Genomic DNA, 144,179 nt, shown 5'->3' with positions numbered 1-144,179 from the left:
ACATGACAGTGGATATAAGTAGATGAAATTAGCAACAAGATTCAAGTAGTGGAGAAGCTCATGAGCTGAAGTTTTCCTTAAGAAAATATTTATAATCCGAGATTATGCAGCTGCTTTGTTTTCAACCATTATTGCATTCTAGCTCCTAGCACTTGGCATCCATCACACATAATGGTTCTGTTCCACGAGATCAAGCTGAAATGTTACAGAACCATCTCAAAACTGCTGAATATTTGCTTTACATTTTTTTTCAATCTTGTAAAATAACCTGGAAAGAGAGATTGTGCTGACACCTAAACTAGCGTTATGAAATGGTCCACACTCTTAGTCGAAAACATTATTATTTCTGTTCTTTAAGAGGCTATCATTCAAAAATGAATTGATTTTTCACTTTTAAACAATGTATTTCTCCCTCCCTTCCAGTTTCCTCGAATCAGACAGCATTTCAGTGAGAAGGCAAAGTAATCTGCTTCCAGGCTGGTGCATTTTTTGAATCAATTGTAGAGAGCAAACTACAGCTCTCATGTTGATTCTGTCCAAGGTTTTCTTTTCATTTTTATGGATGACCTCCTGTTTTCCTCATAGATCTCTTAACATCAGCATATCTGAGAAAAACAACTCATAGTGTGTGGGACTATACCTGGGAACTGAATTTTATGCCCTTAGTGGAACTATGCTTTGGAGCTTGAGCTCCATTACCTAATTTTAGCATTTCCTTTTCATAGGTGTGGAAAATCTCTTCAATTCAATTACTTTGGTTAATGATGTGGATTTTGCATCTAGCAGGATAACTTTACCTAATGTCGCAATACTTATGTTACCCCTCACAACATGAAAAAACTGGACATGGATAACTTGGTACTGAAAAATGCAAGAGACCTTATTACAACTCTCTAACACATATAAATATTACTGCCACAGGCAATTCAGTATCTAGGCCAAGGTGTAGAGCTCGATGAACCCAGCAGGCCAAACGGCATCAGAGGAGCAGGAAAGCTGATGTTTCAGGCCTAGACCCTTCTTCAGAAAATTCTGAAGAAGGGTCTAGACCCGAAACATCAGCTTTCCTGCTCATCTGATGCTGCTTGGCCTGCTGTGTTCATCCAGCTCGACACCTTGTTATCTCAGATCCTCCAGCATCTGCAGTTCCTACTATCTCAGTGTCTCAGTTGATCATAAAGAGTAACATGCTTTCAATAAAGTGTCATGATTCAAGTAATCCAAGTTAATCCAAGTTAAGATGTGATTTTTATACCCTTAAGTCACATGCCATGATACAGTGATGATGTCATGAGCATGTCTCTTAAAGGTTTACTCTGCTACAGTTTCATTTAAGGTATACAAATACACTGACTGTGAGACATAGCACAAAACTTGATATTACCAGTCCCTTTACTTTCCTTTCTGTTTGTTACAAAATTCAATGGGTTAAATCATACTCTTGTTTTGGCTAAATGTAAGTTGTGTTGAGTTTTTTGGAAAGATTCACAAAGTGAGGCCCAGTGATACATTTTTCCTGTAGCTTACCAAGACCATCTCATTAACTAGGTCATCCCTTGCATTTGGTTCTAGCTCCATCTCACCAAATCTTCTGCTCCTTTCTGCTGTCTAATCCAAAACATCAATCTCCATTTTTTTATTTCATTCTCCTCTCGTGTTCTCCTGTGAATCAAGCAAACGTGAAACAAGAATTGTTTTGCTCCTGGATGATCATGTACTCTAATACATCGCCCCAATACAGCTCCACATCAAGGCACCTGGTGCCCTTGTTAAAGTGGTTAGAGCCTTCTAAACCTTTTAAATATGGGTCAGAAGATACAGTTGAGATGCCAGTATGAGTTTGCTGTAACTCAGTGCTAACGTTGTGACTTCATTAAATTACCCACAGATCATGAGGAGGACATTTACTCCAGTGGATTCTCACCTTTACTGTAACTCAAAACATTGCAGGGTGTAGGTGACAATTTGCCAGAAGCCTGTACAGATTTTATTACTCAATTTTAAACTACACGCAGTGGTGGTCATTGCTGTCTCCCAATCCAACCACAAATCACTAGCAGAATAGATGGGAAGAATCTACCACAGCATTGCTTGAAGGGAGACCGTGCTATAATTAAGGATGTCTTGAAGTCTTGAAGTTGATCTAGCACTCATATTTCCTTCAGTCTCTCAAACATGTTCAATTTTAAAAGCTTCTTCAAGTTGCTCACACTGCCGCTGTGTATGGTTATGAAATCTGCTGTTTAATTTACTTCCCAGTGTTTCTTTTCAGATGATCCTTCTGCCCATGAACAGCATCTGGCGTCCCGAAGGGCAAGTTGCTATAAGCAGCACAATTCATACTTGCAGCTTTTCTATTCATGAAGCTCCTTATTATCACTGGATAGATGATGGATTTGCTTACTTACTGCTGGATCTGAACTCTGGAACAATAGCAATCGCACTAACTCTCAATTTGAATGTGCATATAGTCAATATGATTTAGATTTTTTTCTCTGTTTTTTGAAAATTACAAGTTGGAGCTTTAAACTCCCAACCCCTTTTAGATTGAATAGTAAAACTAATGCTTCACTGATCCTCTTCAGAGCTTTGTCAATCTTTTTTCTATATTGGGCATGAATTTTCAGATGTTTACATTGGCGTGGGCTGTTCCACCAGTTCAGAGGTGGAATTGGATGCAGTAAGGATGGGTAAGTATTGGGGGCAGACATGACAGGACAGTTCTCTGACACAACCTCACCCCAGTAAACTGTCCCCAGGTTGGCTAACTGTTCCATGAAAGGGACCAGTCAATGAATATAACAGCCATTTTTGCAATGCTTCCAGAATTTTGCCAACATTGGAGTGACCTCCAAAGCAACGGCAGAGGCCGACAGTCCAATTGGGGCAACAATAGATCAACAGTGGCCTTGGAATTAGAAACACAAGGCCCCAAATATCAGCAGATGTTGGAGTCAGGGATTACACAGTGTGGAGCTGGAGAAACACAGCAGGCCAGGCAGAATTAGAGAAGCAGGAAAGTTGATGTTTTCGTTCAGGACACTTCTTCAGAAATGGGGAGGGAGAAGGAAACCAGGGTATAAATAGGGAGAGGAGGAGCAGTGCTAGGAAAGGTAGATGGGATTGTGGCAAGTCAGTGCAGGTAGGGAGTGGTGGGAATTGGTCAGTGGGATATGGTGGGGTGGACGGGTGGGAGAGAATTTCGACAGGTTGTGTCAGGACAAGAAAGCAGGAGGGAGGATAGGTGGGGCCGGTGAAAAGTAGGTGGGGTGGTGATAGGTTGGAAGAAGGTAGTAGGGATTGGTCAGTGGGAAGGGTAGGGCAGATAGCTGTGAGAAGACAGACAGGTTGTGTCAAGTTAAGGAGGCAGGGATGAGAGGAAGAATTGAACATGGGATGAGGCCGGAGTGGGGAGATTTTAAAACTGGTGAATTCTATGCTCAGGCCATTGGGCTGTAGGCTCCTGAGGCAGAATATGGGGTGTTGCTCCTCAGTTTGCATATGGTGTCATTGTGGCACTGGAGGAAGCCCAGAATGGGCATGTCACCCAGTGAGTTGGAGGGCGAATTAAAATGATTGGCGATCAGAAGGTGTTGTCATTTGTTGCATGCAGTGGTCAGATGCTCTATAAAACAGTCCCCGAGTCTACGCTTGGTCTCACCAATGTAGAGGAGGGCATATTGTGAGCAATGGATACGGTAGACCAGGTTGGAGGATGTACAGGTGAACCCCTGTTGGATTTTGGAAGTTTGCTTTAGGCCTTGGATGGAGGTGAAGTGGGGGAAGTGCAGGGGCAGGTGAAGCACTTCCTGTGTTTACAGGGATAGGTGCCGGGGGTGATGGGGTTAGTGGGGAGTGTGGACGAGGGAGTCACGGACAGCGGTCCCTACAAAAGGCAGAGAAGGATGGGGAGGGAAATATCTCTTTGGCTGTGGGGTCAGATTGTAGGTGGTGGATGTGGCAGAGAATGATGTGCTGGATGCGAAGGTTGGTGGTGTGGTATGTGAAGCCCAGGGGGATTCTGCCTTTGTTTTTTTGGGGAGAAGGGGTTTTGTGGCCAGAAGTGTGGGAAATGCAAGAGATGTGTTTGAGGACATTTTTGATCACCAGAGAGGAGTGTAGCGGTCCTTGAAATAGTAGGACATCTGGGATGTCTGGGATTGGAATGCTGCATCTTTTGAGCAGAGGCAGAGGAATTGAGAGTGGGAGATCACATTTTTGTAGGATGATGGGTGAGCGGAGGTGTAGTCCAGCTAGCTATAAGAGTCGGTAGGTTTGAAATAGCTGTTGGTGTTGAGGCGGAAAGGTCCAGGAAGGGAGGGAGGTATTGGAGATGGTCTAGGTGAATTTAAGGTTGAGGTGAAAGGTGTTAGTTAAGTTGATGAACTGTTCAAGCTCAATTTTGGAGCATGAAGCAGCTCTGAAAGTCATCAATATAGTGGAGGAAGAGGTCGGAAATAGTGCCAGTATAACAGCTGAGAAGGGAATGTTCCACGTAGCCTACAAAGAGGTGGGCATAACTTGGACCCATGCAGGTGACCATGGCCACCCCCTTAGCCTGTAGTAAGTGAGAGGAGTTAAAGGAGAAGTTGTTCAGGCTAAGGACAAGTTCTGTAAAGCAGATGAAGGTGTCGTTGGAGGGGGGCTGTTAGGGCCCATGGGAGAGGTAGAAGCGGAGGTCCTTTAGGCCATATGCATGGGAGTGTATGGGGACTGGATGTCCATGGTAAAGATATATTGGGAGCCAGGGAATTGGATGTCTTGAAGGAGGTGGAGGATGTGGGTGATGTCCCGGATGTTGGTGGGGAGTTCCTGGGCTAGGGGAAAAGACAGAGTACCTGGACCGGGGGGAGAAGACAGAAGGATACCATAGCAAACTGGAGGAGCAACAACTCATATTCCACCTCAGAAGCCTACAACCCGATGGCCTTAACATAGAATTTATCAGCCTTAAAATCCACCCCCATTCCTGTCCTGATTCTATGACCAACCTTCCCTCTCATCCCCACCTCCTTGACCTGACACATCCTGTCCATCTTCTTCCCACCTAACCACCCTATCCTTCCTGCCAACCAATTCCCGCTACCCCCTACATGTATCCAACCTATCACCATCCACCTATCTTTTACCAGCACTACCCATCATCCCTCCTGCCTCATTGACCTGACACAACCTGTCCATCTTCTCACTCACCTGTCCGTCCCATCTGTCACGCTGACCAATCCCCACCACTCCAAACCACATTCACCTATCACCATCCCACTATCTTCCCCAGCCCCTCCCCTCCTCTATTTATTTCAGAGCTCCCTTCTCCATCCCCATTTCTGAAGAAGGGTCCCGACCGAAATGTGAACTTTCCTGCTCCTCTGTGCTCATCCAGCTCCACACTGTGCTACTCCAAATATGAAGCCTTGGGCATGAAAGTCTATAACCCATCTATTAAAAGTCCTGGAGAGGAGTTTTCCTTCCACCCTGATATCCCCACCAGATGCAAGTCTCTTTATTTCATAAAGTCTTCACAGGTGGTATCTCCATGTTGATGAAATTGTGCATTTACCTGCCTGCTTTGCCAGCATGTACCTTGCCCAGTGTGACTGCCAGCCATTGTCCCAGGCCCCAGATTGGACCTGCAACCATGGGAGCTCATCTGTTGCCTTTAATGGAATCATAAGTGTGATAGAGCCACTGAGGAGACCATCTTTCTGAAGATCACGATAGCAGGTACACTGATGAGGTGGCTGGATTTGGAATCAATTATCACAGTATTAAAATATCACCTGTACCATTCATGACTGGACTTTTGGTGATGTTTAATTCAGACCTTTCTCTTCCTGATCATAAACTGTTGACTGATTTACATAAACGTAACTAGCTCTTACACCATTATTTTTATACCAAATTCTGACTCAAAATCTTTGCTTTGTTTGCATAAACAGGCACTGAAGAACTCAAAACACAAAGCTTTTCTTTACGATTCAGTCATGGAATTTGTTAGGTTGCCCTTTATTGTCAGCTTCATGCTGCCCGAGTGAAGGAGGCAGTGAGTTGCCTCTCTGAACCATTGTCGTCTTTAGGGTGCAGCAATACTGGTAGTGCTGTTAGAAAGCGTGCTCCCAGATTTTGAAACAGCGACCCTGAGGGAATAATGATATATTTCCAAGCCTAGATGATGTATGGCTTGGAGGGGAGCTTGCATGTGGTGGTGTTCTCACATATCTGCTGCCTTTGCCCTTCTAGATGCTACAAGTCATCAGTTTGGAAGGTGCTGTCAAACAAGACTCAGTGAGGTGCAGCATTGTTTTAACCGTGCTTGAAGTACTTAATTCGATTAAATGTAAAGGTTATTTCTAAACCAACCATTTCTGCTCTTATGGCCTGATGTTTGTTGAACTTACATGATATATACCCATGCTGCCTCTTGGCCTTTGACCACTCGGAAAAAATGTTGCTCTAAAATAGATGGATATAGATTTTATGTCTTTGCAAGGTCAACTAACGAGCCACTTCACAGATTTATATTCCCCCTCTGCCGTATAGAGCTCTATTGCCCACTCCCCTACACTTGAGCAAGTTATTTCACTGCAATGCTCCCCCAATTCAGTCAACCATTGTATCAATACCAAAGCAGCTTAATGCACTGACTTCCATCAACTTTTCTTGATTGCAGCCCCTTGGTTCCCCAGCTACTGACTGAAATCTCCCGGCATTTGTTCTGTCACTCAAAAAATAAGAAGGAATGATAAGGAAGGTGGAACGGGAATTCAGATATCAATGAGGTGATGGAGGCAGAGAGGGATTTGATGGGGAGAGAGATGTAAATGAGATGGAAGATAAAAGAGAAGAGGAGAGAATACCAGACAGGAAAGCACCTTTGGAAGAATGAGACACAGAAAGGTGAGCAATGGAGAAGAGAGGATGAGAAGAGGAAGGAGGAAAGGGTGCTCCAAGCATGATGGAGAAAAAGGAAAAGGGAAGAGGCAGATGTTGGGAGGAGAGCAATAAGGTTGTTGAAGGGAAACAAATTTATGAAGAAAGATGAGAAAGGAAAAGGATGCCCAGAAGAGGGAAAAAGAAATGGAAGAGAGACACACAGCAGAATATGAAACGAAGGAGTGTGATATATCATACAACTCATGGAACCTGCTCCACTATTCAATATGATTTTTTTGGTTCACTGCGACTTTCCCGCCTGCTTCCCATGTCCTTTTGTTTCCTGAGGAGACGTTACAGGAGAAGGACAGGAGAGGAAATGAGGAGTATTAGAAAAGCAGAGAAGATGTTAGAGGAGGAGTTTGGGAAGAAAAGAAGGATAAAGGGTGAACAGGACAGAAAAGCAAATCTGACTAGGACTGCTAGGAAATGCAAGATAGGCAGACAGTGTTAGAAATAGGCAAATGGAGAGAAGCATGAGGATAAGAGGAACAGGAAGTGGCAACAGGGAAGGAGACATCAAAGGAGAAAAGAAGGGAAGTGTGGAAGGGACAAGGAAGGGAGTGGATGAGAGAGACCAATATACAGTGACCTGCATGACAGGGTCAGACTAAGAGCAATGGTGCAGAGGCCATAGATGTGCCAGAAGCATTCAGGGTGAAGAGGCAGTGGTATAAAAAAGGATCTAATCGGATTGATGCCCACCTACTTCATTGGATCTCACATGTCCTGTTAACGGTCTTTCTTACTGAGCAAGTATGCAGTTGCATGAGGGATTCCTTACAGGCACTATTTAAAGGGCTAACCATGCAAGTTTTGAATAAAATTGTCCCGGCAATTTTTTGCTGCTGCACAGTGGAAGTGCAAATGTTTTATTTGCTGCAATCCTAAGCTGGTGGAAACCTGCTAACTTTCGGTGGAGGGAATGAGAGACACCTTTACAGGACAATTTCAAACAGCTCTGTCTCTGCCTTTGAATTTGAACAGCTCACAATGGGCAGCAGCTGTCTGGGCTATCTGATTGGTGGAAAATTAGGTTTTATAATTTTGAGAGCACCATAGGTTGAAACGAAATCTACATTATAGCCCTATCGCTGATCAGATTACCTTCTCACAATTCGAAGTCCATCTTTGGTGATTAACATGGTGAACAAAACAGAAACTACAGACAATCTTCGAGCAATGGGGCCAAAGTCCTGAACAGGACTCCAACCCTATTTTTCTTCATTAAGCCTGAGGAAAAGCGATTCCCAGTGAAGATTTACCTTTTGAGTTTCCATAACAATGTGAGCATTGTTATGGCTGAAGTCAAGGGATGATTAATGTCTCTACTTTCAGCATTTCTTCTCACTGAAATCTTGTGATATAGAAAACACTATTTTTGGGTTCAGTTTAGTGTTCACTGGCATGATTGAGATCTGCAAAACAGCTCTCAGTTTTTTTGCAATGTTTTATATTATTTATTTGATCTTACCACTTTTTACACATAAAAAAAGGAGATATATTAGCCTTAAGATTTAGCAGATGTTAACCCTTTCTGGTCACAGCCACGTGAACAATATTCTAGTTCAACAAGAAGCTAAATGAGCCATAAGTTACAACAATTGTGTGCCTGGCTCTCTTCTTTATAACTTCAGTGTGAGATTCTACACAGCGAAGATTTATAATTCCTGTTCTCCTGTCATCTCCTCCCATTTACAGACTTGGGACTTCTATTTCCATTTGGCATATTTTTTGAATATTTGCAGTCGGTGATCTGGATTTTATCCATAAGCATAAGTTTAACGTGGTCAGTGAAATGCTACACTGTACAACCAGACATAATCATTCCTTTTCCACAATCATAGCTACCTTTATCACAATTATTGTTGTTACTGAAGTGTTCAATAGAGACTTTGCTGCATTAATCATTGCTATTTCCTGAAAACCTGATGATTACAGATAGGACAACTTTGGCTGAATTTGTGACAGGATACAGCACCTCTTTCCCACTCTTGCCCACGATACCTTCACTTGTGAGAAACATGAAGGTCTTCAATCTATTCTACAAACTGTATGAGAGCAGAAAGTTTTTGTGCCCTCAACTAAGCTTAGTTATAATAGCTCACACATGAATAAATTTATTAGTAACATTGTTCAAAGGAAGTTAAAGATGAGTATTTTTAATACTTTTCCACGATAAGTAAAACAGCTGAATATTTTGATGGAGTGAGCTGCCGACAATGTCATTAACTCATTCAAAGTCACAATTATTATCATATCATGAGTTGGTAATTTTGTTTTAATACAGGATTTCTTGGGCAAGTATGATATTATGATTCGTATTATTCCAATCATGATCATCAATAATAATTCTATTAAAGCTAACAAATATGCTAACAGCCAATTCCTTCAAAGTAAGCCAACTTACAAAAACACTGTTTCATGGGGGGTGCAGGTGGTTCACAGTTATGTTTTCCCAATTGGGGAAGTTACCATTTCAGTTGAGGAAACACTGAACTGAAGCCAGGCTTTCCCACAGGAAAGTCAGCTAATTTGGCCTTGTGTATTCTTGACATAGATTAATAGAATAGATTGGGCAGATGCCTGGGGGCTATTTGCTTGGTTTCCTTTCCAGCCAAGCAATAGTCTGCCTGCATACAACTGAACTTTTCAAATTAATTGACCATTTCAAAGCTTCCAACAGCAGGTCAGTTTTTTTTGTTGGATGCAAATAAAGTCAGAAAAATTTATACTGAATAAAAACGAAAGAATGGCAGATGTTGTAAATTGGGAACAAAAACAAAGTTGCTGCAAAAGCTCAGCAGGCCTGGCAGCATCTGCGAAAAAAAAAGAGTTAATGTTGGGGGTTCAGTGACCCTTCCACAGAACTGGAGGTTCTGGAGCTTTTCCAGAAACTTTGTTTTTGTTCCAAATTTATACTGATTTCATTTGATAAAATTCTGTAGACACATTTCATTACTCCTTCTTATCCATATGCTCCATGGATTTGTCAACCTTGGGAAATTGTTTGGACCATGTCAATAGCAACCATCACCTTCTCTTCAACTGGGTGATAAGTTGGTAATGAAATAAATTTTAAGCAGGAAGAGAAATTACCAAGTTGAAAATTTGAAAGCTGTGAAAATAGATAAAATCTGCAATGCACTGTGGTATTGAAACAATACAGAGTGGTATTGGTGTCAGGTTATCTTAAGGTCTGTGTATCTCAGTTTACATTCAAACTGAAGTTATTGCAACAAAAATATGTACTTAATCTTCTTTGTTGATCACAGTATCATTTCAAATTTATGCTTAGTGTTTGCCAAAACGGATAGATTAATACTTATTAAAAATTTTAAGAGTTTTAGTTGAATTATCAGCCTGATTTGACTCGGATGTGACAAGTTCCAAAGTCATGACAATGCAGACTTGATTTAGTTGATCACATTTTAGATACAATTGGCTGTTCTGAAATATGAAAACTTTGATACTTGTTGTGAATTTACTTACACATGCACACCACTTATCCTTGAGATTAAGTTGCATATATTCAGAAATAGTTTTATTTTAATTGTTGCATCAGAGATAATGAGAATTGCAGATGTTAGAGAATCCGAGATTACCAAGGGTGGAGCTGGATGAACACAGCAGATCAAGCAGCATCTCAGGAGCACAAAAGCTGACGTTTCGGGCCTAAACCCTTCATCAGAAAAGGGGAGGGGGAGAGGGTTCTGAAATAAATAGGGAGAGAGGGAGAGGTGGATCGAAGATGGATAGAGGAGAAGATAGATGGAGAGGAGACGGATAAGTTAAAGAGGCGCGGATGGAGCCAGTAAAGGTGAGTGTAGGAGTGGAGGTAGGGAGAGGATACGTCAGTCTGGGGAGGACGGACGGGTCAAGGGGGTGGGATGAGGTTAGTAAGTAGGAAATGGGGGTGTGGCTTCTGCCAATGTGGTATACTGCATCCGCTGTACCCATTGTGGCCTCCTCTGCATTGGGGGCCGCTTTGCAGAACACCTCTGCTCAGTTTGCAATAAACAACTGCACCTCCTAATCATGAACCATTTCAACTCCCCCTCCCATTCCTTAGATGACATGTCCATACTGGGCCTCCTGCCATGCCACAATGATGCCACCCGAAGGTTGCAGCACCAGCAACTCATCTGCCGCTTGGGAACCCTGCAGCCCAATGGTATCAATGTGGACTTCACAAGCTTCAAAATCTCCCCTCCCCCTACTGTATTCCAAAACCAGCCCAGCTTGTCCCCTCCTCCCTAACCTGTTCTTCATCTCACCTATCCCCTCCTCCCATCTCAAACCACACCCCCATCTCCTACCCCTAACGTCATCCCGCCCCCTTGACCTGTCCGTCCTCCCCGGACTGACCTATCCCCTCCCTACCTCCCCACCTACACTCAACTTTACTGTCTCCATCCCCGCCTCTTTAACTTGTCTGTCTCCTCTCCACCTATCTTCTCCTCTATCCATCTCCTATCCGCCTCCCCCTCTCTCCCTTTTTATTTCAGATTGCCCTTCCCCTCCCCCATTTCTAATGAAGGGTCTAGGCCCGAAACATCAGCTTTTGTGCTCCTAAGATGCTTCTTGGCCAGCTGTGTTCATCCAGCTCCACACTTTGTTATCTCTTTTTTTTATTGTTATTGTGCTTTTGCCTCAGCTGGATATGTAATAATATTTGAGAAGATATTTTCATTTCTGTTCATAAGTTTGCTAGTCAACTTTACAACATTTTCTCTTGCTTCTTATATCTAATTAATCCCAGTTGGCAGAGAATAGCATAGACAGCCCAGCACTGAAATGGACCTTTCAGCCCACCCAGACCATGTCTTTATTTACGCTTCACTCCAGACTTCTCTATTCCTTCCTCATCGAGCCCATAGCTATTGTTCTTCTTCATGTACACAACCAGTTTTCACTTAAATTCACCTCTATTATTTGCCTCAATTACAATTTTAGGTAGAAAAGTCACATTCTCTGTCTCAGGAAAGAAGTTGTTTTCAGAACTTCCTACTTGATTTCTTAGTGACTGTGTTTTTTAAGAACATTCCCCAGGTGATGCCCTCTAATTTGTTATAGTGCTGAATTGGGTATCCTAAAAATTATGTTCCCGATGAGGAGTGATGTATTGGCTCCCTTTCTTTGTTCACCCACATCTTTGGTTGGTCACAAGAAGATTAATTTTTAAAAGATCATTTCCCTTATGGAGCTCCTTCTCCCAGGTCAAAAGAATTTATGTTTTAAATGTAGCCAATTTAACCAGGTTTTCTTGAGTTAACAGAAAATAAATAATTATTCATATATAATGAATATATTAGAAGTTAAATGCAAAGAGAAACAATAACAAAATGCACATACACACAGATTAGGAATAAATCAAAAACATGAGGGAAGATTAAGAAAAAATCAGTTTGTGTTGTTAGTGAAATGTAGATAGTGGAATGTTTCAGCCATTATATGGTTGCTAGTTGCACTGGGGACAGTTGATTTGAGATACTTGTTCCTGCAAGCTGATTCATTTCATTTTTTTTGTCCTAGTTCCTTTCAATAACAGCTGGTTGGCAACACTTAGGAGTGAGAAACATTTATTTGCTCGTTCACCTGTGCTACAAGATTGTTTAGTGGATGTTCTCAAACTGTGACCTTCAAATTATATTAGACCGTACGTTACAGCGTCAGACCACGAACACATACCGCTTTTCTTGTATATCCTGGAAGATTAAAACATAAAATGTCAGCAGGAAATGACTCCCTGACAACAGGATCCTACCATTATCTTTCCCATTTTAATCTTTTTAGCTTTCTTGACATTGTACAAATCAGGTATTCCATGGGTCAACACTGGATACGTAGTGGTGTAATTTATATCCATAATCACCTTTTGATTAGAATTAAAATCTTAATATGTCCATAAGTTCTTCAAGGTTCTAATTAGTCGTCTTGATATAATATATTGATAGTTTGTGGTTTCGGTCTTCCCAACAAGAGTGGTAAAAGTCTGCTATGTATGTTAAATACTATTTTTCCATCATTCTGAATGACCAGATGTTTATGCTAGTCACCTTTATTATTTTTACTATACAACAAAGGAACAAAAGAACACAGCCTGGGAACTGCAATTAGATTCTAATGTGTGTAGAACCTTATAGATACATAGGAAACTTTATGTTGCAATTTGCTGGATTTGGGAAGCGGCAGCTGTGAATGTCTAAATCATAATCATTGTCACATTTTTATCTTTAAATCTGAGGTGAAGGTTAAAGTTTGGATATAGCACTTCAGTACACAATCTAAATTGATTCCTGACAAGAGTGTTACTTTAGAGAAGGTGTCTTCCTTTAAATGAAAGAAATGTTTGAGATTATTTCACTGTTTTATTTGAATTTTATAAAAACAACAGATCCATTCCTTATGGATTTTCATGTTGTAAAATAGCTTTGCAAGTATGTCAAGAATACTTGAGCTTCCAATTTCTTTTCTTCCGTGCAATTTATCTGAAGTCGTTTTTATGCGTCATTTTATCACATTTAACACATTATAAAGACTATTTTGTTCAGAATATGTTGCGAATTCAAGTTAATTTGCACTATAACTTGTATGTACTTACTGTTTATTCCATCCAATTACATGAAGTACCTCTCCCTATCTCCATCTATCAGGAAGCACCACATGTGCAATGTGCCGCAGGAGACTCTAGAGAGTATTATTAAGATGGTCAGGACAAACACTGTGATGGATGAATTTGTATACGCAGATTCAGGAATCAAAGAATTATTGGAAGCTTTGTACTAGATTAGCGACATAAAGCTTTCTCGCATAACAAGTAATTAGAATCCGGAATGCACTGCCTGGAGTCTGGTGAAAATATGGTCAACAGGGGATTTCAAAAAGAAATGGATCATTAGCTGAAAATGGAAAGATTGCTGTGCTGGAGGAAATTGCAAAGGAGTGATAGTGGGAGAAATTGCTCCTTCACATGATTAGTGCTGTGACAATGGGACTTTTCATGTTGTAATCATTTTCCGAGCCCTTAAGCAATGTGGTTAACGGCAAGGAATTTGAGAAAATACAGCAAAAGTGAAAAAAATCATATTCATAACATTGAGAGAAGAAATGAAGGTCCCATTAGCTTTTAAATGACAAGTTCTGACCCTTGCAAACAGGTGGTGACTGTCTTATTTCCAGTGATTTGCATTTCAGTCTGAACTAATCTCACCCCATTTCTAAGTAGCTCCCTATTTTGTCCTCCTTCCCCAAGAAAATAGACAGGACCAATTCTTGATATGATAATCAAAGCATTAATGACATTAATGGGAGAGAAGGGCAGCACAGCACAATAAAGCCCACCTGTTTGGTTACTCATGGAGGTCTCCGCATCCCCATATGATTGGTCACCCTGTACTCCAGCATTTTATTCTCATATCGGGTGAGAAGTGAAATGGCAGCCACTAAGCATCCAGTCTTCACTCTCTTGGGCTGCCTAGAAGAATAGTCATTTATTTCCTGCATTGGAACAAGGGAAGGAATTGAATATGACGGAATTGGGGCAAGAGGTGATGGAGGTGATACAGAGAGGCAGGAATGGGGTGAGGTATCCCCAGTAAGGGGCTTTAAAGTGCAGAGAGCAGGAAGAGTTACTAATTTTGGACAATGGTCTAATTTTGGGTGTGAGGCATTGAATGCACATGCACTCCATAAGCCTTGGTGAGGGGTGTGCAGTGGCAGAGTTAGAGTGTGGAGTAATGGCTCTGTGTGTGTGATGTAACAGAGAGAAAATGCTGGAACTTATCCTTGCACAGCACAAAATATCGTGGACATTTTCTTAGCAAAACTGGGCATTTCTTTTAATGTAGTAGACCACACTGACCAGGGATGGTCTTTCAGTCCAGGCTGGCTGGGTCTGATGGCATGTCCTCCTTTGACAGTCTGGAGGGAACAGCATTGCTGTCAACACTCTTGGCACCATATTCCGCATAAGGAATCTTAGGCCTTTTGTGGAAGTGAGCATCCTAAGGGCAAATGTCCCAACTACCAAGGGTGACTGGTGAACCAAAGGCTTTAAATCCAGTTGAAACTTAGCATCATTGGTGAAACAGCCACCTGAGGCCTACCATCGTTGCTCAAGGTGAATGATGGTGGGAAGGGTGTCACAACGGGTAGAGTTACACTGATACTGGGCTTTAACAAACTAAAGGAAAAGAGAAATAAATGGGAAAGAAGAGTCCTGTATGGATACCTGCACATTTAACTTACAAACCAGCTGCAGTTCTCTGAGCAATGAAAGGAGTCGCTACAACTGTTTGTTTTCACACAGAAGAGGCCATGAGACATCTTGGGTTGAATTTTCTGCCCTTCCCCATGGTGAGTTTGGTGATACAGAACATTTAGTCAGGTGGTAGACTGGTGATTGTGAATAGATAAATTCCCTACAGTGTGGGTGCAGGCCATTCAACCCAAAGAGTTATGCCAACCCTCTGAAGGGCATCCCACCCACACTCACACACCCCACCTATCCCTGTAATCCTGCATTTCCCATGGCTAACCCACCTAACTTGCATCCCTTGGCAATTTAGCATGGTTAATCCACTTAACCTGCCCATCTTTGGACTGTGGTAGGAAACTGGAGCACCCAGAGGAAACCCACATGGACAAAGGGAGAATACACAAACTCCACAGACAACCCAAAGATGGAATCGAACCCAAGTCCCTGGTTTTGTGAGGCAGAAGTGCTAGCCGTTGCACCACGCTGCCCCTGGCAGAAAGGATTGTGGATGGATTTTCTACTCCACACTATCACTGATACAGGCTCTTAAGTGGGCAATTAATGGCATGAACCCAACAACAAGGATTCTATGAACATGTGAAAGGCATGACCTGCAAGAATCAAGCCCCATGTGGCTTTACCTGAGAAATTCCAGGGTAGGAGATCCCCTTGTTGAAGGTACTCAGTATGTGATTGAGGGACCCAGTATCAGTGTAACTCTACCCGTTGTGACACCCTTCCCACCATCATTCACCTTGAGCAACGATGGTAGGCCTCAGGTGGGTGTTTCACCAATGATGCTAAGTTTCAACTGGATTTAAAGCCTTTGGTTCACCAGTCACCCTTGGTAAGTGGGACATTTGCCCTTAGGATGCTCACTTCCACAAAAGGCCTATCGCTTTCTGGTAAAGAGCTTAAGCAGCATATAATCCAATGGGTCTGGCCTGTAGAAGGTGATGCAGGACTCTCACTGGCTCTCCAACATTGGGTATGATCTCCATTGCCTCCATTAAACACTGCCCTTGACACAGCTCCCTGCGATCTTAAAAAATTAATTTCAAACATTTAATGAAAAAATTGCAATATACTGTCATTTTAACTCCAAACACAGAAATTTAGCTTTTTAATTTTGATGCCAATTTTTCTGTGTTTTTCAGAAATTAGGTTAAGATTTTCTGATGGACAGATAGATGGTTCTGGAGCATGGACAGAAGTTCCATGCTGGGACCCCATGGATTCCCAGTGTTGTAGACTGAGAGAATTGCCAGCAAATTGAAAATTCTGATGGGTCATTTATCGATGCCCGGAGGCCTCTGAAAGTATCTATTGAAATATGAACCTTCGGAGAGTTCTGCTGTAGTGAAGCTAATAATTCCCCAGGAGAAGTTAAAAAGATTAAAGATCTAGTCTTACTCCTGGTTAACTTTTAAACTGACCCTTCTAACTCACCATTCATGTCTTGGCCATGCCTCCCAAAAGCTGTACATCTCCTGGACACTTAGCAAAAACATTGTACCCAATCAAGACATACTCTTCCAGGACTTGCACCACCCCAGGACCTAACACTCTGCTTTCCTAGGACATGAAAGACCACTCCCCCATCACTGGCCTCAATGGTGCACCCTTGTCACTGGCCCTGATATCACCACTCTCTCATCCACTTCCTGGACAGACATGTCCACTCACCTCCCCCCAGATGGCCACAACAACACTCTCTCCCCCTTGGGATCTGATACACCCTGTCTCCCTCAGCAACTTGACACACCACTTATTCTGTCCCCTGGGCATGATATCCTGTCTTGTACCCCTCTTCCCCCACCACTTCCCGCTCCCTCCTTCCTCCCCACCCTCCAGCCAAGTTGACATCCACCTTTCCCTGTTGTCTGACATAAAACACAGCTCTCTCCATCAGTGCCACCACTGCCCATTCCCTTGCCTGGATATGACAATCTCTCCTTGTCTCCAGTGTCTCACCTCAACCTATCTCAAACATGCCACCATTTACCTGGCATCCTGTCTATCCTGACCTTGGCACCCTATCCATTCCACAATCTACCTACCTGGCACCCTAACTTCATATTTACTTTACATTCTTAACCTTTCAGAGTAGCTGTCAGGAGTGCCTGACTGTGCTGCCAGACATTGAAATCTAAGAAAATGGCATATACTGCTGTGATAAAGTGGGCATAGTTTGACCTTCTCCTGACTATCATACACTACCAGAGGCCAGTTAGATTTCAGGAAAGCTCCACATTTCTGAAGGGACACCAGAATCTGCTTTCAGAAATGCGGAGCTGTGCCTTAACAGAGAAAGTTAAGCAAAATTCTGATTACCACTCCTTGGAAAATTCAGCACTTTGACAATTATAGTTTAGCTAGGTTCAGTTTTAGCAGGGTACAGGTTCCATACATGCAGTGTCAGTGACAGAGTCAGAGAGGGATAGCTGTGGAAATGGTTGGCAATCTTGTAGGAAAACCAGAAAGATTCTGAACTGAATTTCCCAGGTTTATTAACATCCTGCTCATAGGTGATTAGTTTAACAATACAGCAGAGGACAGCATCAGGCTCTTCATACTGTTGTCAGCAGTGTGAACCAGTCAGCACAAGCTTCCCACAGGGCAGCCAATTGAAATAATCTGCAATACCAATCCCATGGGCAGATAAGGAAGAATTGCCATCAAACAGAAGACTATTACATAACACATGGCATTTTCTCAATGAGTTGCTGAGGAAAACTCAAATTTAATGGGCTATCCATAGTTCATGGAGTGGCATTCTGATAGCGCTGGAGGCCATAGATGTTTTACCATCCCTTTTGCCAACCACCACACCTAGCCTTTCTGATGTTAATTTCCCCACTGTTTTAAAATTCATTCACAGGATATGGGTGTCACTGGCTCGACCAGCATTTAATACCACATTGCTGTGGGTCTGGAATCACATGTAGGCCAGACCAGATAAGGATGGCATTTTGCTTTCTTGAAGTACCATACTGAACCTGATGGCCTTTTTCAACAATCGACAATGGTTGCTTGGAAATCATTAGGCTCTTCATTTCAGATTTTGTTTTTACTACATTTTTACTCCACCATCTGCTGTGGTGGATTCAAACCCAGGTGCCCAGAACATTCCCTAGTCTCTGGATTAATAGTCCAGGTCAATCCCACAAGGTCATCACTTCCCCAAACTTACCTGACCTCCAAGTTCACGTCATCGTTGAGTCTCCATCATCCTGGAGCTCGAGTTACCATTGCTAGTGATGGGCACGGTTGAGCTGCCTGCCTCTGAATGAACTGGCAGCTGTTTAGATTGCAGTTCAATCCTTAATTGGAAGAGGGGTCCAAATTGCTAATTGTCTACATTTGGAAAAATACTGCATTTCTGGTCACTGAGTGAGATCTCCTCTTGCTTTCAGCACCAGGGTCAGACTATTAGTCCTTCAACCCTTATCCTCCCAGATAGGTGTCAGTACCTGGTTTGAGGTGGAAGAGGGGCTTTCTGCAGGAATTACAGTAATATCATGACACATTAAAATAGAGAGAGCTGGCCAATAATTTTGTTATAAATGCAGCTTCAAGATAGCTGATAAATCCTCTATGTAGCACGATTTGCCTACACGCATGCAGTATGTCATAAATAGGAAGCACAAGGACACAATAAATATGTGAGAAACATCTTTTTCAGTTTGTTCACATCTTGCAATTACTTGACCTTGTATCATAAAAGGCATCAAATAGCATTGGTGGTTAGCTGTGGAAAACCTCAGTAATCTTTTTCAGCCTAATGTGTTGTCTTTGGATGTGTCTGCCATGAAGTCAAGACAGTAAAACATGTTTTCTACGTTTTCCAGCTGCAGAGTGAAATTTCGGAGAATCTCCACATCCCTTGTGGCTTCAGTCAGGACGGACATTCTTCAAGTTCTTCAGGGTCTTTGAGATGATAATACGTTCTTTCTTTCATTGATATATTTTCTCTACTTCCCTGATTCATACCTCAAAAATGCTGGAGATCCTCCAAGAACAAGCGCAAGTGGTTTTGTTAGACTCATACTCCATGGGTAATGTCTTGAAATTCACAAAGCACTGTGACATCTAATACTTTCCAATCATAAGAAGCAGCAACATTTTGGTGCCATCCATGTTGGTGCAGACCATTGGAGTAGCAAATTCCTTGCTTTGCTTTCCACCATTATACTTTTCTACTTTAAACATTAAAGAATGCTTCAATAAAGGGAAGTAAGACAATTCAGTTTTGTCCATATTGAAAACGTCTGATAGTGCACACTATTTATAACATGGACGACACAATTTTTCAGGCACTTTTGCAACATTTCCAGTGACTTTGCAGACTAGCTTGGGCTACTTTAGCTTTAATTGTTTAGCACATTCCAATTATGTTTGAATTTAGCAAATCCAGAGTTCCCAGTTCAGATCTTCAGCATATCACAGAACCACTCTATTGGATTTTTATTCTGTCAGCATGAATGGATGAGAACTCCACCACAAGCAGAGTTTGGGCTACCCACATTTGACACCTCACAATTAAACTGCAAATACTGCTGAATTTTAGCTGAAATAGGCCTTTTGAATTAGAGTAAGCTTAAGGGGAAAACATGAAAGTGGTTAACATCTGTTGGGTTAGCGGAGCGTAAGGGTGGCCTAATATTTTCATACTTGGCCTAGAGCAGTAGTTCCGCTCTTCCTTGACTATAAAAAAAAACTGAAAATAAAGTCAATATCAATATTAACCTGAAACTCTTTTGGCACTGAATCTGAATTCCAGTGGTTTTGCCCTGATTGAACACCACCACTGCTTCTCCAGTCAGGTCTGAATATAATAATACAGTCAGACTCTCAAAAACAGCATTGTAGTTCAATCTGCAGGTTTAAAGAAGGAGCATACTTGCTTTGGGCAGGAGTCTTGCTCCCTGCAATGTATAGGAAGCCAGTGGATGAGTCCCTCGTTTCACGATTTTTCTTAAATAGTTGGAAAGTAAATTCTCCCCGTTTGGAATTTTCTACTAATGTTGGCATAAACATTACTGATTTATATGGCATACTCATCTTGGGTTTCAAGGTGTGATTTTTGGTAGCTTTTGCTTGGTGATGTAAATGTTACTGAAGCCCAGTATCAATGCTCCTTGGCTTAACTAAATAAATAGTGTAGTCAGAATATGATAACAAAATATGAATTACCCTTTTGCTGAAAATATACAAGTTTGTGTTATGATTGGTGCACTAATTAGTTAGTTACACTGTTTCATCATAAGTGGGGAACGCTAGAATACAGCCAAGACCGAAAGTATATATTATAACACAGTTCCTTGTTAAATTCTTGCCAGGAAACTCGAATCAGCCATGTTAGAACATTGCAGGAATGTTGGAATACAAAGTAAAGGTCTGTGGTTTGCATAACACATAGGATGTGAGATTTGGGATATATTCCTCCTCTGTACTGACTGAATGTTTTTATTGGTCAGGCTGTGTATTGAGCTAGACAGCAATTCAAACAACCCTGAACTAAAAATTCTTTGCTTTCAAGCTACTGAAGGTCAGTTTGTCAGAGAAAGTGTCTTGTGGTGGGGGAAGGAGGGAAATGTCTGTCAAGGCTTGGCATTTTTTCAAGAGCTACAGCTTAGTGCATGAACAAAAAAGTCAGAAACGCTGCAGGAAACTTAAAATAGAATGTACTTCAGCATTCAGATATCAGGCTGCCAAATGCCTTCAAAGTGCTGAGTAGATTCTTTTTGCCTGAACTTGCTTGAATTAAATTTGTACTTGCAATAGAATCTTATTTGATATTTAAACAGAATGCCGAGCTAGAATAGAATGAGTTTGAATAGGGAAGCTAAATGAGCACATGCTTTGTGACAATTCACCTCTCAACATTGACCTGAAACAAGGTGGGGAGTTTTAAATTTCAAAAGCAAGTGTGTTTGCAAGTGGCACATAGTTGGTTAAAAGGAATAAACTTGACTGTGTGTTAGGAAGCTGGCTGCAAAATGCCACCCTCAGTCTTTAACTTCAGTGTATTAGGGTACTTGTGAGTAAGTGGTCTTTGCAAACAAAATGCTAATGTAAATGTGCAAGAAAGAAATTAGCTGCTGGCTATTTTGAACTTAACCTTGAATGCATAAGATCCCTGGACTTCCTTGAAATTATCAATGAAAATAAAGTAAAAGGACAGCAAGAACTGGGGAGTACTCAAACATCACACCTAAGCCCTAGCCTAAGTGAATGGCTTTTCCTCACATGACTTGCTCTGATCTTGCATCCTCACTTTTTAAGAGGTGATTTCTAATATATAAGTCATTTCTACTACCTTGATTGTTTGTATCTGATCTAAACTTTCCATCTGTTGTAACAACTGTTTAGTACAGGAGCTCCTTCTGCAGCTTAATCTTGGAACTCAGATCATCAGATGAGGAACAAAATAAGCACAGCAGGTTTGGCAATAGCCTTTTCCCAGACCTACCACTCCACGAGACAGAGGGGATGAACAAAGATGAGTCGCTGACTGGTGGTGATATCCACAAGATGTAGGTAATTGGCACAGTATTAGTTTTCTGGATACACTCAAGCAACAGTGACTCAGGAGATGGTCACTGGCATTTGCAACTTCCTGAAATAAGAGGTCCTGCCTTTGGGTTTTAAAGAGGCTTTGCTGCCTTTAATTTCTTGGCAACAATCAAAAAACTACATAGCCTGCAACTCCAGTGTTTGAGCCAGAATCAATTCACCAGTGTTGCTAACAATGACCCCTTGTGGACTTTGTTGACTCAGTGGTACAGAACTGCTGAGGTAGCGGGCAGAAATGCCACATGGAATACTCTTCTGGTACCCACCCATCCCATTAGCTAGAAATGTGTGCCATGTGGCTAATTGTTATGAGCAAGGTGGCTGAGGTCCTGAACACCCTGCCTCCCAGCTCTCAAGTGGCCTGCCCACCATTCCTTTGCACTGTGAAGGCTTCAGACAGCCACAACAGTAAAGAAATGATCTACAGAACATTTTAATAAGAACGCCTCTTTAGGGGAAATGAGGCCTTCGCGGTTTCCACTAAAATGCTGGTGCCAATTGAGATTGAGTATCAAAAACTGTTGGTTATGGAGACTCACTCTTGTTGCACTGTGCTCAGGCTGGAGGGTTGAGATTTCACATTCCATTTAATACATCAAAATTCCAAAATTAACAGAAATCTGATGTGAATGAACCTTCCTTTCTCCCCATTCTCTTAGAGTTTCACTGACTGCATTGAAAGATTACAGACAGGCCCAGCTTGCCTTACCTAATCATCACCCTGAGAAATTCCAGGACCATGTCTGAGCCCTGTGTGTGATTCCACGTTCTCTTCCCCTCACAGTTAGAAGCAATCGTACACAACTTAAAAAAGCAAGTATTTCTTGGAAAATCTGCAAACTGCTCAGACATGGGAGCGGTTTCATGATTTATCCATAAACAGTTTCTTTAAACATTTTGTTGTTGATTGAGAATTTGGAAGAGAAAACATAAAGTAAATGTTGTTCACAGCCTTAGGGATTCTGTGCAGGACTTGGTTGACAGCTGATAGTTGTATGCCATTCGGTTCTTGTAGAATAGCTATAAAAGAAGGAAAGAACGTGCATTTGAGAATTACCTTTCTCGACACCACAAGAACATGTCAAAAAACTTTATAATCAGAGAAATGCTTTTGAAGTAGTCACTTTAGTAACCTATTAAGAGGATCCATTTTGTGAATAAAATGGAGGTGAATTTCAGAGGGCAGCATGCCTCACTTTGCTGGTCAAGCAGCACCTCACCAACTTTAAATCAGGCTGTCCTATTGTGACAGTATGCTGAGACTGTACTTAATGAGGTAAAGGTGGAACTTTCCACCTTTCACCAAAAGAACATCCCACCTTTGAGATCTGATGGTCAGTTGGCCTGCGGCCGTTCAGTGGTGACCGCTGTTAGACTTCCAAGGGGTCCTGAGAAGAACTAAATATGAATATCAGATTTAAGTCCAGGCATTTTGATCAGGATGTGTGTGTGTGTGTGTGTGTGTGTGTGCTTGTCGTGGGGGCGGGGGGATGTGGGGAACCAAGAAAACTAATGAATAAGACATACTGTTTTGACTTGGATTGTGTACTTCAAGACGTATGACCAACAAATTCATATCCAAGTGTCACCATTTATTTAACAATTGTTTTCACTCAAGGAACCAAATCTATTCTACTACCACCCTCATCCAAACTATGGTTAGCCTGTTCAATGAAACATGCTGGACTGTCACCTACCTTCTAAATCTCCCCACCACAGGCATTACAGTGATGGAGGTAGAATGGGGTCCTTGACAGGCCAGTAATGGTCACTCACGAGCATCAAAAGGCTTAAGGGTGGATAAGCTGTTTTATGCTTTGCATGTTTCTGGAACTCAGCAGGAGAAGTCATGGTTGGCTGGCTACTTAATTTTACGTATTTACTAGATTCTTAAACATGCTGTGGGAAACAAAAATTCTGTGATTTCATAGGTGTGGAATCTGAAGCTAACTGAATTGTTTACTAAGAACTACTAATACAATAGAGCGCCAATGTTAATTGAACAAACACAAAGAATGCTGGAGAAATGTAGCAGGTCTATTAGCAGCTGTGAGAGATAAACAGTATTAGTACGGAATTTAGTACAACTCTACGTCAGAACAGAAAAGTGTTGTAAAATGTTTTCTTCTCTGTTAAAACAGAACATCTTTCAACTCTGACAAAGGATCACTTAACTCAAAATGTTAATTCTGTTTTTCTCTCCATAGGTGCTGCCAGACCTATTGAGTTTTTCCAGGATTATTAGATTAGATTAGATTCCCTACAGTGTGGAAACAGGCCCTTCGGCCCAACAAGTCCACACTGCCCCTTGCAGTGTTTGTTTCCAATATCTACGGTATTTTGTCTCTCTGCCAATATTAATGAGACCTGTCAAGCAACCATTACCAACTTAAAATCAGGAACTAAACTTTTACGATCGAGTTAGGTCATTGACTGCAGAAATTAGTGAAAGACATAAAGCCACTGAATCCATCAAACCAAATCCCACTGCGAATTGTCTCTCATCTACCCTGGATTGTAAGTTATTATTTTGAGTGCTGAGGGAATGTTCAGCATAAATATTCTTTTATTTTCAAAGGTTATCTTACCAATCCCATGGCCAATCACCCTCCTACCTATGACATAATTCTATTTTTGTGCCAGGCTCCAGTCTTGACAGTAAATCTCCAATTTTGCATCCTTAGCAAAATCCCTGCTTTTAAACTCTGGGGCCTTGTGTTCCTTAGTTAAACATCCCTCCCTACAGTGCAAAAGCGATTATATTCAAATGGTTCATTATCACCTCAATCTGACACAACATCCCCATAAACATAAAATAAATCCGTAAATAAAAACAGATATTTTTGAACAAATCATTCAATACTTCCCTTAAGAACTTATTCATAAAGCTATAGCTGAAAGCCTGCTAGTTGGGTACGTTCAACTAGCTGAAAGTGCATATATATGTTCAGCCGACTGATAACTGCAAGAGGAAGCTGCTACAGAATTTATGAATAACTTAATGCCAGATGTATTATTTCACTGAAATCTGAGGATATCAAATATAGGATTAATAAGGATTTGAAGTTTTTTCAACAAGGATTCAAAAGTTCACACAGGATATACTTCCCACATACTGACAGATGTATCTTTATTGGAAAATATTAATTATCTGGCCCTTAAATTTTCCAATCAGTAAGACAGCAAAAATTGGGCTGGGATGCAGTGGTGTGTGTTTGCAGAGACTAGGGGATCACAGTGGGGTTTTACCCAGCAAAAGGATTTTAATCTAATCTACCTGCTGCAGGTTGTGGCCATTAAAGTATGGAAAATCAATTTGCAGTCCATTTTCTGCAAACTTCTGCTTTCATTTGGCCATTGCTCATTTGGCAAATGGACTTGATTGAAAAACTGGGTACCTCATTATTAAATGCAAATTGAGAGCTCATAGCATTTGATTGGCTGTGTAAATCAACTGGAATGGGCAGCACATCACTGCAAACACTCAATGAAACTCCAAAAAACTTGTGACAACACTTGACACAAGAAATATTTCAGACCTGATAAGAAATGTATTGCAACAGAAGAAATCTGTAGCTGCAAGGAAGAGTACAGGCTATATTATGAGGTGATAGGCTGTGGGAATGATCCTGAGTCCAAGTTAAACCAGCGACTGAGCAGACATTGGAGATTGCATGAATCAACACTTAAAATCCCTGGTGCAGACTGCAAGGTGAAAGACTCGGAGGGTTTGAATTATAGGAACCAAGCTGAAAAGGCTAGGGCTATTTTCCCTGGATCCTTGATGCCAAGGGGTTATAGACATTTATAAAGTCTTGACGGGCATGGATAGGGTGACTAATCAAGATCTTTTTCCCAGGGCAGGGGACTCCAAAATTACATGTCATAAGTTTAAGGTGAGAGAGGGAAGATTTAAAAGGAACTTGAAGGACTACCTGTTCACACAGAGGGTGGTGTGTGTACAGAACAAGCTGCTAGAGGAGGTGGTGGAGGCAGATGCAATTACAACATTTAAAAGGCATCTAAATGGGTAAATCAGTAGGAAGGGCTTAGAGGGATATGACCCAAGTGTTGGCAAATGGGACTAGATCAGTTCTGAGAAAGGTTCACTGGACCCAAAATGTTAATTATTATTTCTCTCCACGGAAGATGCCAGACCTGCTGAGTTTTTCCAGCAATTTCAGTTTTTGTTTGGATATCTGGCTTACATGGATGAGTTGGACCAAAGGGTCTGTTTCTGTGCTTGTATGACTCTATAACTCTAATTTTAAAAAAAACTTGCAGTTCAAATCAGGTAACATAATGCATAGATACAACAAGGTGCAGCTAGAAACAAAGCATGTGCTAAGATGGAATCTCATGGTTGGGGAATAGAGAGACAGGGAAGTTATAAATGCAGGCATTTGAAGCAGATAAGGATCACATAAGTTAAAGAAGTTGAAAGTACCATTTGACAGCTGAAAAACAACAAAGCCTCTGGAGTGGATGGAACACCAAATGAAATTTGAAATAGCAAAGATACAGTCCTGGAATCACCGCAGAACCTCATATTCCTCTTCTGGGAAGAGAAGTGGTACTTCAGAGATGCTGTGACAATAACTGTCAACTTGTAGGAGTCTTTAGCTTGTGAACAACCAAAATTGAGAGGGCTCATTAAGGATGGTGCTGAACACATAAAGAAACGTAATTAAGAAAACTTAGAAGCAAAGTGAGGTGTTGGAAAGAGTACACAAAAATTCCAGCAATTCAGCTACCTGACCCTCATGCTGCTGAGGCTGAAAGTCACACTTTGGGTTTATCAGGCATCGCAGAGCCCATTGGATTTGAGCAGCAGTAAGTTATCCCTGATCTTGAAGGGCAGCCTAAGGAGAAGACGTTTCTTTTATTTTGTATTGTAGAACTTTGTAAGTTAAATACAAAATCGCTTCTTTTTTTTCATTTACAGCTGGAGTAATGTTTTAAATGATTTTGCACAATAACCTAAATGTATTCCACAAATGCTCTGGCTCCTTATTGCCTCGCCAAACTTCTACATTAATTCAGCTTTCCAAAAATTCATGACCCTTCCAGAATCATTTCATTGTTTTCTACTGTTGTTTCTGCCATCAGTTTTATGCTATCATTAAATTGAGATCATATTTTTGAGAACCTTATCCAGGCAGCATATTTTTTAAAAATAACACACCCCAAGGTCTTTCGTTTTTTTTTCTCAGCAATCTTTCTCCAGCTTGAAAAATTAAACTTTTTGTGTCCTAAGTACAGTATTACCTTGCAAGGCAAATTCAGATTTAAAAAATAACCTGAAGACTTGGTATTTTCCCATTGCCTATCAATTCAAGGAAAAACAAGTGAGAAATGCCGACTAATGAAGGCCAGTTTTGCGAATGCATTTGCTGCAGCCATTGTGTGAGTAAACGAGAAATGAAGTGCTGTTCCCCCAGTATATGAAGCAGATGGTACACTGCCAATAGCTGAACAACCTCTGCATGAAGACATCACAGCATAATGTTCCTGCAGCATATGGAGGAGGTACAGGAGACCCAGAGTCCATGGATTTAATTTTCTCTGCATGGATGAGGTGCATCACCCAAGCTGATGATGTCCCAGGACTATGGCTCAGAATTGTGACTACTACTGGAATGTGTCCTATGACCTGAAGGTGTGATTGGCCATCCTATCCCAGTAGTCGTCAAGGTCACAACTGCATCAAACTTTAATGCAATTGGCTGCTTCCAAGAATCCATTTGAGACCTGTGTGGGATCTTATCTTGACCCACAGGCCCTAACTAATGTAATTTGGGCCAAATCACATCACTCCTCTCATTCCCCATGTCAAAGTCATTGCTGCAGCCCAGGCAATCGACTTTGTTAATATACCTGACCACCCCCACCCAGGGACAGGGCACTATAGATCAAGCACACCTGACACTGATAGCACCATATCAAAACCTAGCTGATTTCACCAACAGAAAAGAATTTCACTTCATCAATGCCAACTGTGATCGTCGGTACCACATCAATGCAGGGAGCCCTGAGAGGTGCCATGATGCCTAAATCCTTGAAAACTCCCATGTTCCTGCTTTATTTCCAGGGCTGGATGGTTGCTTGCTGAGAGTCAAGGCTACCCTCGGGAACTATGATGACTTCATTACATTAACTCCTGACTGAGGCTGTGCATAGAAATAATACAGACCATTACTCAACCATGAGCGGATGAAAGGTCTCCTAAGGATAAGATTCAGATGCTGGGAACAGTCTTGTGAGTTTCTTCTGATATTGTCCTGACAGAATGTGCTACACAATTCTAGTATACTGTGCTCTGCACAATTTGAGCAGGATAAAAGTGGATATGATGAGGCTGGTGAGCTTGAACAGTGGTAGCAACCCTCTGAGAAGGAAGATGAGGATATTGAGCAAGAGAAACATCACCTTTGGCATGATATAGTGCTTCAGGCATTATAAATCAGACTGGACTTAATTGACACCAGTTCCAATAGATGTGAGTCAGATGCAGTGATCACTCGTTCTCTGTAAATAATTAAAGTGCGAAGAGTCCCTGTCTATTCTCAGAAGCAATTCAATCTTTCTTTTTCTTCACTTTTGCTTTTGCTGAATAAAAGTGAGCATTTTCAAACATTTCAAAGCTTTCAATTTGATGCAGTAATATGGATCAATGAGAAGATGTTATACTACTTTGGGCATGAGGGAAATATTAGCTCTCTCTTTCACAGGATCCTAAATGACACTAAGCACAGACAACCTATCACATGATTCCTTTGGTTGCTATTACACAACTGTTGATCAGACAGCTGAGGTTAAGCAGCAGCACCTTTACAAATATGTGCTGGTATTCGTAATGAAGTGTCCACCGTGCCACTTATGTATCCTCAGAAACATTTCTTAACCCTTTCCCTTCCACGACATGCACCATGAAAGGGACTGCCTGGAAATGTTTGACACAGTACATAACTGGGCTTTAAAAATAATACCAGTGTAAGCTATCCCAGAAGATACCTGCAGTGCCAAGCACTGCTGAACAGAACATAATGTAAATTAAACATAATGTTCATAGCTGAGGCAGGCTGCAGAGAATAATGCAAGAAAACCTGATAAGAAACTTCCCATAAAACTTCCCAAAATTAACACTTAGCCAATATCTGGTTAAAATTAGACCTTGATGTTTGATATTTACAGATATATTTTACATAATGTTTGGGACTTCCTCATTCTATCCAGAGAGCTTGGTGATGAAGGATAAAAACGGACCATAATCTTCACAAACTCCCAACCTTCAGCTATCAGAGGTAAATATTTACTTCATCACAATTAACAAAATTCTAATTTGCTCACATTTACAGGAGCAATGATTAAGTTCCAATTAATGCCCTCTACCCAAATACAAATAAATCCTGAAACTAAATGATTAATATGCCTGGGCCAAATTCTTTGTTTTGTCATAGAATTAAGAGTTTTATCTGCATAAAGCATAATTCTAAACTTTGCAAGCAAATCATGAACATTCACACCATCAAAAAGCTGAAGATTACAATGAAGCCTGTCATGTAGAAAGAAAACTAAAACAGATTCCACTCTTCCTGTTTTGATAAGTTTTGGATTTTCCAATTTCATGGGGGCAGTAGGCTTGTGGCCTCAAACCACACCACTGCTGCATGAAGAATTTATTGTTTAAAGTTAGCCACCAGGATTGTTTAGAGCAACTAGTAGTAAGCCAAAAGCATCTTAATGTTCTTATTGTACCAGAAGCATTATATTGATATTTTTCTATCTGAAAAACATTTCAATATTGTTAAAAGTTATGACAAAGGATCACTTATTGCAATTGGACTGTAGTCGTAATTTTCACTGAAATTCGGCTGAAAGTGGCCTGAGTCAAAAAGTTAACATTTGGAGCTGTGATTGATCAAATGTATTTGAAAACATATATAACCATTATGATCTAGTTCCATAAAATTTTGCTCCTTATTCATTTTCTATTCCAAAAGCCATTATTAATATAAATCTATGTAGATTTTTGCATTGCAAATTGTCTCTTCAACAGATTTTTGTTTGGAACTCACAGGGCCTTTCTCAACCAAACTAAATGATCAGAATTTTTGAAATATTATTAGGTTAGAAGAGCCCTTAAAGTGAAGTAGGAATGGGAAACTTAGAGTCAGCTATTTAAAGAGATAACCAAAGTAATGATAAAAAGAATAATCAGACTACACTATACTAAAACAATGAATTCTGCACATTGAACTGAAACAACTTTTTTAGCTAAGTGTCAATCGCATTGAATTTATGCCATGAGTCTTAGTGAGTTCTCTCACCATATTTTCCCTCATCTCAATCATGGTCACTTCTACTCCTATTACCCAATTATATCATGCAATATTCCCAGAATAACTCATCACTCGAGGATAGCTCAGAATTTATTGACATCACCAGTGCTGGCACCATCTTTCAAAAGTTCTTGCTCACCCAGGGAAGCGCCATTAAACCAAAGCTGCCTGGCGCAGTACCTGACATTATTCCCAAGCATGGCAGATGAGGAAAACGGATTGCCTTACTTTGTGGGCAAGGAACAGGAGGTCCAACTGAACTGGATGATTTACAGTTAAGATGTCTTGTTCCCCCTGGTCCAGCAGAGTGGGCCACAAAACCAGACCATGCCAGCTTGCTCTAGATCATTGCTGTCTCAGTCATCTGGATGAGCGCAAAATAAAGTAGGAAGAAAGCCAGTAATCATCTCCACTCTGCCAGCATTAGTGTTACCCTCTTGTCTTTGATACCTCACCTTCATTGTATCTCTGCTACTGTACCCATCTCTTTCAAGACACAAGTACTACTGCTATCATTATTGCCTGTAACATATTCCTCACTTGTGCTCATCATCTTCTGACACCTCTCACCCCGTATGCCCTCAGTGACTCACTCACTCAGGCCATCTCCCCATCTTTACCAAAAATTACAGATGTGCTACCCATTTTAACCACCCTCTCTCTCTCTCCCAGAGGGCAATTAAGAATCAACCACATTGCCGTGGGTCTGCAGTCACATGTAGACCATACCGGGTGAGAACGGCAGTCTACTTACCTAAAGGCCATTTGTGAAGCACTTGGGTTTTTTCAACAATTGGTAATGATTTTGTGGTCATTAGACTTTTATTCCAGACTTTTATTGAATTCAAACATCACCATGTGCCATGATGGGATCTGAACCCACATTAACTGGGTGTCTGGATTAATAGTCTTGTACGAATAACACTAAGTCAATGCCTCCCTCAGGACCAATGCCTCCCCAGCTAGGCAATGGTAATACATGGTACCGCTGGCTGAGGGTGCAAAGTGCAAAAAGGCAAGGTAAAGCAAAGTGAGGTAGAAATGCTATGAACATCCACGTAGACCCATAATGAGTGAGCGTTATGATTCCATGAGTTGAGTGCATGTCCCTAAGTGCACAGCATCTTTACTGCAGCATTATAATGATACTTGTCTGTGCAGTCTGCTGTGCAGCGTTGAAGTGTAGAATGGCAATTTAAGCAGATCAGAGATGTGTTTGATGGGTCTTGGAGACTGGCACATAGCAGATGCTAATGTCCATGGATGGGTGAAGTGTGTGGCTGTTGGCCATAGAGTGTGCCCTGAGATATTGGTGCCCAGTCTCCAAAACAGAGGTCACCTAGAACAAGTGGTGAACTGAAGTCACCAGGTACCCATTCTGATTTACATGCTGAGAATTCTCTGCATCTAGTTTGTTCAGTACGTTTGGTAATATATGAAGCTTAATGAGGCAAGTCACTCTGTTAATAAGGCATTTAACAAGCAATAATCCCCTTTTAATTGGCAACTGATTGCTACTTAATTGGAAACTCAAGTTGTTGCCTGGCAGATGTGTTAAAAGATTCAACAAGTTGCTGCTGAGATTGAGATAGGCCTTGCCAGACCTTTCAGATTTTACCTCAGATTTCACTTAAGCCCACATCATTGAGGCACATATTAATATTCCACACATAATTATGCAAAGAAATAATGGGCTGGATAAAACATACACTCTCTGGTATGTTTTTATCAGGACAGTGGGAGTCAAATCGAGTGGGTGTCCAGCCCATGATGTGTAAATAAAAACTTAAGGAACAATGAGCTCCTTAAAAGGTCAATTGAATTTTTATAAAGAAGTAGGAAGAACGAAAGAACCAACTTTGGAGGTTGCTCTTTGCTCATCAGGGAAACCCCTCTGAAGGCAATGCCTCTTTTCCTTCCTACTCACATGTACTTTCAAACCCATTCCTCCACCTGCCTCACTGCCATCGCCTCCTACCCAATGCCCCTGAGTTTCCTGAATCTGGATTCATTAGATTCCCTCCATGAGTTTGCCTGCAGTCACAGCAGCACCCACCACTGTTTTATCATGTGGTTTGATGCCACACTGTGAATTTGGGCTCAATACAGAATGGTCAAAGAGACTGTCTTAAGTCTCATGCCTCAAACTAACACTATTTATGGTACCTTTGTACTCAATGCTGCGATGCATGGTAATCCTATATATATCAGGCTCCGATTTATAGTTACATTAGATACAGACTATACTATATTTCTAACTGTTCAGTAACCATGTTGTGGTCTCATTGGTTTAGAGGTACATTGTCCTCTGGAGCTTTTCCTGTCTGTTGTAACTCCATCTGCACTAAAACCAGGGATGTGTAGACCTGTAACATCATTGCAAGGTTCCTCTAGTGTCTCAAAGTCCTTGCACAATAGCAACACAGATCAGATGCTGCAGACACTCCGTTGAACCTGCTGGCTAATCAGATTAGAAAATGGGACTTCCTGCCACTGAAAGGTCCTCACAGTGTCCCACGGCTTGTTCGAGGTCAGTCAGCTTGCCGTCAGATTTTCTTCCAGGAGTAGCCCAATTAGTCAAAAACCATTTTTCCCTGTAGTATCCAGTAGCGTAAACATTATGCTTCACAAAGATGAGCAAATAATTTAGATAACTGCAGTAGTTTCAAAATTTTACTTTATCTATGACAGAACTAAATGAAAATTGCCAAAGTCTTGATTGGAATTTAATGCTTTCTCTATTTTAATGCTTCATAACTGGACAGTTATGTGCCTTGAGATATATGAAATGAGCTGGTAAGTTTGTGTTTTAGAAAATCACCCCAGACATAACCCATTCAATTTCCAGCTCAATTATGATTTGTAGATTTTGCAAAGAAATGTTGTGTTAACCCTTAAAACACAAGGAATACTGGTACACTATCTTAAAATCAACTAAAAACTGGAGTTGTCCTAAAATCAAAACTTTTTAGAATGTGCCATGAATCATTTATTTTTAATGCACTTAATTAAAATGAACTTACCAGACTGCTCACCTCAGCACTGTATGGTGGTGGGATAGTTACGTGATTCGACCTATGTCCATACTCCATGCTCCAAGTGACCCTTCATCCCACCTGAACTAAACTGGCCCAAACCAATCACAGCCCAAAGTGCCCAACCTGAGATCTAACAAAATTCAAAATGGTGTTGGTCTGGAAGTTAGTAGTTTTGAAAGAGTAACAGCAAGACAGAAATAGTCTGAAATTGATTCTGTGAACTTTAGTGGAAAGAAGAGTGTGGCTGAAAAGTTGTTGCCATTTCACACAAGCCAAATTTCTTACACAGCAGTTTTGATAATTGAAATTTTCATTGACATTGGAGACTAGTGACCGGTTAAATGAAAACATTTCATTGAAAATATATTTGATTCTGCTCTATTTCGAATCCAATCAGCACATCACACTACAATTAATAATTCTTGACCACAGAGTAAAAATGCCTTTCTCATATCTTCTCTTGATAAATTTGTTCATACTCCTAACCACTCATTACTGGGAAATTTGAGATCTGTCAGGTGGAAGGCAAATGTTGTCTGATCAAAAGATGGTATAATCGTTAACAGTTGGATTCAGGGCACAAATAGCTACCAACAATGAAGTTAAAATATTTAACTGTAACACAGATTTGGAAGTGAACATAGAATAATTCACTGATTGATGACAGAGTTTTTAAGCACAAAGAGGTTTCTGTGCACCTTGTCCCACAGTTGATTTTTTCCATCCAAGAAAATATTGCAGATTGAGTGGATTTCCATCTTGTGCCAAACCAGTTTTCAATGAGAGGTCGATTGAAACAATGTGATACTCAGTAGATGAGTGAATCGGTCAACACTTTTAATTATTTTGTAGGTTGCTGAATTTGAACGCTTAAAAGGTTTCAGCAGCTGGCGCTGGAGGCTGTTGTGTTTGGTCTTGTAGTGCATTGTTTGGCCTGTTGCTAGGCTGTTACTATGCATTGTCTCTGCCTATGTGGTTTGAGTTCAGACATTGTGTCTCAGTCACAGGACAATACAATCAAGAGACACAGATGGTAGGAAAATAGTCCTGAGGAGCAATTAATCAAGAGGATCCCAGCAATCTATATTCCCATAAATCATAGCAAATAATGTATTTTATCAGCAGAAAGAAAGAAAAGAGTTTCAGATTTTCAATTGTCACATAAACTTTGTAACTAAATGCAATGGTTGTATATTGTCACACTCACATAATAAGAATTTATGACCTCTATATTTAAACTTATAAAGTGTAAATTAAATTGACCAGAAGTGAAGTTGAGGGCGGATGAGATAATGGGAACTGCAGATGCTGGAGATTCCAAGATGATAAAATGTGAGGCTGGATGAACACAGCAGGCCAAGCAGCATCTCAGGAGCACAAAAGCTGACGTTTCGGGCCTAGACCCTTCATCAGAGAGGGGGATGGGGAGAGGGAACTGGAATAAATAGGGAGAGAGGGGGAGGCGGACCGAAGATGGAGAGAAAAGAAGATAGGTGGAGAGGGTGTAGGTGGGGAGGTAGGGAGGGGATAGGTCAGTCCAGGGAAGACGGACAGGTCAAGGAGGTGGGATGAGGTTAGTAGGTAGCTGGGGGTGCGGCTGGGGGTGGGAGGAAGGGATGGGTGAGAGGAAGAACCGGTTAGGGAGGCAGAGACAGGTTGGACTGGTTTTGGGATGCAGTGGGTGGGGGGGAAGAGCTGGGCTGGTTGTGTGGTGCAGTGGGGGGAGGGGATGAACTGGGCTGGTTTAGGGATGCAGTGGGGGAAGGGGAGATTTTGAAACTGGTGAAGTCCACATTGATACCATATGGCTGCAGGGTTCCCAGGCGGAATATGAGTTGCTGTTCCTGCAACCTTCGGGTGGCACCATTGTGGCAGTGCAGGAGGCCCATGATGGACATGTCATCAAGAGAATGGGAGGGGGAGTGGAAATGGTTTGCGACTGGGAGGTGCAGTTGTTTGTTGCGAACTGAGCGGAGGTGTTCTGCAAAGCGGTCCCCAAGCCTCCGCTTGGTTTCCCCAATGTAGAGAAAGCCGCACCGGGTACAGTGGATGCAGTATACCACATTGGCAGATGTGCAGGTGAACCTCTGCTTAATGTGGAATGTCATCTTGGGGCCTGGGATGGGGGTGAGGGAGGAGGTGTGGGGACAAGTGTAGCATTTCCTGCGGTTGCAGGGGAAGGTGCCGGGTGTGGTGGGGTTGGAGGGCAGTGTGGAGCGAACAAGGGAGTCACGGAGAGAGTGGTCTCTCCGGAAAGCAGACAGGGGTGGGGATGGAAAAATGTCTTGGGTGGTGGGGTCGGATTGTAAATGGCGGAAGTGTCGGAGGATAATGCGTTGTATCCGGAGGTTGGTAGGGTGGTGTGTGAGAACGAGGGGGATCCTCTTGGGGCGGTTGTGGCGGGGGCGGGGTGTGAGGGATGTCCATCATGGGCCTCCTGCACTGCCACAATGATGCCACCCGAAGGTTGCAGGAACAGCAACTCATATTCCGCCTGGGAACCCTGCAGCCATATGGTATCAATGTGGACTTCACCAGTTTCAAAATCTCCCCTTCCCCCACTGCATCCCTAAACCAGCCCAGTTCATCCCCTCCCCCCACTGCACCACACAACCAGCCCAGCTCTTCCCCCCCACCCACTGCATCCCAAAACCAGTCCAACCTGTCTCTGCCTCCCTAACCGGTTCTTCCTCTCACCCATCCCTTCCTCCCACCCCCAGCCGCACCCCCAGCTACCTACTAACCTCATCCCACCTCCTTGACCTGTCCGTCTTCCCTGGACTGACCTATCCCCTCCCTACCTCTCCACCTACACCCTCTCCACCTATCTTCTTTTCTCTCCATCTTCGGTCCGCCTCCCCCTCTCTCCCTATTTATTCCAGTTCCCTCTCCCCATCCCCCTCTCTGATGAAGGGTCTAGGCCCGAAACGTCAGCTTTTGTGCTCCTGAGATGCTGCTTGGCCTGCTGTGTTCATCCAGCCTCACATTTTATCATCTTGAGGGCGGATGACCTTTTTTTTGAAATTGAAAAGCCTGTGAGATAATCTTTAGATTTGAACAAGTCTTGATGAGTCATTAAAATTAAAATGATATTTCTGGGCAGAAATCTGAGAAGCTTCTCAAATGTAAGTGACCCTTCTGAGCTAAGGGCTGGATTTCTCCAAATAATCAAGAAAACTAGACTCATGGTATTGTTGCAAACTTATCAAGTCCAAAGCTGAAATCCAGAAAAGGGTGTGCAAAGCTTAATCTTACCAAGATGGTTTGTGAATTAATAATACACAGACTCCATTGCCTGACAATTGCCTAATTATAAGGAACGATTTATGACAGCAAAGAAGGAAATGTTTCGATCACATGACAGAAATTAGGTTTCTGATAGGAGGCTTAATAAGAAATATTCGGATCTAACTATGACAGAAGAAATGAAGTGAATAAGAGAAGAACATCCTGTCTTTGGACAAATGCTTTTGAGCCACATGTAAGCAAAGACTTTAAATGACTTTGAACTGTCTACCTAAGGAACTGTATCACTATAGGGCTTCATTGCACTTTAGCTGTGGTGGAATAAGAGAAATTTTGCTACCATAGGCATAAATAAACAGTGTATCTGTCTTCCTAAAATTCCGAGAGATTCTTCTTTGTTAGGAAGGAAAAGATAAGCGGCCTCCATTGTTGCAAGTCTCTACCCTGGTAAAAGGAAGAATAACAAGGATCCCCTAAATTGTAAGACCTAGATGTCTGTTGCTGATATAATTGTAACTTTTTTGTGAAAGTTCCTGTAAAAGTATGTGAGAGAGTGAGCATAGTTCATATACGGGCCAGTTGAAGAAAAATCACTAATCTTTCCTTTTGAAAGTTATGAGAAAACATCTGTCATTCATCTGTTCCCACAGCACGCATGGATTAAAGCACTTTTGTAAAACAAATACACTAGCTTTGGTCAGTTGAGAGGCAGAAAAAAAGGGGTGAACCATCACTATCATCTCTCATTTCCAGAAAAAAATATTTAGTGACATTTAAGAGAATGAAACTGGCAAATCTTCCAATGAAATAAGAGAAATCTGCTACTGATAGTTCTAAGAAGAAGATAAAAAATAAATCAAGGATTTGTCATCATGCCATATACACTCCACGTATGGCCAAACTTGCACCCCTGTCTGTTGTAAGATAATCCTCACGCGACTCATGATGATACAAGACCCACCTGGTAGGATTTCCACCACCATCTACTTTGCTGACAGGGAGCCATGGAACCAGGTTGGTCCAGTGTGGTAGTGGGAAAACACCTGGTACTCAAATGAGAAGGGCTCTTTGTCTTAAACAAAATGCATCTTATGTAAGAGCAATGAGGGACACATCACCATAGTATGACAGGCATTGATATTGAGAGTATGAGGGTGACCAAAACTCTTCCCCTGCCTTAGTCCACATGACATGATCATGTTAGGTTCATTTAATACACAACTTAGATTTAACCTTTTCAGATGCACTTACATAATACTATTGAAGTTGAATTTTCACCCAATGTATTTTTACAAACAAAAACAGAAATTGCTGAAACTCCACAGATCTGGCAACATCTGTGGAGAGAAAGCAGTTAACATTTTGAGTTCAGGTACCCTCTTTCAGAACTGTTTTATTTTATTTTACTTTACGAGCATATGGATAAGACTGAAATGGGCAAGAGCAGACTCCTGCTCAATGTGGAGTAGCTTTTTGTGATGACAGTAAATAGCCAACTGTGGAGAGAAAGCAGTTAACATTTTGAGTTCAGGTACCCTCTTTCAGAACTGTTTTATTTTATTTTACTTTACGAGCATATGGATAAGACTGAAATGGGCAAGAGCAAACTCCTGCTCAATGTGGAGTAGCTTTTTGTGATGACAGTAAATAGCCAAGCAAGATTAGGTTGGAATTTCTAAACTCCTTCAGATTGTTGACTTCTTTCTGACCAATTCTGTGATGTGGAATGAAAGGTATGTGAAATTAATGGTCATTGCATGACACAGCACATTAGTATTCCAGTGCACTGCATTATTCTAACACACGGCTATTGCACCTTGTCCCCAAAATTTTTCAAAACTAAAAAAAGTCAGTTTTTTTTAAATATTATTCTCAGGATATGATTATTGTTAGCAATGCAGACATTTCATTGCCCATCTTAGGTGGTCCTTTGAAATACAGTATTGTGCCATCTCATTGAATCACTGAACTAAATAAAGTGGTGACCACACTTTTATAATGCTAGGAGATAGGTATTTCCAAATTTCGTTCAAGCTTCAGAACCTCAGTATTTTCAATTGAATTGAAGGATAAACTACATAGCAAATTGGAATTGGGATGGGAGTGGGATGTGTGATATCTAGCAAAAGAATAGATTGGACATTTGTTACGGACATAAAATTATGAATTGTGACTTTCGCTTTCCACCTGACATTTTGTTACTTAAGTAATGCAAAGAAACAAGTTCTAGCACTTCACATTCAATATTCCTTAAAATTATATTCTGCTTTCTGGGATATTACTGAGTTTAACCAACTGATTCTTGAAGGAGTTTTAGTTACTCTGGCTTTTTGTTTGCTTTGAGAAGTCATTCTTTGTTTAAATTGATCTCAGACACTGGTTAAAGGTTCAACTCGTTGTTAACATGCGCTGTGGTATTTTAATGAACATTCCTTCTGTCACTGACATTCAAAATGAATCTTGGTAGAAAAACACTTCATTACTGTTTAGGCACTGTAAACGAAACTCATGATCCTACAAATATGCTTTATTTTTCTAAGCTTTTGGGCTATGCTGAAATGTGGTACATGTTTAAATATCATTTATTAAAAGTGAATGAAAAACATAAAATTTATCATAAACCATTAGTAATCCATTTCTTCTCTGTTATTAAAAGCCATAAGCTAACTGAAGCAGCTTTCCTGGTTTTCAAGTTTATTAAACTGGTGGAGGTGTACTTTGTACTTAATAAAGGCCATATGATGGAGCTCAAATTTCCAGGCTCACCCATAAAGAACGTTCACTTGGGTGAGATATCACAGTGCAGTTAAACTCCATAAATCTGTATCACAAAATATGCCTTCATTTCCAAAAAGAAAGAAAATTAGGGAGAAAAATATCTTCACCAAAATGGTATAGTTTTTTTTCTAGACTTTTAACCAGAGAATTGATGTTAATTCTGCAAGGTCTGAATTTTCTTGTTTGTGGTATTTATCGAAACTATACTAGACTTTCTTGAGCCTAATAGAAATATAGGGCAGAGTTTTAAAAGAGTCTTAGTGACATTAGCTATGATGAGGTTTGTGGTGGAATTGAAAGAGAAATCTGGCAAAGCCTGTGTCAGTAGGATAGCATCTCACTTCATCTTTTAGGTTTTTGTTGAAAAGTGAGGGGAATTTCTTGCTAGGCAGCAGCATGCTGCAAAGTCGGGGAGATTATAAGGGAGAACTATATCATAAGGGAGATTATAGCTTTTTAAAAACCTTGTTCATGGCCCAACTTACCTCCTTAATATTTAACTTCCTATCTCACCAAGGTAGATCACCAGAAATCTTGGCATGGAAGTCAGAGCAGGAACCTGGTGACTTCAACTCACTACTTGCCATGTTGCCCAGGTGCAAACAACATCTCAGGACACCATCCACAGGCAACAACTGCCAGCATCCCTCGTCCACTGATACTGGCTTTGAACATTTGCCAACCCCTCACAACAATCATGGCACCTACCCAATACACTTGCCGGCCACTCAGAAAATGACTTGTATTGTCGGACGTACCAGCAACCAGGATTGAAATGGAGTGAGGATCTATCTGCTCTGGGAGACATCTTAAGGAGACATCTTAATGTATGTCACACTGAGACATCAGTTTAACATCTACACTATATCCTAGCTGCCAGCAAGGCAAATACACTGTATGTTTATTCAACCAAATGACCGTGTCTGAAAGTGATTAGGGTATAGTCCTCAGTCCAGTCACTGGAGGGAGTCTGTTATTAGTAAAGGGAATGCAAGTACCTTAGTCAAGGACACAGTCTACATACAGTCCATTAGCCAGTTTCAGTCATCAGCTCGGGATACTCACCATCAGAGGATCTAACTGACTGCATTCTGGTGAGTGGGCAACACTCTACCTGTAAGACCAGCACCAAAAGTCAGGGGAACTGTGTCTCATCATTTGAGGAGCTGATCAACCGTCTAGTGCCCTGCTTGTCAAAGTTTGGGCAAATGCAGTCCAAGGTTGTCCATCCATCCATCCATCATCAAGGAAGGTGCAAGGTGCCCGTTAGGTGCAGCAGAGTATCACTGCTCTTGATGATGTTTGAGTCCTTGTCTTTCTTTTTAAGAAAGATTGAATTGGTGATAAAGCCACTAACTGAGGCGTTGGGACCATATGTGGAGAGGTAAGTAAAATCTCAGAGGTCATTTGATAAGATTAGTAAACCCTCATAGATCATTTGATAAGATCATGCAGGAGTCAAGAATGTCTTGGAACATTGTCTTGGAACACCGATGTAAGTGTGCAAAAGTGAATGTTACCTCGGAGGGAACAAACAATGAGCTGGGATAAACGTATATACTGAAGAATGGGTCTCAGACAGGTATACCTCCTTGACAAGAGGATTAGTCAATTGGAGATCACAAAACATCGTTTAACCTATAAGACACTGACACAAAATCCATTGTGAAACTGACTTTAAAACAATGGAAATAATATTAAGTGAAAAGCATTTAAAAAGAATTGCGACCAAAATTTTAAAGAAAGTGTAATTGGTTGTTGTGTCAAAATGTGACAGAAATGAAAGAAAATGGATTTTGGGAGGAGTGACAGTAGACTGAGAGAAAGGGCCAAAAGGATAACATACAGATACCCTGTCTTGAGCACTTGTCTGATTAAATCAGTAGGTGAAATTGTAATGTGTTAGGACAGTTAGTGTACGCGAAATAGGGCTGAGCTCAGATTTAGGTGGTGTACGAGTTTGTTGTGAGGGAAACCCAGGATAAAATAAAAGGTGAAAAGTACCGGTTGAAGGTAAAGCCTGATGGACATTAGAACTGTATTGATTGATCCCTTGTGTGTTGTAATTCAAAGGTGGTACTTGCATATGCAGGTAGTTACCACTCAATGATACAATCATTCATGAAATTAGCAAGGAAGGAACATACTGAAGAAGTATCCTCAAGACAGAGACAGACAAAGAGAGCTGGAGAATTTTTTGAGTCCATGTATGATGTTATTGTAGTGTTATAGGGTGAGGTGATCTGTGGATAGGGAGCTGCAAGGTTAAAAAAAAACACAAATTAAGGAACCTGAATCTGGAATATATTGAATTTTAGAGCACATTATGTACATAGATTAACCAGAAAAAAATATGTAGATGATGTTCTGGTCGCCTCAGTCAGGTGGCACGACTTACAGGCTCCATCACAACCTTGACTTTACATTAAAGGTGCGATATATATTTAAGGGTCGGTGCCCAAAGGTCACTGTGGTAATTAATTTGATGATACACCCTATTGTTGTATTGTTTGCATTGATGATGGTTACTTTCATTAAAGTTTTAATCTTGTTGTGTAGGTTACATATTCTTGTTATGCGTTCTTGCGCGACCGCCACTGATTTGCATATGCATCTGCAAATGTAACATGCACTGTCAAATAACACCAGAATTGGATTGTATAGGATAGGCTGAAGGGCTAAATTTGGTGATGATATTTGATAGCAGCATAGCCTTAAATGAGTCCTGTGAACGTTCTCTTACATGCCAAGGACAACAAAATCAAAGTTGCTTTTCTGTACTGTCTCAGCTTGTCTTCTGTGCCTGGCTATTTATAACACTGTATAAGAGGGAAAATTTCATTCCATGTTGTGGGTCTTCACCTCCGTCCAGGATCGCAAACAGTGCCAGTAAAAAGCTCAACTTCCAGAAAAGCTATCAATCAAGGGGTCCCTGACGGACAGAACGGCATGAAATTCATTTCTTTTACCTTCTTTACCATTCTTTTTATTGACTTAATAAATGACCCTTTTTTTGTCTTTTATTATTACTCAATAGATATTCATGTTTCAGTAAATTGCTGTTGTCAAGCCTTCTCTGAACTATATTTGACTGAATCTGAAAAGGGCCACTTGGATACACTCTGTGACCCAAAACTATTGAGTACAGTAGTTGGGATGTCATGTTGCAACAATGCAGGGCATTTGCAAGGAGTATTTGGAGGATTGCACACAATTTTGCACCTCCTGCTATAGGAAGGATTTTAATAAACTGGAAAGGATGTAGAAAAGAATTACAAGGAAGTTACCGAGGCTGGAGGATTTGAGTTATGAGCAGAGGTTGGATAGACTGGGGCTTTTTTTTCCCCTGGATTTTAGGAGGCTAAGGGGTGACTTTATCGAGGTTGTAACATTGTGAGGCCCAGAGATGAGGTGAATAGTTAAGTCTTTTCCCCAGTGTAGTGGAGTCCAAATCTAAAGGCCGGAGGTTTAAAGTGAGATGGGAAATATTTAAAAGGAACCTGAGGGGCAACTTTTTTACGCAGAGAGCCATTTGTGTGTGGAACAAGTTGCCAGAGGAAGTACAGTGGTAAGTACAATTACAACATTTAAAAGACATTTGGACAGATACATGGATAGGAAAAATTCAGAGGGTTAGGGGCCAAACCCGGGCAAATGAGATTAGTCCAGTTTAGGAAGCCTGGTCGGTATGGGTGTGTTGGGCTGGAGGGTCTGTTTCCATGCTGAATGACTCTATGCCTCTGTAAACAACTGACGTTCTATGCTAACTTCAATTCTTAGAGAATAGAAGTCTTCAACTTCCTCTGTGAAAGCTGGAACAGGATCAATGATATTGTTGAAATCACCACAGCATTTAATTCTCTGTGGCAGCGATAAATGCAGACAGGGAATTTGGTGGGAGAAGGAGGAAATGTATCGAATTAATAACATGGGGCAAGATGCAGACTGAAGAGTATATCTGCGTATCTAAACAGCTAACACATCAGCAATGCTGTCAGGCAGCATGTGATAGCAGACTCTGAAGAGAGGTGATCCTACATGGCATCTTACCAGCACCTAGGGTAGAATTTTACAAGCAGCGAGTGCATAGTATTCACTCCATTAGAGGAAAAGTCAGCAACCAGCCAACAAACTAATAAGAAGCCTGGCCATAGCCATTGTACTCTTGGGGCTGTGGAGGTGTGGGGATGGAGCTGCTAAATTGGTTGAGAGTGGAATTTCTGTTCTTCGGTGGGAGGAAGTCCCGCTGTCTAGAGTCATTGATCAATCTGATTGTCTGGCAGCTCCGGTAACACTGTACAGCCAAGAGTTTAGTAGTAGCAACAGCCGTATAGTAAGCAGTTCCATGAAAAAGTCAAGGGGTGATTGTCAGATTCCCACTTTATGGAGATGGTCTATCCCTGACAATTGTGTGGTGTAAAGTTACTGCCACATGTGGCCCCAAGCCTGTATATCGTGCAAGGCTTGCTGCATGTCCACTAGGTCCTAGACCAACGGAATCTGGATGTTGGGTGGGAGGGTGTTACCTTTTTAGGACGAGAGCTTTAAGGGAGTTGGATGGGTGATTTTCAAAGTGTATACAGGGAGGACGGAAAATGGGATTACTGTCTTCTTAGAGATCTTCTAACGTGCCCCTAATATGCAAAGATAATTCCAGAAGGTTGCACCACATTTTTTTCTCATTCTTTCAAGAACTTCCAAAGAAACTGGCCACCCACTTCCATTCACATGCCAACGTGACCCATGTGATGAATGGGCACTGTAACACTTGATTCATATGCATTTTAACAAATTTAATTGACCCTTACTTATTTATTTAAATATGATGGGATGACTATTGAGTTCAGTGCCCACCCACTTCCTTCAAAATGTGGATCAGCTCTGTGATGGGCAGGACGGTGTTAGGCTCAGCACGTGACAGATTTTACTCCATTAATGTGTCCTTACAGCCTCACTTAATGTCCAGCCCCTAGACACAGTCTTCCCTACAGACCTTGCCAAAAACCTAACTTCTTCAAGGCACTCCATCATAAAAACTAATACATCTCTGTCCACATGCAGCAAGCCTTGCACGATATACAGGCTTGGGGCCATATGTGGCAGTAACTTTACACCACACAATTGTCAGGGATAGACCATCTCCATAAAGTGGGAATCTGACAATCACCCCTTGACTTTCAATGGCATTGCCATCGCTACATCACCCACCTCCCGTGGTTTTCCATTGACCAGAAACTGAAGTGGACTAGGGCTACAAGTGCAGACCAGCATTTTGCAACAACTAATAAACCCCTTGGCTACCCAAATGCCTCTTCATTATCTAACGGGCACAAGTCGTCAGTGCAATAGAATATTCTTCACTAGCTTGGATTAGTGCAGCTGCAACAACATTCCAGAAAATTGATACTTTAATAAGACAAAGTAATCCTCTTGGTCTGTATTCCGTCGACTGCCTTCAACATTCAGATCCATAACCATCAACGTGCAATAGCAGCAGTGTTTACTATCTACAAGATGCACCGCTGTAATTCATTCAGGTCTCTTTGGCAGTATCATCCCAACCGGCGACATCTCCCCCTTTGCAGGTCAAGGGCAGCCGATGCATAGGAACTCGTGCAAATTCCCTCCAAGTGACATACATTATGATGTGGAACTACATCATTGTTCCTTCATTGTTGCTGGATTAAAACCCCAGAACTCTCTTCCTAACAGCACTGTGGATTTGTCTACACCCTAAGGGATGTAACGGTTAGAAGAAGCAGCTCCCCACAATCCTCTGACGGGCAACTAGGGAAGAAAAATGAATGCTGGCCTAGCCAGCAATATCCACATCCCACAACTAAAACAAAATAAATCTCCAAGGCTATCTTCACTTACATTTTTGAATTCATGACTATGCAGTGCTGAGTGTCCAACATATGTCAAATCCTGGATGGGCTAAATTTGTTTCAGCTTACTATTGATGTGAGGAAAATGTATTAAAATATATTTATGGTTACACCAAGCTTATTTATTTATAACCTTTATTTTTAATAACAACAGTGAAATGTTACGAGTTACGGTCTCATAATATTAAGGTCAACCAGCGACGGATTTATTCAGCAAATTAGACAGAATTTATTTTATGGACTAAAAGACAAAAGGATTACTGCATATTGGTTGTCACTAATCAGAACATTTGGGAACCTTGCTGCCTGAGTATTATTTCCATTCGATTTGTTAACCTTTGATATTGTGAGCAGACTACAGCCAGACTATTGAATTTCTTTCACTTTACTGGAAGTGATGATTGTTCTTAGGCAGTCAATCAATCTGGTTGATATCCTGTGAGTGGTTGCTGACCCAATGTAATTCTGAGAAAGACAGCTGTCTATTATCTTTAGATTTTCTAGATTCAAGGTGTATTGGATGATACATCTGGTCTGACATTCTGATGGTGCAAGGACAATTTACAAGCATGTAGTCGACTGCCTAGAGCGGATTGTCTGCTTTTTAAGTCAGCTCTTCAAACAGCTGAATCATTCTGCCTTAGATTTGTCAATAGTTTGTGTCACTTGTATCAGCATGATCTGACTAAAATCATCCAAATCAATGCAAAAGATAGTCAAATTTTAAACTCAAAGTAGAACAAGCATAAATCGAATTTTGTAAATCTTTAACAGAAGATTGAAAATGTTGTGCTGGAAGTTGACCTCACACAAGTTGGTTATGTCTTCAGATCAAAGGAATTACATAATGAGTTTCCACTAGATGAGTGCATTTATAGACTTTGAAAATGATTTTGAATTAAGCTTGATTTGTAAGGGCATTTCAAACTGTTTAAAAGGTTACGAATATTCATTTTGCCATGAAACTGGCTGGTGATATCACTGGGAAGCAAAATGTTTTGTTTTAAATGAGGCTCTTGTTCCAATGCACATCATTCTTGTGTCTGAACCAAAGGTTTGTGTTGTGAACCAGAGCGGTAATGTGTCAGGAAGCCTTCCACTATCTTATCCTTAAACTTGTGCCCCAATCCATCTTACATTATAAATGAACAATTAATTATGCATTTTCCTTAAATAGATATATGGTGCACTGTGCTAGCCAAAATTACAGTAACATAGGAGAGTCAGTGTTTCAAATCTCTAAAAGAAAAATGAATAATTAAATGATGTGAATTCCATTGAGATTTTTATCAACTGTAAAATCGAAAATTATGTTTCACTGTGATGTTTTAAAATGAAGAGCAACTGCTAATTCAGAACAGATGGCGCAGTTCAAAGCTCCAGCTTGCTCAGATATAGTGCTCCCTGTGGCACATGTCTATTTCTTCAATGAGAATCCAACTCTTTTGTACAATGTGGTTGCTATGCATGGCTGAAATGTTACGGCTATATTGCATTTGATCAGGTTAAATGCTAGTGCTGTGGCACATAAGTCCTAGAGTGGGTCTTGAACAATAGGCCAGAACGGATATCAGCCGAGCCAAAGTATTTCTCTACAGCAAATTTGGCAGAGACTGCCAAGCCGTTGTGGGGCTCCTGATCTATACCAGGTGATGCTTAACACAATGTTGACCACTACAACACAAATCATTATGTTATGAGACGGAAGGCTAACATATTTAAAGCATTGATTTGATTTCCAATTTCTCCATATTTCTGCAATTTTCTTAGCTAACAATAAATTCAGGTTAAATGGCAGCCTGTATTTTACCATTACTCTAATAGATAGGGTGGCACAGAAGTTATTCCAGCGCCACAGACCTGGGTGCATTTCTAACCTCAGGCAACAGACTGCGTGGAGTTTGCACATTCTCCCTCGTTTCTGTGTGGGTTTCCTCCAGGTTCTCTGGCTTCTTCACACAGTCCAAAGATGTGAAGACTAGGTGGATTGGCCATGCTCAAAAACATGTCCCGTAGTGCCCAGGGATGTGCAGGCTAGATGGGTTAACTATGGCAAATGTAGGGTAATGGGGCTACAGTGGGATGCTTTTCGGAGGGTTGGTGCCTCTATCTGTACCGTAGGGGTTGTCTGATTGCTGTCTTAAATCAGGAGAACCTGTACAGGCAATAATTGACATGAACTTAAAATAACAAAACTGGGCAGGGCTGTTGCTTTTATAAGCCTGATTACATTACGTTATTTCAAATTACAATATAACCTGTTCTCCTGAAAAGAAAATTTGGTTTGAGTTTAGATATGAGGGTTAACTTCTTGAAATTTAGAAATAATTTCAGTGGTCTAACATTATTTGTGAACTAAGAATTCTACACATATACAAAAGTTAAATATTGCAAATAATAAAAAATCTGAAATAAGAACAGAAATAAAAATCTACTACAGGAGGAACTGCAGTGCAGTTCAGTGAGCTACAGTATTAAACCCCAACATCTGGTTTAGGTATTGCTACGAATTTTATAAAATTACTGTTTCTTTACTTTTCCTATTTACATTTTTTTCTGTTACAGATCTTGCCTTATATCCTTTCCAGCCCTTGTTCCTTTTCCTTCCCACTGTTCCTACTGACATCCTGTTATATCTCTAAAGTTTTTTAATTCTGATGAGAAGACATTGGCCCGAAATCTTGGACTGAATTTTCCTAAGAGCAATGGGAATCTGAAGCCAAAACCATCCCAAGCCCTGAGGCTGCTGGGGGTTGTTGTGTGCCATAAGTCGGAATATTGAAGGACTGATCAATTGAGACTCTATGCCACAACCCTATTCAGCTGGAATCAGGGGCATGTATAGGTACCAGAACCAGACACGTTCCATTTAAAGGGGTCCATTAACCATAAATATAGCTGCAGGAAGACTGTACCAGGGCAGTACGTGCAAGAGTTTCAAGGCAGCAATATGCATACAACTGTAGAAATGTTGCATGTTCAAATAAGGTCTTACTGGAGGCTCTGATAGAGGCACTGAGAACTCAATGAAGATGTTATCTTACAAAAGGAGCAAGAGAAAACCAAACTAAGCCAACCTGGCTTGATATGTCAGCTGTTGTAGCGTGGTGAGCAGAACATGGGTGCGGTGCAGGAAGCACTTCAATGATATTCAGAGCACTGATAAGGTAGTTAAAGTGCAATTCCCAGGTGGTGACTAAAAAGAAAACATATGTTGAACCCACCTTTGTGCACAAAAATCACAAAGCAGGCATAGCCTGAGAAAACTGAGAACATGAGTATCATGTCAACTTCCTACTCAATGAAAGGTGCACTGCAACAGGACTAGTATATATAACTATATCTCATGTTCTGACAGGAGGTATCAGAGTCAAAATATTCTTGATTTTCACCTTGCCAGAAAGATAAACACACAATGGTAAATGAAGTCATTGTCATTGGGAAAGAAGTCACGAGATAGGAAGCTGCTGTGAGCAGGATGGATGCCTGACAAAGTGAGGGAGAAAGCATTTTTGGCCTATCTGTACTTGGATGTTATCAACACCTTCTTAATTTGTGCCATTCTATCTAGTATATCACAACTTATGTCCTCACTTGGCCTCTCTCCATTCCTGTGCACAAGGGGATTGCTGGAGGTGTTCCTCATCATCATTTTGATCCACCTCTGTGTAGATACTCCATATCCAGAAACAGTTCCAAATATTAGAACCTACTCCAAGATTTGCCCTATCTGTTAGCACTCACAATCAAGAGCTCTGGTTCCACTATAGCAATTGAGCAGCAGGGCATTGAGTTCTTGTTCGGTGATTCTCGCCTTTAAGCAAAGGACTTAATGGATATCTCTTCAGCCGTGGCTTCCAGGTGTACACACATCTCACCTCCTTGGATGTCATAGTGTGAAACCACAAAATTGCACCACTGTGTCAGAAGACCTCCTCAACTGACTGTCACTACTGGGACTGACAGCTGTCGTACCTAAGATGCTGCCTCCTGGGAGGTTGTGCAGAGGTGGCTACATTGCCCAATGGCACTCCTCCTTCTTGCACAGAATTTCTGACACACGCACAGTAAATTTAATTCATTGTTTTTTAAAAAATGCATTATTTACTTCAGTTATTTAGGAAACTAGGTGCTCCGGAGATGGCCCATGTTTACCATCACGAATTAGATGATAAGAAACCATTAGGATAAGCATGAAACTGAAAGATGCACAGCCATTCAACCCACTTTGAGTCTGTAAGGGCACAAACCACAACTAAATAATATTTAAACAAAAGTTTAAAGTGAAATATCTGCTCACTTTCATGTGGCTGTTAGCATAAATTCAGCACAACTGATGGAAGCTGGATGATGAATCGTGAACTTTTAATTTGGCCTTTATGTGGATGATTATACATTTGTCACAAAAACCAAAAATATTTCTCGAGGCCTGATGAAAGAAAGTTAGCATGGGAAAAAAAACCCTCAAAATGATAAAACAAGCAACAAAGTCAGAACATTAGTTTGCAAGAGGGATAATAAAATTGTCTTAGTCATTTAGTGAGACTAGGGAGATGATTTTGTTGCTATATAGGGGTCTTACCCCATTAAGTATAAATAAATGTTTGCATTCTGCACCATTTTTGTTATTTGTGTTTCATTCTAAATGTAATGAAAAGATACAGCTGTGTGAGTTTCAATTTTTCATAAACTATATCAACCTTTCCATTTATCTGTGTGAAGTAAAACCCAACATTTCATCCTGACATTCTAGGATAGAATATCCTGTTTGCCAATTTGTGCAAGTTTAGTGTAGTTTCACATTTTAGAAAAGTTACATGCTTTGTCACAGCAAGTTTCCATGAATTGGAAAAGTCAAAATGACAGATTTTCAACCAATTTTTATACTTACCCCTGCAGGGGGTAGTGCAATCCCCAGATGTATGTGCCATAAAACCGAAGCAGCAGTTAAGGAGCCAATGGGTTTTTTGATTAGTTATTTCAAAGGCTATTTACACTCTTTTTGTACAAATAAAACTTACAGCAAACTAGAATCAAACACAAGTAATTTAAATGCATAAAACTATCAGTGCAATAGGTATTGCTGGATACTCGTATGCATGATGATTGTAGTTGAAAGTGTGGGTCCCAATAGCGCAGACTTGCCAAGTTGGTCTATTATAATCAATACCCCCACTGCAAGTGCACCACCATGAGGGAGAAACAGTCGGCAGTCAGGATGGAGGAGGTTTGGCAAGAGGAAGAATCAGCGGAATGGCGAGCCAGGAAGCATTGGAAGCCACGAGTTGGAGGTTGACGACAAAAGATTAGACTAAGGAGTCAGCGACGTCACTACTAAAAAGTGCTGATCAAGTTAAATGTTTCAATATCATACTGACATGCAACTTAAAACTGATTGTTGTAATATTAAATGAGGTTATAAGCCAAGACTGAAAACAAACAACCTAAAATGGGCCCATATTAAACAGGAGCTTACTGTGGATGTGAGTTTGCTCGCTGAGCTGCAAGGTTAGTTTTCAGACGTTTCATCACCATTCTAGGTAACATCATCAGTGAGCCTCCGACGAAGCGCTGGTGTTATGTCCCGCTTTCTGGAGCTTACTGTAAATATCTGTTTTAATTTATTTTATTCATAGCCTCCCTCTTAGCTCCAGCAAGAAAATCTAAGAGTTCTCAGTTTAAGAGTTCCAGATTGCATTCTTTGTTCCAGGAATCTCTTGAAATCTTCTGCCTTCAATCGACCATATGGTGCTTGATTGTTCTTTAGTTCATGCATCTATTCCATAACAGGCCAATTCCATCCGTGGTCAGTTGATCTACATAAGGCCCAGAAGTTAAGAGTGCCTGGTCCTTAAGCAGTCACGGTCAGGTAGGGCTTGATGTTTCTATCGTCACTCTTGATTAGAAACAAGACTGTAATATTTAACTGCTCAGTAACTTGTTATCCTGGCATCAGCAGTTGATACCTCATTTTATCCAGTGTCTTCCAAGATTGGGACATTATTGCTTCTAATATTTGTCAATATAGCTGAAGGGGAACACACACACCAGCATAGACTGAGCTAATGAAGGGTTGTTACAATACAGTTGTATGTCCTTACCTGTGAACCAGGCAGTCATGGTTCAAGTCCCACATGTTTCAGAAGCATGTCACAACCAATCTGAACAGGCTCGTTAAAAAAAATTCTAGACTGAGTTAATGGCCTTCTTCTGTACATTTGATAATACTGAACAGAATGTAAGTTCTGTGAAGTTGTTAAATGACAAGTTCACTATTTATTATGTAGACAAATTCTGAGAAATTAGATTTCAGGCCTTCCATATGGTTGCATCTGAGAATCCTCACATTCTCATTGAACCCATTATTTGACTGTCTATATCCCCTACTTTCCTTCTCAACTCCTGCCCTACTGTATTGTAATGTTTACTATTGCTACCCATTATCACTTCAATGAACCCAGAATGTTGGTCACTTACAAAGTATCTCTCTCCAACAGTACGTTGTGTTGACCTATTCTGTATCTGATGCTGCTTCACAGTCATTATTGCCTCCGCATTCCTGCTATTAGGATCACAGATGATGTTTTTACTAGGCAAGTCAGATCCCAGTCTGAAATTTGGCTTGATAAATTATATTTTGCTTTGTGTTGGTTTTACTGAGGTATATTTAATTAGACAGATACAATGCCATAGATTTTATTTTAATGTTAAAACATAAGTTTACTAAGCAAAAGGAATGAAGATAAAATAGAACAAAACAATTTATTTACTCATAACACAGATCCAAAGAGTTTTAAGCAGACAATGTCTAATGTTGAATGTCTAATCCCATTAATCCCAAGATAAACTTTCAGAAGTTTAAAAAATATATTCCTTGTATAATCCAAGATAGTAAGAACTGCAGGTACTGGAGTCAGAGATAACACAGTGTGGAGCTGGAGGGACACAGCAGGCCAGGCAGCACCAGAGGAGCAGGAAAGTTGATGTTTCAGGTCAGGACCCTTCTTCAGGTCCCAACCCAAAATGTTAACTTTCCTGCTCCTCTGACGCTACCTGGCCTGCTGTGTTCCTCCAGCTCCACATTGTGTTATCTCATATTCCCAACAACATCCATTGCACACCACTCTCACTGAATCCCATCTCTAATGCATTGAAAAGTATAATGTAACTTTAACTTTGAGAATGGATTTTCTAATATCTTATTACTGGAGTTACAATACGCCCGAGTTTAAAATAACTCAGCTTCAAGTCCTTTTCAGGTTTCTTTTTTAATCTTAACATTTTCAGAGCAAATCTGTCATCAACTTCTTACGCTAAGGTAATCTAGTTTAACCATATTCTCCCCAGCTCAGGAGCACTGCTGTGCACATGCATCTCCATGCAAGAACTTCACAAATGTCCAAAATAAAGGAAAAGGATAGAAAAAAGTTCTCTCTAAACCATGGGTGTTTCCCTTGAACTTTAAAGAAACTTCCACCTCAGAAATGTCTAACAAGAATCTAAGGTATCACAGAATCCTACAGCATGGAAGCAGGCCATTTGGCCCATCAAAATGACACTGAACTTCCAAGAGCATTCCATCTAGACCCACCCTAGGCCCATATCCATATTGCTCACCCAACTAGCCTGCACATCCATGCGTACTATGGGACAATTTAGCATGGCCAATTCACCCAACCTGCCCATCTTTGGGCTGAGGAAGGAAACCGGAGCCCCTGGAGGAAACCCATGCAGACATGGGGAGAACGTGCAGACTCTGTGTTCAGTCAACTACAGTTGGAATCAAACCCGGGCCCCTGGCACTGTGAGGCAGCAGTGCTAACAACCGACCCACCATGCCACCCTACAATTGTCCACCTTGTGGGTCATTAATTCCTAAAATAACCAAGAACACACGAGGATGCCAATGCGTCCTTCCTAATTTGTATTTAAAGAAATCACCACGGCTACAGACAATTTAAATTTTAACTCCACTCACACAGAAAAGCTGCATTACTAACCCAAAATTCAAAACCCAAACTTAAATTAAATCACATAAAAATTTATATAAAGCACACAATATATCTAACTCAACAAAATGTCATGTATTGTCTTACTTGAGAATCTGATTTTTCCCAACACATCATGGAGTGCCTTGTGAGAACCAACATTTGCAATTTACTACCCCAAACTCAGGACTGACCATGGTCCATACCCCAGAGTGACTTGTGCTGGCAACCCTAACTGAATAAGGCCCATTACCCTGGCTGACTCCTCTAACAGACTTACAAGTATTCCCTGGACTGGTCACACCTGACCGCAGGACTGATTGTAGCCCAGTCTCCATAGCCTGGAAGGACAAGGATACCTTGACCAAGATCACACAAAGTGCCCACATAACTATGACCAACCTGAGAAGCACATTCAACATTTTTACATTGTATCCACCTGGTGCCACTAACATGTCCTTCCCCTTGACTTCAGAGTTGGCAGCCATGAGAAACTGCCTGCCTTTCTATCTGCTCTTACAAGCAAATCAAGGCAGAGATGCATTAGCCTACATGCTCTGAATGAAGCCATAACAAACAAAGCAAGGCAGAGATGTAGTGAATGTTGAAGTTAGTGAAAAATGATTGAGCACAAAGAAAGCAACCTAGGGCCCTGTGGATGCATCCCATGCAGATGCATGAGATACAGTGATGGTGTCCCTTAGTACAGAGCAACCTGGCAGCAGCATTGCAGTGTGAAGTATCAGTGAGCTCCAAAGTGTAGTATTGAAGTGCCTGACATGACTTCTGAGTTAGTCCAAGATGTGCCATGATGATGTGGTGAGACTGGTGTTTGCCAAAGATTATTTCCGGTGAAAGAAGGGTGAAGGTGGTCACTGCTTATGGAGCCTGCCATGAGATTTTGGTGAATGTGGTTGAACATGGAAGCCTGGAGAAGCCAGCAGTGAGCTTCGTTTACCAGGTAACAATTCAAACTTTCAACTTGGGAAATTAACAGCATTTAGGTTCTGACTGGTGCCTTGGAGAATCATGTACTGCATAAAATGAAGTGACATTAGCTAATAATGAAATGCAAATGCATGGAAATTAGATGCTTTTCAGTTACTAGTGAGATTCGGATCTGGCTATCAAAACCTGAAGGAGAGGATTGGATTTTTTTCTTCAAGTTGAGCATCTGAGCTTTCATTCTGTTTGTAATTTAGCAAACTTCACACCACTGAGCGTGCTGCTCAATGACTAGGAACATTCCTCCCAACAACATTTTAAACAGTGCAACACCCCTTCATCACGAACAGAAGCCATATATAGTCATAAAACATACATACATAAAATGTGTATGCTCCTCCATTTCGTTACTTCTACTCCCATTCTTACTTTTGACAGCTGCCAGCCATTCTGATTGGCAGGGCTCCTGTAATCCCAGCACACCAGAAGCAAGTAGTGATCACTAGCTTTCTCCAGAGCTGCACATTTCTGACAAGGGAATCTGACCAGGGCACCCTCAGAAGTGCACAGCCATACTTCCATTCTGACAGTTCTTTCAGAGGATGGTAAACCGGGTTCCCTTTTCACAGTAAGATAACAAAGTGTGAAGCTGGATGAACACAGCAGGCCAAGAGCATCTCAGGAGCACAAAAGCTGATGTTTCAGGCCTAGGCTAGTCGTCAGTTGCCATCTTCTGACATTTAAAAGTCATGATAGCCACTTTGACAGCTGTTATCAAAAGTTAAGTACATAAAGTAAGTGTGATGTCAGGGTACCAGCTGAATTAGGGAACAGGGCGCTAGTGTATATCAGAAGCCAGCATTAATGTGTCAGGGTACCAAAGGTAAGAGGCCAGATAAGCAGAGGCTAGGATACCGGATTAGTAGGGTGCTAGCTCAGTAGCTTGCAAGTAGGATAAGGTGCAAACTGGGGCAGGATTAATTTCCAGAGGGGCAGGTTGCCAACTGGAATGGGGTTAGAGGTTATAGAATTCTTACAATGTGGAAGCAGGCCATTGGGCCCATCAAATCAACACAGACCCTCTGAAGGACATCCCACCCAGACCCATCTCCTTTTCCCTATCCCTGCATATCCCATAACTAATCCACCCAGCCTGCACATCCATGGACACCAAGAGCAATTTAGCATGACCAATCCATCTAACCTGCACAACTTTGGACTGTCGGAGGAAACCCACGCCAACATAGGCAGAACATACAAACTCAACACAGACAGACGTCTGAAGCTGGAATTGAACACAGTCCCTAGCGTTGTGAGGCAGCAGTGCTAGCCACTGAACCACTGTGCAACCAAATCAGTGGTAAGATGCCAGGAAGTAGAGTTCTAGGTAAGTAGGGTACCAGGTGGGTAAGATGCCAGGGTTCCAGGTAAGTAAAGTGTCAACTGGGTAAGGCACAAGCTGGGAAGGGAGTAGGTTGCCAGGTGTAGATGCTGAATGAATCGAGGAAAGTCTACCAGGTAGAGTCGACTCTGCTTTAACACGATAGTCACATTCCTGTGCAACATCGCGTTATAGAAAATTGTGTCTTAGAAATAACAGAGCTATGGGAAAAGCGGGGTTAGGGACAGACTACCAAAAAAATCACTCAAAATCCCTCAAAAATCACTCAAAATCCTAACACAAAGGATAGCACAGCTTCAATAAATGTTTAATTCATGTCTAATAATGAAATAAAAGTAAATTTAACATTTTACCTTGAAAGAAATGACAAGATGATTTGATAGGGGAGGAAGTTGAACTAAACCTCTCACAGAAAGCACTTCACGACAAAGCCTGCGAAATGATCTCATCTTCATCTCTGATGAAGGGTCTAGGCCCGAAATGTCAGCTTTTGTGCTCCTGAGATGCTGCTTGGCCTGCTGTGTTCATCCAGCTTCACACTTTATTATCCTACAATCGTTGGACTGACCAATAAAGGCAAGATTACCAAACATCTTCTTCATTATCTTATCTACTAGCGACTTCACATTCAAGGAACTATGAACCTCACTCCAAGGCTTCTTTGTTCAGCAACATTCCCCAGGACCTTACCTTTAAATCCATAAATCCTGCCCTGATTTTCCATCCAAAATGCAGCACCTCACATTTATCTAAATTAAACTCCACCTGCCACTCCTAGGCACATTGGCCCAGCTGATCAAGGTCCTGTTGTACTCTGAGGTAAGTTCTTCACTGTCCACTGCACCTCCGATTCTGGTGTCATCTGCAAACTTGCTAACCATGCCTCCTATGTTCACATCCAAATAATTTGTACAAATGATGAAAAGCAGTGAACACAGCACCGATTCTTGTGGCACGTCGTTGGTCACATTTACTGCTTTGCCCTAATCAATCCTCTTTGTTACTTCTTCCAAAAACTCAATCAAGTTAGTGAGACACAATTTCCTACACACAAAGCCAGGTTGACTATCCCTAATCAGTCCTTGCCTTTCCAGGTACATGTAAATCCTGTCCGTCATGATTCTCTCCAACAACTTACCTATCGCTAATGTCAGGCTCTCTGGTCTATTGTTCCCTGACTTTTCCTTACCACCTTAAATAGTGGCACAATGTTAGTCAACCTCTAGTCTTCCAGCACCTCATTTGTGGCTACCAATGATACAAATACCACAGTAAAGGACCCAGTAATTACTTCATTAGCTTTCCACAGAGCTCCAGGGTACACCTGTTCCAGTCCCAGAGATTTGTCCACTTTAATGTGTTTTAAGATGTCCAGTTCCTCCTCCTATGTAATGTGAACATTTTTCAAGATGTTGTTATTTATTTTCCCATGTTCTCTATCTTCCATATCCTCCAAAGTAAACACTGATGCAAAATACTCAATTAGTATCTCTCCCATCTCCTGTGGTTCCACACATAGGTGGCCATGCTGATCTTTAAGGGGCCCTATTCTCTCCCTTGTTACTACTTTGTCCTTAATGCATTTGTAGACCCTCTTTGGATTTTCCTTAATCTGATTTGCCCAAGCTATCTCATGTCACCTTTTTGCCCTCCTGATTTCCCGCTTAAGTATACTCATACTGCCTTTGTACTCTTCCAAGAATTCACTCGATTCATGCTGTCTATACCTGACATACGTTTCCTTCTTATTCTTAACCAAAACCTCACATTTTGTCTAGTTATCCAGCATACCCTACATGCATCAGTCTTGCCCTTCACCCTACAGGAACATACTGTCTCTAGTCTCTCGTTATCTCATTTTTGAAGGCTTCTCATTTTCCAGCCATCCCTTTACCTGAGAACACCTTCCCCCCAAGAACCTTTGAAAGTTCTCGCCTAAGCCATCAAAATTGGCCTCCATCCAATTTAGAACTTTAACTTTTAGATCCAGTCTATCCTTTTCTATCACTATTTTAAAACTAGTAGAATTATGGTTACTGGCCCCAAAGTGCTCACCCACAGACACCTCAGTCAATAGCCTTGCCTTACTTCAGGTTTTGCATCTTCTCTAATGGGTACATCCACAGACTGAATCCAAAGATTTTCTTGTACACATTTAACAACTTCCTCTCCATTCAAGCCCTTAACACTATGGCAGTCCCAACCTACATTTGTAAAGTTAAAATTCCCTACCATAAGCACACTATTATTCTTACTGATAACTGAGATCTCGTTACAAATTTGTTTCTCAATTTCCTGATGACTACTTGGAGATCTAGAGTACAATCACAATAAGCTGATCATCCCTTTCTTATTTCGCAGTTTCACCGAAACAACATCTCAGGATGCATTACCAAGAATATCCTCCCTGACTATTGCATTAATGTTATCCCTCATCAAAAACACCACTCCTACTCCTTTTGTGTCCCCTTTCTATCCTTCCTATAGTATCTATACCCTGGGACATTAAGCTGTAAGTCCTGTCCATCCCTGAGCCATGTCTCTGTAATTGTTATGAAATCCCAGTCCCATATTCCCAACTATGCCCTGAGTTCATCTGCCTTAGCTGTTAGGCCTCTTGGATTGAAATAAATGCAGTTTAATTTATCAGCCTGATCTTGCTCTCTGCTTTGTTCTTGCCTGCCCTATGTTTGATTTGCTCCATTTCCTAACAGCACCAGCCTCAGACTGATGTCATTCGTCACACTCTCCCTGATGTGCACACCCCACCACCACACCGCCCCTTGCTAGTTTAAATCCTCCTGAGCAGCTCTAGCAAATCTCCCCACCCGTATATTAGCCCCCTTCCAGTTCAGGCCCAATCCATCCTTTATTCACTTGTATCTAAGAAGAGATTCTAATGATCCAAAAATGTGAATCCTTTTCCCCTGCATCAGCTCCTCAGCCACGCCCTCATCTGCTCTATCTTCCTATTCCTACCTTCACTAGCCCATGTCACTGGGAGTAATCCAGATATTTCTACCCTCAAGGACCTAGTTGTTAAATTCCTGCCGAACGTCCTATATTTTTACCTCAAAATCTCATCCTTTTCTTTTGCTATGTTGTTAATGTGTACAATGTGTACAACAATCTCCTACTGGGCCCTCTACTCTTTGAGAATATTCTGCACCATCTCCGAGATACCCTTGATCCTGGCTCTAGGAAGGCAATACACCATTCTGACATCTTGCTTTCAGCCACAGAAATGTCTATCTGTGCTTCTGATCAGAGAGTCCCCCATCGCAATTGATCACTTGGAACCTGACATATTCCTTGTTACATTAGAGCCCTGCTCAGTACCAGAAAACTGGCTGTCAGTGCTACATTCCCCTGAGAGTCCATCATCCCGTACATTGTCCAACACACCATACTTGTTTGAGAAAGGAAGAGCCACAGGAGACTCCTGCATTACCTGCCTGCCTCTCCTACCTTTCGTGGAGGTCACATATCTACTTGACTATGTCTTCAGTTTATCTCCCTCCATGCATCTATCATCCATCACACCTCCCAACTCCTGTAAATTCCTCATTGTCTCTAACTATTGCTCCAACTCATCTATGTGATCTGATAGGATTCGTAACCAAACACACCTTCTGCAGGCATAATCATCAATAACATGGAAACTCTCCCTACTCTCCCACATCGCTCAGAAAGAGCACATCACTCTACTAAAGGCCATCTTCGCACCTTAACAATCTACAAACCCAGTAAACAGCACAGTCTTACTGCTCTAAAAACGTTGCTCCAAGCTAGCTTATTACTTATGCTTTTGTATTTTTAAAGTTTACTAAAAATTCAGCTCTCAAGAAAAATAAATCAAAAAACAACCCATTCTACTTACTACTGTGGATTTACAAAATAAAAAAATTAAGGTTACACTTTGAAACTAGCCATTTGGTTGATCCCCTGCTGTGAGCTCTCCCACATAGGTTTCTGCAAGGTTTTCACTGTTTGTTTATTTTTCTTGGAACCAACTCCAATGTCCAAAGATACTTGAAACTAAACAGCAGAGACAATAGCTGTGCAGATTCACTGTTGGGACAGACAGCTGTGTAGGTTTCTTTCTCCATTTGATCAACTTCCTATGTGGTCTCTGCCTTTGTCTCGCTTCCTCCTTTTTAAAGTGCCGTTGTTTTTGATCTTTTGCCCCAAAATTCCAAAATAATGCAACAGCTTATAAAACATTAATTACTGCTCTCAAAATTCAAGAAAATCAGCTCCAACACTGAAAATACCTCAAAAAAGGAGCAGCTCTTACAGCCACAAATTTTTCCTATCCTCCATTTTAGGTTGCCCAGAATCCTTTTTTTATAAGTTTAACTTTTCCTGTGTAACTACTTTTCTTAATTCCACCAGAACACTCTGATTTATGTTCGAAGGATTCCAGGCATAGAGGATTTTCCAGCAGAAAATTAAATTTCCAAGGAAATTCCTTTGTCTAGCTGTCCCACGCTACAGTCATGGAATGAATGGGAGTATCAAGATTCTGTTCTACCGCGTTCCACAGAAGCAACAAGGGAAGGTCACAAATCTCGACACTTGTACCCATTAAACATGCAAATAAATGTTTTGCCCTTTTATTGGGATCAAATAAATCTCACCCCAGATCCAGCACACAATAAAGATTTCGCATTGACAACCATTGAAATCCTCTGTTCATTATATTTTATATGTTCACATGAGGAGGAAAGCTTTTAGCAGAACGTCTATATAAAACACATATTAAAGAATAGTTTGGGATGGGGTGTATTTGGAGACATAGCAGTCCGCACGATTGCTGGATTTCCATGGACGCTTGACAAGACTTTGTCTTTTGCTGCTCCTTGTAATTCTCAGCAAGATCCCTCCAAAAAAATGTCAGAAGAGATATTTAAAGTTGGCTAGGTCTTTGGTGAGCATTAGAAGGATTTGTAAACCAGTCCCAGTGAGACATGATTCACCACAAAACTGATAGCCAACTGATGATGTAGTCATAGCAGACTGAAGTTCTTTCCCCTGTCTATGTTTATCCCCATCTTTGGCAATACTGACTTGTTTAATCTTGTCAACTCTCAGAACAAACAGATCACCACAGTTTGCACTCTTTCAAACTTCTCTTCCCTGTATTGATGTCGATATAATTTTCAGGTTGGATTTCAGGCCGTCTTAGAATCTACTTTTCCAGCTTCTGATTTGGTTGAAACTCCTTACTGGTACAACTGTCTACATTATTGTAGACTCAAATAAAATGAACTAATGCAAACAACATGCTTTTAAGTGTCTTGGCTACTTCTCCTTTTTGGATGCAATATTTTGTTCCAAGTTACAAATTTACAAAAAGCATTGCCATTAGATCAGTTTTTTGAATTAATGTAGGTGAAATGGCTAGCTATTAATATGCAGCAATTCACAATCATTTTCGCATCAATATGATGTGCAAATCAAATAATCAGCGGCACTTCAAGGTAATAATAAAAAAAGGTGCATGTCTTAAATCTACGTTATGCAGATCCAATGGTAACATTCATCCTAAATGTAATTACTTTATGACATTGCCTAAAAATATCAACATTTCAAGTGGGCCATTCGTAAAAGTGGCAAAGACAGTGTCAAAGTTTGGAGAGTAGACTAGGATTTGGCTGGTGGCATTTATAGTAATTTATGAAAATTTGAGTTTTGAGGAGAGCGAGTGACTTTTCTGCTTAGTCTCAATGAACACTGATGCTGAAATTCTATTTCTGAAAGGCCACGAGGGTACTCTGAAAAGGAAAGAGCAAGCTACAGTTTTGCAGAGGACCTAGGAAAAGCTGAAGAGGTTCCACCCCCCCAGAAAAAAACAGGCAGGGTATAAATATTCTGAGGAAAAGCCTTCACCTGAAACAGATGCTAAGTCCCAGACTCAGGAGCAGACAAGATGTGGGGATATCAGGACATAGAATGGCAGTTGGGAGAGGTGGGAAGGTGAAACTCATGATAGGGAAGCTGTGGAGATGTTCAAGGGATTGGGGATGGAGACCAAACTGAAAAGAGACCCTTGAGGAATGCCCAGGTCCCCTTGTCCCACAAGACCTGAGAGACGTGACCTCTGATAATTGAATTTATTCCGCAAGTCTGAAAATTGAGGCCTGATGGAACGTGGTCCTTAAGTGGCCAATTATAACCCTAGGGTGGGGGTTGGGGTGTGGTGGGAGGGGGAGAGGGCCTTCCTAGGCCTCACCTGCCTTCCATAAAATTACAGTTAGGTCATAGCGCATGGCAGGGTGTTAGAGGTCATCTATAGAATTTTACAGGCTATTCTTTTGTCTGCAAACCTGCCAGCAGCAGATTGTAAAATTCTGCCCACTAACTCTGTTTGTCTCCCCAGAAGTGAAAATTTCTGGAATCGGGGCCATTTTTTGTCTTGTGTTGGGAAAAGATTGCTATTGCTTCACTCCCAGAAGTGAAAATTTCTGGAATCGGGGCCATTTTTTGTCTTGTGTTGGGAAAAGATTGCTATTGCTTCACTGCTAACTTGCTTCATGTTCTGACGTCGTGACAGTTAGCTTGACTTCTTGGAAGAATACAATGACTCACTCACAGCATACTTGGACTAAGATGATAAAAAACAAACAACTGCTATTTGCAAGTCAATTGCCTAACACATCCCTGATCCACTTTTCAAACTAACTGAAGAATAGATGAGAAACACACCTACCTATTTGAACAAATTTACGTTTCATGTTTAAGCAAGTATGTAGAGCATCTAGAATTTACCTGGCCCTCTACATGCTTGATTTGCCATCTTGTCAGTATTGGAGTTGTCCATTTTACCACCTTCGCTCGATTAAAGAGTTTGGATGGGGCATATGGCTTAAACTTAGCAGTTCATCAACAAAATTCAATCTGAGGACTGAATCCAAAAATGATTGACTCCAAAGACTTAATGAGGGCTTTACTTAAAATTATAGTGTGCCTTCTCTTCAACTTGGGAGTGTTTTTGAAATTTCGCAATATGGCCTTGGGTTGGCTATCTTGCAGAATAGATACCAGTGTGACACTAGTGCACTAGTATAATTGTAGCTGATTTGAAAGAGGGATTGTTGTATAGGCAGAGTTATTTTCAATTATGCTGGGGTTACTCTAGGTCCTAAAATAAAGATTTCAAAGCATTTCAAGCAGAAGCAGAAATGCATCTAGGAGGTATACCTGGTCATTTTAACATCCAAGACAAGAACAATATAATGGGCATTGTTAAAGTTTGTTTGTGAAGCTAACCAATTTAACAATGGTGGTATCAAGATGATGATGACTTTGCTCTCTTTAATTAAGAAAAAATAAAGAGACTTTTAAAAAATGAACATTTTATTGTAGCTGCAAAATGCTTCAGAGAAATATTTTTTATGAAAATATCACAGGACAAATTTTGAAGATAAATATATTATTAAAAAAGGATTTCCAACCTAATCGGAAATACATATACGTATATAAAATGTCCCTTACCAAAGTTTAAGAAGAATAGCACAAAAGCAGATTGCAAATTGTGACATGCAAATACTTTAACACCGACATGAAACATTCGGGTCCATCAACACAAACTAGCATGTGAATAATTGAAGCAAACAAAACTAAAAATTAAATGGAAACAAAAATATGTGGTATTGCAGTTAATATCCCTTTTTGGGCAAATGGTGGGTTATATTCATTACAAGTAAACCAGAAATTAAGATAAACCCATAGAAGAAGTCATTGAATGGTACGTGCATAGGCTTGCAGTGACTTAACTACAAATATACAATATCACACAAGCAGACATGCAAACGAACACACGATTCAGATGCGCACAAAAACACATCTATACGCTCGTGCACAAGCATACATTTACTGACGCATACAAGCACTAACATACATTCAAATATATCCACACATGTTCTGCATTTCAAATCTGCAAACTGCTCTGGTAGACTAGTTGTTGCTTCAACCCAGACTTCATACCTTGCACCCCATTAATAAGAATGCAAAATGCAATCTCGAGTGTTTTGTTAAAAAAAGGTAGCACTTCAATTTCAAATCCAATCTGAAAAATGTACAAACAAGCAAATAATATGACATCATAATGAAGAAATGACATGCTATGGGATATGAACATTCAAGTGAAAAAAAAATCTGAGTCACAGAATTCAGAGTTCCTGAAAAAGTTCTTTCAGTGATCAGCTGGCTGTTTTTCACATTACTTGCTTTTTTGCAGATTGGCATCTCTCGTAACTGAAATTTCAAACGGAACAGTATTATTTCACTGGTAACACATTGAATAATGCATCACCACATTGTTCAGTGAAAATTATTACCATTGCAAAAGTTAATCTAGGATAAATATTTCAAGATGTGGTGCATACCTTTTCGTAGCCTGGGACTTGGAATCTATAAGATAAAAACGAAGACTTTGTTTTAATCTGTAGTTTTATTTTTACTCACTCATGTGATGTGGGCATCACTAGATCAGCCAGCATTTATTGCCCATCTCTAATTGCCCCTGAGGGCAGTTAAGAGTCAACAATATTGCTGTGGGTCTGGAGTCATATGTAGGCCACACCAGGTAAAGATGGCAAGATGGCAGCTTCCTTCCCTCAAAGGGCATCAGTGAACCAAATGGGTTTTTCCTGACGATCAGCAATGGTTTCATGGATCATCATGGAACTCTTATTTCCAGGTTATTACTCAATTCAAATTCCACCTTTTGCTGTGGCTGAATTCAAACATGGGTACCAGAACATTCCCTGGAATCCTGGATTAATAGCCTAGCAATAATACCACTGAGTCATCACATGCCCATGAAGAAATAAGAAATTCTTTTTGTTATACATCAGAATTGGATCATATGAAAGAACCTGAACAAGTCTGTGTATTGATTCCCAGTGATTCTTGGCTGTGACTCGTTAACAGACATTGAAGCTTCCCTGTGATATACGGAGCTTCTCACTAAAATATCCTATTCTATCAGCCTCCACATATATGGAGTAACTTCTCATTCTCAGTTATTCCTCCTTTTCATGTCAATTTCACTGCTTTTCTGTTCTCTTCATCCCTTCTCCCACTTTAACTTTCCCACAGCTATTCACACTTTAGACTGGGGCATCACTCTTTTTGCAGCATGAATGGCAGACAAGAGCACCTCTGTTCACCTTCTTGCATCACTCTTCACTTACAACTGCTACTCCCTTCAAAGCTACCTACTTCTGTATTCACTGATAGAAAACTCTCCCGTAAGTCACTTACAATTGAACTTTCCCATCCATAATTAGCTTGCCTTTATTTTCAATCTGCCACAGTATGTATACAACCACTTACCTATTTGTTCACTTCTGCCTTTGAAGCTTTTGAGTCCAGTTAAATGCTTAGGCCCTGATATTCACCTAAAGAGAGAATCTGCAACTCTGAACCTGGTACGTCTCACTTTTGTAGAGACAGTGTGTAGCTCATGCATGCCTGGTTATCACAAGCAGTTGGTCATTAAAATCCTCAGCTGCTTCCATATAAATAAGATTGTGGAATCCTTGGTGTCCCCCGGAACGCAGAGATTGGACCAGGTAAGAACAGGTCAGGTGTCAGGCCATTCCTTTTGGATGACCCAGTAAATCTTTTGGAGAATTAAGATACCCCTTTGGATCTGGTCCGAAGACAATTCTGGGGAGGTAAGCTGCGCTTTGATGGAGATAAGGAGGTAAGGTTGTTTATGTGAAAAGTAGGTGTGCTTGAGTGTAAAAAGCACATAAACTAATCATTTTTATTTATTCATAGGACGTAGGCATTACTGATGAGGTCAATAAATAGTATGCATCCCTAATTGCCCCAGAGAAGATAATAGTGAGCTGCTTCTTGAATTTGGGGCAGTCTATAAACTTACAGCGATGTTAGGAATTGAGTTTCAGGAAATTGACCCACTGACAGCAAGAAAGAATAACAATATAATACTAAGTCAGGCTTGTGTGTATCTTAGAAGAGAACTTGGAGGTGGTAGAGTTTGTATACATCCACCCCTCTTAGCCTCCTAGAGGATAAGAGGTCACAGGTTTGGAAGATGCTGTCAAATGGGTCTTAGTGAGTTACGGCTGTGCATCTTGTAAATGGCAGTCGTTGCTGACACCATACATCAGTGGTAGAGGGAGTGAATATTAAAGCTGTCATTCAAGAGGGCTGCTTTATCATTGATGATGTTGAACTTTTAGTGCTGTTTCAGTGATTTCCATCCAGGCAAATATGGAGAATGTCATCCCACTTGCGACATGGTGGAGAAGCACTGGGAAATCCCATGGTGACTTACTTGCTGCAGAATTCCTAGCTTCTGACCTGGTATTGTAGCCATAGTATTTACATGGCTGGCTCAGTTCAGTTTGTGATCCGTAGTAATGCCCAGGATATTGACAGTGGGGAATTTAGCAATGGTAATGGCATTAAATGTCAAGGGGAAATAATTAGATTCTACCTTGTCAGAGATGATCATTGCTTGGTACTTGTGTGGAGTGAATTATCAAACCCAGCCTGGATGTTGCTCATGACTTTCTACAAACAGTGGAGAGTTTATCCTTGATTCTCATTAACTTCAGTTTTGCTAGGGCTCCTTAGTGTCACACTTAATCAAATGCTGTCTTGATTTTAAGAGCAGTCAATCTCGCCTCTCTTCTGGAGTTCAGCTCCTTTGTCTTTATTTGGATCAAAGTCGTAATACAGTCAGGAGCTAAGCATCCCTGGAAAAGCTCAAACTGAGCAGCTTTTAGAAAGTCATTGCTGAGCAAGTGCTGCTTGCTAGCGCTGTTGATGGTACCTTCCATCACTTTGCTCAGCCATGATTAGATCTGTGCTGCTTGACTGATTTTCCAAGCTGTCATTTTCACAGTAATGTGCCTTTCAAGTGAGCATCATAATGGGTAGCTCCAACTGCTTATGGAATGGAAATGTTTGTTGACATACAGGATTAATTACCTATATAAATTGCCTATTTACATGAGAAATTGGGCATTTAAATGAAAAATTATTTTTTGCAAGTAATTTGTTGCAGGGTTTCAATGTATTGTATGTTTTCTATCCCAATAAGTTTTTCCTTTCAATAGCAGCAACATCAGTAGACACAATTTATTTTCTATCACTGTTTCTACTAAGAAAGATTGATACTAGGTGTGTTTATAAGAAGGGTGAAGGGGAAAACGGGGGTGCGGGTGTCACGCATGCTATTTAAATGTAAGTTGTTGTAGTGGTTAAGACTGTTCTTACATGTTTTTCATCAGAGAACTAATGAGATGACATTCTGCTGGAAGATCATTGTCCTGAAATTTTAGGTGGAATGATCTGTTCTCAGAGGTGGTAAGCATAAAGGCATTAAGGGCCATGGTTAAGGCAGGAAGGGCCATGGTTGATCTTCCTACCTTGCTACCACTTGAAACCATTAAGTGGCCTACTGAGAAACTTGCTACCTACACCCAGTAACTGTAGCAATTGAAGAGGGTGGCTCAACATCATTTTTTGAAGGGCACTCCGGGATGTAAAATAACTGCTGGCTAACCAGCGGAATACCCATTGCTTGAATAATTTAAAAAATTTGCTGACTCCAGTTTAAATGTTCGATTATCATATCTTTCAGCGTATAATGCAACAATTAGAAAATCCGGGACATTTATGTCAAGCAATTAAGATATTATGATTTATATTTATGTTTACGATTGTAGTAAAATAGAAACAAAAGGAGGCTATTCAGCCTGCTTCATCATACAACACAATATTGACAGGCTGAACACTTCAATGTCTCTTGTGCATTCAACCCCATTACCCCTGTACACTATTGGTATTTGAAAATCAATCAATCTCTACTTTCAACATACTCAAAGATTAAGCCCCTCTGCCTCTGTAGTAGATAATCCCAAAGGTGTGCAACCTTCTGAGTAAAATTTTCTCCTCATTTCAGACCTAAAGTAGCATTCCCTTTATTTATGAATTGTTCCATACTCCCTCCCATGCCTATTCCAGAGCTCCCAACCAGGGGAAACATCTTAGCTACAGCTACCCTGTCTATCTCTTTAAGAAGTTTTAAATTTCAATAAGATCTGATTCTTTGAAACTCTAGAAAATATAGGCCGTGTTCACCCCAATCTCTTCTCACAGGGCAACCCCACCATCCTTGGGACAAGTCTAGTAATCTTTATTGGATTCCCCATATGTCAATACATCTTTAAACTGAACACAGTACTCCAGTTGCAGTCTAAGATTGCTGCACCTACATGTTAGCTTTCAGTGACTTATCAACAAGGGCACAAAGGTCACTTAGTAACTGAAACATAATTTGTCAGAGTCTTTGAAAAGAGGGGAATAGTCTGTACCAGAGATGGATGTACTGTCTCACAATATAGTTTGTACTATAGTGTAAGCTTTATAGAAACCTGGCGGAGAAAAACTATAGTCACTGTTATGGAGAAGAAATCTTCCTAATATATACCAGACATTCACAACATTGGAATCCCTTCAACAAATTCCCTACAAAAACAATTTTTCTTTTAAGTGCTCAATTCCTTATGTAAACAGGCAATTTATTTGCATTATTAACCTTGTATGTCAACAAAAAATTCCATACTGCAAACAGTTAGAGCTACTATTATAATGAAGCAACATCCAAATAGGATCCAGAGGTAGTACAAAACCACAAAACATTGACGTTTTCAAAATCACAATTATTTCATCTTTTAGTCTGTAGACAATTTTAACTTAACCAGACCTTAGCTGGGCTGACTCCAAAGCGAAGGATATCTTCACTGCTGACCTCCATGCCATTTCGGCTTTCTGGCTGTCTTGTAGCTTATGAATGAAACAAAATCTTCTGTTAAGAGCACCATTATGCGTACAACAATGAATTGAGTGAATCAAATTTGGCAAGTCAATTCTAGCTTTTCAATGAATTATGTCTGAAATAAACGCATATCAGTACTTTCAGTCAAATCTACACGCCTGTATGCACTAGCTCGAAACTTGTGCTTTCGTTTTACTTTAATAAGGTGGTCAGAAATGTTGCGCCAATTGTAATCTTGCAACCACCATGCTTACATGTGGAAGCTGAAAGACCATTGACCTGAAATGTTAATGTTTCTCCTTTCCAAATGCTGCCTGAGTTGTTGATTATTTCTAACGTGTTCTTTTTTCTTAATTCAACCAATAAAATACTTCATACCTCGGTTTGTTTCAGTTGAAAATTATTATTAAGATACATCTGGAAGCCCATATATTTTTAAATTCTCTTACCTGGAAAATGCTATAAATCAGACAGAATTAAAACAAAATGTAATAAGTAAGTTTTTTTTTTCGGTTTTTTGTCAAATTACTTATTTGCCCAGCTTAACCTGTAATACGTATCACTGCATTTGTACTATACACAGTTCTTTCATTTTTGTCCATTTGCAAACTGCTCCTTACCTAAGGGCTGCAAAACAGTATCAATAGCATGGATCACTCCATTTGTTGCCATCAGGTCAGAATCTACAACTGAAATTTTGTTTACGTTGAGAACATCTTTAATCTGAAAGAGATCACATGATAATTGTGTTTATTGAGAGTATTAACCAAGGAAAAATAATGAGAGCATGGAAATCAAAAAAAGCTGAGCACTTTACACTGAATAAATGCTGACCCAACCAGTGGTGCCCTCAACCCATGGGTGAATTAAAAATACTTACTGTTCCCACTTCCAGCTTAGCGCCATGCAAGCTTTTCAACCGTACCATCTGACTGGCAGCACCGCCACTAACCAAGATTTGTTCAGCAATATGGTACTTCAGCAAACTTGGATCACCTGATGGAAAAAGAGAAGTGAAGGAAAATCAAATTTAATCAAAGGAATTAAAAATTGAATTTGATCAACCATGAAATGCTTGTTTTAATTAGTGTGATGTCTGTTGAGACGAATTGTTATTTCAAATTCAGAAGTGACAGTTCATCTACTTCCACACTTTAAAAAAGATGTATATGTTTGATTGATTAAAGCTGACAATCATCCAGTGTAAATGCCCTTGTTACAAATGTAGATTATATGTTTATAAGTTGCGTATTGTGCAGTTAATGGAAGAAAACCTGATTGATTTCATCGCCACTGTTGAATGCTGTTGGCTGATGCAAAATCAATTTACATTATGTTGAAAGCAGGGAGAGACATTCTTTTGTTAATCTATTCTGGTATCTTCTATAGTGCCTGAATGTGCTCTAGCAGATTCTATTAGAATAAGCACTTCCTAAAAGTAAAATTCTGCCTTTTGCTGTCAGTTTATTTTTAAATCATTCTTACGATGTGGGCATTAATTGCAAGCATTAGATTTATTGCACACAGCAGGGTTGGCTCTCTTCTTAAACTGAATTGCTATTCAGTAAAGACTTCCACAATTTTGACTGAGTGTTACTGAGTGAAATCATTAGAGTGTATGGTTTAGATGTGATAGTATTCCCACACATGCCCTTCTTGGGGGCTAGATGTCATGAGTATGGAAATATTGTCAGAAAAGCTTTGGCTGATATAATTTCTGTAGCCAGCCTATTGTGACTGAAATAGACTGCAATAAGGTGAAGTGCTAATCGAATGAATTATCTTTTGATACATTGGAGCTTCTTAAATGTTGAAGCTACACCGATCCACAGAAGAAGACAGTATTCCAGTTCATTTCTGACCTTTTACCTCATGGTATTGCAAAGGTTTGTTGTGTTAAGACTACACTCACCTGCCTCTGACCTGATGTAATAACTTCAGCATTTATGTGGTCTTTACAACTGAACTGTTGGTGTGACAATGAGCAATGATAAAACCTACTTCTTCTAGGGCTGTCTATTGAGCTTGAGGTTAATTTGTTTCCATTCTGGTTCAAGGAGTTCTGAGATGGTTGCTAAGATCTTATGTGAAATCTGCACACAGTTGGTACATGAACAATTGTGCGGTTGAGGTGTTTTTAAGCTTGTGGATGCTCTCTGAGGCCTCAAATTTATCTCTGCATGATCTCAACAAAGCTTCTTAAAGTATAAAGGCTCCCCAAAATAACTTTCTCCAATTTCATTTATCGCAATCCATGAGTTGGTGGGAAGGTTTGAGCACACGTCATAAGCATATCTTCTGTCCTTCTTAGCAGCTCCTTTACGATTGCTTCTGATTAGAAGTGTTACTTTGGGAATCAGTATTACTATGACTGCATGTCCTACCCTTCAGATTTGGCTTTGAGTAATAAGTGAAAGCCTTTGATTCTGGCAACTGTGAACTTTCATGGCGAATACTCTTCAAATTGCTTGTCCTCAGAAGTTTGCCACTATCCTCCATGTATTCTACAAGCTGCGATCTTTATCCGTGGGACTTCCACAGACCCTATCTGAGTGAAGACTGGGGTTAAACTAATTCCCTTCACATGCTCCTCACCGTGATTCTGAACTTCACTTCCAGCAAATTACCCAAACACAGGAAGTTAATGTAATTGTAATACCATTAACTATAACAGAAAGGTGATTAGGCTTATTTTAAAAATTATTGCCTGCCACTTGTATGATGTGAATGTTGCTTGACAATTTTCATTCCTTTTTTTATGCATTAAGCTATATGGGGACATACAGCACAACGGTGAATTAGAGAATCAAGGACAAACAGCCTAAAGTCTGAAATTTATCTGAAAAACAATATTATCTCTCAAATTCATACAACCTGTGGCTAAGTTTCTTGGTTATTGTCAAAGTGACTCGGGAATGATGCTGACTATCAAGATACCTTCAATGGGAAAGATGGTCCAAGCATGAATTTTTAAGTGCATTAATGTTCAGCCATCCAAATCATGTAGATCCATGCAACTGGTGAGGCAAAGGGTCATTCGAGCTTACCTTTGTCAGCATAGCAGAAAATAATCACACACCTAAAGTACATAGAGTCTTGGATAGTTTCGTGTGTGTAAGTTAACAAGCTGTGATACTGCATATTGTTTAAAACAGAATCATTATTCAAGAGCTCTAAACTAAGAAGCAGCAGGTAGCTGCAAACCTGCCCAACAAAGGGTCCATTACTGGTTAATCTTCAGTGCATTGTCAATTTCCAAAATGTGGGCACAACTTTTTCTCCACAAATTATTCCCTATTGTTCAGAAATGATTGTGTGTTATTTAGAAAGGTGTTTAGTCAGAAAGAAAATGATCAACACTAAGACTACGTGTGGTCACGGTGGTAAATTTGGTGATGAATTTACTGGGGAAAAGTGCTAATTCATCTGCTTCAGAAAATTTGTATGTTAATTGGCTTGCACATTTCTGTAGCTGTTAACGGGCAAGCTAACTAACCATCAACACCACAATGTCTCCTATACAGTTACTGAGAGTCTACCCAATATTTCACTTTCAAAGTGAGATGAGATGTTGTAGGTTTTACCAATCATTCTGTTCCGTTCCCTGCTAGGTAGAGCCAAGATAGCATCATTAGTAGGTGCAAAGACTGTAAATGTGCCGGGTCTGTTGAGATTTTCAGTCAGTCCTGCTGTCTGGATGGCTCCGACAAACATGCTGCAAAAATTAAAATATAACTAATCAGGCAAAATATTCTAACTGACAGATTCATTTTCTTAATGGTTATTGCATTCACTAGTGGAATCAACAACATAAAATGCACTTGTTATTTTATGAAGCTTTTTTCTCTTTCTGCGTTGTCTCCTCTGTTTCCCTATACTGTAGATATTTACTAAACAACATGTTCAGACATGATTTTACACACCTTGGGAATTGAAAACTGGCCTCCTGCCCAGAGGTATGGATACTCTCTCCACACCACAAGAGACTCTTTCCTCTGTGCCATCTGTTATTCTATGCTATATGGTACTGAGAGATTGCGTAATTTGTCTATTGTTAAATCTCCATTATTTTCATTCTGCAGTTGACCAAGATCCAGAATGATTGTTGGAATGGCTCACTCCTTGATTTTCCCTGTCATTCATGTGGCTCATTAGTGTAGTGAGGCCTTTGCCAGTGGGTGGTGAGGGTGAGGAAGACCGCCATGCAGAAGAACCCATCAACCCCTGTATTCTCTTCCACTGCAGGGTCTTTGGCATGAGATTTCAGGGGTAGGGGTAAAGACAGACACCATGAAGAGTGGGAGAGTAGGCAGAGAAGTTTGAACTGTTGAAGGGTGGACTGCAGCATTATATGAGCAAGATCCATAACAGAGTAGCCAAAATCTCTGTGGGTGAGCACAAATGAAATAAGCACTCACATGCTTGAGACCAATCAGGAAAATCATTTTCGAAAACAAGGTGATGATGGTACACTTTGTGGCCTGGATGACAAAACGTTCTCAGCTGAAGTTTGGAGTGCCATAGACTAACACTTCTTCTGCTGAAAACAAGGCATCTCTGCTCCCAATATTCTACAATGAGCTCTACTATCTAGCTGATCATAGACAAGGAATTCAGCACATGATGGTTTCCTGTTGTGCCTCATGTCGACAATTTTAAATGGCTTGTTTCTGTGGGTTAACCTTTTCCATGAATTCACATAAAGATTTGATGCCAGTAGAATAAAGGATCACTGTTTTAAAACAGAAGTTAACTTTGTGTGCTTAAATGCCACGTTATAGCCATAAAACATTACTTGGAAGTATGGATTAGCACGGGATAGATCCTACCACTCAGGGATCAGTATGTTTGTGTGACATGCATTTGTATAAGTACAGGATTCCTCAAAAGCCTTATTGTGCTTCCCCATTTTTTATAGAAGGTACTCAAGCTCCAGATTCACATTCACTACTGTGTGAAATACTCAATTTTTAATCTTAGTTGTTCTGTACCTGAAGCGATCATCAGCTTTCAGAATGTCCATAATTGTACCAGCTGGAGGAGTCAGTATTTTGTCCATTATCATCATTGTACCATATCTCCCTCTTCTGTCATGTGCAGCAATACATGAGTTTTCAACACACAAAGCCTTAAAGAGAGGAGAGCACGTGATGCATCAGAAATCATTTTCTTAATCAAAAAGTATGTTCTACACTTTGACATTAGTTCATATTCTAACAATATTCTACCTTGAACAAATGATTGTACTTCAATTACAACTAACAAAATATTAAACTTTTCCATTCCACAATTTTGTTGACAAGCATTGGAAATGGTATCTGCAAATGCCAATGTGTATTAAAACAAAATGTTTTACTCTGGAAAGCTGTTTGCCTTGCAGTTTAGTGGGACCAGGCTATGCTCATGACTGCAATACTGCAAAATATTTAATACTTTCAAACATAATAATTCATACATAAGTTCACTTGCAAAAGCTGAACTAAATTTTTCATCTTGCATGTGCATCTATTTAATGTTTAATTATTTATTTTCATGTGCACAAATCTTAGTATCGGCACGTAGACTGTATATACCCGTCAATCTTTATAAATATCAGATGTTTCATGCTGCAATGGAGTCTGTTATTTGTTCAGCCAAAACTGGCTTCATAGCCAATCAACTGACTTACATTTCAGTGCTAGTTTCTTGAAGTTTCTGACATTTATAGGCAAATCTTGGAGTCACCATCTGGCTCAAATGTGTTAGGTATCAATCCTTAGCAGTAGTGCTTCTAACTATTACTCTTCAACCCAGTAAAGTATACAAAAAATAAATAATTGAAAATGCACATACATTACGGTACATAAAGATTCTCAGTTTTTTGCCACTCAGAGTGTCAAGTTTCTGCCCATGGTACAGATACTTGGAGGACAGCTGATCTTTCACGATGTGGTCCAACAGTAGATTCCTCACATCTTCATTTATAACTGGAGATACTTCTGTAGAAAATACAGCATAGAGTTCTCCTGAAAAGGTAATACGCTTTAAAAAATGTATTACGTCAGTCCTGTTCGAGAAGCTAGCTTTCTCCTTAAGTAACAAATCGATTAATAAATATATGCTTTCTGCAATACCTTACAGCATTGCACAATCTTGTCCTATAGAACAAAGATGGTAGCATTGGATTTCAAACACTAGCTAGTTATGCAGTGATAACATTAAAATATATGGGTCACAGAATCTATTAGGTTAAGGAATAAGCTGTGCCAATGGATTGTTTGTTAAAGAGGTGGGGAGATCTGCTGAAATCAGGCTGAATTGTAAAACTGTCACAAGAATTTGTTTGGGAATTGGAACAGCTTCAGTCTATTAAGTATGAGGCAGTGTGTGTTTAGACAAGTTTTGCCTTGTTATTAAGCATTAAAGTGGTACATAAATCATATCTCCAATGGAAACAGATCCTTGATTGATTTGTTCAATGTTCCCAAATGATGCTCCTTCTAGCCATTGAATTACATCAGCAAGTGTTCAAACATTCATCATCATTGTGACTCCTTGGATATTCCACTCCATTGAAGTATTCCATGTGCAAAAGCAACAAGACCTAGACAATATGCAGTCTTAGCATGATCAGTGGCAATAAACTTGTGCCACACTAATGCTAGGCAATGACCATCTCCAATAAGAGAAACTAATAATTATCCCTCAACATTCAGTGTCAGTCAAGATGTGGAGGTGCTGGTGTTGGACTGGGGTGGACAAAGTCAGAAATCCCACAACACCAGGTTATAGTCCAACAGGTGTTCGTCCTGAAAAAGGACTGAGGCTCCAAAAGCTTATGTTTTCAAAAATAAACCAGTTGGACTATAACCTAGCGCCATGTAATTTCTGACTTCAGTGGGAGTAACATTGCTGATTGTCCCATTATCAACATCCTGAGGGTTACTATTGACTAGCAATGGAACTGGACTAGTAATAGAAACACTGCGGCTACAATAGCATGTTAGAGGCAAGAAATCCTGCAGTATAACTCACTTCCTGACTCCCCAAAGCTTGAATATTGTGCAAATATCAGTGGAAATCTCAACTTCTGACCTGATGAATGATGGAAAGCCTGGGATACCACCCTGAAAAACACCTGTAGAAATGCCTTGGAGCTGAGACAGCTGGCCTCCAATAACCACAACCATCTTCCTTTGAGGCTGGTCTGAATCTAACCAGTGCAGAGTTTTCTGATTCCCATTGACTGTAGCTCTGGTAGGAGTCCTTAATGTTACACTTGGTCAGGGGAAAATACTCCCACCTCACCTCTGTGATTCAGCTCTTTTGGCCATATGTGAACCAAGGCTGAAATGAAGTCAAAGGCCTTGCAGAATTGAAACTCAGCATCAGTGAGCAGGTTATTGCTAAGTGAGTGCTGCTTGAAAACACTGCCAATGACCCCTTACATTATTTTACTGATGATTGAGACTGGACTGATGGGACATTATTTGGCTGCGCAGGATTTGTCCTGCTTTTTGTGTACAGGATATACCCAGACAATTTTATACCTTGCTTGGTAGGTGGCAGTATTTGTGCTAGCACAGGTTGTCTAGGGGCACAACCAGTTGTAGAGAACATGTCTTTATTACAATTGTTGGAATACTGTAAAGCTCAATCGCTGCATAGTATCCAATACCTTCAACTGTTACCATTTTGATAGGTACTTTATTTCTGAAGCTAAAGTGTTTGCCTATTTCAGATACAAAATCTATTTTAATGTATAAATCTGGGTCTATTGGGATAGAGAGTGCACTGATTGCAATTTTGAGGTATAACTAGATAAATGTGTATTGTTCATGCTCTGCTCATTTATAACAGGCCATTTTCTGAGTGACATAACAACAGTGCTAAAAGGGCTCACAACAGGCATTTCAGAAACTAGCCAAAAATCATATTAATTTTTATATTTGTGGTATCAGGACAAACAGAAATGAGCTTCCTGACCCCACAAACAAATGCTTATTTTGTACATGCATTCAACAAGGAAACCTCCTCCCAGCCACCAGTGTTGACCAGTATCTCATTGGAGCTCCGCTGATCATCAGGGCATCTGTTTGGCGTATTAAGCAGTTTAACATATCCTGAAAACATGGCTGGGGATTTATTTTCCTGATTTGATCTTGTCCTGTGACCATTGAGATGTGGGTCAGCATTTATTGCCAATTTTTAACTGCCTTTGTGAAGACGGTATTGAGCTACTTTCTTGAACCACTGCTGGCCATGGGGTTTAGGTACGTTTAGAATGCTCTTGTGAATGGAATTCCTGGATTGAGCTCTAGCTCCATTGAAGAAATGGTGAAACAGTTCCAAGTCAGGATGGTAAGGAATGTGGAAAAGAACTGTCAGGTAGTGATGTTAGTATGCATTTGCAGACCTTCTGCATGGTAGAGATCATGGGTTTGAACTTGTTGAAAGTGATTTGCTGAACCGTTGCACTGTATCATGTCAATGATGCTTACTGTCCAACGTTGTTCTGGTCAAGTTGTGTCACATGACTAAACGTATGACTTTCCCGACAAAAGATGCACTTCCTTATCTTATTTTGAACTGAAATATGGAATTCTAATTAAAATAACTTTAAAATATTCAACTCTCCACCAGTCTGTTACATGTTTAGCTATTACAAAATTATAAAGTAGATTTAAATTAATCGACCAGTTTAGAAATGTTATGATATAACTCCATGCTTACCATATTGAGATTAGACTTGAACCTGACCTTCTAGCCAGAAGTAGGGACACTAGTATTGCATCAGAAGATCCCCCTTACTTGTCCTTTATCACTGAATGTTTCTTTAATACGAGGAATTCCCATGAATATCTACTTTCAGAATGTAGCTGATGTAAATGTATCTCAAACATCATCATCACAAAAGTGTAAGGTCTAAGTTTAGATGAACTGTCAGAAATGTGCTAAACAATAGTTCCCATGTTATCTATTCTGAATAATATATTACAAAGCACTCTGCCATGAGTATTGTTGAAAAGATACATATTGTCAAAGGTCTTCATCTTGAACTCATCAAGACAATTCACAAGAATATCATTAATCATCACAACAGATGCATTCTCAATGGAAATACGTCTATCAAACAGAGCCCACTTGGTTAAAACAGGACACTCTACTCATACAGTATATTTTCTTGTTGCTGTTTCTTGTGAATGGCCTGCTCAGTGCAAGATTAACAGCATTCAGTTTTTTTCAGCACTATTCAAGGCTGTATACCAAACAAATATTTTAACTGAGCTGTTTCAAAAACTGAATAAGCGATTTAAATTCACTGATCAACTTGAGGTATTGATGAAATTAGAATCACTAATATAGATTAGTAGAAATGGTACATGTTTAATTGTTGCTAGAACTTCTTGCTTTCATTACTAGAACCATGAGATTGACAAGGACTGTTCTTATTTGTGAGATGAGTGTGTTAATTCCTTGTGTACTACAGAACATGATTACATTGATCCTTAAACAAGAAAAACATATACTCAGAAATTTAACATTATGTCTAAGAGATAGTAGGAACTGCAGATGCTGGAGAATCTGCGATAACAAGGTATAGAGCTAGATGAACGCAGCAGGCCAGGCAGCATCAGAGGAGCAGGAAAGCTGACGTTTTGGGTCTGGACCCTTCTTCAGGCCTGGCCTGCTATGTTTATCCAGCTGTACACCTTGCTATCTAACTTTTTGTCTTGTTTCTTCGACAACTATGCTTGGCTGAATGAACACAAAGACAATGACATTGTTAACATTTTGAAAATAAATTGACAATGTACAGATTCATTTTACCTGTGAATGCCATATCCTGAGGGGCGAGCAGTGTTAAAGGTTCAGTTCCTTCTAAATGGGAGGTTAGACCGGCTTGTCTGAAGAGGTCACCAATCTTGGTAACACCCGGCTTGTTAGTCAATTCTAGGAGGGTTTTGGCTGTAAAACAGTCAAGTTAATTAAGTCTGTTAGAATAAATGGAGTTGCAAGTTAATAAGATTCTTTTAGGGTTGCATGTTTAAACATGGAAAGATTTTGTCTAAATTAAAAAGAATATTTTTACCAGTTTGCATTTTACCTCTATTTGTCAACATAATGCAAATGTATCAATTACTTAAAATACATAGGTGTAAGAATCATGCCTTTTATTTTTCTGTTTTTAAGAACTGCGTACTGCAAGAAGAATGAACTGTTTTTGCAAACTGGGATTTACGAGATAACTGCATAATTTCACAGCAAGAAGTTTGATACCTATTGGGTTTGGCTATAGTTTTATTATTTAAAATAATTTTTTTAGGACAGAAACCTGAAGGTCTATGCCTTCTATCAATTTTGGCCTGAAGGTCAGGTAAATTTGCATACTGTGCGTCTCTCAAACAAAACTAACTTTTGGCTCCACTCTAGGAATTGCAGGTCTTAATTGATAGCATGCTACCACAATGGATTGTAACACAATACAGATGTTGCTTATAGTCACTGTTTGCTCATTTACTGAGTTAGAGCTTTAATCAGAATTAAAGCTGTATAAATATCTAAATCAAAAATTATGCTTTAGTTCTGATTATGAGGCAGTGAAAGAACTGAAATTAATACCATAACAATTAAAAGAACTTAAAAGAACTTGAACAGTATCTGATGTAAGTAAAATAGCTGAAAGAAAACATATTATCTGGGCATCAAACTGGCTTTGTTGACAACTGCAGACAAGCTTGCCACGCTACAGAAAAGAGGCAATTTAAATGAAAAGTTAATATTGAGTGGACAAGTGAGCATCTGAAAGCTATCCAGGGGTCAGAGTTCAGAAAATAAATCAGTGCAATGGAGGAAATTGTTCAAAAGTAACAAAAGATAAAAGAGTTTGTGAACTCTATACTAAAGTCATAATGCAAAAATAAATGGCAAACTCAAACTCACCTACAATCCCTCTTGACTCCTCCACTTTTGCTAAATTATCCCACTGCTTATCCAACATCTTGTGCTACTTGGGCAAATAATTCCTCCCATTAAACATTGCGAAAATTGAAGCCATTGCTATAAGCCCTCGCTCAAAATTCGATTCCCTAACAACCAACTCCATCACATTATCGGGCAACAAACTGAGATTAAGGCAATCTGCTCACAACCTTCTTCAGAACTAAGGGTCACTGGAGCCAAAATGTTAACTCTGTTTTATCTCCACAGATGCTGACACACCTGCTGAATTTTTCTAGCAATTTCTGTATTTGTTTCCGATTTCCTTCATCTGCAGTTCTTTCAGTTTTCTGTTCACAGCCGTGTTCTCATATCTGATATTGAGATGTTCTTGAGGCCGCAAATTTGTGGATCTTTAAGTGACTTTCTTAAAATCACACATGCCTAAATATTCAAAGTTGTGCTCTGAAGGGATGTTGTCTACAGTGTTAGTTTCAATCACAATCAGTATATAGAGGTAGAGCTTAAAGTTAGTGTATCACATTCCACATCATCATAATTCCATTCCAACTATCTAACTTTCGATTAACATATGCAGTTAATTCCCTATTCATGTTGGAAGATCCTGTAAATATGTCTAGAATAGTTAGACTAGCTGGTAATGCTGTGCATTCTATGATCTAAAACCACTAATGCTTACTTCATACTTGCAACACATGATTAAAAAAAGATCAATTGTCTTTAAGTATATCATTGCAACTCTTGTGACCAAAATCCCACCTGCATTTCCTGTATCCTTTCCTCACTGATCCAAAAAATTTTTCATGCCTTGGCAGAGAAAATTTTATTAAAGTCTTTAAATTTGATTTCTGGAGACCTGGGTTCAGCTTCAGCAACCTAGTTTAGTCTTTTTGAGAATTGTATGATGTTGGTGTGTTTAGATCTCCTTGCTGGATTTTGAGATAGCTGTGATACCGAACACATTCTCAGAGTCAGAAAGCTGCTACTAATTGTCATAATTCTGAGAGGATTAATTATTAGTGCAGTTCTTGCTGCTCAACATCTAGCTTGTGCTGTTGCTCACACCATAGAAGTGTCAGCCAGTGATCATCTATTACGTGATAGGATATAACCATCTCTCTTTGTGGAATGCCCATCATGATATTCTGGATTTATCATTGTCCAGGAAGTTATTTGGGCCACAGAAATGGGGTTGTGTGGGTGAATCTAGGTGGGATGGTCTTTGGAGGGTTGGTGTAGACTTGATGGGTTGAATGGCTTGCTTGCACACTGTAGGTATTCTCTGAAATTTTCACAGACTGATGACACACTTTATTGCAGTCTTGTTCTTTGATCTCTGGGCAGAATAACATTGGTTGTGACAGAAACAGTGAGAGATTATATTTCCATCAGGGAATACCATAAAACCACAAGGTTAAGAGCAAAGTAGCTGATCGAGTTTTTTCTGTCATTCAAAGAAATCAAGACTAAAAGGTGGTTTGGCCTGAGGGTCATGTGCCCCAGATGAGGGTAGAGATTGAAAAGGAGGGTCTTTCATGGTAACCTCAGCCAGTACGAGAATTAAACCTACACTGTTGTCATCACCCTGCACAGCAAACTGGATACTCAATCAACAGAGCGAACAGACCTCCATATGAATAACTGTGTTTACATATGTTATACTGACTCTTACATTTATTCTTACAGCAAATTCCTTAGTATTGAATGTTCATGAGACACAACCACAAACAATGGACTGCTGCTTACCAGAATCAGGGATCAGTAGCTCATTAACTGTATGGATGACCCCATTTGTTGCTAGTATGTCCTTGTTAGTAATGATGCTGTTACCATTGATTGTCAGACCATCACCATTACAGCCGATCTCCAGTGTTGAGCCTTCAATGGTTTCCATAGGTACACCTGAGATGATGGCTTCCGCACATTGTACTTTTTTCAGAATGTGGTAATTGAGTAGAGCTGTGGAAATAATGCAGTGACAACTTTTCACTCAACTGTAGCTAAATTTAAAAAATGCTTTATTCTCAGATATTCCTTATAGAAGTGTATATATAAACACATGCACATAATTCAGTAAAGTAAATATACAGTGGAACCTTTTGGCAGGAATCTTGTCCCTGAGTCAGAGGTTGTTGATTCAACCTCCATTCCAGGATTTGAATACATAATTTAGGCTTCAATATAGTACTGAGAGTTTGCTATACTACTGATTACAACTGTCCCTGTAGGTAATAATGTGAATTAAAATGAGATTGAGTTTGATTATGATGCCTTTTTTTGACTGAATAGATTGCCAACATTCAGTGTTCAAACACGCACATGCAGAATGTATAAATGGGCAAGGTAGTGGTCGCATGACCAAAGTTAGAGAATGTGATATTAGGAGATGCATAACAGAATAAGTAATAAACTGAGTTTAATTTATAAAATAGAGGGAGTAGGATACAATAAAAGTTATTCAGACAAACCAAAGATGGGAAATGGTGTTCGACAACATACTTAACAACATTCACAAAACTGATTTAAATTCAGATACTGTATTACATATTCAAAATTTGCTGGTGTCATTAGGCTGGTTTGATGATGTTAGTACAGAGGAAGACTTCAGTAAAATAATTGACAAATGAACTGCAATATATGTATGTGCAAGGTGGCAGATTTCAATGAGAAGTTAAAAAGGATACACACCCTTGAAAAATAAATGCCTAAAATAGATACAAGAACAAAGAGCATTGGACGACAAATGTGCAATTTACCAACAGTAATGATGCAGATTAAAAATACCAATAAAATAAATTATTTTGTTTCATTTTTACAGACACAGAACTTAAAAAAACGGAAAAATTATGTAAAACATACATGAGTTTTTTGGAGAATTGTAAATTGTTCTGGTCTATTATAAAAAAGAAATTCAAAGGGGACTGATGAAGAGACAAATAAGAGTTTTGACAATGGCATCAAACTGAGGGGATAAACTTGTCAGGAATGATTGAGTATGCTTGGACTCTTTTCTCTAGAGAAAGAGAACTCAGTGCAAACCGAATAGAAATCTGTGAGAGTGTGACTCAATTTGTTAGCGTTTGCATACAGAAGATGTAGTCGCTTGCAGTGTAACTGGAACTGTGTAAGCCATTTAACACAACTTGCCATTGTCAATCGCATGGTTAAGGTGAAGGGCAAACAGGTGTTAATTGATTATAAATAATGCTACCTGTGCAGGGATCTTGTGGCACAGTGGTAGTTAGTGTCCCTGTGTCTGAGCCAGGAGGCCTATGTTCAAATACCATCTGTTACAGCGCTGGAACAGGTTGATTCAAAATATCTACAACCATTTACTTCAGGGAACTAGAGATGGACAATAAATGTGAGGAAAGTATCTTGGAAACAAACCATATAGTCCCACTTGCTCCAGTGGACAGCAATAAAACCTCTTGATAGATTGATTAGAAAATATCAAGGGGACAACGTCTCTTGATGTGGGAGTCTTCCCCTTTACTACTGACAATTTGTTACGTAGTATATTGAATTCAACAGTCCCACGTAATAGGACACTAAGATGGCTCATGGCCATCCAGTTGTCCTGTATTTTCCATGTGCACTAAAACGGAGTCTCCTTTTATTTTTTTAATGGACAGCCATGTAAGTTTTGTCTTTACTTCAGCTCCATGGCCCTGATCTCTTCCCAGCTGGTATCCGACCAAGTCAGAGGAGCTCTTTGTGGGTCTGATCCTGCATGTTATTAAGGTGGTTATTAACAGATTCAGACAGCAGGCCATGAAGGGAGTCATTAGACCTGATTGTCTGCCTCTTTTTCATGGTTACATCCATGCTCAGGGATCCTTGGACAGGAAGCATGCCGTGTCCACATATGGATGAGGCCTTCTGCAACTCGTGGACATTATGGACATTTTCATTTAAAATTTAATTCGCTTTGAACATTTAGTTTCATTTGTGCGTCTCTTTAAGGGATATTCATATTTTAATTTCATTTATTTTAATTGATTTGATTTAAATTTGTTTAAAAGACGACGAGGGTTCGCTACTCTGGAGTCCTCCCCTTTTCTATCAGGCCTTTGGCAGGAAGGCCTTTGTACTCAACAACTGTCCTCTGCAATAATAGACTGAAATGTTTCATGACACGTGGGCCACGTGTATTTAGTGCAGCTTTGATAAGCCAATGGTTTGCTAGAATAAAAACAAAATTTAAGTAGCAGCTGTCGTTTCTGTTTTTGAGTGGGCTGTTACTTAAGTTTTGGTTTTATGTAAGTGCCAAGCTCCTGATTAATTGACCAGGCATTACAGAACGGTGCATGCACGTCAGAAGGCCTCCTTGTGGGTCTGACAAAGGTGCAATTATGAGGTTCAGATGGGACAACTGTGAAGAGAGTTGTTGGACCCACGTACCTCCCTATCTTCCATGGTTATATCTCTGTCGAGGTATTCCTGGAGCGGGAGCGTACAGTCTGCTCATTACGGGACCAGTAGCCATGACAAGGGCTGGACTGTGTTATTTCCTCACCAAAACAAAATCTTAACTTGAATATAAATTTCATTTAAACATTTTTTTGTTACAGTACCCTTTAAAGGGCTGTCACTTGTTAATTTCCTTTAGTTTGGTTTGTCGGTCCTAAAAAGAATATTGAAAGGAGACAGCTGGGATACTAGGGCCAGTAGTTTCGTAAGACTAAATGCTTGAGAGAAACGTGACTATTAAGGAAAATCTTCAAAACATGATTCCTGATGTGTTAACTGCCTGAGATCCATTAATTTTGTACATGACAATATTTATACTCAACTTGAGCCTCAACATCCAAGTAATACTGTAACCTCTATCCCTCCTAGATATTTCCGAATCAATCTGTTAACATTTATTATGACACACCTCTGGAGCAAGTGAGACTCAAACTTGGGCCAGAGATGGGGACACTCCCACTGTGTCACAGGAGATAAGAGGATCAGCCTGTTATTCCTTGCTTGATACGTAAATCAACACATTGTTTCCATATCTTTTCATCTTTTCTGCCCCATCGCCAGTTCCTCGAAAGTCTTTTCATATTAAGGTAAACAAAACTGCACGCAGTACTGTAAGTATGGTCTGACCAAGGCTCAATGTAAAATTCATTTGAACCATTAAAAAAAATAGTAATGAATCTAATAGAATTTTTCCACAGCATTTAGAATGAGGGACTGGCTGCCGCGAGGATTGATTGAGGTGAAAAGCATGGATGTGTTTAACTTCAAACTGTAACAATTAAAAGGGAGGAAAGACTAAAGGAATATGCTGATAGGGGTTGATAAAGAAGGCTGAGAAGAGGCTTGCTTTGAGCACTCAGCCAAATGGTCCATTTTGTCCATGAATATCACATGAGGCTATTTTGTAAGCAGAATAATAGATGCCCTTTGGACTTATATTAACAGCAAAATTGCTTTGTTAAGTTTAATCTTACATTTCAGAGCCTCTGGATCTCCTAAGATTCTGTTCAAAGTTGCAGGTGGTATCTTTCTGAATGCTTCATCTGTGGGAGCGAAGAGTGTGTACTCTCCTTCTTGGCTAAGCATTTCCTCAAGCCCTGCAGCAGCTACCGCAGCCTACAACACACAGTACACAAAGTGTATGTCTGAAACTTCGGTTCTTAGCAAAATAATCTGCTATTTTAAAATTCAGTAACTGTTATCACTTTAATGTGTTTCACCTGAATTCATGTAAACTGTTTCTTTGATGGTGTGAAATACTATTGTCCACTGGAAACATGTTAGAAAATCGCAAGAGTAACTCTCATGGGAAGGACTTGTCAATGAATAAATAAGCACACAACACTCCCATCAGCAACACTTAATTGTGGGATTAGATTTAAGGTATTTCATAGTATATAGTATATAGAAAAAAAGCACATTGGAAAACTAACTGTTGTATGAACCTACAATTATACATCATCTACCCATTGGGATGACACTTAAAAAACTTTGAATAGTCATTTTCTTTTTAATGGTCTTGATTTGTTTGGAAAATTGTCGATGGGAATTGAGGTTGCTTTTTGCAAATAATCTGAACACAGAAGGTGGATAAAATTTAAAATTATAAACAGCATGGTGCCTCTCATATCAAACAAGCTACAGCTCAGATTCCAAAAGGGATTTTGAAATTGGAAGTCTCCAGTTGATCAGGATTACACTAGCTGAGCCAAAGAGACCCAAAGCCAGGAAAAATCTCTGACGTCACTGATGACTGGAAATTCAGACAAATTCATAATGCAAGGAATCAGATTTAAATCACAAAGTGAAACCAGGCAATTATTTGATTGAATAATTTGATTAAAGTTGTCTGGTATCAATACATAAACATCGCACAGATATATCCAATTGCAATGCATTTACTCTGATAAGGAAAGTGCTCATTTAAGTGCTCATTTTGCCTCAACGGGTCTTTGGCTCGCTAGGTTTTGATGGCCCATCCTGTTTTATTTCTCGTCTGTAACAGTTTGCCTTTGCACTACACATTCAAGGGCAGGGTGAGGAGGCAGATCCCAAAGTCTACCTCAAATGTGGGGAGGGGCAGAGGTGGGGCAGAATTGAGCCTGTCTTTTGGAGTTGTCACAAGGCACAAACCAGTCATTTAGCCAATTGAGCTAATCAGGCAATCAGGGAAAATATTGACTTGCTATGAAATTGTAAATTAATGATAAAATATTCCTTCCAGAATGATTTCAAGACAATTAGCTTGAAATGGAAACTAGATCAATCTCGTTCATCCAAGATAAAGAATGTTACTGCAGTTGGGACCTGGTCTAGATTTTAATTGTTCCAAACAATTACTTCACCTATCAACAATCAGGTTGACGTCAGGCCTTTTCCTGTGCTGTTCAGCTTTTCTGAGCATCAGTGAGGAACACCCTGTGAGCAAAATCTGATCTGAATTTATCAAATTTACAAGTTTGCTTTCATCTTCCATCTGCAGAATTAAACAGATTTCTGAAATATGCAAGGTTGCTTTCATTTTAGGCCTTTTACTGTCGACCACCAACACAGTCCTAAGTGAAGGCACCAAGTGTTAGTGCTACTCGTCACTTCTTCCAGGCACTCTTGCATCTGATCAATAAAACCAAATAGGGAAGATAAAGTGGAAAATCCCCATTCTAATAGTTTTCAACTGCTCTGTAGCTAAAGGAAGTATGCTGGAAGACTGGAGAACAGCCAATGTAGTACCAATATTCAAGAACGGAGCAAGGGATAAACAAGGAAACCATAGGTCAGTAATCTAACCTCAGTGGTGGGAAACTATTGGAAGCAATTCTGAGAGATAAAATTAATCTGCACTTGGAGAGGCAGAGGTTAGTCAAGAACAGTCAGCATGGTTTTGTTATGGGGAATTCATGCTGACCAACTTGACTGATTTTTTTCAAGATTTCGCCACGTGCGTAGATGAGGGTAGTGCACTTGACATAGTCTACTTGGATTTCAGCAAAGCTTTTGATAAGGTCCTGCATGTGAGATTGATAGCAAAGGTAAGATCCAAAGCAATGTGGCTAAGTGGATCCAGAATTTGTCGAGTATCAAGAAGCAGAGGGTAATACTTAAAGGATGCTTTTGTGACTAAAAGCTAGTGGGATTCTATTAGGATCAATGTTGAAGTTGTTGCTATTTAGAGCAAAGAACAAAAAGTAAAGAACAGTACAGCAGAGGAACAAGCCCTTCAGCCCTCCAAACACATGCTGACACATTTTGCCTTTCCATCCTAAAATTGTCTTCAGGATCCATACCCCTCTATTCCTTTGCTATTCTTCTATTCATCCAGGTGCTTCTTGGATGCTGCTACAATGTCTGCTTTCATCACCTCCTCTGGCAACATGTTCCAGGCGCTCACCACCCTTTGTGTGAAAAACTTGCCTCGCACATCTCTTTTAAACTTACTGTCTTTCATTTTGAACCTCTGTCCCCTAGTAATTGACCCCTCCGCCCTGGGAAAGGGCCTCATACTTTCTACTCTATCCATGCCATTCACAATCTAATGAACTTCTATCAGGTCACCCCTCAAACTCCTGTGTTCCAGTGGAAAAAAAATGCAGTCTATCCAACCTTTTTTCATAGCTAAAATCCTCCATACCAGGCAACATCTTGGGAAATCTTTACTCAACTCTCTCCATAGCATGCACATCCTTCTAGGAGTGTGGTGACCAGAACTATAGGCAATATTTCAAGTGTGGCCTAACTAAAGTTCTATAAAGCTGCAGCATAACTTGTCTATCCTTATGCTCAATGCCTCTTCCAATGAAGGCAAGCATGCCGTAGGCCTTTTTCTCTATCTTATCTACCTGCGCTACCAACTTCGGTGATCTGTGGGCCTGCACACCAGATCCCTGGGCATATCAATACTCCTAAGGGTTCTGCCATTCTCTGTATAATTTCCAACTGAACTTGACCTTCCAAAATGCACCATTTCAAATTTTTCCGGATTAAACTTCAAAAACCATTTTTCTTCCCATGCCTCCAACTGTTTGATATCCTGCTGTACTGTGTGACAATCCTTCTCACAATTCAACCAATCTTTGTATTGTCTGCAAGGTTACTAACTAGATCAGCTACATTTTCATCAAATCATTTATGTAGATCGTGAACAGCAGAGGTCCCTGTACTGATCCCTGTGGAATATCACTGGTCATAGGCCTCCATTCTAAAAAGTATCCTTCCACCGCAACCCTTTGTCTCCTATGACTCAGCCAGTTCTGTATCCATCTTGTCAGCTCACCCCAATAGCACTTGACTTCTCCTTTTATACCAGTCTGACAAGAGGGAGCTTGTCAAAAGCTTTACTGAAGGCATGTAGACAACATAACTGCCTTTCCTCTATCAGTCATCATTGTCACCTCCCCAAAAGACTCTATCAAGTTAGTGAAGCACAAAACTATGCTGTTTATCAGTGCATTTGCTTTTAAATGTTTATCAATCTTGCCCCTGAGAATGTTTTCCAATAATTTCCCTACCACTGACACGAGGCTCACAGGCCTGTAATTTCCTGGATTATCTCTGTTACCCTTCTTAAACAATGGGACAACATTGGCTATGCCCCAGTCCTCTGGGGCCTCACCTGTGACCACATAGGATACACAGATGCCTGTGAATGCTCAAGCAATTTGTTCGCTTGCCTCCCTCAATATTCTGGGATAGATCCCATCAGGACTAGGAGACTTATCTACCTTAATACTTTGTAAGACACAATAACACCTCTTCCATGTTAACAGCAACTTGATTTAGAAATTTAACACTCCCTTCCCTGGGATCAGCCTCCACAAATTCCTTCTCTTTGGTGAATACTGATGCGAAGTAATCACTTAAGATCTCACTCACCTCTTCTGACTCCACACATACATTCACTCCTTTGTCCTTGAGTGGGCTAACCCTTTCCCTAGCTATATATATATATTAAAAGATTCTCCTTAATCCTGTTTGCTAACAACTTTTTATGGCCCCCCTTTCCCTTCTAATTCATTGCTTAAGTTCTTTCCTATTTTCTTTATATCCTTAAAGGGTTTTGTCAGTCCCCATCCTCCTAGACCTTACGTATGCTTCATTTTTGTTTTTACTAAGATTATAAAATCCCTGGTCATCCAAGGTTCATATAACTTGTCACACTTCACTCTTGCAGGAATGTGCCATTCTTGAACTGTCGTTTGAAATACTCCCACATGTCCAATGAGGACTTACCTTCAAATAGATACCTCCGATCAAAACTCTTCAGTTCCTGCAGTTGTCGTGTGCCTACCCCCACTTAAAAAACTTCACCCAACCTCTGCAGTTATCCCTATCCATGGGTAACTTAAAACTCACAGTATCATGGTCACTACTCCCGAAATGCTCCCCCGCTGAAACTGCAGTGAATATATTTAACTTAGAGTTGAACAGTAAGTTTGTGGATGATATGAAAATTGATGGAGTGTTAAATAGTCAACAGGATCACTTTAGATTACAGGAGGATACAGATGCGTTGGTCAAATGGACTGATCAATGGCAAATGGAATCTGGATAACTGTGAAGTGACGCACTTGGGCAGGACAAACAAGGTCAGGGAATACTTGATAAACTGAAGTGCCTTGGAGTACTGAGGATCAGAGGACCTTGATGTCCACTGGCCCCCTAAGATATAGTGGAATACTTGTTTAAATTAGCTGATGCATACGATTTAAGATCAAGGAAGTTATACTGGGACTGTACACATCACTGATTAGGCCATGGCTACAGTATTGTGTGAAGTTCTGAAATCTACATTAGAAGAGGGATGCAACTGCATTAGAAAGAGTGCAGTGGAGAATTACTGTGATGTTTCCTAGGATGGAGTGTTTGAGTTGTGAAGAGAAGTTGGACAAGCTGGGGTTGTTTTCTTTATGGCAGAGGAGACTGACTGAGGACATTACTGAGATGTATAAAATTATGGAAGGCATAGATAGAATAGCGAGGAAGGCACACTTGCCTTTGATGGAGGGATCAATAACCGGTGATGTAGATTTAAGATAAAGGGCAAGAGGTTGAGAGGGGATGTGAGCAAAATCTTTTTCACTCAGAGTGTGGTGGAATCTGAAACTCACTGCTAGTCAGTGGGATAAAGGCTGAAAGTTTCTTAATGTTTACATAGTATTTAGGTGTACACTTACAATGTCAAGTCATACAATGCTGTGGGCCAAGTGCTAGAAAATAGGATTAGAATATGTGAGTGGTTGTGTCTGACCAGTGCAGACTTGATAGGCTCCTCCTATGCTGCAGACATCTATAACTCTTTGATACTTCATTCACCTGATGCTCTTAATATGTGCTAATTGCAGATGGAAACAATTAATTGAAGCCTTGAAAATCTTAAGACATTACAAAGCCACTGGAGGAACATTGACTTGTGTCATTGGCTCACCTGCCCATAAAGTTTGCTTGTAATAAGCTTCCTTTTGTGAAGAGCACAGAAATGCTTTTTTGCATAATTAATATCATTTTTTCTCTTATGAGCAAATAATAGAATGAGGAAACCATTGGCTGTGAAATTGAACTGTCAGATGAAGGGTATTAAAAACAGAATCCTAGAAACTATAACATCAACAGTTAAATACAAGATATATTCACAAAATAATCCTGCTTTATTATTCAAAGTGTAAATAATTTTATACATACTCTAAGTTGCTGAAAGTTATCATCAATTTCGAGAGTATCCTGAATGGTATTTGTAAAAGCAGTGATGACTCTGTCAATGACATGCACAACACCATTGGTTGCAAGGTGGTCAGCCTTCATTATCCGAGCGCAGTTAACTGTGACAATCTGTATTGAACATAGAGACAATAGTTGACACAGTATTTAAAAATATCTAAAATAATGAAGATTAGGGGATACAAAGGAATATATCAACAAGACATTTCAAAATGTTTGCAGTGTAATTAAAAAGAATAAGTTTTTCTTACGCCATTCGGGTAGTGATGCACAAATATATTTAAATCTTGATACATTGAAGGCAGTGTCACACCGTGCTTCAGTTCATCTGTGAGTATGCGTCTGTCAACCATATGGTAATGTAGGGCATTGAGCAACTCAATATTGACATTGCTTACGAGAGCATCAATTATTTCCTATATTTAAAGAAAAGAAAAAGCAATTAGATCAAATTGCTAACATTATTCCACCATTAGATGCTCAATTAACATATTACTTATATTCCCGCTTGCACATCATATATCAATGTAGGCAAGTACCTCTTATGATAGGGTATTTTATGATACATTATGATATAATGTTTAAGCTATGCAAATAAAAAGACAATAGAGCCAAAATAAAACAAAATAGCTGGCTTAATCCCATTTCAACTATATGGGAACATGTTCCATTTTATTTGGCCTCACCATCGTAGGGTTATGTGGTGAAATTCATGGTTTTCATGAAGTAATAATTCATGAAGTAAAGCTGTCAAGAGACAAACAACTCTCTCGGGAAAACAAAAGTAGGCCAGAATTTCTTTTGTGGACATTGTTGAAGCAGGAGTCTTGTCCCTGTGTTCAAAAACTTAATTTAATACATATTTGAAAATGGCTTTGACTAATTCATATACTAAATAGGAATTGGTGTCCTATTTACATTCGTAGGCCCTTAATTTCCATATTAAACATGGCCCATTGCCTGAAATAGGCCATTGCAATAAACCAGTTTGAATATGGCCATATCACTGATGTTAACAGGGCAGTATGGCAACTGTGCCCATTTTGAGGCGGTTGTTACCCAAATGATATTGTAGTTCTTGGGTGATACACTAGAGTGGCAACATCTTAGTATGTTCTAATGCCTTTGGGAGTGATTAAGTAAAGGAAAAAATTAGAAGTAAAGAAAATATTGTTTGACTCACACAGCTTAATAGCGTATGAATGTAGTTTCTATTACTTGTGTTACACTTTTTCATTTATATTGTTTGTCATTCATTGTTACTGCCAATAATGGAAGAAACTTATCATTCTTGGCGCAATGTTCTTCCACCTCGGATACTGCCACTAAACACATCACACCAGGCATCTTTCCCTGCAACCAGGAAGTGTTCCACTTGCCCCTTCACCTACCCCCTCACCTCCATTCAAGGCACAAAACAAACCTTCCATATTAGACAGGGATTCGCCTGCATACCTGACAATGTGGTCTACTGCATCCGCTGCTCCTGATGTGGCCTCCTCTGCAATGGTTGTATCAAGCCGAGGCTTGGAGACAATTTTGTAGAGCATCTGCACTCTGTTCGCAACAAACGACAACACCTTCCGGTTGCCAACCATTTTAACTCCCCCTCCCACTCCCTGGGTGACAAGTCCATCCTGGGCCTCCTCCAGTGTCACATTGACACCATCCACAAACTGGAGGAGCAGCACCTCATATTCTGCCTCAGAAGCCTACAGCCCGATGGCCTAAACATAGTTTTTACCAGTTTTAAAATGTCCCCACTCCCACCCTCATACCATGTCCAACCCTCCTTCTCATTCCGATCTCCTTGACCTGACACAACCTGTCCATCTTCTCTCTCACCTATCTGCCCCTCCCATCTCACTGACCAATCCCCACTCTCCCTGCCTGCACTCACCTGTCACCATCCCACCTACTTTCCCCAGCCCTATCCCTCCTCTCTATTTATTTCTGAGCTCCCTTCCCCTCCCTATTTCCGAAGAACAGCCCTAGGCCTTTCTTGTTCCTCTGATGCTGCCTGGCCTGCTGTGTCCATCCAGCTCCACTGCCATTAGAAGTTCCTCTCTAAGACACTCATCAATCTGACTTGGAAATATATCACTGTTTTTGCTGTGCATTGGGTCAAATTCCTGGAACCCTCTCCTGGACAGCATTGTGGTTCCACCCACATCACAGAGACCACAGCAGTTCAACAAAGCAGCTGTTGTCTCTGACTTCATCATTTGCAGTTCTTGCTATCTCTGCTTTGTCCTTGATGGTTTCAAGCCTCTTGACCTTTTCACAAAATTCTTCTAACCAGGCAACTGGGAAGCATTATATCATCATATTCCTGTCTTGTGCCTTGCAGATGGTGAACTGGCGTTTCAGAGTCAGGAAGTGAGCTATTTGCTGCATGATCCCTAGCCTCTGACTTGCTCTTGTAGCTACAATATTTATATGGCTAGCCCAGTCTAGTTTCGAATCAATGGTAACCTCTAAGATGCTGATAGTGGGGGCTCCAGCAAATGGTCATGCCATTGAATATAAGGGGGCAAGGGTTAGATTCTCACTTGTTAGGAATGGCTATTGCCTAGCACTTGTGTCGCAGAAATGATATTTATCACTTGTCGATGCAAGCCTGAATATTGTCCAGGTCTTTCTGCAACTGCACATGTTTCGGTGTCTAAGGAGTCAAACGGTGCTGAACATGAACAATTTCCAGCAAAACATGCAACTTTCAAACTTATTATGGAAGAAAGGTAATTGATGAAAAAGCTGATAGCTAAAGATAGAATAGAATAATAGAATTTATAGAATTCTATGAAAGATGAAGATACTTTTGTTTGGATACAATTCCAACATCACTATTTGCATTCCTTCAGCAGCACATTCCAAACTCCCTAAATCTATCAACAAAACGAACAAGTGCTTGAGAACTCTACCACCTGCAAGTTCCCCTCCAAGAGACATACCTTCCTGATTTGAAACTGCATTGCTGTTCCTTCACTGCACGAGGTCAAAATCTTAGAACTCCCTTTCTGATAGCACTGTGGGTGTCCTGACACCCATGGTCTGCAACAGTTCCAAGCAGTAACTCACCATGATCCTATGAAGGGCAATTGTGGATGGGCAATAAATGCTCCTCTAGCCAATTATGCTCACATCCCATTTAACAATAAAACTTAAAACAGTAACCAAAGTTTTAAGAATTTCAATAGTTGTAAGCATGCATTGGGACATCCTGAAATTATGGAAACTATTATATTAATTTTATCTAATCTATTTTGGATATTAGCACAATTAGCTTCTTAATTGTAAGACCTGGTCCATAAATGATATACATATGGTATCGGACAAAGGGAATGTATCAGAAGCTGTTAAAGTAAGACAGCTCATTTGGATCAGTTCAAGGTAATCAGACAGTGCTAACATAGTTTTGTGAAAGGGATATCACGATTGACCGATTTATTCAAGCTGTTTAAGGAGGTAACACATGCAATGGATAAGGGGTTGCATTATAATATGATTTCCAGAAAGGAGCAACATCAAAATTTATTGCGGAAAATGAAAAGTTCATACTGAGTCGCATGTAGGCAAATTTGATGATAACACAAAGGTGGTAACAAACTAAGTTGTGCAGAGCACTTAAGGAGCTACAAAAAGACATAGATAATTTAAGCACGTGTCTAAAGATACAACAAATAGTGTACAACTTGGGAAAATAGTGTATAACTTGAGATTGTTAATTTCTGCAGGAGGGCATAAAAAGAAGCATATTATCCAAATGATGAGAGATTGCAGGGAGCTGAGATATAAAGGGATCTGGATATCCTTGTGCATGAATCACAAGAGGTTGAATGCGGGTCCAGAAAGTAATAAGGAAGGCATTATATATATCTCAAAGGAAACTGATTATAGAAGGAAGCAGTTTACACTTCAGTTATGCAGGCGTTGGCGAGACCACAAGTGGAGCACTGTGCACAGAATTAGTCACCTTACTTAAGGAAGGATGTAAGTGAGTTGAAGGCAGTTTGGAAAAAGTTTACCAGACTAATACTTGGGAGAAAAGAGTTGTCTTACGAGGAAAGGTTGGACAGGCTCGGCTTGCATCCATTGGAGTTTAGAAGTGTAAGAAGTGATTGGATTGAGACACAAGATCCTGAGGCAATGGGACAGGGTAGATATGGAGAGAATGTTTTACCTTAGGAAAGAATCTAGACCAAGGAGATCACTGTTTAAAAATCAGGGGTCACCCAGTTAAGGTGATGAGGCGAGTTTTTTCTTTCTCTCTCAGAATGTCATTATTCATGAAACTCTCTTCCTGAAAAGGTGGTGGAAGCAGAGTCCTTGAATATTTCTAGGGCTTAGGCGGATAGATTCTTTGAAGCAAGGAGCCAAAAGTTAGGCAAGAATGTGGACTTGAGATTGAAATCAGATCAGCTATGATCTTATTGAATGGCAGAGCAGGCTTAAGAGGCTGAATACTTGACTCTTATTTCTAATTTATGTCCTCTTTTATTTGTATAAGTGTTAATGATAGTTTCATTGACTTCAACATAAAAAAAACTTTAAAAATAGCATTAAGTGCTTACAGCAGGAAGAGCAGCCCAGGCTTCATTACTGGGAGCAAACATTGTGAATGTCCCAGGTCCTTCAATCTCTGGTCTGAGTTTGGCTTGGTCTGAATAAAGCTGCGTGGAGCTTGATCCAACATTCCCCAAGGTGTTGTAGATATTATCAATTGGTAACGCTATAAAATTGGAGAAAAGGATAAAGGTATCATTTCACTACACGTAATTCCACAAAGTGTTAACCTTTGTAATGATATGAAATTTTGGCAAGACAATTATAAAATACAATGTAATTGAGTTTGCTATTTGGTACTTTATTACATAGTTAACAGATGTAGAGCTAAAATTGTATCAGTGTTAATGGGAACTGCAGATGCTGGAGAATCCAAGATAATAAAATGTGAGGCTGGGTGAACACAGCAGGCCCAGCAGCATCTCAGGAGCACAAAAGCTGACGTTTCGGGCCTAGACCCTTCATCAGAGAGCTGATGAAGGGTCTAGGCCTGAAACATCAGCTTTTGTGCTCCTGAGATGCTGCTGGGCCTGCTGTGTTCATCCAGCCTCACATTTTATTATCTTAGAGCTAAAATTGGTTTGTTCCCAATGTCAGGCGTAGTACCGTGATTCTCAATCAGTGCATATGTAGCTTTTGCTTCCTGTCTCCTCATCTGAAGGATTGTAGTGTTCAGAAGGTATTGTGCTGATGCAAAATGCATTGAGCATTTTCAGGGCTGAAATAAATACACTTTTGGTCTCTCAGGGTATCAAACAATATGGAGGGAGGAGGGGTCACCAAGAAAGTGGAATTGAGGTAGAAAATAAACCATGATTGTCTTGAATGGCAAAGAAGGCCCAAGGGCTCATGCCCCACTCCTGCCTTCTATTATCTTCTTATGCTCAGAGGCATTTGCAGCTTTGCTTGTGCTGAGAATAAAGAACCAGTGAGGATAGGGTAATACTCTCTTCCACATACAGCAAAGAAATACCTTATCTGCAAAGTGGATGGCCAGTTCCTTAAACAGCACCTTCAGCTGGGAGGCATCTATATAGGGTGTACACTGCACCTGCACAGTCCAGATTTACAGGATGCCGGTCAAATCATCTTGAAAAGGGAATTGATGTCATGAGCTGCCCCCTAAGCTTTTAATACATATATGAGACCATGCTATAGCACTTTGTGCACAATGTTGGAAGTGGCCAGAAACATTGCACCTGTCACTTTGAGGCCCACAGCTTTGGTCTTTTGAAACCAAGCTTTACAGCCATAAGAACCGAAAGAACTGCAGATGCTGTAAACCAGGGTCAAAGACAAAATTGCTGGAGAGGCTCAGCAGTTCTGAGGAAGGGTCACTGGATCCGAAATGTTAATTCTGTTTTCTCCTTCACAGATACTGCCAGACCTGCAGAGCCTCTCCAGCAATTTTGTTTTTGATCCTGTTTGCAGCTATAAGTTTTGACTTTCAAAGCCTGAATAAATTGTGGCTGAATAAAACTGTCATTTGGGGACATCTGCAAATCATTATTGTAGCTCTAACATTTGAGTAGATTCCCTACGGTGTGGAAACAGGCCATTTGGCCCAACAAGTCCACACTGCCCCTTGCAGCATCCCACCCAGACCCATCCTCCTAAACACTATGGGCAATTTAGCACAGCCAATCCACCTAGCCTGCACATCTTTGGACTGTGGGAGGAAACCGGAGCACACAGAGGAAACCCATGCAGACACAGGGAGAATGTGCAAACTCTTCCCAGATAGCTGCCTGAGACTGGAATTGAACCTAGGTCTCTGGTGCTGTGAGGCTACAGTGCTAGCCACTGAACCATCCACCCTAACTTTAAATATCTAATGGTAGAGAGAAAGCTACCTAGAGATCTTAGTCGGTCACATGGTGAGGCAAAAAATATAAATATGGAGTAGCAAGTTTTAAAGGGCTGAAGTTCACCACGAAAGGCGAATCTCAGTTTGTAGAGAAGTGGACTCAATTTCAGAGATAATGGGAACTGCAGATGCTGGGGAATTCGAGACAACAAAGTGTGGAGCTGGATGAACACAGCAGGCCAAGCAGCATCTTAGGAGCACAAAAGCTAACGTTTCGGGCCTAGACCAGTTGAACATTGCTCCCTGCTATGTTCAAAAGTTGCAGATTCTGTTGTAGAAACTGCAATATGCATGGACTTCCTTCTTTGAGGTGAAGGTCATTTTCTAATAAAAGTACCCAGTTATATGATTAGAAGAAGGTTTACTGACTGAGACACTTCAATCCCTAAGCTCTCTTGAATCTGATTCTCAGGAATGAAAATGTGGATGATTTTTTAAACTGGGACGTAAAAGACCTGAATGTTGTAAGTAAATTTACTGTCAAGAAAGATGGAACTGTCCCAAATATATATTGAAAATTCTGTGCAAGTATACTACTCAAGGTTTTATTGCAGAAACGTCAATGACACAATAAGTGATCAGTATTCCTAAAAATTGCTTTTCGGACTAAGAACCTGTAGAAGTGTCCTGGTCTATAATAACTTCCAGAGTATTTGACACATTGTGGGATCTTCTTACAATGTGCACTCTTGGGAATTTGTGCTCAAGCTCCTACAGGTAATAGTGTAACAATAAGAACTTTGGCCAGAAACTACTGGGGCTGAATTGCCCAGATTAGATTTCTTGCTGATTCTACGTACAGTCAGTGAATGATACTCCCCACAGAGCATCAAGTGGAACAAATGTTTTGCTTTGAGAGAGGAGGTCAATTCATATGCAGCTTCCCAAGGCAGACATTAATTTAAAGAAAATCTAGTCCAGCAATTCACGCCTTGGGCTTTCCTTATGAAGCTATGCATGTTTGTCTTGAAATCAAGACCTGTTGGAACCTAATAAAGTCTCAATTTGGCTTGAATGTTCAGATGAGAACGTGTTTGCAATTTTAGATCAATGGAAGGATTGCGTTTATGAATAAACTTAACTATTGATGTCAATTGGATTAAAAGTAGGAATATGTCAAAACTATGTAGAATTTGCTGTTGTGTGTGGGTTCCTTCAAACCAAACATCATCTGGTATGGACTGAGAAACCCATCTTTCTGGTTTACCTCAAAGTGTTGTTGAGTAACCAGTCGGAAGTTTGTTGAATTATTGCAATCATTTATAGTTTACATGAATACAACCTACATTACTACTAAGAATTTTAGGAACACATTAGTCACAGGTCTGTGTCCGATCAGCTCCTTCTTAACTCTGACCAGTTCCACACAGCATCCCAGTGGATGATGCACACTGTTTTCAAACAAATATTAAATTTTTCAGACTCTTTCAGATCCAGCGATGACTGCGTCAATTTTGTTTGCAAATTTGTGTAGGGAGACTAGGGTTGAATCACTTGATGGGAAGCGTAAAAAAATTCACGCAATCAATCTCTTCTATATAAATTTAACTTTTAGTCATCCAACATTATTTCACATTAATTTTAAAGTTGAATTTAACAATCGCAAAAGTAGTTTTACTCATAACAGGTCTTAAGCACATAAATATAGCAGTGAACAACAGAACAGCATTCAGCTTCTTATAGGAGTAAATTACGTCAGATGCTAGACTGAAAACAAAACATGCTGGAGATCACGATGGGTCAGGCAGCATTCATGAGGAGAAAACAAGCTAACACTTTGAGACTAGATGCCTCTTCATCAGAGATCTGAATGCTAGCTTGCTTTCTCTCTGTGGATGCTGTCTGACCCACTGATCTTCAGCTTCTTACAATTCTGAAGAAGAATCACTGGACTCAAAAAGTTAACTTTATTTCTCCACTCACAGATGCTGCCAGATGTGCTGATTTTCTCCAGTGCTTGTTTTACATCTCCAGCATCCACAGTATTTTGTTTCTATTGTAGCACTGAAGCTTGTTTCATGTGTTTACATTACTGTTGATCTGTTCCCCGACTACATTCCTCCACCTCTTCTCCTTACCTAAGTAAAATCAATTGATTTTAGTTTTGAAAATTTCACTTGATTTGGATTTTTGGAGAAGAGGATTTCTGATTTCTACTTGCCTCTGGATGAAAATGTATTTCCTGACTTTCTTCCTAAAGGGCTAGGTTCAAATTTAAAGATTATGGTTGCTGTTCTGGATTGCCCAACCATGTATTGAAAACTGTGGGATTGAAAGTAACCTATGTTATATCCAACCATTTAATATAAAGCAAGCATAATGGGAAAAATGTGATATTAACCCCAGAAGGTTGGGTCAGGGTCAATCGTGGGGGAGGGACCTTATAATGACATTATCGCAGATATGCCACTAGTTCTCAAACTGATGGAATAGGATCATTGGAGTAGGCCTTAAACTCCACCAAATGAGCTCTAGGTTTTGGGTTCAGCCTTTTCAAAAGCCTTTTCTATTTCTGACAGACTCTTAACTAAAAATAGAAAGTGTTGGGAACAACTCATTAAGTCAGGTAATATCTGTGGACAGAGAAACAGAGTTAATCTTTTGAGTCCAAGATAATTACCTTCTCTGTATTTTCCCATCCAACTCTGGTTATTTTAAAGCAATCATTAAGTCAATTTATTCTGTGATATAATAATGATCTATTAATTAAAGGTTAAATCTTACCAACAGGGCAGCCTTTCTCACCCTGCATCCTCGAGTATCCAGGGCAGCATTCATATCTTAAAATCCTGTAAAACAATTCATCATAAGTTGCCCATTATGGAAGGATGGTCTCTTTCTCCCTGCTATCAAAATAGAAAAGTTGCAGCGTAACATTACACCTGGAGAAGGCTTTATTAGGACTACAGTTTAGTACAAGTTTGAATTTCCACATTGAAAACAAATGTTTTCCAATTCTAGAGGGAAATATTATAATAGAACAGTTTAGTTATTAACAAAAACTGTGGGACTCTGAGTTGTGTTTAATATAACATTTCAATCCACAGTGTTATTCCAGGCTAAGAATCAATCTGCTAAGCATTCTTTATGTATGGAATCAGATCCTTTCAAGTTTGTTAATGGCCAATAATTGCAAAAACGGAAGCTCATTCTGTGTCCTAGGCTTTGGTCCAGCTCAGCTTAGTTGGTTATAAGTATACTTTTATACTGAAGTTCCACACACCAGGCTTGTCAGCAAAGATGCTTCAAAATAAAACTAGGGTTTGCATCAAAAATAACTTTCATTATTTGCTAGTACAGAACTTGAAAATTGCCAAAGGCAGACACATTTTATCAAAGCTTTCCACACATCAGGAAAACTAACTCAAGGGGAATACCAAAGTGTATACTGCTTGAGAAGAGAGTTCTAATTGATCAGAAAATGAACTCTAGAGAATGTATCAATTCACACTGATTGACAGTTAACTTTCAGGCTTTGTTTAAATTTTAAACCAGGCAGATTGACCCTGCTCATGGCATTGGCCTGAGAATTCAACCAGAAAATGGCTATTACCTCTTTTGTTGAGTTCAGCACACTCGCTTTGGCATTACCTCCACCAATCAACACTTTTTTCTCAAGTAGTATGTGTGTTAGTTTTTCCCTTTGAGTCAGTTTTCTAATAAAATGTTCAGATGAGAGGAGAATAAAAGGTTTCAACTAAATGTACTATTTTAACAACACAAAGATGACTTTATGTACTTATTGCCTGAAAAGTTTTAAAAGTAAAACAGCACAACAATGACAAGAAATAGTAGTTGCATGACCAAACGTTGCACGCTTCAAAGATATTGATATACAATCAGCCTGTCTAGAAATCTTTGCCAAGATCAATCAGCGTGAAGATGAATAATCTATCTCCCAACCGATTCACAAAACACCCAATTACCTGTGTACTCCGCTGGGAGGGGATAAACATTTGATATAATCACATTAAACAATGAATTCTGAGAAAGCAATTCATCCAGCCATAATCTTATGTAAATCATGGACACGGAATTCATTAGCTATGGCCATGTTTGAATAACTGGTCAGCTGGAAATAGAGGATCATATGGCAAGAAAACTAACTCTCCTTTGATTTAAGGAAGTATCTTTTTTCAGGCAGCAGAGGAGCAGAAGAGATGCTGAAGGGGCAAGACCCCTAAGTGGCAAACACTCCATCTCTCTCCCCATCAAACTTGCAAGTCTAATCCTGTCTGTTGATTGAAAATCCACCCAATTCAAAGAGTGAACTAAGAGGTAACCGAAAAGCTGCTGAATCTGTAAGAATGGATATGAGTAACCTGTATTTGAATTGTCTTGGTGTCAAATCCAGAGGGATAATTAAGTTCAGCCTGAAACCATCCAAGTCTTCAATTTACAAGATCCCTGTATTAATGAATTCTATGGAACTTCAAAAATAGAGCTAAAACTGTATTTCTATACCATAACTTATTTCTGTTTGCGCATGGCACCGAGAGTGCATGTGTTCTTGAAGGTCAGAGGTTCTTGATTACTTTATTTAAACTGGGTTAAATATAATGAACACAATTCCCTTTTTTCTCTTTTGGGAAACCTGTGTTTTCTTTTTCATCACAGTATGTAAACTGTTAAGCACTTCATGAAATGGTAAGCCTATATTCCTTTGACAAAAAAGACTTTTTGGTCACATAAGGAGTGGGAAATAGAAGACAGCCATTCTCCCACTATCCCTCTTCAGTTTATTCTAACTGGAATAAAAAGGAAAGTGGTTGAGTGACAGAAAATAGAGAGAAGTAGTGAACAATCATTTTCTGACTGAAGGAATGTGATGTGGTTTCCCAAGAGTCAGTACTAAGATGATTACTTTTCTTGATGATGTTAATGACATAAACTCGGGTACGCAAGGTATAATTTCAGAATTTCAGCTAATTTTGTAAATTGGGAAATATTGTGACCGGTGAGAAGGAAAGCAATAGATTCCAAGAGAGTAGAATGGTGGAAATGCAGGCGTCAGGTGAAATTTAATGCTGAGATGTGTGAAATGATACATTTTAGTGGGAAGAACAATATTAAATAAGGAATGCAATTCTAGCAGGAGTGTAGCAGCAAAGAAACCTGAGCATTTACGTATCATGTGTTGAAATGTGCCTTTAAGAGGGATTTGTTCTATCTTTCTTCTCTTGCAGAGAAGTATCGTAGACATGGTACCGAGGTGTCCGCTCCATGGAAAGCAGAGTAAATAGGTTTGGTAGAAGCATGAGCAGGTGGCGACTACCTCATGGAAACCCAGGGTTTTCGTTTTGCTTTCAGTTTTTAAAGTTGGGGTTTTTGGAATTGTCGCTGCTAGATACAGCTCTTTCTGCTGCTGCAAAAAGCTTGAGTTCTCTCTTTGCTGCTAGATTCACCCTTTCTGCTTTTTCTTTATTCTGAATCTAGTTTTCTGAATTTGCCTTTCCCAAGGATGTGTTTATGGGATGCTGTTATCTTGTAACAGTTAATGGATAGTAGTTAAATGATATGTTAGTTTGTTAAGTTTGTTTTTGGTAGAGTTGAAGTTGTGCTAATTCTTTCTTTCTTGTTTGTGTTTTAACTATGGTGTAAGAATAAAATGTGCTTTGCATAAGGCCTAGCAGTTTGACCAACTGAATTGCATCCAGAATGCAGCACTTTATATTTGCCTTCAAATAAGATAAAAGTTAGGGCCTCCTTAACATATTTTGAGGGGATTTGGTCTTGTCCATAACAATAGGGTAGGTTGCAAAACTAATTTAAAAAGCAGAGATAACAAGGTGTAAACCTGGATGAACACAGCAGGCCAAGCAGCATCAGAGGAGCAGGAAAGCCAATGTTTCAGGTCTAGACCCTTCTCTCCAGCATTGGCACATCCTACTATCTCTGTGCTAATTTAAAAAGCACACATGATTCTGAACTTTCTAACTAACACCATACATATAAAAGCAATGAAGTATTGGTGAACATTGGGTACAATACTCCTGCAGAAGCAATCTGGGCACTGCACTTGAGGAAGATGTGAAAGCTTTAAAGAGGTGCAGAAACGACTTGCAGGATGATTCAGGGATCAACAACTTCAGTTAAGTAGATAAATTGGAGAAGTTGCAACTCTTCTTCTTGGAAAAGAGGAAGTCAAGAGGAGATTTGACAGATGTGTTCAAAGTCACCTAGGGACTGGACTGGTTAGGTTGGGAGGCATTGTTTACATTGAAAGAAGTTTCTGGACAAAAGACACTGATTAAAAGTGAATAAGAACGCAAAGCAACAATGGAAAGTGCTTCAACAAGGAATGGTTAAGGTAGCAAGTTCGAGGCAGTCAATTGTGGCTTTCAAAAGGTAATGTAATAAGCACTGAAAGAGAAAAAATGCTCTTTGCTCTTGCAGAAAGAGCTGGCACAGACACAATGGGCTGAATAGCCTTCTCCCATGCCAAAAGGCACAACTGTGGCATTCTCAAGTTTAGCACCAAATCTAGCACTTCACGCTAACCTAGGGGAAGTAAAAGGCAGGCTAATGACAACTTTCAGGCTTTTCCAGCAGCAGTGCACTACGAACGTCACCAACTCAAACATAAACCTTCCTCCTCTGCAACAACCCCTGAAAGCTCACTTACAGTATATGGCAGTGCCTGTGAAAAATGGACACATCATCAACACACAATGCAATCTGATCATGTTTTATATACTGCCAATAATTTACATTAGGAACAGTTTACACTGGAACTTCATCATCCTGGCAGTAAATTGTGATAAATTGCTTTTTATAACTGGCATTTTACACTGCCAGTGCTTATGTTGTTGATACATTTCCCTGGAATTTCACAGTAAGAATACTTGATGCTGATTCTATAAGTTCCTAATTTCTGATTGTTCAAGCGTAAATATTATCAATCATTTTGTAGGACAATTACAGCTTTTTAACTGTTTAATTTACATATTTAGTTTAAAAAAGGTTGAAAACTCAATTTATCACTTTCAGAAAATTTAGAATTCAAAAGAAAGTTTGATTTCTCCCTCAAGCGTGAAGTCAAGTTCATGCAGTTTGCATAAATTCTTCATTAACTTTTCAAACAAATAGAAAATAGAAGAGATAAAAAACATAAGCAGAAAACATTTGCCAGAATTGTTTACAACAAAATTATGTTAATGCTCATTAACATTTTGAACTATTAGCTTTATATTACGAGGGTGTGCACTCTTGGCAGTGTAAAATGATGGGATTATAGAGATACCAGAGCCAAGTGACAAAGTCATAGCTATTACAAGTTTCATCAAAGTGCACACAACTCATTGAAGAATTATGACAAAGTGACTACAAAACCTGTTACTTTTGTTGGTTGCACAGCAGCATGACCATTCAATGTTTCATGTTACATCCCGATAAGCTGTTATTTTATGGTAAAAATATATCACCTGAATATTGTACAATTTGGCCATTGTATTCTGACAAATATCTCTATCTATTTTCTAAAATCCTTTTATTCATTTTCATTTTCTCTCGTAACTGGAATTTCAAATGTTCAAACTCAGGGTTTATACAGAGCTAAAAGTACAGTTGCACATTCCACAATAGCATTTTAAAACGTATCAAATAAACTACCTTTTGCAATGTTAATAGCTTCAAGTTTGTACTTGAAAGTTTCAAATTTCCTCAGGCTAGGGTTTTGTATTTTTGCCCAGAGGTGGATATACATGAATTACATTCAGACTAGTTTTTTTTAAACAATATATTCATAGGACTTAGGTGTCACAGGCTGGGCCAGCATTTACTGCCTCTTCTTAGTTACCCTCATGAAGGATGCGCTGAGCTTCTTGAACCCCTGTACCACAAGCTTTAGGTAGATGCACTAGGCCATTAGAAGGGAGTTTGGTGATTTTAATCCAGCAACGCTGAAGGAACAGCAATCTACTTTCTAGTCAAGCTGATGAATAAATTGGAGGGGAACTTGCAGGTCGTGCTATACCAATGCATTTGCTCCTTTGACCTTCTAGATGACAAGGTGTAAGTTGTCATGGATTTGGAAAGTTCTGCTTAAAGACACTTGGTGAATTTCTGCAATTCGTCTTGCAGATGGTACACACTGCTGCAAATAACAGTTGGTAGTGGAAGGAGTAGATGCCTGTGGATATGGTGTAGACTGCTTTGCCCTGACGGTGTCAGACTTCTTGAATGTTGTTGGAGCTGCACTTATCCAGGAAAGTGGGGAATATTCTGTCACAGTCCAGACTTGTGCCTTAGAGATGGTGGACAGGCTTTGGACAGTCAGGTGGTGAAGTACTCTCTGCAGTAGTCCTACTCCCTAACCTGCTCTTATAGCTACTGGAGTAAGTTTGGTTTCAGTTTCTGGTCAATGGTAAACCCCTGGGCAAAACCAGTGCATTACTTTTGCAAATGATGATTTATTGACAGATACAAACCGAAGATGATAGTAAGACTGAAATTGTAGGCTCTGGTTGAGACTGAGAACTTCATCATTTAAGTACTCAACACAGATTTCAGATGATCAAGACAGCTGCAAAACACTCTCCATCCACTGGAGCAACTAAAGGCTTTTAGTGTCACATCCCAGGACTTTCTGCCAGCGTTCACTTTGCACCCCAAGGGTGTGGTGATAAGCGAAGCAAATGTGAAAGGATTTTTCCAAGATCTCAGAGTCCAATTGCCATTTGAGTAAAGTTCATTAATAAGGAGTGTCCAATGGAAAATGGAAAATTTCAATAAGTCAAACTGTGCATGGAAAAGGGACAAAGCTGTTTTACATGCCTTTTCCGTGATTATATTTTTGTCATCTGCAGAAATTTATACCCTGAACTATTCCCTTCAGTTCTGACGAATATCCAATGTTGCCATAGGTCATTGTAACCTCCGAGTTTTCACTGGAAATATGTTCCAAGTAACTTTTCCTAAAGAAGGGATTTTTTTTTTCCCCTCAGAGTCCATCTAATGAAGTTTGAGCATAATAGGGTATTTCTGCTTAGTTTTGTTAATAAATCTACTCAGGATCTTTATTAGTCAATTTATTTATACCTTTCAAAACTTTCTCATCCTGTACCGTACCCATTCACTTTAAGGAAATATGTGTAAACAAAGTTGTGTTAAAGTCTTATTTCTTTCCTGATAGGCTACTCATATTTCAGCAAAAGCAGAACTCTGATTTATCGACTTATTTTGATTAATTTAACAGCAGTTTCCTGACCTCCAAGATTTGATGTGGATTTGGCAGCATAGTTTGATTTGAGTTCACTACACAACAGGCCGTTAGATAACTCAAATTCACATACATTGGACTTGTACATTAAACTATGATTCCAATTCCCAAAAAAAGTCATTCTCAATTTGAAATAATTTGCACCATAGAACTCTCCAGCATAAAAGTAAACTAGTTAGCCATCATGTCTCTTTGACCCTGCATTCCATTAGTATTACAGTCCTCCTCCTTCCCTTCCTTTGTCCTGTGTCTTCCACTGCCTCAAACGTTTTTTCTCCTTCTTTAAAAAAATGCAGTGTTTTCAAACTTAGCTATTGCCTGTGGCAAATCTTAAGCTCTAACTATTTTCTCTATAAAATTAACATCCTCAATCCTCTCTCCTCACTGAATTTTAAATTTATCTTTCAGCACTGATCCGAACTAGTGTAAAAATCCCCTTCCGGTTTCATTTATCAAAGACCTTCATAATTTTTAACAGCTTTGTTAAATTATGTCTCTGTTCCAATGAAAGTAGTCCTAAAATCTCTGGTGTCTCTCATAATTATATCTTCTTTGCCCAGTACAACATTGCCCAGAGGGAAAGATACTGTTTAAAAGAAAAAGTAACTGAATTTACTGGTCGCACAAGAGTACTGTTCTGAAGTATACAAAACAAGTCTGAACAGTATGCGTCATTTGCAAGCTTTACAAACTTTTCTTTCTCTTGGGTGATATAATGCTTCCCATGAACTGTTCCACATCCTTTCAATATTGGGGTTCCTAGAGTTGCAGACCATTGGGCAGAATTAATTGCCGCTGTAGGGGTCTCTTGAGTAGATAGAGTGTTGCTTGAGGCCTGCCTTGCCTTTTCCAGGGAAAGCCTCCTGAACTTCACACCAAACAGATATTGGCAAGGCCACCTGCAAGCCTTCATCTAGAATCAAGACCCCAGGGACAGACGTCACCCCCACTCTCCCCCCATCCCCCAGCCTGCTGTACCCTCAGCTCCTGCAAGGAGTTGGTAACTTTTAAAATCAACAATGCCAAGAAGAAGGACAACCCCAGCCCCATTGTCCACATGGGCAGACTGTGAGCTTTTTACTCTAAGTTTAATTTTAATGGAGGAGGGAATCAGGTATCCTTTGGGTCCACCACCATTTCACTAGAACAATGGTCAATAACAAAGACCCCTCTTTCTTGGCAGCTCCTCTATACTGGGGCTCTGGGGCTTGCTGTACCAGCTCCACCATGGCCTCCTCCAAGGCATTGCTGAATGCTACAGTTGCTGGCAATAAACAGGCAGTAGTCAGCAGTGAGAATATTGTTTCCTGGATATCAGTTCAGTAGAAGACTGTCTGCTGTCGTGTTAAGTACCTGAATGGCAGAGGATACATCTTGCAAAGAATCAGGTCAGATGTCTTGCCACTTCCTTCAGGGAATGTGAAGGACACCTACTGAACTTGAAAAATTCCTATGTCACTGTTTTATCTGATTGGTCAAATACTATATTCATAAAAAAATTACAACTGAACTGACAAGGAATCTACTAGAGAGAGAAAAAGAGTGAAGGAAATTATCCAGCCTCTGTTGAACTCAGGATGTTCTAGTTCACAGCAATTTACAGCAATTAGACTTTGTCACGTTAAAGTACAGACAGGATTAAGTAAAGAGGGAAACTGGACATAAACTGTAGACAATAATGTGTAGTAAGGAAACAGATGAGGCTATAATAATTGAAACGTAACCACAGAAAGGCCAGGGCATAACTAACAAAATATAATCAGATACATAATTTGAAAGGATAAGAAAGATAAAAGGTGGGGTAGTGTATCTACACTAATTAGAGATAATACAATGACAGTAGAAAAAGAAATAATAGAATCCAGATGAATGGAAATAAATGATAGGAAAGGATTATCCACACAACCAGGAATAATGCCGGCTACAAAACAGTATAAATGAGTCAAAGGTAAAAATATGGATTTTAATTTCTGAAATTAAATGGCAAAATATTGAATTCAAGGGAATTAATGATGGACAACAAATGTTGTACTTGCCAGTGATACCTGCATCCCAGGCAAGAAAAAAGAAAATAAAGAAACATGTAAAGGGCATAGAATAACATTCATTCAAGATTTGAATTTCCCAAACTAAACTTGGTAGGATGGATAATAAAAGAGGTACAGGGAACAGAGATTTTTTTAAAAAACCAAAGGACCTGCGGATGCTGTAAATCAGGAACTAAAACAAAGTTGCTGGAAAAGCTCAGCAGGTCTGACAGCACCTGTGAAGGAAAAAAACAGAATTACCGTTTCGGGTCCAGTGACCCTTTCTCAGAACTGAAGTCTTTTTCTGGGCTCATTAAGTACACAGTATATAAAAGGCTCAACAACACAGGAAGGGTTTCTGAATCTCATAATATCAAATAAGCCAGAAAGAAATATAAGGGTGAATCTAGTCAATGATGATCACATTCTACCTCTATTGATATTACAGCTTATAGCCAAGTTATCAGTCATTTACAATGTAACAGCCCTCTAAATTTCTAATTGTCTGTACTTAAGGCAGGCTTCTATGTTATTTTGTTTTTAAAATTTCAATTTAACCTATTTTTATAATCAACCTGTTCAGAGAGATAATATCACACACTCTGGAGCAGGCAGTACCCTTGGCCTCCCAGTCCAGGGGCTTTTATGTTAAATCTGGAAAGTTAAGATATTCTACAGCTATACTTTAGAATCCCGAGCCAATCAAAAAGTCTATACATAATGATACATAGTGATGATTTGAGCATAATCTCTTTCCTTCATTCAACTCTTTTCTAAATAATGTAGTAAAATTTGATGCAATTAATAATGTAAAGTAGGTGGTACCTTTCAGGCTGCACATCTGCCAATGTGGTATACTGCATCCAAAAATTCACCTGCACATCTGCCAATGTGGTATACTGCATCCAAAATTTCACCTGCACATCTGCCAATGTGGTATACTGCATCCAAAAGCAACCGCAGGAAATGCTACACTTGTCCCCACACCTCCTCCCTCACCCCCATCCCAGGCCCCAAGATGACATTCCACATTAAGCAGAGGTTCACCTGCACATCTGCCAATGTGGTATACTGCATCCACTGTACCCGGTGCGGCTTCCTCTACATTGGGGAAACCAAGCGGAGGCTTGGGGACCGCTTTGCAGAACACCTCCGCTCAGTTCGCAACAAACAACTGCACCTCCCAGTCGCAAACCATTTCCACTCCCCCTCCCATTCTCTTGATGACATGTCCATCATGGGCCTCCTGCACTGCCACAATGATGCCACCCGAAGGTTGCAGGAACAGCAACTCATATTCCGCCTGGGAACCCTGCAGCCATATGGTATCAATGTGGACTTCACCAGTTTCAAAATCTCCCCTCCCCCCACCGCATCCCTAAACCAGCCCAGTTCGTCCCCTCCCTCCACTGCACCACACAACCAGCCCAGCTCTTCCCCTCCACCCACTGCATCCCAAAACCAGTCCAACCTGTCTCTGCTCCCCTAACCTGTTCTTCCTCTCACCCATCCCTTCCTCCCACCCCAAGCCGCACCCCCATCTACCTACTAACCTCATCCCACCTCCTTGACCTGTCCGTCTTCCCTGGATGACCTATCCCCTCCCTACCTCCCCATCTATACTCTCCTCTCCACCTATCTTCTTTTCTCTCCATCTTCGGTCCGCCTCCCCCTCTCTCCCTATTTATTCCAGAACCCTCACCCCACCCTCCTCTCTGATGAAGGGTCTAGGCCCGAAACATCAGCTTTTGTGCTCCTGAGATGCTGCTTGGCCTGCTGTGTTCATCCAGCCTCACATTTTATTATCTTGGATTCTCTAGCATCTGCAGTTCCCATTATCTCCATTTTCCTTTAACTGGTTTTGCAAATACATCTGGATATCAATGCAGAAGGCTCACTTCAATAGTGAAAGGAGTTAGGCTGGAAAAGGACAGCAGGTCAGACAGCATCCGAGGGCCAGATCAGTCAATATTTCAGGCCAAAACCCTTCATCTGTCTTCCAGCATCTGCAGCCCTTATTGTCTCCAAGAGTGAAAGGAGGCCTTGCTCTATTGCCTGCTATCACCACCTAAAATACACATCTGCTCGATTTAATAGTAGCTTGCACACATGTAAAATGAGTCATCCAAATGCAAAATCTGTGAAGCAACATTGTTGATTTTCTACCTTCCCTCCACTTCCCTCCCTTTTCACCCAGATCTCTGACACTTGTATCCAGGTATTTAATTTTGGAATGCATCATTTTTTGATATAAAATTGCTGAAGAAAACATTAACCTATAAGATAGGTTTTTATACCAACAACTAATTAATATTTCTAGAAGTTTTCGGGTTAAATCTAGTTACATTCACACTTGGCAGTTTTGCTACATCAAATGCCATGACAGAAGAAAATATCAGAATCCCTGCTACAGCAAAGCACACAGGAGTTCTCAGTGTTCCAAAAACCTTGAACAACTTAAATAACCACAGCCACCGGGAAATCAAGATATTTCTTAATTGAGAAATGTTCTGACTCAATGTACATATAGCTGTGGTTATTATCATTGATTTCTCCTTAGAGAATTCAGTATCCCACTGCAAGATTTATGATTTCTGTGAGAATGTAGAGGGAATGGTGAACTCACACGGCCGGTTGGGCACTGGCTTGGGGAATGTAATGCCTACTGGATTTGAGAAGAGAATTCAGATGTTTGAGGCATCAACAGTTAGAGGAAGAGGCTGGAAGCCACTGGTGGAAGAATGCTCCCTGTCACCGTCCATCATGCTGGAAATGGAAAATGCACAACGGGAAAGAAAACATGACCAAACTCAGAGTAGGCAGGATGAGTGACTCACCTTTTGAGGGAGGGGATGGCAAGACCCAACAATGTGAGGTCCCTTAAAAGAAAACAATACTCACCGGCCCTTACACTGTATGGTTTACAGTGTTATTACTGTGCTTAATCCCTAGTCATGTTAATACATTAGCTATGTGCACCTCCCTGCCCTAGACATCACTGACCACCTCAACACTTTGACATTCCTGAACACAGAGGCCAGAGAAAGAATTGGGATGTTGTAGGGTGAGGAGCAATGGAGTCTACAGGACCTCTTGTCCTGTATACATCCTGTTCCTCTTCCTACTTCCCATCTACCTCCCCATCTATCTACTTCCATAAGCTGTAGCAGGTTCTCAACATAGATATTGAACAATTGTAGGTTCTGTATAGCCATGAAGTTAGGTATGTGCTGGCACAGTTGCATTAATGGCTACATATACAAACAACCAGATGCGAGGTCAATGCAGTGCCAGTTATAGAAAAGAGCCAGATAGCTTTCAGTGCATTGTCACCTGTGCCTGCAAAGTGCTCTCTATAATATTTCTCCTTCCTCTTCCTCTCAATACATTTTGATGTCATCCCTGGTTCTATAGTTGGTGTGGGAAACCACTGCTCTCTCGTGGAGCCCGTTGACCTGGAGATTTGAACGACTGACCCTAGGGAGTAAGTGTAATGGTCCAGACTTGAAGATGGTTTTCTTGAAGGTTGATCAACCTTGGTGTGAACTTAAAAGTGTCAGTTGAGCATGCAGGGCAGAGGTGGGTCCCCAGCCACTATTGGAGATTCCAGAGTGGAGACTTCTGAGGGGGTTTGTGTGGTTCCTCCATTAACTGGGTGCCTACTGGAACTACCTTTTCTCCCTGTGACAGAGGAGCACCTGTGGAGCTCACTCACCATCCCATTCCCTTGATAATGTGCCTATGGTCCTGAAGGCCAGTAGATAGACCACCGAGTGCAGATATGTGTCCTCCCTCGTAGACTGTCAGGATACTGGACCTGGCTTTCCATGGCAGCCAACAACATGTCCATGGAGGCACCCAGACAGATGCATTCCACAATGCGCAGCTACAACTTCTGGGCAATGAGGGCCATTGATTCCATATATCTGTCTGCCACTCCTCTTCACCTCTGTGCATGCAGACAAGGTGCAACACTATAGTGTTACTAGTCATCTCCTGTCCGTGGCTGAGCAGGTACCTGGTCTTTGGCAGTCCTCTGAGTGCCAGGAGCCTCGGGTATTTTATCATGTCACAGTGAAATGCTCAACAGATTGTGGTCACACCCTCTCTTAGGCTAATGTCCCCATTGGGATGTTTGCAGTAGTATCAGTATTTGGAACGGTGTAAGAGGCAGCCTTGCCAATGCTTTCTCCATTTCACCAAGGAAATAGTTCACGTTAGATGTACCTGCAAGACACAAGGCAAAGAGAAAACTGAGTAGAGTAAGTATGCAACGAATAACCTTGACAGTGGGCTAAGTAAGAGGTGCAGCGGAATGAAGAATGGGGATACCTGGTTGGTGGAACATGGATAGCTCAGCATTCCCACAGGAGCAGCCCCTGTCTTCTCCTGCAAGGGCCAGGATTGTCTCCTTATGAGGAATGGTGAGCTTTAAGGTCAGGAACCCCTCTCTCTACCTGCCTTGGCTTTTCCTTCCCAGATATGGGCCATTTTCTCCTGTAGTGTGAGAAAAGAAAGGATTGAGTGAGATGAAAGTGGGTGGCATGACTGTTAGTGCCAGTGAAGGTGGGAAAATTGGTGAAGTGTTCCAAGAGAATAAATTGGCAGTGCAGAGGTCATGCATGATTAGTGACATGGGAGGGGATGGGTGGAGACATTGAATGAGGGAAGATTTTGCAAACAATAATAAGAATGCAGAGCAAATGTGTGCAGTAGCAGAGAAACAGTGAGTGTAAGACAACAGAGAGAAGAGTGGGGCACTTACCTGAGCACAGCTGACCTTCATATTGCACTGTGGAGATAGCACTGATCAGGGTGGTAATCTCGGACTAGGCTGCCAGGTTCAGATGGTCTTCTCTGCCAGTCCTCTGGGGACAGTCCCCCTGTCTTTTGCACCACCTTCTTCACCAGAACTTCCAGGTCCCCGTTGGAGAATTATGGTGCTATCTCCCATTTATCAGACGTCTTCAAAAAAATGTCCTCAAGCAAACAGGTCGCTTTGCAATGCCAGAGCTTGTCCTGGTCTCGTTTTAAAGATGGTGAAATGCGAGGGATGTTGATCTTTTAGCAGATATCCACTGAGTTGTGATTTATTTCAGGAAGGTGCATGACAAGATGGAAATAGAATCGATGAGATGAATGCCACATAGATGGACCAGGTAGTTAATGTGTTTTGTAAGATACAGTGACAAATCTCATTCGGCTTCACAGTGAGGAATACTCCAAAAACCTTAAGGCAACTCATACTTAACCAAAATATCATAAGATTTGGCCCTACATTTCAAAAGTACTTTATGACACTACAAATTTCAGGACTTTAATAACTTTGCAGGGATTGAAAGAATCAGCAATAATGTTTTCTGGAAAGAATTGCTTCCGGAGATGAAAGGGACAAGGATAAAATGACATGAAGGGATTAAAAGCAACAAGCTAATTAACCATCAAAAGAAGGAACCAAAGCAACATAAACAAGCTGTTTCCTGGGAGACAGGAGGTAACACTGCTTGATAACTTGCTGCCTTGTGACAATTAGGAAATTAAAATTGCCACCATATGGAATTTGCTGAGATAGAACAGTCTGTGTTTTGAACAGACAGTTAACACAGAACGTGACAACAAATAGAGAAGCTACTCCTGACAAGAAGGAAAACTGATGATTTGATAACTCCAGAAGTGTACCCAGTGTTGTGGGTGAAAGGATTTAGTAATGTCACATCAGAAATTCACATGACAGTAATTCCTATTAGAATTCACCTTCAGGATTCTTCAGTAGTAGCACTTCAAAGAACCACACTGCACAAGGATTGAACCCTGCCATCCAGGGACAGATGCTATTGATTGGAATCATAGCTAACTTCCACCATTAGTCGAGTAATAGCTAGGTTGAGTTGTGAGGCTTAGCTTGCTTACTTGAGGGGCCTTATTCTGGCTGCTACATGCAATAAAGTTAAGAAGTAGTTTCAATATTTGATCATTTGATATTTCTTAAATAAGTAGCTAAATTAAAGGTAGCTTGTGGGAATTTACACACAACATCATTGGCTATGGCATTGTTTCAATGTTAATGATGTTAAATGTATTGGCAACTTTTTTTTTGCCCTGCAAAAGAAATGATGGACCAAATTGTTTACTGTGCTATTCCATGCACTGAACAATATAGAACTAATTGAGGTAAAGGTATCTGCTTAACCACAAGTCCTATGTAATGTTACCATGAAGCATGTGAAACTTTCATGGTGTTAGATAATGATCATAGGACTCACTAAGGCTTACCAACCTGAATTACTGGTTAAACTTAATTTAAATTTCTTTTGTTCATAATCATATAATTTCAGTCTTCAGTAGCAAAATAACACTTAATAAAGCTGTTTTGGAAGATTAGAAAGATTAAGCAATTGCAAGCTTTTCACCTTCAGTAAACTGTCAATTTCTTAGAAATTGAGTGTTAATAGAAACAGCTGATGTCTAATAAATAAATTTGACAGAAGCTGGAAATATGAAAGAACTACAGAAAGTTCTGGAGGAGCTCTGAAGATCTGGCAGCATTTGTAAAGAAAGAAATAGAGTAAACATTTTGAGTATGGTATGACTGTTCTTCAGAAGTTAAAGGAGAGTCGAATTATGGCTTTTATGCTAGTGACAGAGGGAGTGGAGGAACAGATGGAACAAATGGTGATTGGTCCACAGCAAAAGACAAAGGATGTGATAGTGGTGGTAAAGGAGTGATAGACTTGTGTAGTAAGTAGAAATATTAGCTATGAAAAGGAGAAATGTGCCCCTTCTGCTGGCTACTATGTACACCCACTGCCATGTCACTTCTGTCTGTTATCCAGGGTGAACATCTGTTACACCATGTGTGGCACATGGACCAGAATTAATTACTTATGAGTTAAGCCATATTTTAAAAGCATCATCTAAACATGACCTCAGCAAGCATTAATCTGTATAACAGAGATTAAAAGGGGAAAATGCTTGTGGTATTTCTCATGTAATTAAATGTGAATTACAGTTATAGTTGGTAATTATGAAGCAACAAACTTCCAACCACTACCACTTACATTAACTCATGAAACTCAATTACAACAGGTCTGCAGCCATGCCACCAGGCTAAGTGCTGATGAATGGTTTTACAGGATCTACAAATACAATAATTGAGACCTTTCAGTCTATGTTTTCAACATTAGTGAGCATGTACCCATTAAACATTGTAAATGAAAGGTTGGTATTTATATTTTAATTTTAATGACCTCAGGATATCAATGAATAACTTTTGAACATCTGTTGTAATATAGGAAACACAACTGCCAATTTGCACACAGCAAATTCCCAAGGGTTGCAATGGCATAACAATCAGGCTGAGGGTTAAATGCTTGTCTTCGGGGAGAGCTCCCCTGCTCTTCAACTGGTAAGGCTAAATGCATCGGTTTGGTTTACATACATTAGGTTGCATTATAGAATGCAGTAAAATATTAACTCTGGTTGCTGGTTCCACTAGATTTATTAGAATGTTTTCATTTTCCCAAATATCACAGCAACAATTGACAACAGTTGGAGATGCTTAACTGTGATATTTGCCTAATTGGAAGCTTATCACCACTTACAATAAAGAGATTGCTTTAGATCACATCCATGCAGTCGCCCCTGTTGTTTCTAATCTGGAGTTCTTGGTTAACCATTACAGACACTATCATTACACTTAAAAGTTAACTCCAACTTTATTAAACTCTCCGTCACACTAGATGATTGTAGTAGACAGACTTTCATAATTTTCGGGACCAGACCGATTATGCAGAGTGCATGCAATGAGTCAGTTTGCATAAAAGGAAATGACTAATGCTAACTTGAGATTCATCGGTCCATCTGAAAAGTCTTTTGTACAGTGGGCATACCAGGACAGGATTAGTCTTGGCAATATTGACCTCCATGTTTTAACCATCTATTGAATCTAACAAATTCCATACATAAAGAATGACACTTTGTTGAGTTACTGCATAGATGCTTGCTTTCATTTTTTCAGCACAACTATCCAGGCTTAATTATTAGTTCAAAAAAGGGGGAACTTTGAAAGCTAAGAAAAACAACCGCACATCAGTAAAAGACACTTATAAAGCAGAAAGGACTGAGAAGACTATAAATGTAAGAAAGACCGATGAAAGGATTTTAATTGTCATTCCACCACTAGAGCACGCCAGCTATTTTGCACTCATTTTCTTGCTGCAGAACGTCAGCACCTTCCCATGGAGAAATCCATTGTCAATTTCTTTGCAGGATAATATTGTATGCTGTAAACACTGTACTTGCCAGCAGGTGGGTCCTGAGGGAATACCAAGTGCAGGAAGAGGTAAAAGCGCCGAACAGGGGGTTTGGTGAGAAAGAACATTGGAGGCAGTCAGCCAATCTAGCAGTGAGCTCCAGCATCTTTGTGGAGCCAGGAAGAACATTCATTAAAAGGCGAGATAACAAAGTGTGGAGCTGGATAAACACAGCAGGCCAAGCAGCATCATGCTCCTAAGGTGCTGCTTGGCCTGCTGTGCTCATCCAGCTCTACATTTTTTTATCTCGGATTCTCCAGCATCTGCAGTTCCCATTATCTCTGATTCATTAAAAGGCCACTGTTTAGGCTGCTAAAGATCTGGTCACTTGGATGGTCAGTGTACAGCATTCATACATCCCTGAAATGGCAGCAAGGCTTTAAAGAATATTGAAAGACCAGAATTTTTGTAGTCAAAGGACCACCATCTGAAACAAATGGTTTTCCAAGCACCCATGAAATATCCCCATCACAAATGACAACAGCCACAGCATTAGCCTTGGGTTTCCAGCTCCATTTTAAGGTTGTTATTGCTATATTAACATGACTTCAATTATTTAACATGAGAAATAAGAAAGTCTAACAGAGCAAGAGAACATATGGAGCCAATAACTCTTCTTCATCTGCACTCCCCTCTCCCATCAAGAAAACAATTCTATAAGCGATCTGAATTATTTTCGCCAAAGCTTCAAATAAGTAACTCTAGATTGACTGGGCAGCATGGTGCCACAGGAACCCAAGTTCAATTCTGTACTGAGTGACTGTGTCTGTGGAGTGCACATGTCTTCCCCACGTGTGTATGGGATTCTATCAGCTGCTCTGGTTTCCACCCACAGTCTGATGATGTGCAGGTTAGGTGGATTGGCCGTGCTGAAATTGCCTTTTCGTGTTCAGGGATGTGCAGGCTGGGGGAGTTTTAGCCATGGTAAATTTGAGGTTATGGGAATAGGGTGGATGGGGTGCTGGGCCTGGATGTGATGTTCTTTGGTAGGTCAATGCCAATACAATAGGTCAAATGGTCTCTTTCTGCACTGAAAGGATTCTATAATTGCTCAGTGCACAATGACAACTAGAGCTAGTATGATGCCTACACTGTCATGACACACACAATTGGCATTGGTATCCTTCAGGCCAGTGTAAAATGATTCTTTTGTATTTATGTATCTCAGAGCTACATTTAATTGCATGCACTGATTAGATTGGTGTAATGGCTGTAGCTTCCTTGTGGCTGTTAAATGTATATGGTTGACATTTTTTATTTTCTGAAGTTATTCTTCATGTAATAAATGTAACAAAATATTTAATGAACCCATTTGTCTAACATTGTTGCAGTGTTTCTGTGATATGATGGTTTTGAAGAGTCAATCAACTGATCTTTCACTTTACAAGTTTTCCCTGCTTTGTGGAAATTCCCAGTCACAGTATAGCTCATGACAGGTGAAATATAAACAGGTTGTAGGACAGAGCTATTATTTAACAAATCTAGAGTCCAACGGGTGGCATGGTGGTTTAGTGGTTAGCACTGCTGTTTCGGCAGGGATCCAGGTTTGATTATAGCCTTGGGCAACTGTCTGTGTGGGGTTTGCATGTTCTTCCCATGTTTGTGTGGGTTTCCTCCAGGTTCTCCGGTTTCCTCCTGAAGTCTAAAGATGTGCAGGCTAGGTGGGTTGGCCATACTACATTGCCAACAGTGTCTAGGCCTGTGCAGACTAGGTGGGTTGGCCATTCTAAATTGCCAACAGTGTCTATGAAATCCGCTCAATTTTCTTGATTTTTTAAAACTTAATTTGCAATAGATCTTTAGGTGCATTTAAGTTTCTGTGTAATGTAATTTATATATATCCACATCAAAGTTAGAAATATTACTTGAGGAGCTACTTATATGATTTACAATTGCTAAAATAGACTGCCCTGATGATCCATAACTAATACATTTTGATTATTCTACGAAATCTTGTTATGTCTTTCCTCATCATACACTCTGCTCCTACTATAGTCAGTACTAAAACAAAAGCTGCTGAAGATCACAGCGAGTCAAGCAACATCCATGGAGAGAAAGCAAGCTAAAGTTTTGCATCTAGATGACTTCATCAGAGCTGAATTTCATGATGAAGAATCATCTAGATTCAAAATGTTTGGCTTGATTTCTCTCCATGGATGCTGCCTGATACGCTGTGATCTCCAGCACTTTTCGCTTTCAGTACAGATTCCAGCATCTGAAAATTTGCTCCTACATTGTTAGCAGTGAATTGACCAGTATGGTGGGCTGTCATCATCAGGAGACATTTTTCTCACTTTATGTCATCTGTTTTCAATGATGACCTCACTACATAAGCGTAGAAATTTAATTCCAAAGATATTCTGTAGAGAATTAGAAATAGACTGATTGAAAAGTCTGCATATCAGTATGAAGTTGTAAAACATGCTGGAAAACCAGAGACATCTGTCCTTTCATCAAGCAAATATTGTGGAGCAAACCCACAAGGTTTCCTTTACATCATCTGTATCATATTGATTCAATTTAGCCATATATATTCCACAAAATCAGATCTCATTTTACTTCTTCAGTGGCCTGCTGATGTGAGTGGCACCATGTGATTTGTGCTGTCTGGAGATAAACTTAACTCAAAAACTTTTGAGTTCCAGCAACAAAGGACAATCTGGCAAAATTTCACACTGCAAGTCATTTACCACAGCTTCCTGTATTTGTCCCAAATACATTACCTTCTTAAGTGCTACGACATTATATCCAAAGTGTTTACAGTCGATATTCATTTCCTGTACAAAAATTCCAATCTGCTACTAATTGCATTTTTATTGCTGCTGCGTTGATTATGTCCAGAGAGTTGAAAATGAAACCTTTATTGAGACCCAAGAAAATCAAACCTCACTACTCAAAACTCAGAGCACATCATCAAACTTCCTCTACAATTTACCTATACTGATATAGGTCTGATTAGGACCTTGCATGTGTAATTTACAGTTCAGACCTGGGAAAATGAGAGGAAACATAATAGAGTTGATTTCATTTTTAGTTATCAATGTGTGGGCTTTTTTCACACGTAAATATAATTTCTCCCAAGTACTTAAATGTGCAAACTTTAATCGTTTTTGTTTATATGAAAAACTAGATTATTCAAAAATTCATACAGGTAAGACTTTTGTCAAAAATATCAAAACAATGATTTTTTTGAATGTTAAGCAGGTCAGTTTAACCACCAAATTGTGACCATAAACCAAAAACACAAAACTGTGCAAAATGTTTTTAATTTCATGCAGATATTTAGGGTTGAATTAAAACTGTGCAGAACTTACGTTGGTTTGCCACAGATTTTCCGACGGTACCACTGCTTGCAGTTGGTAAAGTACTTCTTGTTGGATCCTGCTACTTGTTGCATAGCACATACATTGGGGCTGAGGAAGAACACATTTTTTTTCTTTTTATAGCAAAGAACAGTAACTAAAAGTTGCTCAAGAAGCAGTAATTGTATAATCCATCTGCAGTCCAGCTATTCAATGGAGCCATTGTTTCAAATCAAGACTAAATTAAAGACTGTCACATCAAATTCAGTTTTTCCTTCTTTTAAAAACTGTGTATAAAGCCAGGTAACATTACCACCACTGTTCTGCAATTTTACTGAGGTTTTAAGTTCTTAAGTAAAGAACAAGTTTACATTCCTGACTCGACAATATAGTTTGATTGGGCAATTCAGATTTATTTGTTCTTTTTGAATCAAATTTATTAGTATGCAGTTTATAATATTTGCATTTATCAATATAGTGCAACACTTATGCTCACATTTGCATTAAAATTAGATAAAGCTAAGATATGCAGAAATTTTAAATAGAACTTCAATCCAGCTTTCTTTTAGATGTTGCTTACCCATGTTGTCTGCCTCTGATTCTACTGTGCTGTAATACTTGTTTGTAAGGTAATATCGCACTTGTCAGAGTAATGCAAACTAAAACTAAAGACAAAACAAATGCAACTAAATACTTCATGCTGACTGAACTCTTCAGACTTCTTTCGCCTGCGCAATCCAAGCAGTCTCCTGAGATAATAGGCTGGCTTTAACAGAGCTACAATTTATAGATCCCTGAGCCGAAGGGGAGGAGTGGAGCAGTAAACATGCAAAATCTAAGTGGTGTAACCAGTGCGCAGGTCAGGACCCCACTGGTTGGGGGAGTAGCTCACAGTTCTTTCATCTAAACTTTAAAGAAACTTCATTCTTTCTTTCTGTATGCTTTGCTCTGGCAGAATGTTTGCATAAGTTCTAAACTTTTGAGAATAAAATAAGTGAAACAGAAGTCTTAAAGACGATAGTATTACACATGGAAATGAACATATAACATAAAAGAGTATGAATGAAAAAGAGACAGTAAAATTATAGCACCAGCGGGAGTAGTTGATCACTCTGCACTTCAAGTGTGATCTGCCAGTCAATACATTGAACAAAGAAAGCTTGCAGCTAAGATTAAGAATAATATCAAGATTTATGTCAGGGTCCCCTGCGGGTTCAGCAGGTTTATGTTTTGAACAGTAAGAGCTGTGAAAATCAGAAAAAACCCAGCTTTATTCTTTGGTTTGTGCTGAATTTGTTGATCTCAGCTGGAGTGACAGTGAGGTATGAGACTTAGCATCACTGCCTGAGGTCATGCAGAGAATAATCAGAGCTCTTGCTTTCGATCTTGCTGAATTCCCAAATTATATAAACAATGGCCTGAATTTTAATTGAGAAAAAAAGATGTGTCAGTGTTTTGTTAGGGGTTAAGTTGTCAGTAATCTGTTTCCCAATCCAAAACTCCTCCATACACTCCATATTTAGCTTTAACTGAGACTGGGAGATAGCCAAACATATACATGGAGTGAGTTAGGAACTTTACAGAAAATCAAGATGTAACTAGGGTCATTGTTGTTGAACTTTAAACTGCTGTTGACCAGTTTAGCATTACAGAACCTGACAGTTTCCTGAAGTCAGTGACTGGCAGGGTCAGGGGTTCGGTGCCATACCTAGCCTGCTGGATTTAGGTCCTTGGCTGATGAATCTCAGGGATTGGGGCATTCACCATCAATCTTTACTCTAAGGCCTGTGACCTGCTTGGCCCCAACGCAGCCAGACATTGCTTCAGCTCACCACACCATTAGGTCCGGATCTCACTCTTCCTATTTGGCTACAATACCAATCGTTCATGGATCCCACTGTTTTGCAGGGTTAATGTTAATAGGTAGAATGATAATTACCAGAATGGTGGAGGGTTTGCCTATGTCGGTGTTTCGTGTAAAATCTGCTTGTGTATATAGTTAGAGACAATGTTCATTAAAAGGTCATTATTGTGCCTGCTGCAGTCTATATCAACAATGTTCCGAAACATAACTAATTGACAATCACAGACAGTGATCACAGTTGGTATCAGCAGCTGAAAGAACAGTGCAGGAAACAAAAATAAACAGAACATAACAATAAAATGAAGTAAAGAAGTGTGGATGCTGGAGATCTGAAAACAAAACAGAAATTGCGGGAGAATCGGCAAGTCTGGCAGCATCTGTGGAGAGAAAACAGAGTTAATGTTTCAAGGCTATTCTGAGGAAGGATCACTGGACTTGAAACTTTGCAATTATCCATCTTTCTGCAGTCAAGTGAGGATTTATATTTATCAAACATGTATTTGGCATGCAGAAGTTACAAAAAAGACAAAAATAAACATTTAATCAGAGAATCAGAGAGACTGTGCAGAAAAGCAACCAACATCTTGCTGTTTGTGGGGCTATGGAATATAAGGGCACCCACACTGAAAAACAGAAATAGTGAAGAGGGTCTTATAGCTGCCATTACTCACTATGGCAGGAAAAAGCTGTGTTAGCCTCAGGATTAACCTACCGAAATCTCGCAGTCCCATTGCTATAAAAGAAGATATTTTAAAGTTTTATATTATAATACAAATGTTACAGTTCCAAAATTGCAAAATAGAACCTCAAAATTAATAGCATTCAAGAAATTAAAGATTAAAGGTATTGAGGTAGTGTTGTAGGGAAAAATCAGAGAAAAACATGGAAACTTCAAGTGCAGAAATTTTGGCATTGGACTTAAAAGAAATTTCAAATTAGACACTGGAGCAAGAGTTTTTGTTCTTTCCAACAATGAACAAAAGGCTTCCTCCAGCCATCATTAAACAACTCAATCAAGGGTCAGAATTTTCCTTTCCCTTGAGCAGGGTTGGCAATTGTGATAATTGTGAATACATGGTGAAAATGAAAAAAAGTCAGATATAAAGTTCCAATTTTCCCCTTAACATTTAAACAGCGAGGTCAAAGTCTCACTAATGAGCAGCAGCTACCTGTTTCCATGAATTTGCATCTCATTATTAGCCCAAACTGCTTCATTTCTTTGCAGCTCCCAATTCTCCTCTGCTTCCTTTGGAAATTTGCTGGTGCCTGGTTATGACGTGAAAGTCAGAGTGGTTACCTGGCAACAGAAAATCGCCACTTGTTTCTCTAGGCTCAGGCAACCTTTTAAATCACAACATTCTTGCATGCTCCATGGACACCATCCTCCTGCAATCCTTGACCATCCAAGTTGTCATCAACAAACCACCAGCTTCACCACATCATCATTGCTGATCTCAGCTCAACTCTCACACTATTTCAGTCCTTCAGGACTTCCATTTGGGGCTCAGTGACATCTACAACTTGCATGCTTCTGTTAAATCACTTTGCATGCAAATACACATGCATCCCATTAATGTACGTATGCTTCCTTTCGTGGTTCATAGCTTCATTTCATAGCATTTGTACTGCATAGAGGCTGCCAGAATTTATGGCTAGAATTGCTTTTTAGCACATAGGATGAGGTGGCAGCTTGTCATGACTCAGGACACTGAATAGTCAAAGAGGTAGTCATGTTGTGTAAGGCATTTTGCCATGCCAATGTCAGAGCTACAGCATGTGCAAGTCGCTGGTTTGGCAAACACACTGCATTGGTGCAACCAAATTGCTGCATCTGAAAGTTGGGGGCGCCATTCCATCATGGGGTCAAAGAAGAGTATAGTCAGTCAGAGGTATCATGATTATGAATCAAGTGGATCATCCAATTCCAGTCCAGGGTACTGTGATAGATGTGATAAAGTTTTCAATGTGAGTGAATAGGGGGTGCAGAGGGCAGCAAGAGTTAATGGTTTGGGAGGATGTGGCAGGTAAGAGCCTTTGAGTGTACATGCTGCATGCAATACTGTAGTTAGAGCCATAACCCTAGTTGAAAGGTATGTGTAAAGGCAGATTTAGAGTGAGCAGTGGTCCTGTAATGTGGGAAAATGCAAATAATGAATTGATTCAGAGACTTGGCGATCGTGCTGACTAAAAGGTTAATGTTAGTATGTAAATAAGATGTAAGATCACAAGACTACCATAACTGCTAAGAGAAAACTCTAGATAATTTGCAGAATGTCAGTCCCGTAGGTAGTTCAGTAAAATGTAATATCTGTTGATAACTGAGCCTACCGCAGTTTTGATCAGTCACAACCCTGGAGATAACTAAATGACAATCACAACAGCAATAATACCAGACACAGAATACTCCCCACCTCCATGCTCTGCTTACGCTGTTTGATCACCATCAGCCTTACTCCCTTTCTATCGGGATGTCACTAGGCTGTAACCCCTTAATGCCTCTGGTGTTCACTCTCATTACAGACACATTGAACTTTTAAGTAAGATACATTTTTAAAGAAAGAAGAGATAAAATACTAAAACCTGAACCATTCCTTACAAGCTTTATCCCAGGCTTTGTGGAAGATATGGCTGCTCTTTTCCTTTGTCAGAAGTACACATAAGAAGGGGTCAAAAACAATCTGCACACACTGCACATTTGTTAGTCTGGTATTCTAGTGCTATTGGCCCACAGTGTGGTACAAAGATTACAGCTGACACCCATCAATTTGTAGTTCCTCTGTCTCTGTCTCTCTCTCTTTCTCTTGATTGCTGAATGCAAGTTTCCAGTCAAAAGCCACAGTCAAACAGGAAACTAGACAAATCCTCTCAGTAACTCTACAGAAACACCAAACCAACTGTTCAACTGCCAGAGACAATGCCATCAGAATCATTCAAATTAATATCTACCAGAAGCTGATTGTGAGACAGACTGGGTTATTTTAACCCTGATTAAACTGGAGTTTTAGGCTGAGATTGAAAGAAAAGGAAAACAAACCAAGGAAAGAATTACAATCTAAGAGGGAAGAAAGGGTAGCTGCTGAAAAGAAGCTGGAGCTCCAAGCCCATGGAAAGGAGTTAGAGTTTCTGGCACAGAACAAAAAGAGGAGAAACAGAGAGAAAGGAATTGCTGCTGACATTGGAACTGGAGCACAGAGAAGTTGAAATTCAAGGCAGCTTAAGGGAACATATTACAGCCTTGTAATAGCTAAAGCCCCCATAATCCTGAAACAACTCTCAAACCCATAACAGTAATCAAATTTGTTCCCAAATTTCCAAAAGGTGTGAAGACTTGTTCTGTACTGCTTTTCAAAAAAAGGCTACATTTATCCCAGTAGCTTTGGACACTAGTGATCCAAGGTCAATTAACAGAAAAAACTCAGAGGTCTGTTCCACGCTGACCCTGGAGTAACTGATGATTAAAATTACAAATGAAACCTTGAGCCAGATGCATTTGTCAATAATTCTGAACTTCAAACGAATGTGCCTGAAATTTGAAAGAATCAGAAAGATTGCGTTCAACCAATGTGTTAAAATTAGACCATACTTACAAAGGAGTAACGGAATTTTTATGGTTGGAGCATTTTTACTGTTAAAATACACCTCACAAACAAAAAGTTACCGTATCGAAGTTGCAGGAAGACTGAAGATTCTCAGTTGGCCTGTGTACCGCAGAAGTCCAATAGCTTGTATCAACAGGGAAAAGAGAGAAGAGGGAGAAAGAGAAAAATTAACTCGATCTCAGGGGAAATGAGAATGAGGAAAAAAGCCAATCTCGAACTTCTGTTAAGATAAGAGCAACATGTTTGTGATGTGGCTGTTCTAATTGTAGTAAACTCAGCCCTATAAAAGAACATTGGTGGCATACAAAGAATGTCATTGGTAACCTTTCAACACAGCCTGTGACCATTGTTCCGAAATATGTAACTTTGTGCAAACATGCAGGGAAGCACAGACTTTACTCAAATTTAATGTGTAAAGCACGATATAACGATCTGGGAAAGGAAGTTAACATAGAACATAAAACATTACTGCGCAGTACAGGCCCTTTGGCCCTCAATGTTGTGCTGACCTGTGAAACCAATCTGAAGCCCATTTAACCTACACTATTCCATTAGCATCCATATGCTTATCCAATAACCATTGAAATGCCCTTAAAGTTGGCGAGTCTAATACTGTGATAACAAGAGACCTAGAGGTAACAGAGTGATAACCTAGTGATAACAGACCTAGAGCCTTTCTGATGAAGGGCCGAGGCCCAAAACGTCAGCTTTTCTGCTCCTAAGATGCTGCTTGGCCTGCTGTGTTCATCCAGCTCTACACGTTGTTATTTGAGTTTCAGTGTGCAGATTATTCCTTTACAAGTAGCAACTGATAGCACTATTCTTGAGTGCTTCCATCACTTTGCCGATTATAGACAGTAAACTAATAGGGCAGTAAATGGACTATTTTGGATAGGATTTTGGATTTTGGTTTGGATTTGAAGTTGGATTTTCAGCAGTGGCCCCAAAACAGATCCTCGCAGTACACCAATGGTAACTGAACTCCAGGATGAACATTTCCCATCAAACATCAAATCTCTGTCTTCTTCCAGTTTTCGATCCAAACCGCTAAATCACCCTCAATCCCATGACTCTGTATTTTATGCAATAGCCTACCCTGGGGAACTTTATCAAATGCTTTACTAAAATCCATATACACTACATCAACCGCTTTACCCTCATCCAGCTGATGGGTCACCTTCTCAAAGAACTCAATTAGGTTTGTGAGGAATGCCCTACCCTTCACAAAACCGTGTTGACTATCCCTAATCAAATTATTCCTTTCTAGATGATTATAAATCCTACCTCTTATAATCCTTCCCAACACTTTACCCACAACCAAAGTAAGGCTCACTGGTCTATAATTACCAGGGTTGTCTCTACTCCCCTTCTTGAACAAGGGTACAACATTTGCTATCCTCCAGTTCTGGCACTATTCCTGAAGACAATGACGACATAAAGATCAAATCCAAAGGCTCTGCAATCTCCTCCCTAGTTTCCTAGAGAATCCTAGGATACATCCCATCTAGCCCAGGGGACTTACCTATTTTCACACCTTCCAGAATTGCTAATACCTCCTCCTTATGAACTTCAATCCCGTCTAGTCTAATAGGCTGTATCTCAGTATTCTCCTCGACAACATTGTCTTTTTCCTGTGTGAATACTGACGAAAAATGTTCATTTAGCGCCTCTCCTATCTCTTCAGACTTCATGCACAACTTCCCACGACTGCCTTTGACTGTGCCTAATCTTACTCTAGTCATTCTTTTGTTCCTGAAATACCTATATAGGTTTAAGGTTTTCCTTGACCCTACCTGCCAAAGGCTTCTCACCTCCCCTCCTGGCTCTTCTCAGCTCTCTCTTTAGATCTTTCTTGGCTAACTTGTAACTCTCAAGCACCCTAACTGAACCTTCATGCCTCATCTTTACATAAGCCTCCTCTTCCTCTTGACAAGAGATTCAACTTCTTTAGTAAACCACTGTTCCCTCGCTCGACCATTTGCTCCCTGTCTGACAGGTACATACTTATCAAAGACATGCAGTAGCTGTTCCTTGAACAAGCTCCACATTTCAATTGTGGCCAGCACCTGCAGTTTCCTTCCCCATCCTGTGCATCCTAATTCTTGCCTAACTGCCCCATAATTGCCTTTCTCTCAACTATAACTCTTGCCCTGCGGAATACACCTATCCCTTTCCATTGCTAAAGTAAACGTAACTGAATTGTGGTCACAATCACCAAAGTGCTTGCCTACCTCCAAATCTTACACCGGGCCTCGTTCATGACCCAGTACCAAATCCAATGTGACCTCGCCTCTTGTTTGCCTATATACATACTGTGTCAGGAAACCCTCCTGCACACGTTGGACAAAAACTGGCCCATCCAAAGTACTCGGACGACAGCGGTCCCAGTTAATATTTGGAAAGTTAAAGTCACCCATAACAACCACCCTGTTACTTTCGCTCATATCCAGTATCATCTTTGCGATCCTTTCCTCTGCGTCTCTGGAACTTTTTGGAGGCTTATAGAAAACTCCCAACAGGGTGACCTCTCCTTTCCTGTTTCTAACCTCAGCCCATTCTACTTCAGTAGACGAGTCCTCATCAAACGTCCTTTCTGCCACCATAATACTGTCCTTGACTAACAACGCCACACCTCCCCCTCTTTTACCACCTTCCCTGATCTTACTGAAACATCTAAACCCTGGAACCTGGAACAACCATTCCTGTCCCTGCTCTATCCATGTCTCTGAAATGGCCACATCGAAGTCCCAAGTACCACGCTACAAGTTCACCCACCTTATTCCGAATGCTCCTGGCTTTGAAGTGGACACCTTCCTGCCTGCCGGTACACTCCTGCGACCTTGAAACCTTATTCATGACCTCACTACTCTCAACCACCTGTACACTGGAGCTACAATTCAGGTTCCCATCCCACTCCCGAAGAGCATTAGCACATTCCCCCCCCCCCACCAAGGATATTGGTACCCCTCTGGTTCAGGTGTAGGCCATCCCATTTGTAGAGGTCTCACCTACCCCAGAATGAGCTCCAATTATCCAGGTATCTGAATCCTTCCCTCCTGCACCACCCCTGTAGCCACATGTTCAACTGCTCTCTCTCCCTAATCCTCGCCTCGCTAGCACGTGGCATGGGTAACAAATCAGAGATAACAACTCTGTTTGTTCCAACTCTAAGCTTCCATCCTAGCTCCTTGAATTTCTGCCTTATATCCCTATCCCTTTCCTACCGATGTCGTTGGTGCCTGTATGGACCACAATTTGGGGCTGCTACCCCTCCCCCTTAAGGGTCATTGGGTATTTGTAGAAACTGCTGGTGGGAGGAGAATTGAGGATTTTCCGCCCAACAGAACAACAGATTCCAGAGTGACGATCATGGACTTACTGCACAGGCATCGAGAACCCTGGAGAAAGTTTGTTTTTAAAGTGAATTTGCTACCATGCTGATGACAGTTGTAATCTCAAATTAGGGTCAACCACTTCCTGTGAAATAACTCACCGGTTAGAGGATATTTTCTCATAAAACTTGAGGACAAATCAATGAGGCTAGACAAACTAAATGGTTTCAGCCAGAATTTGGAACGTTGCAGGTACCTGAAAAGGGTAGAGAAACTCTTTAAAGGGCAGTCAAACCTATGGTTGTAATGACCCATTGGATGAAGAAGGAACCAGGCAAATTCCAAAGCAAGCCAAGGTATGAGAAGGACAATGCTTCTTTAGTCTAAGAAGCTGTGAGAGGCACTTGGTAAGTGGGGATGAAGCCAGAACCAAAGTGTGGAAAGGTGCAGAAACAGGATCAACTTTTCAATGTAACAAAGTGTGGAGCTGGATGAACACAGCAGGCCAAGCAGCATCTCAGGAGCACAAAAGCTGACGTTTTGGGCCTAGACCCTTCATCAGCGAGGGGGATGGGGAGAGGATTCTGGAATAAATAGGCAGAGAGGGGGAGGCGGACCGAAGATGGAGAGAAAAGAATATAGGTAGAGGGGAGAGTATAGGTAGGAAGGTAGGGAGGGGATAGGTCAGTCCAGGGAAGACAGACAGGTCGACGAGGTGGGATGAGGTGGTAGGTAGGAAATGGAGGTGCGGCTTGAGGTGGGAGGAAGGGATGGGTGAGAGGAAGAACAAGTTAGGGAAGCGGAGTCAGGCTGGGCTGGTTTCGGGATGCAGTGGGGGGAGGGGTCGAGCTGATCTGGTTTTGTGATGCAGTGGGGGGAGGGGAAGAACTGGGCTGGTGGAGGTGTGGGGGCAAGTGTAGCACTTCCTGTGGTTGCAGGGGAAGGTGCCGGGTGTGGTGGGGTTGGAGGGGAGTGTTGAGTGGACAAGGGAGTCGTGGAGAGTGTGGTCTCTCCGGAAAGCAGACAAGGGTGGGGATGGAAAAATGGCTTGGGTGGTGGGGTCGGATTGTAGATGGCAGAAGTGTCGGAGGATGATGCGTTGTATCTGGAGGGCCCAAGCTATGCTTGCCTCTTTGTAGGTTACGTGGAACAGTCCCTCTTCCGCACCTACACAGGCCCCAAACCCCACCTCTTCCTCCGTTACATTGATGTTTGTATCGGCGCTGCTTCTTGCTCCCCAGAGGAGCTCGAACAGTTCATCCACTTCACCAACACCTTCCACCCCAACCTCAAGTTCACCTGGGCCATCTCCAACACATCCCTCACCTTCCTGGACCTCTCAGTCTCCATCTCAGGTAACCAGCAAGAAACTAATGTCCATTTCAAGCCCACTGACTCCCACAGCTACCTAGAATACACCTCCTCCCACCCACCCTCCGCAAAAATTCCATCCCCTATTCCCAAATCCTCCACCTCCTCCCTCATCCCTATGCCAGGCCCCAAGATGACCTTCCATATCAAGCAGATGTTCACCTGCACATCTGCCAATGTGGTATATTGTATCCATTGTACCCGGTGTGGCTTCGTCTACATTGGGGAAACCAAGCGGGGGCTTGAGGACCGCTTTGCAGAACACCTCCGCTCGGTTCGCAACAAATAACTGCACCTCCCAGTCGCGAACCATTTTAACTCCCCCTCCCATTCCTCAGATGACATGTCCATCATGGGCCTTCTGCAGTGCCATAATGATGCCACCCGAAGGTTGCAAGAACAGCAACTCATATTCCGCTTGGGAACCCTGCAGCCCAATGGCATCAATGTGGGCTTCACAAGCTTCAAAATCTCCCCTTCCCCCACTGCATCCCAAAACCAGCCCAGTTCTTCCCCTCCCCCCACTGCATCACAAACCAACCCAGCTTGACTCCTCCACCCATTGCATCCCAATACCAGCCCAGCCTGTCTCTGCTTCCCTAACCTGTTCTTCCTCTCACCCATCCCTTCATCCCACCTCAAGCCGCACCTCCATTTCCTACCTACCACCTCATCCCGCCTCCTTGACCTGTCCATCTTCCCTGGACTGACCTGTCCCCTCCCTACCTCCTCACCTGTACTCTCCTCTCTACCTATCTTGTTTTCTCTCCATCTTCGGTCCGCCTCCTCCTCTCTCCCTATTTATTCCAGTTTCCTCTCCCCATCCCCCTCTCTGATGAAGGGTCTAGGCCCGAAACATCAGCTTTTGTGCTCCTGAGATGCTGCTTGGCCTGCTGTGTTCATCCAGCTTCACACTTTGTTATCTTGGATTCTCCAGCATCTGCAGTTTCCATTATCTCTGACTCAACTTTTCAATGCTCAGTTTGAAAATGAAAACTGTGGACAGAGAGGCAATCAGACTCAATTCAGAAGGTCAATTCCAACTTCCACATGATTGGGATAAAATAATTTGGGAAATAAGAGACAGACTTTGGAAAATACTTTTAAAAGTAAAAGGCAGACTCAAAATATGGGAGGAAATAATTAGATGCTCAACAACATTGAAATGATTGATATAACTCAAAAAGAATTCACTAAAATTGAGTCCAACTGGGATCAGGAGAAACTGAGAGCCTTAAAGATCAGACTCGAGTGTAAGGAGGAGGCATGTCACAAGTGATTAATTATGACAATTTAGACTTTCAGGATAATCGATTAAATGTGCATTTTGGCTTTAAGAAGTTTGATTTGCATATTAAACTCAAATCGTTTGGACTGAGAGACAACCACTTTAAAGAAAGATTCAATCACACAGATGGTTGGTAGTATTGATGTTTCCTTAAAGCCTGTCAGACTTTATTTTCTCTAAAACTGGTTACGAAGAGCCATTGTAATGCAAAATACAACTCTAGGGATCTCTTCAAAGGTGTGAAGACGCCTTGGCTTCTGAGAAATCAAGAAGCAGGAAGATATTAAAAAGAGTCTCCAGCTGCGTTATGTCTTTGTCTGGCGGATCAATGTTTCACTTAAACTTGATATTGCAGCCCTTTTGCTGGGGCTGTGATGAAAACAGGCAAAGAAAACGCCTTTGTGCTCCTGGATGCTGCTTGGCCCACTGTGTTCATCCAGCTTCACACTGTATTATTTTGGATTCTCCAGCATCTGCAGTTCCCATTATCAAAGAAAACGCCTTCTGTGGAGCACTCCCTGGAGAAACCATAAGACCATAAGACAGAGGAGTGGAAGAAAGGTCATTCGGCCCAGAAACCTGAAAGACATCATCAGCGACACCTCTTGGCCCAGGGAGCACAGAGAGGAAGACAGTCAGAAATCAATTGTTATTCTATCAAATGATGTGGGGCAATTTCCAAGTATCGCGATGACAGAACTGATGAGGAATGAGTAACTTCCCTCTATCCAACAATGTAATGATCCGTTGAATCCAATCAAACACCAACTACCTAGCCACAGAAACCATCAAAAATACTGAGATAATGGGAACTGCAGATGCTGGAGAATTCCAAGATAATAAAATGTGAGGCTGGATGAACACAGCAGGCCAAGCAGCATCTCAGGAGCACAAAAGCTGACGTTTCGGGCCTAGACCCTTCATCAGAGAGGGGGATGGGGGGAGGGAACTGGAATAAATAGGGAGAGAGGGGGAGGCGGACCGAAGATGGAGAGTAAAGAAGATAGGTGGAGAGAGTGTAGGTGGGGAGGTAGGGAGGGGATAGGTCAGTCCAGGGAAGACGGACAGGTCAAGGAGGTGGGATGAGGTTAGTAGGTAGCTGGGGGTGCGGCTTGGGGTGGGAGGAAGGGATGGGTGAGAGGAAGAACTGGTTAGGGAGGCAGAGACAGGTTGGACTGGTTTTGGGATGCAGTGGGTGGGGGGGAAGAGCTGGGCTGGTTGTGTGGTGCAGTGGGGGGAGGGGACGAACTGGGCTGATTTAGGGATGCAGTAGGAGAAGGGGAGATTTTGAAACTGGTGAAGCCCACATTGATACCATATGGCTGCAGGGTTCCCAGGCGGAATATGAGTTGCTGTTCCTGCAACCTTCGGGTGGCATCATTGTGGCACTGCAGGAGGCCCATGATGGACATGTCATCTAGAGAATGGGAGGGGGAGTGGAAATGGTTTGCGACTGGGAGGTGCAGTTGTTTGTTGCGGACTGAGCGGAGGTGTTCTGCAAAGCGGTCCCCAAGCCTCCGCTTGGTTTCCCCAATGTAGAGGAAGCCGCACCGGGTACAGCGGATGCAGTATACCACATTGGCAGATGTGCAGGTCAACCTCTGCTTAATGTGGAACGTCATCTTGGGGCCTGGGATGGGGGTGAGGGAGGAGGTGTGGGGACAAGTGTAGCATTTCCTGCGGTTGCAGAAATCACCGACTCCCACAGCTACCTGGAATAAAACACCGACTCCCACAGCTACCTGGAATAAAACACCGACTCCCACAGCTACCTGGAATAAACACCGACTCCCACAGCTACCTGGAATACACCTCCTCCCACCCACCCTCCTGCAAAAATTCCATCCCCTATTCCCAATTCCTCCGCCTTCGCCGCATCTGCTCCCACGATAAGATATTCCACTCCCGCACATCCCAGATGTCCAAGTTCTTTAAGGACCGCAACTTTCCCCCCCACAGTGATCGAGAACGCACTTGACCGCGTCTCCCGTATTTCCCGCAACACATCCCTCACACCCCGCCCACGCCACAACCGCCCCAAGAGGATCCCCCTCGTTCTCACACACCACCCTACCAACCTCCGGATACAACGCATTATCCTCCGACACTTCCGCCATTTACAATCCGACCCCACCACCCAAGACATTTTTCCGTCCCCTCCCCTGTCAGCTTTCCGGAGAGACCACTCTCTCCGTGACTCCCTTGTTCGCTCCACACTGCCCTCCAACCCCACCACACCCGGCACCTTCCCCTGCAACCGCAGGAAATGCTACGCTTGTCCCCACACCACCTCCCTCACCCCCATCCCAGGCCCCAAGATGACATTCCACATTAAGCAGAGGTTGACCTGCACATCTGCCAATGTGGTATACTGCATCCACTGTACCCGGTGCGGCTTCCTCTACATTGGGGAAACCAAGCGGAGGCTTGGGGACCGCTTTGCAGAACACCTCCGCTCAGTTCACAACAAACAACTGCACCTCCCAGTCGCAAACCATTTCCACTCCCCCTCCCATTCTCTAGATGACATGTCCATCATGGGCCTCCTGCACTGCCACAATGATGCCACCCGAAGGTTGCAGGAACAGCAACTCATATTCCGCCTGGGAACCCTGCAGCCATATGGTATCAATGTGGACTTCACCAGTTTCAAAATCTCCCCTTCTCCTACTGCATCCCTAAATCAGCCCAGTTCGTCCCCTCCCCCCACTGCACCATACAACCAGCCCAGCTCTTCCCCTCCACCCACTGCATCCCAAAACCAGTCCAACCTGTCTCTGCCTCCCTAACCAGTTCTTCCTCTCACCCATCCCTTCCTCCCACCCCAAGCCGCACCCCCAGCTACCTACTAACCTCATCCCACCTCCTTGACCTGTCCGTCTTCCCTGGACTGACCTATCCCCTCCCTACCTCCCCACCTACACTCTCTCCACCTATCTTCTTTACTCTCCATCTTCGGTCCGCCTCCCCCTCTCTCCTTATTTATTCCAGTTCCCTCCCCCCATCCCCCTCTCTGATGAAGGGTCTCGGCCCGAAACGTCAGCTTTTGTGCTCCTGAGATGCTGCTTGGCCTGCTGTGTTCATCCAGCCTCACATTTTATTATCAAAAATACTGAATCTGATTTCAAGTTTCGTCCTTTTACTTTCAGAATGAGAAACATCGAGAATAATATACGGGTGATGATCTGAAATTCTGATCCTAATTCAATATTTCCTTATCGACTTTTATTTTGTAAATTGTGTTTTTAACTAATAACCGTACTTGAGTAACTACAGTTGTAGCCTTGCAATAAAAGCCTTGTTGCAAATTATTTTTAGATTTCAGCAAAAGAAGGCAAATGTTTCATCAAGGTGAGGAAAATGGGGAGTATGAGTGAAATTGTAGCAAACGTAGAAATACAACTATATTTACAATTAGGACCTGTGGAAATTATAATGTGAATAAATAAAACATAGAAGAAATTAACACATATTTTGATACTATTTACGACACAGGACAAAAATAATCTCCCAGAAATGTTCAGGAGTCAGGGGCCTAGCCAGAAGATGGAACCAAAGGAAATATATATTTGTAAGAAAATGATGCTGGGGAAATTTGTGGGGATAAAGCCTGGCAAATTATCAGAGCCTGAATATCCACATCCCAGAAATCTAGAGGTCATCATCCAAAATCATGTGGTCTTTGGAGTGAAAAATGTAAGCCTGCAATTTAAACAAGGAGGGATAGAAAAAAACAGATGAATTACAGACCAGCTAATCTAAAATCAATAGTGGGTAAAATGCTGGAATCTATTATAGGAGATGTGATAGTGGAACATTTGGGAAGCATTAATAGGAATGGAGAATGCCAGCGTGGCCTTGTAAAGAGCAAATCATAGAATCCCTGCAATGTGGAAACAGGCCATTCAGTCCATTGAGTCCACACTGACCCTATGAATAGTATCTCACTCAGGCCTACCCCCCAACCCTATAATGCTACAGTTCCCAGGGATAGCCCACCGAGACTTCACACCCCTGGGCACTATGGGGCAATTTATCGTGGTCAATCCATTAAACCTACGCATCTTTGAATTGTGAGAGAAAGCTAGAGCACTTGGAGGAAACCAATGCAGATACGAAGTGAATGTGAAAACTCCACACAGACAGTCGCCGAAGCTGAAATCAAACCTGGGTCCCTAGCACTGAGAGGCAGCAGTGCTAAACAATCATACTCAACAAATCTATTCGAGTTTTGTTTTAAGGACATAACTAGTAGAATAGATAAAGGAGGTCCAGTGTATGTGGTACATTTGGAGTTTTTAGAAATCTTTTGGTAACGTCCCTCATAACAGTTTAGTGGGCAAAATTAAGTCATATGAGACAGGGAATAACATATTGATGTGGAACAAGATTGGCTGACCGACAAGAAACAGGAAGTGGGCAAAAATGACTCTTTTTCTGAGTGCCACGCAGTGACCATAACAATTAACCTAGGTCCTCGCTATTTAGGACAGATGTAAATGAACTGACTCAGGGAACCAAAAACAACATTTTCCAATTTACTGATGACTCAATGTTGGATCGAGTTGCGAGGAAAATTCAAGGAAGCTTCAAGGTGATTTAGACAAGTTGAGTGAATGGACAAACACATGGTAGATGCAGTGTAAGATGACTAAATATGAAGTTATAAAGTTTGGTGTGAAAAACAGAAGGATAAAGCATTATTTAAAAGGTGATATATTGGGAAATGTGGATGTACAAAGGAATCTGGGTGTCCTTGTATACCAGTCAATGAAAGTAGACAGTCAGGAGCAGCAAACAGTTAGGAAGGCAAATGACCTACTGGTTTTCATTGCAAGAGGATTCAAGTTCAGATTACAATTGTACAGGGCCTTGGTGAGGTTACACCCGGGATATTGTGTACAATTTTGGTCTCTCTACCTAAGAAATTATATACTTGGCATACAGGCAGTGCAGCAATGGCTCACCAAGCTGTTACCAGTGATGGTAGCACTACCTTATGAGGAGTGACTGCTTCGACAGGGCCTGTATTCATGAGAGAGAATTTAATCAAACTGCATAACTTTCTAAAAGGGCTGGATAAGCAAGAGGAGAGAGGATATTTTACCAGGTCGGGTGTTTAGAACCATGGGACACTCTCTGGAAAGGGGGTAGACCATTTAACACTGTGATTAGGAAGGATTTTTTCACTCAAAGGATAGTGAGCCTCTGGAATTTCCCACAACAGAAGGCTTTGGAAGCCACGTCACTGAATATTTTCAAAAAAGAGATGAATTTTTTTTTGATTTTGAAGGCATCAAAGAGAATGGGGAGAAAGTGGGATTATGTCATGCAGTTAAAGGATCACCCATGATCAAATTGAATGATGGAGTATGCTTGCAGAGCTATACGGCCCATTCCTGCTCTCAGCTTCTATGCTTCTAGGTACTTACAAACAATGGAGTAGTCCTGTTAAGATGAACTAGTGTTTATACAGATGCATCATTGCTTCCTTCTTTTGGACCTTATTTATGTTTAAGAACACAAAAAACTGCTATTTAAATAAAAGTTTTTTCACATATATTCTTAGGTCTTTCTAGTCCTGCCCTCTCTTTAGAATTTCCTCTTTTAACTTCCAATGCCTTTCCTAATTTTTCCCATCAGAGTGTATTACTTCACATTACTCTGAAGGAAATTTCATCTGTGCATGTTCATCCATTCCAACAGCATTTGACTTCTTGGAGCCTATCACTATCCTCCTCACAGTAGTCAAAGTGTCCAAGTTTTGTATCATTTGTGCATGTTAAGATTGTGCTCACACACTCATGTCAACTTGTGTTTTGGAAAAAGATCAGTTTCTGTTTGTTTTGCAAATCCTGTTTAAAACTAAAGTGAAACTGGGGGGTATTCTGAAAAAGGAGAAATTAGTTTCCTTGTTATGACTTAGAAGCAAATGTCCATGTGTCCAGAGGTTGTTATTGGAAAAAGGTGAAGCAAAAAGGAAATAAACAGCTAACTTCAATGGTGTAGAGCTGGATGAACACAGCAGGCCAAGCAGCATCAGAGAAGCAGGAAAGTTGGTGTTTTGGGCCTCGACCCTTTTTCAGAAATAGGGGAGGGGAATGGGGTTCTGAAAAAAATAGGGAGGGGGGGAGGCGGAAAGAAGATGGACAGAAGAGCAGATAGGTGGAGAGGAGACAGACAGGTCAAAGAGGTGGGGATGGAGCGAATAAAGTTGAGTGTAGGAGGGGAATTAGGGAGGAGATAGGTCAGTCCAGGGAGGACGGACAGGTCAAGGGGGCGGGATGCGGTTAGTAGGTAGGAGATGGGGATAGGTGGGAGGAAGGACAGCTTAGGAGGCAGGGATGAGCTGGTCTGATTTTGGGATGTGGTAGGGGGAGGGGAGATTTTAAAGCTTTTGAAGCTCACATTGGTACCATTGGGCTGCAGGGTTCCCAAGCAGAGTTCCTGTTACTGAAACCTTCGGGTGGCATCATTGTGGCAATGCAGGAAGCCCAGGATGGACCTGTTGTCTGAGGAATGGGAGGGGGAGTTGAAGTGGTTCGCATCTTCTCCCCTCTCCCACCGCATCCTAAAACCAGCCCAGCTTGTCCCTACCTCCCTAACCTGCCCTTCCTCCCACCTATCCCCTTCTCCCACCCCCATCTCCTACCCACTAGCTTCATCCTGCCCCCTTGACTTGTCCATCCTCCCTGGACTGTCATATGCCCTCCCTAACTCCCCACCTACACTCCCGTTACTGGCTCCATTCCCACCTCTTTGACCTGTCTGTCACCTCTCTACCTATCTTCTCCTCTATCCATCTTCTGTCCACCTCCCCCTATTTCGCCTCTCTCCCTATTTATTTCAGAATGCCCTACCCCTCCCCCATTTCTGAAAAAAGGGTCTAGGCCTGAAACGTCAGCTTTCCTGCTCCTCTGATGCTGCTTGGCCTGCTGTGTTCATCCAGCTCCATACCTTGATATCTCAGATTCTCCAGCATCTGCAGTTCCTACTATCTCTGAAACACTATAACTGCAATGGTGTCGATTTTCAGTCTGCGAGGGGACTAAGCCAAACTCTTTCCAAACAGTTGAGTTTAGATTTTAGAAATAAGAAGGAAATACCACTCAGATGTCCTTGGCGAGGCAATAAGTGAGCAAACTGAATATTTGCATCTGAGAGCCAGCCTGGGAACCAGATTTGGTGGTTAGTCGATTAGTTAAAAGGCAGCTCTGCATAGCTAGACCACCACAGCTGTCATAACCTGAGTAAGACAGGATTTATAGACATGTACCTTGTCAACATTAACTGGGTCTGGGGACTTTGGAAGGAAGACAACTGTCAATGAATGTGAATTGAGGGCTGAAATGATTGCATGGGAGGTGACAGATGCTACACATTGGAGACAACGTAGAAATACTATAAAACCGCATATTGTTTTATATTAATACTTAAGGCAATGCAAGTACTCGTAACCGTGAGGCATATATTTATTGCATTGACTATTTAATCTGAAATGCACATTTTTTATTAGAAATATCCTTTGTCTGTTAATGATTCATTGAAGTTGATTTTCCTTTGTTTGTTACAGTAAAAGTTTTAAAAAGTGGGATTGATCTGCCAGTTCTTTTTCCATTGCTGAAATTCCTTTCTTTTAAGAGTTATCAGTGACTTTTGCTTGCACTACGGTGCAGTCCAATGAGTTTATGTGTCAGGGCGAGGATGGGGACGTGTGAGGAGTATTGCAGTGGCGATGAGAGGAGAGGTCATGGAGATGAGGATGGATGTCTTGGTGGACAGGCAACGGCAAGGCGGCAACTGAGAGAGAGAGAACTGTATTTATGTGTTTCCCATTTGGAGAAAGGGAGCCAGTGATTGAGGGCACTTAACTTATATTCACTACAATTTTTTTCTGCCGTTACATGGACAACCAAGGTCCATGTGTGGAAGTAGCTTCTGGAACTTGAAGTCACTGTGTCAGCACACCGATTAGTGTGTGTGGAACTTCAAGTGGCTGCATGGCTCACAACTTTTGTCTACTTAAGGTCTGAGTAAGCTAACCAGTCAAGGCTCCCCCATCTAATGCCCACCCTCTTCCCGGCAACATTTCATAACCAAGGCCAGGTGGGAAGCCGTTTTCAAGTGTCAGAGACTTAAGGGTATTGGCTATGGCTAGGGCAAAGGGGACAGTCCAGAACTCACACCTTCTCCAATAAAATTGAACTTTGTTTGGGAGTGGGTCAGAGGGCAGCTACAAGGTTACCTGGGAAACCATATAGGCGCCCCACTCTCCTATCTGCCTACGGCCAAATCTATAAAATTCTGCCCAAAGAGAAGGGAATGGGCCAATTTAAAGACATACTCTAGCAGCATATTCATGCATTTGTATTGTATAAAACCTCTGTTGCAACAAAACAATATTATGAGAAATATTGTGGGGAATCTGTTTTATTTGAATAATGGAAGTACTGTAGTGATTTTATTTTAGGATTTTTGATCACAGCTTAAAACAACAGTTACATGCACTGTATCAGAGATAATGGGAACTGCAGATGCTGGAGAATTCCAAGATAATAAAATGTGAGGCTGGATGAACACAGCAGGCCAAGCCGCATCTCAGGAGCACAAAAGCTGACGTTTCGGGCCTAGACCCTTCATCAGAGAGGGGGATGGGGAGAGGGAACTGGAATAAATAGGGAGAGAGGGGGAGGTGGACCGAAGATGGAGAGTAAAGAAGATAGGTGGAGAGGAGAGTATAGGTGGGGAGGTAGGGAGGGGATAGGTCAGTCCAGGGAAGACGGACAGGTCAAGGAGGTGGGATGAGGTTAGTAGGTAGCTGGGGGTGCGGCTTGGGGTGGGAGGAAGGGATGGGTGAGAGGAAGAACAGGTTAGGGAGGCAGAGACAGGTTGGGCTGGTTTTGGGATGCAGTGGGTGGGGGGGAAGAGCTGGGCTGGTTGTGTGGTGCAGTGGGGGGAGGGGACGAACTGGGCTGGTTTTGGGATGCGGTGGGGGAAGGGGAGATTTTGAAACTGGTGAAGTCCACATTGATACCATATGGCTGCAGGGTTCCCAAGCGGAATATGAGTTGCTGTTCCTGCAACCTTCGGGTGGCATCATTGTGGCACTGCAGGAGGCCCATGATGGACATGTCATCTAAAAAATGGGAGGGGGAGTGGAAATGGTTTGCGACTGGGAGGTGCAGTTGTTTGTTGCGAACTGAGTGGAGGTGTTCTGCAAAGCGGTCCCCAAGTCTCCGCTTGGTTTCCCCAATGTAGAGGAAGCCGCACCGGGTACAGTGGATGCAGTATACCACATTGGCAATGTGCAGGTGAACCTCTGCTTAATATGGAAAGTCATCTTGGGGCCTGGGATAGGGGTGAGGGAGGAGGTGTGGGGACAGGTGTAGCATTTCCTGCGGTTGCAGGGGAAGGTGCCGGGTGTGGTGGGGTTGGAGGGCAGTGTGGAGCGAACAAGGGAGTCACGGAGAGACTGGTCTCTCCGGAAAGCTGACAGGGGAGGGGATGGAAAAATGTTTTGGGTGGTGGGGTCGGATTGTAAATGGCGGAAGTGTCGGAGGATAATGCGTTGTATCCGGAGGTTGGTAGGGTGGTGTGTGAGAACGAGGGGGATCCTCTTGGGGCGGTTGTGGCGTGGGCGGGGTGTGAGGGATGTGTTGCGGGAAATACGGGAGACGCGGTCAAGGGCATTCTCGATCACTGTGGGGGGAAAGTTGCGGTCCTTAAAGAACTTGGACATCTGGGATGTGCGGGAGTGGAATGTCTTATCGTGGGAGCAGATGCGGCGGAGGCAGAGGAATTGGGAATAGGGGATGGAATTTTTGCAGGAGGGTGGGTGGGAGGAGGTGTATTCTAGGTAGCTGTGGGAGTCAGTGGGCTTGAAATGGACATCAGTTACAAGCTGGTTGCCTGAGATGGAGACATGCACTGCATTTGACTGGTCTCCCACAGGGTATAGAAGACTTGTGCAATCCTGCACTTGATGACTATCAGTCAGTTTGATTTTCTTGACAAAAGATAGGGTTTCAGACAATTACAGCCTGTAGGATACAGCTTCAAAAAAGGAGAATAATTACGTAAATCCTTCACATTGGCTGTTGACTGTTACGTTGACATGAAAGAGGAAAATCTTTTACAATGTAATGAGACTAAGTTTCCTTTGTTATTATGTGACACTAAATGAAATAAGGCAAGCACCCATGAACATTCGAAATTGAATTCTTAGATTTATTGAGGGAGCTGATCTCATTGAGAATAGCGGTGGCCTAATTATCTTAACTACGCAAGGAAGTGCCAGACAGACTTTCAGCTCCTTTCAAAGCATTAACTATTTGTTGCTTATCTACAAATACATTTATTTTATAGAATCCCTCCAGTGTGGAAACAGGCCCTTCAGCCTAACAAGTCTATACCAACCCTCAGAGTATCCCACCCAGAACCCACCCCTCTATATCCCCCTAATCTACACATCCCTGAATACCATAGGCAATTTAACATGGCCAATCCACCTAGCCTGCACATATTTTCTCAGCCTGGTGACCAAAACTGGACACAATAATCTCGCTAGTTTGGGGCTAACCAGAGCTTTATAAATGGTTAGTCTGACTTCTCAGTTTTTTTTGTATGTAATTCTTCTTTTATGAAGCTAAAGATCCCAGATGCTTGTGAACCACCCTTTCAATGTGTCTTGTCACATTCAAAGTCTGATGGATAAATTACTAGAGGAGTGTGTAGGCCTTTGAAATTCTTACACAGCAGGAAAGAGAAGAGAAAACTGAAAGACAAATCATCATTGTTTAGTTATATGCTCATTTTTTTTCAGCATCTCCAGGATTTCAGAAGAGAAGAATGTAACGGCATTAGAAATAGGAGAAGCAATAGTTCTTGCATAGTAATTGTGCTTGTTCCAGTATTCATTCGGCTCTTAATGAACGTTCAACCTCAAATACACTTTCCCGCATGATGCCCACAGCCCTTGATTCTCTTACAGTCATTCATGCATTCAACCAATCCTTAAAAACTACCAGCAGGACTCAACAATGAGTTAAATTAACTTTCGAGCTTAATTACATCCTTCCATGTTTTTTACATACCCCATACCCTGGTCCCATTAGGTCACGGTTCATTTCAGCACAGCCAATCCAGTCACACAAAACCTTAGTCCTACTATCACATTATATTGGATGGGGGGATAATGGGAACTGTAGATGCTAGAGGATCTGAGATAACAAAGTGTGGAGCTAGATGAACACAGCAGGCCAAGCAGCATCTTAGGAGCACAAAAGGTGACTTTCGGGCCTAGACCCTTCTTCAGAAAAACTCCTAAGATGCTGCTGTGTTCATCCAGCTCTACACTTTGTTATATCATATTATATGGGTTGCTTTCAGCGCAGCTTGGCCATTGTCTTCTATTCTTAGCCGTCATTATCACTAATTCAGCAACAGTGCCAGGAACCCCTGAGCAAAGGCTATTCCCCCTTAACTTGACTGAAGTCAGCTGACAACTGTGGTAAGCATACCAGCTATGTGTCTGCACTAGTATGAACCTAGTAGCTCTGACTGAGAAGACAAAGCACACAAAAGCAAAGTGAGGTGAATGGATGAGTTTCAACCTTTCTTTCCTCTTAGATGAGGCAAGATTAAGGTTACTTAGTTTAAATGTTTATTCATGTAAGAGTGGCAGATGTACATAGAGGCATACAGCTCAGATTTACTACCAGGAGAAAAAGTTTTATACAACTTCTACAGATACAGGCTTCTAACTGGCAATTATTACAAATAATATTTTCTAATCAAGGGATAACTCACTTACTCATTCCCTTCTCTACCCAAACCGGGTTGCAAATCTCACATTCTAAGTTAATGCATACGACTACGTTACTCAATTCGAACTAACACACATGATTATATTATCCAATAACATCATTACATGCCCACATCTCATATTGTATCATGGGCAGGACTTTCTTCTATTGACGTTAAGTATGGATGCAGGTAGGAGGCCCTTCTGCCAAAGGGTGGAATGGGTTTTCTCGCTTGAATATGTTCTTCTAAGTTTATCACATAATCATTACAGGAAATTACCAAATTTTAGGAGTGATTAAGCAAGTGGTTGGCCTGAAATCTTCTGGGCTTCAACTTCCAGGTGCCATTCTAAAGCCTCTTGGAGACTCTTCACTCTCTGCAACCTAGGAGCATCAGGGGACTTCAGCACATCTCCCATACCGATCTCTGCAGATGTCTAAGATATGCTGAAAGATATGCTAATCCAGTAACAGCTCCACAGGGATGTACCAGCAGGACAGTTGGATGAGAAAGAATCTTCTGTTTCCCATGGATGACAACAGGAGGCTATCCCAAGTTACCAAGGCAGCCTGGACTGAGGTGGTTTTGAATGGTAGCTATCATGGGCATCACAGGAGAGACTGGAATAGGACTACAAGAGAATTAATAATCTGTTGCACACCATCAGAGTAAGTTCCACCGTCTTTGTATTAGATCTCACTGACAGGATGCAAGCGTCACTGGCTGGGCTAGCACTTATTGCCCTTCTCTAGTTTCTTGAGAAGGTGGCAGTGAGCTGCCCTCTTGAACAACTGCAGCCCATGTCTTATAGGTCAACTCGCAATGCCACTTAACACTTTGTGCCCCAATGAGTGCCAATATATATTGTCAACTTGCAACTGAACAGAGTTGTTACACACTAATTGAGTGCCAGGCATCTCCAATACATATCTCATGAGTAATCAATGTCCATCACTGCATTGTAGCTATCAATGTAGCAATAGCTATAGCACTGTGCAACTGGATCTCTCACGTCTGTCAGGACACACAGTAGACCCAAGAGATTATGGTCACCAAATAATTGGAGGCAATGTGGAATGGCAGTCATCAACTTGTTCAAGCTCAGAGCTTGAAGCACCAAAATGGAACAATCAGAAAAGAAAAATTCAACAATCTTGAAGTCACTTTGGGTTCATAGTTGTTAACCCTCTAGAACACAACACTTGAAGCAAACAGGAACATTTAGTAAATCACCCTGATCTATTTAATGTATTGGACATTTGATTATTGGTACTTTTCT

General features: G+C 40.8%; 1 protein-coding gene and 1 long non-coding RNA gene across 3 annotated transcripts; both read right to left on the bottom strand.

Annotated features, from left to right (window-relative positions):
* Positions 1-62,734: 62,734 nt before the first annotated feature.
* On the bottom strand, positions 62,735-120,401 carry tgfbi (transforming growth factor, beta-induced). Of its 2 annotated transcripts, none has more exons than XM_048543729.2 (17): positions 120,222-120,401; positions 119,654-119,752; positions 99,505-99,569; positions 94,922-95,079; positions 90,599-90,763; positions 90,312-90,458; positions 84,611-84,752; positions 80,910-81,122; positions 78,033-78,170; positions 74,055-74,227; positions 73,214-73,350; positions 71,807-71,937; positions 69,103-69,218; positions 68,843-68,945; positions 68,151-68,230; positions 63,787-63,811; positions 62,735-63,655 (listed from the first exon to the last, which is right to left on the bottom strand). In XM_048543729.2, exons 1-17 carry the CDS (start codon positions 120,338-120,340, stop codon positions 63,621-63,623), a joined length of 2,046 nt encoding a protein of 681 aa, XP_048399686.1. In that variant the 5' UTR covers positions 120,341-120,401; the 3' UTR covers positions 62,735-63,620. The 2 variants fall into 2 exon arrangements, with proteins under 2 accessions (XP_048399686.1, XP_048399687.1); XM_048543730.2 differs by having other exon boundaries at positions 74,055-74,200.
* LOC125458458 (uncharacterized) lies at positions 111,438-112,927 on the bottom strand. Its single transcript, XR_007248826.2, has 3 exons — positions 112,793-112,927; positions 112,360-112,524; positions 111,438-112,254 (listed from the first exon to the last, which is right to left on the bottom strand). It is a non-coding gene; the product is annotated as an uncharacterized LOC125458458 (long non-coding RNA).
* Positions 120,402-144,179: the final 23,778 nt, after the last annotated feature.

The sequence above is a fragment of the Stegostoma tigrinum genome, chromosome 13 (assembly GCF_030684315.1).
Source record: "Stegostoma tigrinum isolate sSteTig4 chromosome 13, sSteTig4.hap1, whole genome shotgun sequence".
Lineage (NCBI taxonomy): Eukaryota > Metazoa > Chordata > Chondrichthyes > Orectolobiformes > Stegostomatidae > Stegostoma > Stegostoma tigrinum.
This window is presented reverse-complemented; position numbering and strand designations above follow the sequence as displayed.

Bases quoted from the DNA above. Each gene is read 5' to 3' on its own strand.
- tgfbi (XM_048543729.2), bottom strand. From the start codon at position 120,340: ATGAAGTATTTAGTTGCATTTGTTTTGTCTTTAGTTTTAGTTTGCATT. The intron at 74,228-78,032 runs GTAAAATGAATC...TTACCTTTTCAG, and splicing joins TCAGGATATGGCATTCACAG to GAGAACTCTATGCTGTATTT. The intron at 63,812-68,150 runs GTCTGGTTAAGT...TTTATCTTATAG, and splicing joins TTGGAGTCAGCCCAGCTAAG to ATTCCAAGTCCCAGGCTACG.